Source organism: Cupressus sempervirens, chromosome 4 (assembly GCF_028749045.1).
Source record: "Cupressus sempervirens isolate cs-2001-9-10 chromosome 4, ASM2874904v1, whole genome shotgun sequence".
Taxonomy (NCBI): Eukaryota; Viridiplantae; Streptophyta; class Pinopsida; order Cupressales; family Cupressaceae; genus Cupressus; species Cupressus sempervirens.
The window spans coordinates 314728932-314873110 of record NC_143121.1 but is presented as its reverse complement, the minus strand read 5'-3'; the positions used below and the strand labels follow the sequence as shown (position 1 = coordinate 314873110).

At 34.4% G+C, this 144179-nt stretch overlaps 4 pseudogenes; all 4 read right to left on the bottom strand.

The window, feature by feature from the left end:
* Positions 1 to 13173: 13173 nt before the first annotated feature.
* On the bottom strand, positions 13174 to 14342 carry LOC149561278 (abscisic acid 8'-hydroxylase CYP707A2-like; annotated as a pseudogene).
* Positions 14343 to 20186: 5844 nt separating this feature from the next.
* Positions 20187 to 21771, bottom strand: LOC149561277 (cytochrome P450 716B1-like; annotated as a pseudogene).
* A 15040-nt stretch (positions 21772 to 36811) lies between these two features.
* LOC149561276 (cytochrome P450 716B1-like) lies at positions 36812 to 40287 on the bottom strand (annotated as a pseudogene).
* A 9414-nt stretch (positions 40288 to 49701) lies between these two features.
* Positions 49702 to 114133, bottom strand: LOC149561275 (cytochrome P450 716B1-like; annotated as a pseudogene).
* Positions 114134 to 144179: the final 30046 nt, after the last annotated feature.

Below are 144179 nucleotides of genomic sequence, written 5' to 3'. Positions count from 1 at the left end.
AGATCCCTATTTTTGAAAGACTTTCTTATTATTCAAGAGGGAGTTCCATTTATGTCAGCACTCCTATTGACAATTGGCTAATGAAGATATGTAATTATTGTCATTGGTAGAAGCACATGAGGTACATGCTTGTAGAAAACCTTAGAAATAAAGATACTTAGCTTTTGGCACCCATTAAATTGTCTAAATATGAAATTGGTTTACAACAATGTATTATTTTGTATGTAACTTGTTACTAATGTCATATTATGAATAGAAAATTTAGATAGAGATATTATACATATTGATGATGATGTGTATAACCTCAGACATCTAGAAAAGAGATATTCACATTCTACCAGTGACATAGAATAGCAGAATTAAAGGTAAACAAAATAATTACCTGATCAATTAGAGCCAACATCCTAGATGTTTACTCTAAGTTGCAAAGCATATTATGGTCTTAGCTAACCTAGCATAAATTTGTGAAAAGGTATGGTATTTATCCAAAAGAAATCTTGTGAATTCAAGTGTGTTGTCTTGAGAAATTGTATTGTGATAAATGATATGTGAACTTTTGTGAAGCGATATATGTGAAGGTTTGAGAACCTAATTTCATGATTTAAGATCTAGCTAAGGTCAAAGAAAAGTCAATAATGAAGTTACAACACCTATATACTAGAAGACTAATTACTTGTCTAGTCAGTGAGCTCTTCTTGTAACTAGAAGTGCATGTTTGGGAAGTGGGCTCATCTTGCATCTACTATACTACAACTCCTAACATGGTTAGAATCTCCTAATAGGGATTCAAAGTCTCCTAATAGGGACTCTCTATATTGAATTTTCTCATTGGCTCCTACTAGGGTCCATCCCCTAACACAGAACATATATATCAATATATTATCTAGCAGGTATCAACCTGACTGGGGTTCTCCCTTGGCTAGGGTTTCTCTAGTTAAAAAAAAATGGTGTTATGAATTATCTTTGTCCATGGTTACTATTATTTTTCAGCATTAGTTGATTACTTTATTATGTATGGTTCAAAGTAATAAATAATATTTAGTTGGTGACTAAAGTTTGTAAATTACTGATTCAACCCCCCCCCCCCCCCCAATAATTCCTATTTGTAACAATTGTTATCAGAGCACATTTACTTAGAAGAGACTTAACAACTTGAGTAAGATCCCTATTGATATGGAATAGTTGATGAAAAACCTTGAAGAGGCACTTGAACAAATTGATCTCCTTACTAAAGAAAGAGATAAGCTGAAGGATAGATATGAAGACTCTAAAGTATATATCAGACAATAGAAGGAAAAGATTGAACATCTCAAATCCAAGCCTGAATCTACTAAAATTAAAACTAGTGATGATTATTATTCCAAACTAAAGATAGAGTACAAGATCTTGAAACATGAATTGAAGATTACCAATCTAAAGTTGACTTTGAAGAATGATCCTAGCAAAGTATTACAGAATGTATAGAAACTTTAGAGATAGGAGGAATAATGGAAGAAACATTGGGAGTGATAGAAGGAACCATGAAAGGAACTCCAAATCTAAGAAAGACAATGAGGAACAAATAAATGCAATCAGTAAACTTCAAGAAGAACTTAATGAGGCATTCATAAAAGTATTTGACATCTTAAAAGAAAAGTTAGAAGATGGTGAGATGAGAAGATCAAAGTCAGTAATCAAGTTTGATTCAACTAAGCTGAATTAAGCTTGTTCATAGCACCAAAATTTGAAACTTCATTTATAGATCAAACTATGGGTAGTGAAGTTGGGAAAAGGTGTATTGAGATAATTTTAGATGGTAGCTAAGCTTGCTTGAAATTTGGAACTTATCAGAACTTGTTAGGTAGGAATTAATAGTTACTATTGTTATAGAGAAAGTTAATTCTATAATAGAAGATGAAAAATATGTTTTTATAGAGAATTTCATGGAGCAAGGAATCTTGGAGCATTGTAATGATGCAAGGATGCTATGATAAACTTCAAGTAGCATTTGAAGACCAAACAAATATTTAAAGCCAATATTTGATTTCATAATGTAATTAACGACTTTTTTTGTGTTTGCAAAGTACAAAACTAATAAAAGTTCAAATTGAAAGAATAAAATGGAGTATAGACTTGATCACCACTTCATTGTGATTACATTAGAAGCATAGACCACTTAGAAGTGACTTGACAAGGTGATTTTGAACTAAACCCTATTTTTTGAAAGAAGTATTCTATCATTTCCCCACAGAATTTCTTTAATAAAGTTTATATTTGATATAATCATGGATATGTTAGTAGTTCATAATGTTAAGAATGAGAAGAAACCAAAATTGAAGGTTGTTTCTATGAAACTCGTAGAAGGAAACCCTAATTCAAAATTATCTATTACTCTGAATAATGTAGTGTATTTGGAAGACATAGGAAGTTGTCTTAATAGAAAGTTTAAAACTATTGGGAGCAAGTATATAAACAAAGATATGGAAGTTCTCTTTATCCATGATATGACTATAAAGCCTAGATTTGAACATTTGAAAGAACTAGACCTATTCAAATATCACTTCTACCAAGAATTGAACATTGAAGAATGAACTAAGATCATACTAAGTAGACTTCATGATGGAAAATTGTGGATGGAAGATAATGTAGTTGAAATTTCAGCCAACCTTATTCATGAGGTAACTGGTTTTAGCAAACAAGGAAGTTTACCTATAGGTGAGAAACTTGTTAAGAATAAGGTTGAGAGCTACACAAAATTAGTTTATAATGGGAACGCCATGGTGATCAACACCATTAAAAAAGATGATGTAATATTTCTAAGCACAATCATTTCCTATTCTATTTGTGCAAGTTCTAAGATTTTTGAATTGTCATTAGGATTCATCTATGCAGCCTATAAGATTTTTGTTGAGAAAGAACAAGTTAACCTAAGTGAAATTTTGAGAATGCAGCTTCTTACAAACTTAGAGAAAATCAAGAGGACCAAGAATGGTGTATTTATATTTTAGTCATTGATCAATCATATATTATTTCATGTACTTAAGAGATTTCCATATTTATCAATTACTAAGATTATAAGTAGTGAGAGAAGTACCATGGAGAAGATTACAAATGTATGTAGAAGGCATCTAGAAGAAAATATATTGGATAGTGGAAATTTGATCATGAAGAAATTTCAAAATGGGATGAGACAAAGATTTAGAATTACCCATGCAATTGTAGAAAAATTCAAAAATGATATATGTGTTATGGTTGATAAATATTTAACTCATATTCAACCAGTAGAATCTCAAGAAACATTCCTTGATCCCTTAGGTTATGAGTTAAGTGATGATGTAGCAATTGGATATATCAAGATCTATTATTGAACTCTGAGAAGGACTAATCTAAGTATATATTTGGGACATATGAAGAGATTACCCAATCAGCTCATCAAGCATACTTAGACAAACCATCTCACAAGAAGATCGAGACAATAATGAAGAAAGCTCTAACTAAGGTTGGTATGATAGAAAGTGAGCCACAAGTAGTAAGGAAAAAAATTAAACAAGGAATAATGTATGTGCAACCATTATTAGTATCTATTGAAAAAGAATCATCAGAACATAGCATTCCATATGCTATAGTATCGGTTGAACAACCCTGTGAGCCGAAGAGAAAATAAGAAAGATTGGTGGAAACTATGACCACCAAGAGTAAAAGAGTCAAGCAAAAAGCTATTGGACTAGGAAAAAGACAAAAGTCATTGTTGACGATTGTGGAATACATTGAAGAAGAAGAAGAAGAAGAAGAAGAAACAAAATAGTGAAAAAAAGTTACTATGTCTAAATAGACAACAGGAAAAGAAAGGGAACCTTGGAAGCCAAAGATTGAAAAGATAAACTTAGTCATTGAAAATGAGGGGAAATTTGTTTAGATGAACAAATTTTATGATTTATATAATGATATTGAGAAAGATAAGATTGTTATCTCTACTTCAAGATATATAATTGCTAACAATCTAAAACTTAAGGATGTTGAAGGCATAGTAAACTAGAAAGTCTATGATAAACTTATAGAGAAGAAAGCACTAGCTCAGGAAGAGGATATAGAACTTCATAAGTCTATGATAAGGTCCATATGCAAGAAAAATGATGAGGAAGAAGTCAAGAAATTGTTGAACAATGGACTTCACATTTAGGTTTCAACATGACACAGCTTGCACTATCCTTTCACAACCCTACTTGAGGAACAAGGTGAGATCATTTCTATTTATGGTGGGTGAGAATGATAAAATAATGAGTAAAAAAATAATGACTATTAGTTAGATGATGAAAAAGTCAAAGTCAACACCTACACCTGCACCTAAAACTTCAAAAGTGTCAATAAGTGGTAATACTATGCAAATTGTTCAGACTAATGTTACTATTAACATTGATGACACTAACCCTTTTGAGAGTTTCAAAAAACCTAAATCTTAGGTTGAGGATATTCAAGATCAATTGAAACTAATTAAAGAGGAATAGAGGCAGAAAAGAGAAAACTTGAAGAAGCCAAGTAGAAATTTCTTGAAGAAGAAATGAAAAGGGGAGTAGAGGAAGAAAAGAAAGAGAAGGAAAGAAAAGAAAAGGAAGAGAAAGAGAAAGAAGAGAGAAGAGTTAAAGAGGTAGTAGAGAAGAAGGAAAGGTAAGATGAAACTAAACCATCTAGTTCATCTACTCCACTTTCACTTGCTAGCCTAACAAGTGATGGTGATCAAACCAACTTTATCTCATCTCTAACAAAACTTATTTAGAAGAATAGAAAAGTAAAGATCTTACAAAGAATCTTAATGGACATAACTAACAGATTACACAATACTTTGGCAGTCAAGCAAACAGAGGTAGATCCTGAATAGATAACTAAAATCTTTTGATGAAGAATTCACAAATTTGTTAAATGTTGCAAAGTCAAAGGCTCAAATTTTACATGATGCTACTCTATTTAGCACCATTTGTCAAAATATCAAAAATTATTTGCTAAGTCTTGATACTTCGATCAAGGAACTTTGAAGATGTCAACAAGATGGAAAGGTATTGTGCATTAAGTTTACTTTATCTCATAAGTTGACCAAGGACTTTGACACTAAGATTGAAGAAAAGTTGAGTGAGCTAGAAGCTCCATCAAACCAAATATAGCAACATTCCAACAAAGTTAATGACTTTGAAGGACAAGTGGCCAGTGTTCATAGTGATATTAGGAAACTAGAACTCAAGAAATAACCAATTTTGAAGATATTATCATAATTTAGAGAATATATTGCTCTTAAGATATCTATTATTGAGAGATAGTTGGAGGAGTGTGTCAAAGCCAAGGATGCCTATTCAAACTTCTTATACTTCGATCTCAATGCAGTTGAGATTGCATCATATGCCCTATGTGCAATTCTCACCTCTACTAAAACAACCAAGGATATATGGATAAAAGGTTTAAATAGTCTCAAGGAAAGTTTTGACAATTGCATGTAGATATTATTAGCTTAAGGTAGATGATCAAAGTTTTTGAGAGTAGATGAACAATTTTTGACAATTTATGACATTTCGACCTTTGTCATTGATGTCAAAGGGGGAGAAGATGCTTAAGAAAATGTTGAGTAAGGTAAGGTATGAAATCATATTGAAAATGGGAGCATATGTAAGATGGATAAGTTGTAAAAGATGATTAATGTATTGATATTCTAATGTTTTGACAAGTTTTTGGTACTTAGCCAATTTTCCCTATTTTGTTGCCATCAATGTCAATGGACGAGATTTTTGACAATTGGATAATGAAGATATGTAATTGTTTTCATTCATGGAAACATGTGATGTACATGCTTCTAGAAAACCTTGGAAATAAAGATACCTATCTTTTGGTACCCAGAAAATTGTCTAACTATGAAATTAGATTATAGCAATGTATTGTTTTGTATATAACTTGTTACTAACATTATATTATGACTAGCAAAGTTAGATCGATATGTTATACATGTTGATGTTGATGTGTATAGCCTCAAACATTAGTATGGATTGTATGAAAAAGAGATATTCACATTCTACAAGTGAAATAGAACAAAAAAATTAAAGGTAAAGGAATTATTTTTCTTACAAAATAATTACTTCACCAATTAAGGTTTACATCCTAGATGTTTACTCTAAGTTGAAAAATTATATTATGGTCTTAGTTGACCTAGAAGAAAATTGTGAAAAGGCATGGTATTTATGCAAAGGACATCTTGTGGATTCAAGTGTGTTGTGTTGAGAAATTGTATTGTGATAAATGATATGTGAAATTTTGTGAAGCGATATATGCAAATTTTTGAGAACCTAATTTTGCGATCTAAGATCTAGTTGAGATCAAAGAACAATCAAGAAAGAAGTTGTAGCACCTATATACTAGAGGACTAATTAATTTTTTGGGAAGTGAGCTCTTCTTGTAATTGGAAGTACATGTTTGGGTAGTGGGCTCATCTTGCATCTACTATACTACAAATCTTAACATGGTTAGAATCTCCTAACAGGGATACAAAGTCTCCTAACAAGAACTATCTATATTGAATTTTCTCATTGACTCCTAATAGGGTCCATCCTCTAACAAATAACATATATATTAGTATATTATCTAACTTGGGTATCATCCCATCAGGGTTCTTCCTTAGCTAGGGTTTCGTTAGTTGAAAAACTATGGTCTTATGAGTTATCTTTGTGCATGGACTTGTTTAATTTCTTATGTATGGTTCAAAGTAATAAATAATATTCAATTGGAGACTAAATTTTGTAAATTATTGAGTCATCCCCCCTCCTCCTATTGTTGCATCACTTGAACTCCACTTTGCATGATTTGATTTTGGAGCTCAACCAACTTCTTTTCTGTATCCTTGTTTTCTTTAGCTAAACTCCCAAATTACGATTTGCACCATACCTTAACCTCCTTACGAATTCTCTCTAGTTTTCTGGCATTTCAGAACATGGTTGTACCTTCCACTAGGTCCTTCCACTAGCATGCAATATAGTCTCTAAAATCATTATGCAAGTGCCACATAATCTTGTATCAGAAAGGTCACTATTTGATTAGACTTTATGTCCAAGAGAACATAAGCATAGAATGATATGAGATGGTTCTAGGATAAGCCTTTAGGTTAAATGTATATTGAAGAATGTTGCATCTAGTAGAGATGAATTATAGAAATATTTTAGTTTAGGGGTTTCTAACATTAAGAAAGGGGGTTGGTTAATCATAGGGTAATGACTTTCGAATGATATTCATTATTTTTAAAAATTTGGGTCAAACCCCATTTTGCCTATTTTTAATATAAATAACATAGGATATATAACACAAGAAAATGAATCATAACTTCCACTAGATGTAACATATTATTATACATACATAGGATAATGATCCATGATAATTCCAAAATATGAAGTCAAGCTCATGGAATCTAGAAATAATAAACAAGTATTTGCCAATATAAATTGGTAGACATGGATCTATAAAACATAAACCAACTAATATATTTTTGGGTGATCCAAGATTTCCTATAGATCAAGGACACCCCTGCATCAAGAAATAAGAAGAGGAGATGAGGGAGATTAAGAGACAGAATAATAAATTTATATGAGGTGATAGATAGATAGTGGATATATAGATAAATATAGTAGATCAAAGAGAAAAGAAGGAATTAGGAAATATATATATATATATAGGTAGATAGATAAGAAAAAGGAAAAGAAGGGTAAGATAAGATAGAGAAAATAAGGGAGAAAGGAGCATCTATGTGTGTGAATAAGAAATATATAAAGATGGAGATAGGGAGGTACATAGGGAGAGTTTATTAATAGTTATTCATGAACATCATCAAAAGTATATAGCACTATTAGATTAACCCTTGAACCCTTTAAAGGTTCAAGCACTAGTACAAACTAAGAAGAGCACTTAAGATGGAGCCCACTTTATTAGAAGATACTAAGCTCAATGAAACACATTAAATCTACAACATATTTTATTTGTGGTTTGATAAATATAAACATGGAGCCCAAAATATGTTATTTAAATAGATATAAATCATAGATCTATTCCTACCTACTTGCACACATTGTCTAGCAATTGAGATTATATCCACAAATAGATTCATCATAGTCTTCATATTAAATCCATTGTGGGTTTCTTCTTAGTTTGTAATGTACTATCACCGGTTTGGTATGCTTTCCTTGTCATTGCATGTTCTCTTGCTAGCAATCTTCTTTAGCATATTTAAATAATAGTTACAAATAAGATTATTTGAACTATATAATGACATATCGTGATAAACAAAAACCCATACCATAATATGTGAACTTACACTAAGACATGGAGCTAAATAGTTTAATGAGTATCTCTAGATTAGTTGAAACTTAGGATTTTATATCTCAAGATCAAATGCACATTTGTGAACCCTAGCATTGTATACATTGGTTACTATCATATATCTAGTAGCTTTTCAATACATTACATCTCTTTATGGAAGTTTATGTAATTATTTGGATGTATGCTAAATATGAATCATTGAAGATAAATTTTCTCTATAGATAAATTAAAATATAGAAGTCATAACTGACCATGGTCTTCTTTCAAATATATGTCACAAAAGAAAAATATTGAAGTATAATATAGGAATATAATTATTTGGTTAGAAAAAGCTAGCATTATTAATTATTCTAAATTTTTTAAAATTTGAAATTTAAAAAAGGTTTTAAACATGCAAAGATAGTATACTTCAACAAATCAATGAAGTAAACAAATGAATCAATGAAGTAAATAATCAAGGATGTATGTGTGTGTGTGTGTGTGTGTGTGTGTGTGTGTGTGTGTGTGTGTGTGTGTGAGAGAGAGAGAGAGAGAGAGAGAGAGAGAGAGAGAGAGAGAGAGAGAGAGTATCTAAAAATAAGTTAAAGACAAAATTGGATACATTTTTGAAAATACAATAACAAACCACACAATATGCATTCAAGTAAAATCACAAATTTGTATTATTAACTTTAGTTTTTTTCCACAATTATTAAATATTTAGTATTCTTTCAATCTTATTACAAAATTTATAAGAAGAAAATTTATCTTAAACTACAATTAAAAAAAAAGATAAAATACTTCCTAATTTTTAAATATTAAAAGACCACACAAAAACATAAAAGACTAAAAGTTATCCATGACCATGCACCAAAACATTTCTTTTTTAATGGCCCACCAATTTTTCACTATAGCTAGTCAAAGGTCTTCCATGTTATACAAAAAAGTTATTATCAAAAAATATAATATAAAGACCTAAACGTTATAGGATGTGAAATGAGAGACATACAATACTATAATGATAGCCATATCATTTTCTCCGATATAGACCAATTTTTTCATGCTACTGATCTAAGCCTCAAAGGTAAACCATGTGTGGGTTGAGTAGTAAAGGAGATACTAATGGGTTCATTGAACTCCATCAACTCCCAATCCTAGCTTAGCACTAAATGATAGAGAAATATTTCCACTTCTAACTTGGCATATTCATAACTAGAACACATTCAATTTCCTTTCCCAAAAGGAATGTAGCAAAATGGCTCTTGTTGTTCATTGAAGTAATATGGGAAAAGCTTCTCTAGACTTGCAAAGTACTCCTCTTTGTTGCTAGTTTCTCTCATAGAAAAATAAACCTACAACTCATCCATTCTCAAATATAGATTAAAAAAGCTCAATGGCACAACGTGGCAAAGGAATCAGCTATGGGGTGATGTCTATCTAGAAGAATATATGCACTAGAATTGATATTTTGTTTCATTTATTAATTAATTAAAAAGTGATAGAACCATGGTTGTGTCACTTTTTAATTAATTAATAAATGAAACAAAATGTCAAATTTTGTGCATTTCTTTGGCTATTAAGCCATAGACCTAGCTATGGTGCAACATATTTGCACCGGTTAGATGCCATCTCCATCATAGGCATCACCATATTTCATATCACATTTAATGAGTTATCATACCGAAAGTAAATATTGTCAGAAATCAAGTGCACGTATAGGTAGGTTTAGGGATTTATATAATTCAAACTTAATATATTTTTTAACTGTATGTAACTTGGTTATTTTAATTTTTTTTCTTTCATTATATTTTAAATAATTTTAAATTTAAAAAGGTTTAAAATTGTTTTATTATTTTAATAAAAATTATATATATATATATATATATATATATATATAAAGAGAGTACATTATATCAATATGGCATCAAGCCTTACATTTTAGGCTACCCCTACCCTTACATATACCATTAGGTAAATATAACACAAAATAGAGTATTAACACTTTGAAAGTACAAACATGCACCCATACATTATTCAAAATTTAAAACAAAAGGAAGTGCCACGAACTCCATTGTCAATTACTTCTTGAACCAATTTGCCACTTCCTTGCAAGTAAATGTTTGTGTTGCACGATCATCCTCCACTGATAATCCTTGACCCATCCTATGGCACTTTCCACTACCTTTTCCCTCCTATAGCAACAAAAAAGCATCTACCCACATTCCCTCTATAGTGGATGCCCCCTCATTTAGCTAAGATTTCTTCACATTCTAATGTCGTAGTTGTTGTCTAGGGGCCAAAGTGCTCTTCCTTAGCATGGCTTTCATAAAATTGCACCCCTCTTCCTCCGACACCCAAATGTTCTCAGTTAGGTATTCCATGTTCAATTTCCATCCCTCATTTGGTTTAGGGATATGCAAACCCAATAGATTTGAGGATGACCACACCACAAATGGTTGGATAGAGGAATCCCATCGGCTAATCAATTGCTAGGGTTCAATACCCATTTCAATTCCAACCCCCAACACAGCTTGCTCAATAATTCCATCTAGTCCTAGAAGCCATTGCCTATCAACACTTGTAGCTACCACCCATCAAAACTCATCTTTCAATCCCCCCACCAACAATGCAAGTGCCATAAACAAAGAGGTCACATCCAGATACTCTAGCCCAAATAATTGTTGAACACCCTTCATAAAGATCGGGTTATCAATAGCAAAAATATGTTTTAGGCATCATAGAGAAATTTGACCTTCATAAGTCTGTATTTGTGAATTTGAACCAAGAGCAAAATTCAAAACAATGACCCTTCCCTAACTTCTACCTAAATTTAACATCCTCGAAACTCTCTAAAAAACATACCAAAGCCAAGAAAACACTACTTTGACACATGCAAGGGATACAATATTATCATGGATAATTCTACTTAACCTAGGATGATTAATGTCCTTGTGAGTCAAACATATAATGCTTGAGACTTCAAATTGAGGTACCATGAGTGGATTATATACTCTAATGGTCATTGAATTTCCTCTCTTTATTTACTCTCCAAGGTGATAGAAGTCCTCACATTTACATATTGAGGACCTAGTAATGAATTGGCACCTAAGTTGGCTAGCCAATCTGCCACTTTATTCACTTCCTTGAAGTAATGTGAAACTTTAAAATCCTTGAAGTCAAGCAGCAACTCCTTGATTTTTTGTATACTTTGATCCAAATGCCATGCTTCCATCTTTCCTTTCTTGATGCCATTTATAATGATTTCTGAGTCACCTTCCAAATGTATACATTGACATCCAATTTTTACTTCTAACCCCAAAGCTTCCTTGCCAACTAAACATTTTGCAATATTAATTGTACCATCCACCAATCATTTGGCTGTAAATGCAATTATATTGCATTTATGATCTCTTACCATACATCCACACCCTAATACACCTAGGTTGACCCTTGTAGCCCCATCAAAATTAATTTTGATCAATCCCTCCTCTAGAGGTATCCATAATGCCTTCTCCCTTTTCAAGATTGGATTAGCCCCATTACAGCAATGAAATAGAATATATATATATATATTCTATATTAATTTTTTAATTGATTTATTTGAGAGAATATATGAATAAAATAAAATTTCATTGTTTTATTTATGTTAATCATTGAATTGGAGTTGAACTTCTAAATAGCTAAAGTAAATATCAGATAATTTTCTATTTATTATAAGAATAAAAAAATTAAATAATATTAGCAGTAATTATTTAAAAACGCTATCATTTAAAAGAAAAATTCTTCAACAAAATTTTGACACTCTTTAATATGTATTCATATAAATTATCACACTATCATATAATATAATCTAAAAGTAATTTTTTTTTTTTAAATGCAGAATAAAAAGTTATGTTTTTTGAAATAAAATTTGAGAAATATATTAAATCACATGTTAAATGAGTAACAACAATTAATTTCAGTTTCAATTTAAAATTAACTTAAAATTTTTTATTTATTTTTGAATATTATTTAGTTTTAAAAATTAAATATAAACAAAGTTATTAGATTTTTTTATACAATTTATAGTTAGAAATTATAAAAAATATGATTTAACATTAAAATATTATCTAACAATATAAAGAAAAATTGTAAATGATTCAATTAAAATTATGAAAAGTTTATAATTTTTTAAAAATAATTAATGTCAATAGGCATTCTACAATGGTAGAATGGGTGGAGTGGGATGGTGTGAGTGTGTTAATGTTAACTTTTATTCTTTTAGGTTAAATTTGACAACCATCTACATGTCAAAAGTTTAAATCTTATTATAAACATAATATAACTTAAAAGGTCATTTAATAAATATCAAATAAAATATTTGTTTATATTATAATATGTGGAGATATAAATTATATTTTTCAAGAAATTAAAATAAAAAACTTAAGGTAGTGAAAAACTAAATAAATGAAGATTAAGAAAATATAAATAATTTTAGATGTAGTAAATTAAATTATTATTATTTTGTAGTGGATATCTATTGACATTTCTTTAGATAGATTTATTTAGGATATCTATACTAGTTAAAAGAACATATGAAATTACTATTATAACTTAATTTCAATAATTGCTACATTAAGTAGCATTGATAATATTTAATTGCTCTTTACAACTCACTAAAGTAAAAATCTATATAAATATATTCTTAAAACAGTCTACACTTATACAATTTATTTGTTTTTGGTGAAGAACTCATTAACTAAACTGTACTCATATGATCTGATTGATAAGGCAAAAGATGGTGCATATGTATGTAGGCAACTGAGGGTGCAAATATGTTGCACCATAGTCAATGCCTAATGCAAAGTCCTTTTGTTATAACATTTCTCAAGAATTTTATGATTTTGGTGCAAATATGTTGCGCCATAGCTGCCCAATGTGAAGTCCTTCTCCTATGGCATTTCTCAAGTATTTCACGATTTTAATTTCATTCTAGTTAAGAGGTTCTCCTAGCTCCTTGCTATCCCTTAGCTCTTCGCAATCTGCATTAACTCAACATAATAATATACTTACCTTTACGAAGGCATTGTAGGATGTATGGTGAGAGATTGAGATGCTTGAGAATTGTGGTCAAAGCAGAAGCAGTAGTATTGAACCCTCCAATTAAAAACCCCAACAAGTTGTCTATTATCTCCTCATCTCTCAAGCAAAAACTCACCCTCAACACCATATCCAAAAAATTCTCTTCCTCCTCCCCACTTTTTATCAAAAAATTTCTGCACATTTGGATCTGCTTAGCAATTTGGCCAACAACAGCTTCATGAGCCCACATGGCCTTTCCAGAGACCATCTAGGGAAGATCGAGGGGGTGAGAAAGAAGGTCCTTGTTCAAATAATAATAGCACCACCTAAATATCTCTAACTCTTCTTCTCCAACTTTTAACCCCCATAAAATACTCTGCTGCCACACGTGATGCCATCTCCTTCAGTTTGGCATGGGCATTGATGATGTGGCCATAAAGCTAGTTAGATTCCAGATACTGAACCACAAGCCTTTCAAACCTCCCAACTGATTTCTTCAATGTTTCTGTCCCCATAAAATAATGTATCATCCACCTCACCCTTTTGTGTTGGGCACCCTGGTAACTAGTCATGGAAAGCTTCTCGATAAGGGCTCTCAGTGATTTGGGCAATAGGTTTCTGAAGAATGTGTCTTCATTGGTGAGGATGATTGTGTTGGACTCCGTGCCCAATATCACCACTATGGGTTTTCCCAAAATATGGGTCTTAAAAATTTCCCTGTGCTTAGCTTTTCGTCCATCATACCACAAGTCAAGCTTGTACAAATAACTCCAATTCCTCATATAGTCTAGGGATTCTGCCAAATAAGGGATTCCAATCCATCCTGGAGGTATGGGTTGCATATTTCCTATGATTTTTTGTCTTAAGGAAGCCTAGAGAATTGGGGCATAAAAAAGGGCAAATGCAATTGCTATCCCAACTACAATACAGGATACTATAGCTGCGATGATGGAGATCCATGCAGGGACAGACATCTTTCGCAATACTACGTTGCAGATTTCTCTTGGAACTATACACTTGTCAATCTTATTTGTCATCATTTTCATTTTTATCTAGACTCATCTGTGAAATATTAAATCACAACTTTAATATTTTTTCTTAGCACTTAACTATTATCGAGTGCCAATTTTACTCGGCACGTGAAGGTGTCGAGTGGAAATTTTTCTCGGCACCAATAGATGTTAAGTGACAGGAGAAGGTGCCAAGCTAGGCATAAGAAGATGCCAAGTGAACTTGGCACTCAAAGGGAAACTTAGCTCAAATGGATGCCGAGTGAGCTTGGCATAAACTACAAAGTTTCAACTCAGACAAAGACCAAGCAAAATGACCAAGTTTATAATGTGAACTTTTCCACCATTAAAACCAGAGAGCCAAAACTTTAAGTATTCAACAATAAAATTCTCAGATGCAATAGATAGGGGAAGAGTAATGGATTCAAGTATGCCTACTTTCTTCCTATTCAACTTTGATCCAAACTATTACAAAATCTAGGAGCATTCAGCTTCAACTAGAAAACCCTAAAAATTTAAACTTGTGAAACTTCAAACTTTAAAATTTAAATTTTAAACTTGCAGCTCTAATGGCTGGCATACATGAATGCCTGGAGAAATCACTACTTCAATAGGTCAAAAATAATAAAATATGAACTTACAAAATGATAGGTAGAAACACGTGCAATTGCAGGCATGACAACAATTTCTTTTGTCTTCTAAACTTGAATTGATCTGCTGATCAACTTCTTTCACAACTTTGCTCTGTAACTCTTCTGCTCTTCCACTAACTAGTTGAATGAATGTGAGACATTTCTTTTGTCTCATTTCCAAAAATGTTTTCCCCTCTTTTCCAAATTTGAAACTCACCTACCCGTACTAAATTTTCTAATGTTGTGCTAGTTGTCAGAGGTGATAGATGGGTGTTTCGCTCCAGGGGCAAACTAGCTACGCATTAAATATTTCAACACTCCCCCTTTGTCCCAAGCTAAACAAACAAGGGTCGCTGCTGATCCAAATCAACTATACCAAGACACTCTCTTAGGTGTACAAAACATCCAATGCCTAATGGCTTAGTAAATATGTCTTCTAGCTACTGCTTAAACTTGCAATATTCCATTTTGATATCACCATTCTCTACCAACTCTCTGATGAAGTGATATATGATCTCAATATGCTTGCTTCTCCCATGGAAGACTAGATTCTTGGACAATGCGATTGAGGAAATGTTGTCACAATAAATTGTAGTTCCATCCTCTTGCCTTTCATTCAAATCTGTCAAGACCCTCCTTAACCAAATAGCTTGACATGCTGCTACTTTGCCGACTAGCTCAGTCTTCACTGTTACTTGGCATTGACACTCGATCCATGCCTAGAGGAGCTCACTGATGACTTAGGCTACTTGCCTTTTTTTCTATTTTCTCCTTCTTCTTTCTATTCATTAGCTTCCTCTTCACTCATAATTAGCAATTTACTTGAGGTGCTCAGTGATTCATCAGTCAGTCCATACGATGACTGATTTTCAAGAAATTTCACATCTCTTGAGAGAATCATCTTGTTGTTCAATAGGCCATACAATCTATATGCCTTTGATTCTAAGTTGTACCCTATGAAGATGCACTTCACACCTTTGTCATCCAATTTCTACCTTTTCTCTTTAAGCACATGTGCATATGCAACACATTCAAATACCCTCAGGTGGTCAACTATCCATCTTCCTCATGACCATACTTCCATTGGAATTCTATCATTGACTGCCTTTGTAGGACACCTATTAATTAGGTAAACTATTGTTGCCATAGCCTCTCCCCAAAATTCAGTAGGGAGACCTTTCTCTTTCATCATGCTCCTTGCCATTTCAACTATGGTCATGTTCTTTCTTTCAGCCACTCCATTCTGCTATGGTGTATAGCTGGCTATAAGCTGTTTCTTTATGCCATGTTTCCTACAAAAATTTACAAAAGAATTAGAGGTATACTCCCCTCCTCTATCTAATCTTAGGACCTTGATATAGTATCCACATTCTCTTTCAACTTGGGCTTTGAACTCAAGAAACTTATCAAATGCTTCAAATTTAGATTTCAAAAAATAAACCCATGTCCTATGACTAAAATCATCAATAAATGTCATGAAATAAGTACTCCCCCTAATGGAAGTAACTTGCATAGGACTGACTTGGTCAATATGAACTAACTCTAATGGATATCAAGCCCTCCTAGAATTTCCAAAATTAAAGGGAAGCCTATGTTGCTTACTCAAAATACAAGCCTCACACTTGTCACATGAATTTTTTATTTGTGGCAAACCTTCTACCGTTCTTTTATTTAACAACAAATTTAAACCAGCATAGCCAAGATTACCATACCTGAGGTGCCATAGCCATGAAGGGTCTTCAATCACACTCCTTAGAGCTGATTGTGTGGGAGGTGCAGCACCAACTTGAGATGAGAAACATGTCTCAATCCTCAAGGGAAACATTCTATTCTTTGTCATTTGAACTGCTGCAAGTAAGTTCTTGCTCCCATCATTTTCATGAATGACACACCTGTCATTCTCCATCAGCACTTTGTATCCATTTTGAATGAGTTGAACAATACTCATCAGATTGTGCTTCATACCAGGGGCAAAATACACATTTTGTATTTCCTTCTTCTCACCTTGCTTGATGTGGACCATGATAGATCCTTTGCCTACTACTGAAAGGGTTCCATTGTTACCCATTTTAATCTCAAATTTGAAACTTTTGGCAATAAATGAAAACAAAATTTCATTACCACTCATGTGGTTGCTACATCCACTATCGAGGTACCAAACTTTAGGGCTCCCTTTTTTACAAACATTACACATGATGATGGCATTGTTTCCACTTCCCATGTTCACATCAACACATTTGCTTGTCTTGACTGGTCATTTTGCTTTTTCTAGCATTCACATTTATAATGCCCATATTTATGATAGTAGTAGCATTCTACATTAATCCTATTTGAGTTGTAGTTTTTCTTACCTCCTCCTGAAGTGTCTTGAGAAGTGCTTGCTCCCTCTGCTCTTTTTGAGCTTTTTGCTACAACATTCTTTGTCCTCCATTACCTCGGCCTCTGCCTCTAGAGTTTCTTCCTAAGCCATTTCTTCCTCTCCCCCTTCCTCTTGGATTTGATAGAGTGTTGAATGTTTTCTCTTGGGAAGAAGAAGATGTAGATCTATTGGTCCTATGCTCATGGGTTTGAAGAATACCCATCAATTCATCCATTGTCAAAACAGTGAGGTCTTTTGCCTCTTCTATGGTCATGACCAAATTGTCATATTTATGAGGTAAACTATTTAATATCTTTTCCACTATCTTCTATTCTTGATAGTGTTCTCCATTTGACTTTAGTTGGTTAATCACATTAGAGGTTCTTGAACTAAAATCTACAATTGATTCATTTTCCTTCATCTGAAGGTTCTCAAACTCCCTCCTTATATTTTGTAGCTTTATCGTATGGACTTTATTAGTCCCCTTGAAGTTCATCTCAAGGATATCCTATGCTTCCTTTGCATAATTTGCTGCTGCAATTTTGGGAAAAACTGTCTCTATCATTGCTGCCTCAACCAAACTTAATGCCTTAGCATCCTTTCTCCTTGACTCTTTCAACTGAGTCTTATGTGCATTTGTGAGTGCAACATACTGAGTTGGGTCTATCACATCATTGAATCCATTAATCACAAACTCCCATAAATCATTTGCAACCATTATGGTCTTTATCTTCTTTGCCCATGTATCATAATTTTGTCCATTGAAGGGTGGTGGCTATTGCCATATCTTTCTTGCATGTTCTGCCATGTCAAACATCCTAGAAAAATATGCCCTAACTCACTGTGGATGTGGATCCTCAAAGCTCTAATACCGTGTTAAATATTAAATCAAAACTTTAATAATTTTACTTGACACTTAACTATTGTTGAGTGCCAATTTTACTCGGCATGTGAAGGTGCCAAGTGATAGTTTTGCTTGGTACTAATAGATGCTGAGTGACAAGAGAAGGTGATGAGCTAGCTCAGCACAAGAAGATTCTAAGTGAACTCAACACTCAAAGGGCAACTTGACTCAAATGGATGCCAAGTGAGTTCAACATAAACTAAAAAGTTTCAACTTAGACAAAGACCAAGCCAAGTGACCAAGTTTATAATGCAAACTTTTCCACCATTAAAATCAGAGAGTCAAAACTTGAAGTATTGAAAAATAAACTTCTCAGATGCAATAAACAAGGGAAGAGCAATGGATTCAAGTATGCTTTCTTGCTTTCTATTCAACTTTGATCCAAACTATATGCCTACTTGGTTTCTATTCAACTAGAAAATCCTAAAATAACCCTAAAACTTTAAACTTGTGAAACTTCAAACTTTAAACTTGCAGTGCTAATGGGTGCATACATGAATGCCTAGAGCAATGACTGCTTCAACAAGTCAAAAATAATAAACTACAAACTTACAGAATGATAGGTAGAAACACATGCAATTGTAGGCATGACAACAATTCTTTCTGTCTTCTGAACTTGACTTGATCTACTGATCAACTTCTTTCACAACTCTGCTCTGCAACTCTTCTACTCTTCCACTAACTAGTTGAGTGAATGTGAGACATTCCTTTTGTCTCATTTCCAAAAATGTTTCTTCCTCTTTTCCAAATTTGAAACTCACCTACCCATATTAAATTTTCTAAATGTTGTATAGATCGTCAGAGGTGGTAGGTGGGCATTTGGCTCCAAAGGAAAAACCAACTATGCATTAAATATTTCAACATCATCAATCTTATTTGTCATCTTGGAGTTATACACAAAAAGGAAATAAATGTCAAAATCCATAGTCATCAAGGACACCACCTTCTCGTTGTCCCCATCCTGCTTCCTTCCCTTCTCTTTGATATCCCTTTCATTATCATTCATAAGAAGAAATCAACCATTGGAAAAAATAAACTTTGAGAAATTTGACTATGAAAACAACAAGTAACCAACATCACAACACCATCTTCCTTGACAAAGAAGTAAGTTTCTATTTGTGAGATTTCTAATGTGATCCATCTTTGTTGCTAGCTCATCAGATGTAGAGAGTTCCTTCTTTTTTGGCTGCAACAAGAAGGGTTGTTAAAGTTGAAAGAATAAAAAAATTAGAATTCTAACATGACCCATCTTTGTTGCTAGCTCATAGGATGTGGAGAGCTGAGCTCCTCTTTTTTCGTGCGGCAACTATAAGGGTTGTCCAAGATGAAAGAATAAGAAGATCCTTATAATTAATATAATGATATAATAAGGTCAATTAAAAAGGACAAAATTTATGATAGAAATACATTATGCACATTAATTAATTTTTAGGTTGATGTGACAAGTATAGAATGTTCCATTACTTTTGGAAAAATTACTTTCAGAATGTAAATAAAAAATTTAAAACAATCAAGAAAATGTGGGCAAAATCGCGAGACAAAAGCACTATGTTACTAATGTATATTATCAGATGGGGGTGCATCAAGATCATCCTTTTTCCTATACATTACTAGTAGAATTGGAATTAGAGCCCACAAAGGACCAATCATCAACTGTCTCTTCTTCTTCCTCATTTTGGTAATAGGAAGGCCAACCAGAATCTCTGCTAGAACCTGGTCATGCTGAAGTAGTTGGAGGAGAAGAAACACCACCAGCAGAGGGCCAACTGTGGGCAGAACCACTAAGATGTGGTGAACCTAATGGCTGACCAGTTAAATTGAGGGGATTGAAGACTTAAATTAGTCATTATAATAGAATCTAGGAAGTATGAGATTAAGGACTAGTTACCTCGTTTATTGTCATGTTATAAACATGAATCTTGTCAAGCAACTGGCTTAAGCAATATCGGTAATCCGTGCAAGGGATGAGGCATAAAGTACATGTTTATAGGTTCATTTCCAGGGCACATTCGATTACCTTGCCCAAAAGGAATATAAGAAAATTGATAATGTTTCTCATTGAAGCAACTTGGAGCAACTTGGATCAGTATCTCTGGACTTTTAAAGTATACCTCTTTGTTATTTGTCTGTCTGATGGAGAAATGAACCTGGAATTATTATATATTGTCACATTCGAATGAGAAAGATTATAGCAAATACCATCTTTATAAAAAGTATAGAAAATGTTTAGATATTTACCTTCCATCGCTTGGGAATTGTATAGCCTCAATATACAACATCTTCTTTTGCCTGCTTTAATCCTCCATTAATAGGGGCCATGATCCGCAGTCCTTCAGCTATTACATTATGTAAGCAATCCATACATTTTAATCTCATTCCAAGTGAGGTACTTTTCTCCCACCTTATCTTTGATTTTTTGGCAATCTGAATTGTCACAAGATCACCATTTATATCTAGAACAAACAATTAAAATAAAAACACGTATCATCTCATTCTTGAATAATGCGGGTAAAATGATACCTTTAGGAAGTTCTTGTAAGACGTCTGGTGAAAGGGAGAGGTGTTGAAGAATGGTGGCCAAAGCGGAGGCAGTGGTATCATAACCGCCAGTGAAAAAACCCATCAAATTGTCTGCAATCTCCTCGTGGCTAAGACTAACGCCACTCCCTTCCTTCTCCGCCCTTAACGCCATACTAATAAAGTTGTCCTCCACATCTTCCCTTGATGACCTTCTACGGAGCTGAATCAGCGAAAGGAATTGAGAAAGAAGCCCCGCACTGAAATCATGAAAAATTTATCTAAAGCTCTCCAACTCATCCCCAGCCTTTAAACCCATAAAAAAATCAGCAGCCACAGAAAGCAACATTTCCTTCAACTTGTGGTGGGCGAGCACAACTTTGCGAGAATGCCAGTCCGAGTCGAGATGGTGCAGCACAAGTCTTTCAAACCTTGCAACTGATTTCTTTAGGGTTTCCATCCACAGAACAGAATGTGTTATCCGTTTCATCCTTTTGTGATCTGCATCGTGGGCATTAATCAAAGCGTGCTTCCCAATCAGAACATTCAAGGAGTCAGGCCAGATGTTCCTGAACAACCTATTTTCATTGCTAAGAATGAACTTGTTTGGCTGTGCGCCCAACATGACCACTGTAGGGCTGCCCAGAATATGGGTTTTAAAAATTTCGCCGTGCTTAGCCTTTCGCATGTCATACCAGATGTCGGGGTTGAGCTTATCATTCAACGAGTTCAGATAATCTTTTGATTCTCCCCAGTAAGGGATTCCAATGCTCCCTGGCGGAAGCGGAGGCATATTCCCTTTAGCTCTCAATCTTATAGCTGCCCAGACAAGAGAATAATAGATAGCAGATGCAGATGCTATGCCGGCCACAGCACAGGAAATGAAAGCTAATCTCATACAAATCCAGCTGCTGTCATATGGAACATAGAAAACAGCGCACGCAGATGCCGCATTCACAATAAAGTTATAAACATCTCCCACAACGCCATGGCTGAATGTTTCGATTAACAGTAAAGCAAGGGTTTGACTGACTTATATGAAAAGGTAAGTGATTAATATGATACAAGTAAAGAGAATAAAATAGTACTATTACACCGCCCTTGCGAAAGTGGCAAAAAATCTTCCCAAGCGGGGCACATATTTTATTATTATTTAAAACTCCCTTTCCTTTCGGTAAGATTCACATTTGAGTTTATGATTAGTAAAATGTGGAGACAGAATTGCTTAGTAAAGTGTGTTGACAGAGCTGCTTAGTAATGGAGTGCCTGCACTGCATTTTTAAACTTTAAAAATCTATTATTAGTCCCTCAAAAGGCAGGGAACTATTGTTTTTTTTGGTTCCCCCTCTCTATTTATTTTTCTTTTCTCCAAAAGCATGGGCAATATTGTAAAGTTTGTGTGTAAAGTTTGTGTGCTAAGATCAAACCGCAACTTGTATGAGTCGTCCTCTTCCATTATATCCTACGCCGACCTGAAATTGTCCAATGCCACCATCTGATAGAGGGTTCGATTCACAGGGAAGGGATCCCACATATCTGCAATAGATTTGAAGATTTCTTAAGCACAGTAAGACAAGAGGCATCCATTTTTTAGAATTACAAGCAAATACAATTGCCTCAAATTAATTAGAACACATGAAAGCGCGTTGATCGAGAAACTAGTGGAAAAGTGGCACACATTGTTCATATTCCCAAAGAGCCTGAACACGCCCAAAAAATTCAAGTTAACCTGAATTTATTATTTTTACCGCATACAGAACCCTTTATCACGCAAAATAGTTGCAAAAATAGCGAAAAGATAAAGGAACTTCTATCATACCTGTAACTACTTCACAAATTCCTTCAAAGTTTGAATGTAAAATATTTAGGTAATATAAATATTACAGACATGATTCTACCATATCTGTAACTACTTCACAAATTCCTAAAATATTAAATCCAGACAGATGATTTCATCAGATCTGTACCTGATTAGCACAGTCCTTCAAAAAATAAATATATAAGCCTAAGTACTAAAAAAATTATAGAGAGACGATTCTATTACATCTGTTAATGTTTTGACAAAATAATATTTTAACAAATTCTCTAAAATGATCAATAGAAAATTGTGAGAAACAAGATCTCTTCACTCCTTTCAATTCCACCTGCTGTTTGGATCATTCCTGTGGATTCTCGTCAGCCTCCTAGTTTTGGGAAATACCCATCATAGGAGCCACGAGTGGCTGAAATAATAAAGCCAAGGTATCGAATTTGTTAAAGCTAGTTGTGTCGCTGTTGAAATCAGCCATGTCTTCGCTCCCTGATAGCGAATGCCGCCTCCAGTTCAAACCCATATGTTTGATATGTACAGTGACAACTTCAAGGGAAAAAAGAAAAGAGGATGCATGGTGTCAAATAGACAAGCATGTACTTCTCTACCCTCTTCTCTGAGGACTCTCCTCTTGTTGATAATGAAGAAGATCTTATTTTGTCCTGTATTCCTTCCCTTATCATTCAGGAAATGAATGATTATCTCATGCGTCCTACTTCTTTGAAAGAGTTGGAGGAGGTGGTCTTTGCCATGCCTAAAGGGAAGGCTCCTGGTCTTGATGGCTTTCCAGTTGAATTCTTTCAGGAATTTTGGGACATCATTAATCGTGATTTGTTGGAGGTGGTTAAAGAATCCTATGCTAGCAAGCAGATGCTTCGAGCTTTGAACTCTACATTCTTGACTCTTATTTCTAAGAGAGAGGGTGCTAATCAATTGGAGTTTTTCAGACCAATTGCCTTATGTAATGTGGTTTACAAAGTTATTACTAAGTTGATTGCTGAGAGATTGAAAAGGTGGTTTCCCATTATTATCTCAGAAGAATAAGGTGGTTTTGTTGCTGGCAGACAAATTTTGGATGGGGTGGTTATTGCTACTGAGGCTATTCACTCTATGGCTACTTCAAGGGAGAGAGCCATCTTTGTTAAGTTGGATATGGCTAAGGCCTACGATAGAGTTAAATGGAGCTTCCTAAGGAGTATTCTTCTTTCTTTTGGATTTAGCTCTGACTGGGTGAGTTGGATTATGAGTTGTGTTACTTCTGCCTCTTTTTCTGTTCTTATTAATGGTCAACCTTCTCAACTATTTGGTGCTTCTAGAGGCCTCCGCCAGGGTGACCCTCTCTCCCCATATCTATTCATCATCATGGCTGAAGGCTTGGGCAAATTCATTAAGCATCAGGTGTCCAAGAATTCTATTCAAGGCTGGCGGTGGGGTAATGGCTTACCTTCTCTTTCCCATCTTCAATTTGTTGATGATTCTGCTCTTGTTGGTCTTGCTAGGATCAAGGAAGCTGAAGCCTTTCGACATGCTTTGGACGTTTATTTGGCAGCTTCAGGCCAGAAAGTTAATGAGCACAAATCTTCCATTTACTTTTTTAACACTCCTGATTCTATTCAGCATAGGATTGTTGGTATCCTACGGTTTCAGATAGGATCACTTCCTTTGACTTATCTTGGCATCTCTATTGTTGTTTCCAGGCAGCCACGTCTCTTCTGGCAAAATTTGATTACCAAGCTTCAGGATAAGGTAAATCATTGGACTCATAGATGGCTTTCTACTGCTGCCCGGGTTACTCTTCTTCAAGCTGTTATCCAAGCTCTTCCTACTTATCGAAGCATGGTTCATGTTGCACCTATTTACTTTCTCAAGGAGTTTGACGCTCTTTCTCAACAATTCCTTTCGAGTGTTAATTTGCGTAGTGCTAAATGGAGCTTGGTTAATTGGGCAACTGTTTGTAGGCCTAAAAAGGAGAGTCGTCTTGGTCTTCGATCTGCTCTATTGAGTAGTCAAGCTTTGGTTGCTAAACTTTATTGGCGATGGTGCTCTGGACAACATCAACTTTGGGCTCGTATTATCACTCATAAATATTTTCATGGTGCTGATCCTTGCTCTGTTTCTGCACTTCCTCTTGAAGGTTGTGGCTCAATGGTTTGGCATACTTTGAAGACAGGTGCGATGTTGGTAAAGAGGGGTCTGTTTTGGATATGTAAAGGAGTTTCTCAGGCTTTGTTTTGGTCTGATTCTTGGGATGGATTCCCTTCCATTTTATCCATATACCCTCATCTTCAACCTCTTTGTGACTCTTTTCTTACTGCTGGATAGGATAAAGTGGCTCATTACAAGACTCCTTATCAATTGGGACTTGTTGTTGGTTACAGATGGAAGCATTATTCTGATTGGCCTTCTAGAGGTACAGACATGGATCGTCAGGAGCTTTGTCAAATTCTGGCCTCTAGAGTGTGTTCTTCTTTGCTTTGTCCAGATGTTTTGGCTTGGGGCGGTACCTTGTCTGGTAAATATCATGTCTCTGCTGGGTATCAGGATAACTAGGCAATTATTTAGGGATGCTGAGATCCCTTGGTGGAAGCAAGTTTGGAATAAAGTTTCTTGGTCCAAGTGCAATTTTTTCATGTGGCTAGTGGCTCACAACCATTGTCTTACCTGGGATAATCTTTGTAAACGTGGATTTCAGGGCCCCTCTTATTGTGTTTTGTGTAGTAATGGAGAGGAGTTTGTCTCTCATCTGTTCTTCCATTGCTCCTATTCTACTCAGATATGGCACCTTTGGTGGTGCACTTGGAGTTGCTCTTGTCGGCATGCTTCCTCTTTGCCTGAGTTTTGGGCCCGCTTGGGTACTGCTCCCTCCAAGTCTTCTTTTCTCCATGTTGCTTGGATTGTTGGCCCATCTTTCATGCTTTGGCATATCTGGTTGGAGAGGAATCTTCGCATATTCCAAGATGTTTGGCTTGGTGTTTTGCATCTTTGGTGGAAAATATCACATTCTCTTCAGGAAACTATTCTTGTGAAGTGTGAGCTTAATGGGGGTATGGATCTGGTTGATCTTGCTATCTGTAATCGCCTCAATTTTCATCTGCAGGATGGGGCTGCAGCTCATAGGTTTCCTTCTATGTCCAGGCAGCTTCATCATCAGAGGAAGGGTCGAGTTAATCGGGATGGACACTGGACTCCTACTCCCTGTGGAGTTCTGAAAATTAACACTGATGGTTCTTCCCGTGGGAATCTTAGTCCGGCTGGTATTGGTGGAGTGGCTCGTTGTAGTTCTGGGGATGTTAAATTTTTCTTCTCAGTTCATAAGGGTGATTATACTAACAATCTCATGGAAGCTCAGGCTATTTTATATGCTGTGGAATAGTGTTGCTTGCCGGGATGGAGTAAGATTATCTGTGAGTCTGATTCCCAAGTAGTGGTGAACATGCTTTCTTCGCAAGAGCTTGAGGATGTTAGTTGGCAGCTGGCTACTGTTGTTAAGCAGATTCTTTTCTTCTCTTCCTCTTTTCAGTTCATTAGGTTCACATATATTCCTCGTGAATGGAATAGAACTGCTGATTGTTTAGCCAAATGGGCATCTAGTCATGATCTAGGTTGGAATATTAGGGAAAGGAGGCAACTGTCCTTTGAGATGGTGCAAGAATTTGATGATCTTGTTGCTCAGGATCGAGCTCCTTGTTGAGCTCTCCTTGTTGTATTCCTTTTTTGTCTTAATAAATTTTTACCCCTCTTTTTGCAAATAGACAAGCATCCCTACAGAAGGTATATGTTATGTCCCTCTTTTAGCAACATAATTATAGCAGGGGATTTGCCTATCATTGACTCTCGTAGGAAAATAATTACGGGAAGAGGGTCGATTTTGTCTTCCAATTAAGTAAGCGGGGCCTACTCATTCCAGTATTTAATAAAGGTTGTATTCTAACTTTATAAAGTTAATTATTTAATTTTATAAAGTTAATATTTGTAGTGCAAGATGATTCCGGATAATTTCCAGAAACTTCTTGGCAAGGAGATAAATAGAGGACATAGGGCTCCTTTTTGAAGGCAAGCGATTTGAGAATTGGTTTTTAATTATCATTTGGAGCAATTTGTAGTCCCCGGCCTACAAATTCCTAGAGGTCTCTGAGAATGAAAACTCTCTTAGATCTGCATAACTGAGGAAGTGGGATATCTTCCAAAGGGTTTCTTATTGGAGATGGCACTCAGCCATTTCATGTTGTAATAATTTGCATATTCAAGTTTACTGATAGGGTGATATCTTGAATCTTGAGGATTGGCGGATCTGTAACCAGGAGAGAATCCGCATTGCCGTTGTCAACAGCAGCTTAGATTGAATGCCCCAACTTCTATGATTGATCGCCGGAGCCAATACTTCAACCGGAATATCTGATTCCAAGAACAGGATCGCGCGGGCAAGGAAACATTGGGTCTTGCATTGAATTTTTCACCCCCTTTTGCAATTCGCCATCTCAGCATTCACCTTGGGGTACCCTTGCAAAGTGCAGGTTTGAAGGATCTCTCCAGATCGGAACCCGACCTGAATCTTCCCACCATTTGGCGCCAAAGCACTGAGGATGCGGTGGATGCGAAATGATATAGTCGACAAGGGTAGTACGGGAGCAAGAACGTGAGTCGATTCTAATCCGAGGGGGAAGACCATACGAGAAGAACAAGTGCCAGTTTGAACACCGCTTCAGGATCCGTTCAGTCGCACATACCCAGAATTGGTTGCATACAATGATTTATTGTAACAGCAGATTGCATGATACACTGGCAGACTGTACATCACCTTACTCAGCAACAACACCATATTTCAAGTTCAGAATTCGACTATCCATTTTCAGGTTTTAATTTCGATCCGGGTAACTAGTATTTGTTTATTGTTCAGTTGTAATTCTTCCAGGCTATTATTTACCGATTAATTGCTAATAAAAGTAAGGGAATTGTATTTCTTGCGTATTCATCATGGCATAAAGATTCGATGTGATGAATAGACATTATCAAGTATTGTTACTTTAGTGTCTCATTCTGAGAAGTTTACTCAGAGGTATCCAAGACTGAATGCAGACTGATTGACCCAAAAGTGTCAAACTCCTAAAGTAATAAAGTTTTTTTGGAGCTGAAAGGGATATGATAACCAGTTAGGCTTATTTCAGTGGTATCAGAGCAGTAATCTTGCCATCTTGATTGGGTTAAGGTACAGTGTTATATCTGCAAGAGAACCATATTCAAGGACGAAGATATGGGTGAAAGACAAGCACAGAGTCCGCCAAGATTTCCCAGGACCAACGATGATGAAACCAGAGAATTTTACAGAATCATGACTAGCGGACAACAAGAAATAACTCAGACACTACAGGCTTTGACTACCATAATGGAAAGAGTTATTCAGCCCAGGATTTAGGATCAAGGAAGAGGCACATCTGATCACGATGATAGGAGTGTGGCCGGATCACAAGGTGCTCCTAGGCGCAGATCATGGACAGCAAATAGGCCTACTCGTCCCACCTTCCTAAGGGAAGAGGCTCAGGAGATGGGAGAAGACGATGCACCAGAAGATTTCCAGGATGATCTTAGGGCTGCTACAGCAGAATGGCAGGCATTACCCCCGCATGTGCATGAATTATTAAACTTCGATCGATATCTAAACCAAAGAAGGGAACATATGAGGAACAACCACCAAAATAGGAGACCTAGAGGAGGTTATGATAGCGAGTTACAATGAGCTGTCAGTAAACTTACTTTACCCTTTTTCGATGGAAGTGGTCAGATGACGGCACAAGCTTGGATTCATAAGTTGGACACTTTTCTAGCATTAAGGCCTATGTCTGAAATAGATGCCATCCGATATGCTACCTTGCATCTGGAAGGCGCAGCTCATGACTGGTGGTCACATGGAATGGTTACTTTGCAACACAACCAGGTAACAACGTATCAAAACTTTGTAGATAGATTAGTTGAACGTTTTGATAAGAAGGATCCAAAAATTTATTTTTGCGACCTTGCACAATTAAGACAGACTGGCAATATCGAGGTTTATATTAGTGAATTTCAGAGATTGTCAGTCATGGTACCAGATGTATTGGAAAGGAGGTTAGTTATCTTATTTACAGAAGGATTGTCTGAACCCCTCAAGGGATGGATTAAGGCATTTGATCCACCAACACTGCAGGAAGCCATGAGGAAAGCACGAAGTATGGAACTTACAGCTCCTTCTAGCCGGTTCACTCCCAGGAGTACTACCTCTTTCAAAGACAGCAGGAAGTTTGATAAAAATAAAGGGAAGAGCATTGAAACCAAAGGGAAATCTACCACACCCCTAGATACAGAAGCACTAAATGACTTGCGAAGGAAGAAATTATGCTTCTATTGCAAAGGTCCATATGACAAGGATCATGATTGTCCCTTGCGACCAAAAGGAAAAGCCAATAGAGTTATGTGGGCATATTACGAAGGATCAGATTCTGACAGTGCGGCAAAAGAGGATGAACACACTAGTTCAGAATCTGAGGAAGAGACGGGAAAGTCAGAACTGAAAGAAGAACCTGAATTGCATCTACAACAAGGGCGTTTGTCTAGCATTCAACAGGAAGGATCTTTCAGATTACGTGGTGTCCTAGCAGGACAGAAGGTGATTACATTAGTTGATACCGGAGCAACACATAACTTCATTGATGCAAGATTGGTCGAGCGACGTGGTATTAAGACAGAAGAATTCGAAGGTCTTCGAGTACAGGTTGCTGACGGATACACTCTTAAGTGTAACAAGATAATCAGAGACATGCCTTTACGCCTGAATAACTATGAGTTCAAAGTGGATTACCACGTGGTCAATATGGATGATTTGGATATCGTTTTGGGAATGACATGGTTACGTTTATTGGGTGAAGTTACTTTTCGACTCCAGGACATGGACATTAAGTTCGAAGTAGATGGGAGGCAGCATGTATTGAGAGCTATTCGGAATAGTGATATTTCGAACGATCTCCCTTAGACGATTGGAAAGATTGGTGAGACATGAGGATCTTGAATGGGCAGCCATGTGTACTCTCATGCCTACACAGGAGGAGCAACCAAAGATAGAATATCATTCTGACATACAGATATTGAGGGAAAAGTATAGTAAGGTATTCAGCGATATTCCACCTGGTACACCACCTGATAGAGGGATCGAGCACATCATCGAATTAGAAGAAGGCGCTAAACCATTCATGATCACTCCATACAGGCATCCCAAAAGGCTTAAAGATGAGATAGAAAAAACCATCAAGGAGCTTCTTGCGATGGGACACATCAGACCTAGTAAGTCTCCTTTTGCTTCTTCAGTAGTTTTGGTTAAGAAGAAAGATGGTTCGTTACGGATGTGTATAGATTACAGGATGCTGAATAAGAAAACCATTAAGAATAGATATCCTATTCCACGGATTGATGAGCTAATAGATGAACTGCATGGGGCATGCTACTTTAGTAAGATTGATTTGAGATCAGGTTACCACCAGATTAGAGTCAGAGAACAGGACATTGAGAAAACTGCATTCAGGTGTCACTGTGGGCATTTGGAGTTTGTAGTAATGCCATTCGGATTGACCAATGCACCAGCTACTTTCCAGTCCACCATGAATAAGGTCTTCCATCATCAGCTGAGAAAATTCGTGTTGGTATTTTTTGATGATATCTTGGTATACAATCGAACATGGCAGGAGCACATGGCGCATCTAGAAACAGTATTGAAGACCTTGCAAGAAGAATCCTTGTATGCCAAAGAGTCCAAATGTGATTTGGGAATGATTGAGTTGTTATACTTAGGTCATATTATCAGCCGAGAAGGTGTACGGATGGATCCTGATAAAATTTGTGCTATTGTAGAGTGGCCTACTCCTGAGAACCTAACTCAGTTAAGAGGATTCCTCGGGTTATGTGGCTTCTACCGCAGATTTGTTTGCGGATATTCACGACATGCGGCCCCTATAACAGATTTGCTTAAAAGGGGAGCTTTCGTTTGGACAGCAAAGGCACAGGCTTGTTTTGACAGATTCAAGGAGATCATGACTTCATGCCCGGTACTAGCATTGCCTGATTTCTCGAAACCATTTGAACTCCAGTGTGATGCCTCAGGAGATGGTATTGGGGCTGTTTTAATGCAGGATAAACACCCAATTGCATATGAAAGCAGGAAGCTCCGTGGGCCAGAGAGATCATTCAGCATTTACGATAAGGAGATGTTAGCTATCATGCATGCACTAGCTAAGTTCAGGCAGTACTTAGTAGGTGGCAAATTCTGCATAAAAACTGACCACAACAGTTTAAGACATTTCCTCGGCCAAAGGGATCTCAATGATAGGCAGCAGAAATGGGTCAGTAAGTTACAGGCATATGACTTCGATATATCTTATGTTAAGGGCACACAGAACGTGGTAGCAGATGCCTTGTCACGCAGACCACATCTTAGTTCAATGATTGAGATCTCTGAGGATTGGAAGCATTTGATTATTGCAGAATATGCCAAAGATTCATGGGCATCTAGGATAGTTGATGGGACACTTGTTGATACCAGGTATACACTTGTGGATGAATTGATTATTTACAAAAGCAGGGTATTTTTAGTCCCAGGATCGAAGGTGAGGCAGTTCATTATGCGAGCTCTTCATGATTCACCTATAGCTGGTCACCCTAGATACTTTAAAACATATAGACAAGTGCAAGAACGGTTTACATGGAAAGGACTTAAGAAGGATGTTTTGCAGTATGTTCATGAGTGTTCAGTTTGCCAACAGAATAAACAGGAGCACACTTTCCCAGCAGGGCTGCTACAGCCACTTCCCATTCCGTGTCAGAAGTGGGAATGCATATCCATGGATTTCATTACCGGTTTGCCCAAGGCTCAAGGACGTGATTGTATTTATGTGGTAGTGGATAGGCTAACAAAATATGCTCATTTCTTTCCCATCACCACTACTTATACTGCAGTATTGTCAGTGACAGGGATAGTAGATTCTTGAGTCATTTCTGGCAAGAGGTGTTTCGATTATGCGGCACTGAGCTCACACCCAGTACTAGTTATCACCCGCAAACCGATGGTCAGACGGAAATAGTAAACAAATGGGTGGAAGGCTACTTGAGGAATTACGTAGCTGATCAGCAGAAGGCTTGGGTAAGATGGATTTATTTGTGTGAGTATTGCTATAACACCACTTTCCACATGTCTATCCAAATGACACCTTTTCGAGCATTGTATGACTATGATACACCCAGTTTCATTGACTTATTGATGAGTGATGTTCGGGTTCTACATGCTGGGGATTTACTGCAAGAAAGTAAAGATATCATTAGCTCTCTACGTGATAACATCGCTCGAGCATAGAATCAGTATAAGCAATACGCAGATCAAAAGAGGACGGAGAGAAGCTTTGAGGTGGGCGACATGGTTTACTTAATGCTTCAACCATTTCGAAAATCTACTCTCAAAAAGAGTGGGTCAGAGAAGCTTAAACCCAGGTATTATGGACCTTTCAGGATCAGTAGGTGAATAGGGGAATTGGCTTATGAACTTGAACTTCCAGCAGACAGCAAAGTATATAATGTGTTTCATGTATCACGTCTCAAAAAGGCATTGGGATAGAATGTGATACCTTCTGCCGTATTGCCGCCTTTGGATGATGAAGGGAAATTGATCATAGTACCGGAATTCATTTTAGGAAGCAGAGAAAAATAGCTCTGCCGAAGAATAATCAGAGAATATTTGGTTAAATGGAAGGATCTACCAGTCGAAGATGCTACTTGGGAGAATGAGACCATTTTGCAGCATCCAGCTCTGAGATTGCTTGAGGGCAAGCAATATCTGGAAGGGCGGACTGTCATGTCCCTCTTTTAGCAACATAATTATAGCAGGGGATTTGCCTATCATTGACTTTCGTAGGCAAATAATTATGGGAAGAGGGTCGATTTTGTCTTCCAATTAAGTAAGCGGGGCCTACTCATTCCAGTATTTAATAAAGGTTGTATTCTAACTTTATAAAGTTAATTATTTAATTTTATAAAGTTAATATTTGTAGTGCAAGATGATTCCAGATAATTTCCAGAAACTTCTCGGCAAGGAGATAAATAGAGGACATAGGGCTCCTTTTTGAAGGCAAGCGATTTGAGAATTGGTTTTTAATTATCATTTGGAGCAATTTGTAGTCCCTGGCCTGCAAATTCCTAGAGGTCTCTGAGAACAAAAACTCTCTTAGATCTGCATAACTGAGGAAGTGGGATATCTTCCAAAGGGTTGCTTATTGGAGATGGCACTCAGCCATTTCATGTTGTAATAATTTGCATATTCAGGTTTACTGATAGGGTGATATCTTGAATCTTGAGGATTGGCGGATCTGTAACCAGGAGAGAGTCGGCATTGCCGTTGTCAACAGCAGCTTAGATTGAACGCCCCAACTTCTATGATTGATCGCCGGAGCCAATACTTCAACCAGAATATCTGATTCCAAGAACAGGATCGTGCGGGCAAGGAAACATTGGGTCTTGCATTGAATTTTTCACCCCCTTTTGCAATTCGTCATCTCAGCATTCACCTTGGGGTACCCTTGCAAAGTGCAGGTTTGAAGGATCTCTCCAGATCGGAACCCGACCTGAATCTTCCCACCATTTGGCGCCAAAGCACTGAGGATGCGGTGGATGCGAAATGATATAGTCGACAAGGGTAGTACGGGAGCGAGAACGTGAGTCGATTCTAATCCGAGGGGGAAGACCATACGAGAAGTACAAGCGCCAGTTTGAACACCGCTTCAGGATCTGTTCAGTCGCACATACCCAGAATCGGTTGCATACAATGATTTATTGTAACAGCAGATTGCATGATACACTGGCAGACTGTACATCACCTTACTCAGCAACAACACCATATTTCAAGTTCAGAATTCGACTATACATTTTCAGGTTTTAATTTCGATCCGGGTAACTAGTATTTGTTTATTGTTCAGTTGTAATTCTTCCAGGCTATTATTTATCGATTAATTGCTAATAAAAGTAAGGGAATTGTATTTCTTGCGTATTCATCATGGCATAAAGATTCGATGTGATGAATAGACATTATCAAGTATTGTTACTTTAGTGTCTCATTCTGAGAAGTTTACTCAGAGGTATCCAAGACTGAATGCAGACTGATTGACCCAAAAGTGTCGAACTCCTAAAGTAATAAAGTTTTTTTGGAGCTGAAAGGGATATGATAACCAGTTAGGCTTATTTCAGTATAGTTGGTGTTGGACAGATAATCATTGAACCAGGTGTAATATGTGAAGAACAGCCGTGCAATTGTCGTTCTGGCACAAGAATATGCATGTATAATTTTGCAAATGTCAAATTCTCGCATGCTGAAGATTTCAGGTTTGAAGTATGTTGGAATTAGCATTTTTTTAAATTTTAAACTTAATGCATTTACAATGTAGGTATATTCTAAATAAAAAGTTAAGTATGTGACATTTAAAAATCATAATTTTTACACAATAAAATACTATCTGAACATAATTTTCTTTTGTAGCATATAACAATCCCACAATAAATTCAATCTCTTACATGGGCAAACAATTTTTTTATAGAGGAAAATCTTGCAGATATATATATGTGTGTGTGTACTCGGTCAACAAGATAATCTTGCCTTTTGGCCACAAATTCATTCGTGCATTTCATGAGGTATTTATTAGATGAAGACAAATCTTGGATGTATTCATATTTTAAATTTTTTATTAAATATGCAACTGCCTTCTGTTCGTAATATTGACTATGGACAGATTTAAACTAGCAACACTCTAAAATCAGAAAACGAGAACACCCATCTCCATGCCAAAAGGCAGGGACTACAGCTCCAAAGGAGCCCTTGTTATCATAAATAATATCTAAACCCAATATTTTTATATAAATACAAAACACAGTCGTACAGGTGGTGGCAGTGGTTTTTGAATATAGGTTGAATAAAATGAATGTAATTATAAATATGTTAAGCCAACGAGATCAAATAACTTGACATCCATGTCGAACTTGGACTCTCCTCGTGACATTTTGTCTATTTTTAGGAAAATAGAGTTCAATCATATCTACCTTCATGTCAGAATAGAAAGCGGCCCCTCTAGTAATCAAGCATATATTTATCTAAACATGAATCTCCATAACCAATACACTAATATTTTTATTAGTTCATGTAATTTGATCAATCATAATAATAAATTACAATTTTTAGAATAAATTTTTGTAATGTGATTTGATTTTTAATTTTAATGATAATATTTTTCAATATATATATATATATATAATTTATAATATAATATTATTTTTTTAATAAGATAAAATTCTATATTACATTCAAAATATTTTTTAATCTATTTAGATTTTCTTCTTTATGCTTCTATTTTACATCAATCCATAGTAGCCCTACAACTTCATTTATACTTCACATTTCAAGATTACAAATATATTTGCATATTACATTAACTTTTTAGATAGATTTGCATATTATATAGATTTTTTCAATAGAATTATATTTAATGATTTTATTTGAAACATAAGAATGTAAAATCTTTATTTGCTATATCAAATTATTTTTCATAAATATCATCCATTACTCTAAGATCTCTCATGACAAAAGGACATATTAGATAATAGATTTGTATACTTTGTAAATATGTGGTGAGATCAATTAAAAGACACACTCTCTAAGCAATAAGGTTTATGAATAAATTGTAAAAATAATCAAAATTAATTGCTCACATATCTATGATAATGAAACTTAAGATTATTTTTACTGTTTTTAAATTTCTAATATAGATGTAAATGTATACAATTTGAGCTCTTGCACCCTTAATTCTATTAAACCATAATTCTTTCACTTCTTTTAACCACAAAAAGTTATAATTAATATTTGTTTAAATATTTATTTGATATGTTTACTTTTTACATTAAAACTAAGGTTATCTAATAATTTCCATTCTAATAATTATATCATTTTAAAGTCATTAAAATAAATAATATAAATTTTATAAATATAAATATAATTCTTTAATCTTATCTTTTTTATATTTTTTTAATATGTTAAATTTTATCTTATGATTAAAACTTAAACCTATTTTCATTGGACTAATTCCCAATACTTTTACTTTTTAGTCAATGTAATATATTTGGTATTATGAATTACTATATAATTTTTTATAATTATTAAAAAAAAAGAAAAATAAAAATAGTCTTTTTTTTAAAAAAACCTTAATTTTAGTTGCATTCAATATAAGAATTATAATTTTAGTATGAATGATTTTAATATATAACATTTGTATATTTTATTACTATAGAAGATAATTTATTTATATTTTATAATTTTTTGTTGTTGTATATCTAAATAACATTTCTAATTTCTAAAACTCAAATATAATGATCATAATACAAAGATCAATAAAAGTGTCAAATAATATAGAACCTTTTACAAGTAATATTCATTTAACATTTTAGAATATACTAAAATATCTCCACTTAATTGACAAGTATGGTTTCTATGTAGGAAACAAACAATTCTTAATATAACAATATATGAGAACAAGAGCTCTATAGAGCTAATGTTAAAAGTAAGTAAAGATAATTTATTATGAAATGAGTTTTTATTCATTACATTCCATAGCTAAAATGATAAAGTTATAAATAAAACAAATATATAATTATAAAAATATAAATATTCTTGATATTTCAAATAACTATACATTCATAAATCTATAAAATATTTAAAAATATATAAATATGTCTCAATATTTTTAAAATTTGATTATTTAAAAATAATTAATTAAAAATAAAACTTTGAAGAAATATTAAAATTTTATTCATTGCATATTTCTCATTATTATTTTTTCAAATCAAATTGTCCAACATTTCAAAAGTGCAACTTTCAACAAGTTTATTAAAAAATAGTAGAAATCTAGAAAGATTTTTTAGATTTACCTGTTTCTTATTGGTCATATAAGACATAAATTAAAAAACCACTGAAAAAAATATGAATAGCCAATGACAAAATAGATATATTTGAAAAAAATAAAAATAGAAAATTGATATGTTTGAAAACAATAAAAATAGAACCAAACATTACAATTGTGGTTTAATATTGTGAGTGCAAGAAAGTAAATAATAAGAATTTGAAATGAAAACATAAAGGAATGTTAGAAAACAGCTTATGTGGATCAAACTTCTCTAGCTATCAAAGTAATCCCCTCTGTTGCATGTTTGTCTGATAGAGTAATGAATCTGCAAGTGAAAAGTTTTATAACACAAAGTGATAAAGATCTCTTATCCTCTTCTGCACAAAATAAAAATAAAAATAAATACCCATCATCCATCCCTTTGGAATTGTGTAACGGACATACACAACATCTACTTCTGCCTGCTTGAATCCTCCAATTACAATGGGCATTGTATGCATTCCTTCTAATATCACATTTTTCAAATACTCCACACCTTTAATCTCATCCCAAGTGAGAAGATCTCCTTCTTTGTTTCCACCTCTAAGCTTCTCGCAATCTGGATTGCCTCATTGAAATTCAAAAATTAGGTTAAGGAAACAACATTTTTTCTATAGCAATCGTATTTCAAATTAGGTTAAGCATAAAAGTACCTTTGAGAAGGTGTTGTAAGACGTGTGGGCAGAGGGAGAGGTGCTTGAGAATAGTGGCCAAAGTAGAGGCAGTGGTATCATAACCTCCAGTGAAAAAACCCATCAAGTTGTCTGCAATCTCCTCGTCGCTCAAGCAACACTCGCTTCCCTCCACCTTAATTTGCATCCTCAAAACCATCTTCACAAAGTTCTCTTCATCTTCTTCAGTCTTGCTCAAACTAGTTTTATGCAAACAGATCAGGTAAGCAATCTAAGAAATGAGGGCCGTGCGAGGACACTTAGCCTTGCCAAAGGCCATCCAGGGAAGATCGAGAGGGTGAGAAAAAAGGTCTGCGTTGAAATCATGAAAGTATTGCCTGAAGCTTGAAGGAGGTGGATAGAGTGGATCAAAGACAAACAAAAATGCAATGATAAACATTCAAATCAATAAGAAAAACACAAAGACATCAAGTTGTGCTACAACACTTTATACTCATTAACATAACTAAAATCTATTACAAATTTTTAGAATGCTACAACATTCTAACCACTCATGATCCACAATGAGAAACCCAAAATAGGCTCTAATCACAACCCCAATCCATTATATTTATAAGCAAATGCATATTTAATGCTATAGGAAAGAGTTGGCAATACATTTAATGCTAGACAGTGAGGCTGGTGTGTTGGCTAGTGCTTGGATAGCTAAGGACTGCTAATGACGGCTGCATGTCTACTACTTTTGGCTATTTGTTTGTGGTTGTAGATAGCGAGTAGGTGGGAGAAATTACTCCACCAACACTCCCCCTTGATTTCTTCAACTAATACTACTACATTTATATTGTTTTCCCTCATCATAATCACTTTGGGTTTTATGGCTTACCCTAACCAATGGAATACAAATGGTTCATAGCTAGCCAAAAACTCTACATTTGAATGGTTTCAAATTACCACAAACTCAAATGATGGGAAAACTATTATCACTTTAAGTTTTCTCCTTCTTGACCTGCATCAAACTGATTATTGAGTCCATATAAAAAGAAATCCATCTACCGAGATACATGGGTGTCTATCTACTATACTTGCTAGTTCTATAGGAACCCTTTTTAGATACATGGCTCATCAATATGTTAAACCAAAAACCTTTGGGGTGTTGGGCACAACCGATAATGCACCCCATATATTCACATAGCCCATTAAAAATTATCACTAATTCAATTTTCATCACTTGGTTGGGGGATATCAATGCAACCAACTTCTATTACATGACCACTATCAAGAACATCATATCTTTCATAATTAGACAAACAAATTCTTACTTCCAATCCCAACACTTTTATCCAATCAGGACACACATAGACCTTTGAATCATGACAACCAACTCACAACTAGTCAAAACTACTTTCACTTTCTATTATATAACATCAAACACACATACTTCAAATACAAAGACATAATAAACATTTTCATGATCAATATCTTCCATGCCACATGTATGCATTCTCTGGCACTCCTGCTTGCATAGAGATGCTCCACATGCTTCGAATCTATGAATGACAACATCACACAATGCTAACTCAAACACACTTCAACTTTGATTGCCTTCTTTTCATGACTTCTTTGTTTCTCATAGTAGTCTCTTGATTTGTTCTTCTCTTTATTCTTGTAGAAGATAACTTCAAATGATGTTGCTTGTAGGGCTACAATGCCACAACACTCTTCACTAGTTCACTCGTCGGCCTCTCCATGATCTCCACGATCATCTCCCATTAGTTCTGATAACACTTGAAGGAGGTGGATAGAGTGGATCAAAGACAAACACGAATGCAACGATAAACATTCAAATCAACAACCAAAATACAAAGACATCAAGCTATGCTATAGCACTTCATGCTCATTAATATAGCTAAAACCTATTACAAATCTTCATAATGTTACAAAATTCTATCCACTCATGATCCACAATGAGAAACCCAAAATAGGCTCTATTGATCACAAGCCTAATTCATTATATTTATAAGCAAATGCATATTTAATGCTGTAAGAAAGAGTTGGCAATACATTTAATGCTAGCCAGTGAAGCTGGTGTGTTGGCCAGTGCTTGGACGGCAAGCACTGGCCGAGGACTGCTAATGACGGCTGCATGTCTGCTGCTTTTGGCTATTTGTCTGTGGTTGTGGATAACGGCTAGGTGGGAGAAATTACTCCACCAACAAAGCTCTCCAACCCTTCTTCCCCAGCCGTCAACCCCATAAAATACTCCGCCGACATACACAAAGTCATTTCCCTCAATTTGCCATGGCCGTGAATGACTAGGCCAGGAGTCCAATCAGAGCCCAGATGGCGCAGCACGAGCCTTTCAAACCTCCCAACGAGGTTAGGGTTTCGATCCCGAGCATGAAGTGTATAATCCGCCGCATCCTTTTGTGGTCTGCGCCCTGGGAAGTAACCATGGCGTTGTGTGAACAGCTTGTTCTCGTTGATCAGGACGAACTTGTTCGCCTGCACTTGCAACACGACAACAGTAGGGCTGCCCAGGATATGTGTTGAGAAAATCCACCCGTGTTTAGCACACCATGTGTCGTACCACGCGTCCAGATCGAGCACGTTGCCCCATGACCTCAGATAGTCGAGGGATTCTCCCAATTAAGGAATACCAGTCCTTCCTGGAGGTAAGTGGGGCATATTGCTTGTAGCCTTCAGTCTTATGGCCGCCCAGATTATTGGAGCATAGAAAATGGCACATGCATATGCTATACCAACAACGATACAGGAAACCCATGCAACCGCTCCCATTGAGATCCAGCTGCAGTTGTATATTGGATCCCACAGCAGACATCTTCCACAGCGCAAGAGATTTTGTATGGCTAATTAGAGTCTTTGTTCATATCATCTTACTTGAAGATATCAGCCGTGTTCAACCCTACACTTTGCGTGGATGAGTGGAGGACATTCGACGAAGATGGTTATGATATGTTCGTCCTTTATGGGTTATTGTTTTGCACAAGCAAAAACGAAAATTGAAATGACTTTTTTTGTCATTTTCTCAAAGAAAGATCAAACAAAGATCAAACATGATTACGGAAGTATACTGTTCAATCTTATCGTGAATTTTATGGAAAGATTCGGATAGCATCAGGGAGATGAATAATATTGGGTTAATTCGCTAGTTATGATTTGAAAATCAGACTTTCGTATATTAGTAAATCTCTGTATATAAGTGAAGAGCTTTAAGCTAATCTTTGACTTTCTCTAATACTGCCACTAAGATCTAATAATTGTTATAGTACATGGACAGCAACTGCCTGCTTTCCAAAATGTTGTTTTAGATTCTTCAATAAGGTGTCTTTGTGTTAATATCATACTAAGGGCAGTCCTCATTTATTGTGTAAAAAGAGTTCATGCTATGTTTTCAAACTGGAAAATCTGATTTTAGCTATCATCACCCAACTCTTTTATTGTGTAGAAAGTGTACATGCTATGTTTTCAAACTTGAGAATCTTGTTTGAGGTTTATGTCTTGATTTTAGCTATCGTCACCCATCCCTTACCATATTAGTGATAAACCTTACACCATAAGTATTGTTATAAAAATATATAGTGTAAGCTAAATAGACAAAGCAAATGTCAATATGGATACTCTTGAATAAATTTTCAGTCATAAATAAAAGTTAAAAATAAATATTTAGAAAATCTTAATATGTTTTTGGAAGATTTTTTAATAATAAGAGATAGTTACAATTAATAAGAAATAGTCATGTTCTTGTTAGACAAAGCAAAAAAATAGTTAATTTGAAAACATGTAAGAAGTTCATAAAATTAAATTAAAGATTTCCTAATTTTCCATATCAATAAACATATTTTCTTGTTTTATGAGCTAAAGCTGAGAAGGTGGGCAGCGTCTATGCAACCCATGGTAACATTGTTTTTTTCCAATTATTAATTAAATTGAGAATTAATGAATCATTGTTTTCTAGTTTTTCAATATACTTAATAAACATCAATAATTGGAACATGATTATTGCTGTCTTGGGTCACAAGCTATCCGACATTATAGAATGAATCTGACATACTATACCAATATCTTTCTTGGTGTGAGAAAGCAAACTTTTTTTTTTAGGCCTAGGTTTTCTTAGGGGTTAAACATCAATAAGCACATTTTTTATTGAATAATGGCCTTTATGCTCTCGAATATTAAATGTTTTAAAATCTAGTAAACATCCGATAGTACAAATAAAATATGATTTAGAATAGAATTTGTGTGCTATATTAGATATTTATAATTTATAAGAAAATTATTTTTTATTTAATATTTTTAAGATTTGAATTCTTTATATTGCAATGGATCTTTTAAAGATTAAGTGGATTTGTAAATAATTTTACTATGGTCAAAATCATGAATAAAAAAGTTGTATTAATAAAGTATTTTTCTTTTTTTTTAACTATAATAAACTATAGTATTCTTGTTATGATTTGTTTTTATGATATATAAATTTATAATATATTTAATAAAAATTAAATTCATATATATTATTATTATTACATATTAAAACATTTTTTTGATTATGAAAACAATTAAAATGTATCTTAATAAAAGAACATCAATTTTTTTGAGAAACTTTCATTCTATTTTGGTGAATTTGGGATAAATAAATTTGACCTTTATTTTTGTTTATGTTGAAATTTAGCAAACATCCTAAGAATTGTATATAAATAAACTTTAACCATTTATAACAAAAAAAAAAACTAATGATCTTTCATTTTCATTGGTTGTCAATTCTTGAGTACAACACAACTATCTAAATATGAAGGGAGATGGTAGAAAAAAAACTATAATTTTATTTCATCTTTCAATAGACTCATTTTCTAGTGCATTATAAATTTATTGCTAGGAGCTTTCTTTTCGTTGCTAACCTTCATGGCTCTTGATTTTTATTTTCCCCGGAGTTGATTTAAAACAATTTAAGTTTGATATTCAGAAATGATTTTGTTTTTATTCCTTAAAATAATATTTCTAAATTTGGAGGTTGAGAAAAATGGAAAGTGATTTAATATATGATTTAAGGTTTAAGAAAGAAGGAAAATAAGAAGATGTGCTCTTTATGTATCAGGTAGAAATAGAAAACTTGTAATTTGATTTTATTAGACTTTGATAGAAAGTTTGATGTTAGGTTAAATAGAAGATTCAATAGTTCCATTTTTTTCTTGGAAAAGGGTTTCTGGGTATATTTGTGCTATTTTTTATGTGTGTTTGGCTTCTATTATTTTACTTCCACTATTTAGTTTCAGTTTAGAGTATTAAAATTGCTATAAATTAGATGGAGTCTCTATCTATGAATTTATTGTCTAATTAGTCAACTTGGCTGGGTTATGAGAAATCTAACATGGTATCAAAGGTCTACACTCTTTATACAAAGCCAAGATTTATGACATAGATTTTAGAAGAAAAAAATTGTCTCTAGTTTCTTTTATGCCTATTTCAATTAGTGATGGAGTAAAGATAGGTTGCGGGATGGCTATGGCAACCATCCTTTGGCATAACTTTTGCATGATCCAGATCCAAGGAGAAAGGATGGGTTTTGTAGAGACACCGAGGAATATATTTCTTGGAGGAAGAGATTTCCTTGATTTATTTATAGGAAGAGATTTCCAAGATATGTTGAGAGGAAGAGATTTCTTGGAAAAATTGAAGAAGTGATTTCCCTTAGGAAGAGAGTTCCTTGTTATATCAATAGGAAGATATTTCTTATATATATTGAGAGGAAGCAATTTCTTAGATATGTCAAAAGGAAGAGATTTCCTAGATATGTCCAAAGGAAGAGATATCCTTGAGATATAAAAATAAAGGAAGAGATTTTCTAGAAATAATGGAGAGCAAGAGAGTTCCATGACACAATGTTTGTGTGCACCTTCAGTGGGAGTTTTTTTCTTAGTAGATGGAGGATTATGAAGATAAAGTTATTTATGTGTGACTACTATAGAAATCTTATAGAACAATGTTGCTCTCAAAGTTTGATAGAAGGTGAAGTTATAGGTTTTCTTTATCAAAGATTGAGCGGGGAATTGGATAGTGAACTATAGTACTTTCCTATTGACAAAAAAATAGCAAGTATATTGACAATATTTTAGTGAAGAATAAATATGTATTTTTTAGAGAATAAGTTGGGTGTTGTGCATAGCACCTTCCCTTTTAAGATGAAGTGTTGATTATTGTTTATGTAACTTGGAAGGTGGAGTTTGTTTAAAACAAATTAAGTTGGATATTTAGAAACACCTATTTTTTATTCTTTAAAAGAATATTTCTATGTCTGTGTGTTTAAGGAAAATAGGAAGTGATTTTATATATGATTTAAAGTCTAAGAAGGAAAGAAAACATTATTTTCATGCAAGCTAAGTATAGAAGTTGTGCTATGTAAGCTTGTAGTAGAAATCTTATAATTGATTCTATTAGACTTTGGGAGAAAGTCTAATGTTAGGTTGAATAGAAGATCTAATAGTTACTAGTTTTTCCCTAGATTGGGATTTCCTAGATATATCTGCATTATTGTTTATGTGTGTTTGGCTTCTATTATTCTGCTTATGCTATTTAGTAATTAACCTAGAGTGTGAAAATTGTTATAAATCATATGGAATTTCTTTTCATAAATATTTTGTGTAATTAATCAATAGATAGGTTATGAGAAATTTAATAATGATAAACATATCATATCCAAATAAAAGAACCAACCACTCTAAATGCACACCATCACAATCAACACTTTTTCGTGGCATAAAAATAGATGTTTGATATGAAGGAAGTCACTGGTTCGAATCACAACATGAAACCTTCATAAATTGATAGGTGAGGATGGATTTCATAGGTTAGGAGCCCTTTCTTAGCTTTAATAATGTGATCGCTATTTTTGTGAGCATTTAATTGAGCATCTTCACTCATTATTAGACAAACAATTTTTTTCTTTTTCTCAAAATTATTCCTTTAATCCAATCCTTGCTCTTTCCCTTCTTCAAGGATGACTTTTAGAATTTTGTTAATAAAATGACGCAAAGATTATAAAGATTGCGAATTTTGAAAAATGATTTCTTCAAATGAAATTTTATTTTCTATTTTTCTCTCCTTTGCAAAATTGATGTTTTATTTATTTATGATTTTCTATAGAACATGTCTTTTATGAATAGTTTATCCTCATTCTAGCCATAACTATCAAAGAAATGTGAGCTCTAATTTAGAATTTGGTATGTACACTCTATTCATGCTTACATATATGGTTATCTTCCTTGTTAGAGCTCTCATTTTCCTCCATGACATTTCATAAGGATTTGCGAATTTCATAGTGGCATCCATGAGGAAGAGGAATTTGTCTCTATCTTGCGGTGTTGAAAAGCGTTAATATATAATCTCCCCTACTCCTCTCACTTATAGATTCTCGCATTTAAAAACTATGTAATAATAATATGTGTAATGTTGAACTTTACCAACATCATTGCTCATCTCTCACCAAATACAAGTAAACTCCTACATAAATAAATCTATTTATATTTCATGTGTTTTGAGAAAGGGTTAGCTATAATATTATGTAAAACATGAAAAATATAGAAACTTATTTCGTTAATGGGTGACAAAGACAAATAAGTGCCATGTAGTGGCTTGTATTTGCCTAAAGTTATAATAGTGAATTAAATAAAATTAAAAAAATTAAAAAATTGTTAATATTGAATATAATTTTACTAATTAATATTTTAACATTTTCCATATACTTTTACATTTAAAAAATGAATTTTTAATTGAGAAAGACTTAAAAGTTATCTTATATTTTAAATATTTAAACATTTGCAAAATAATATTTTTAAATATAAAAAATATTTATAATCAAAATAATTTTTTAATTTATCATTTATAAATCAAATGCTATTATTATAACTTAGTACTATATTACTATTTGATTCAAATTGAAAAATTATTCAATATTTCATGTGGATTAGAAAATATTTATAAAGAGATAATATTTACCTTATATCAAATATTACTCATTTACAAATATACTAGTAAATTGTCTTCCTAATGAGACTTCTTTTTTCACTATCTTAGAGTGATGTTTGCCAAGAGCTAGGTCGTAACCCTAAAATTTGCATGTCTTTGTTTCTTTCATGATTTCATCATTCATCTTCAGTTGAAGATGTTAATTTTGCCACCATTAAAAGAGTTGACAACATGATTATGCTTGAATTGTAAACATTCAAGTAATAGAAGTTTTAACAAACTTATAACTCACAATATGTATTTCTATCCATATAATTTAATATTAGTAGAGAATTTAAATGATAAGATAAGTGGTAATAATCATTAAAATAAATAGATTACTATAAAGTCTTGATGTAGTAATCTTATTATTAAAGATGACTATAGAATATATTATTCTTATAAGATGTATATAATATTTTTACCTTTTCATTGATTGTATACATTAGTTAATATTCCTCTAGTATTAAGTAATATAAAAAAATATTTAGCCTTTAATAATTATGAAATAATTTTACTATATTTAGCCTTTAATAACCATGTTTCACAAATTGAAGTATTAGAAAATTTAATATGATGAAATTAAAATAAGTATTTTGAAACCAAAAAATATCTATTTCCATATAACCCTATTATTTATCATTCCATTTCTTGGAAATCCATTCCTACAAGACCCCAAATATATGAGCAAATCAAATTCAACTATAAAGAATTTTTAAAATTAAAAATTTGACATATTAACATTACAAAAATAAAAAATAAAAAATAAAAATATTTACACCTAATTGGTTGAGATAAAAAACATTAATCACTAGTGATGTAGACAAGTGATTACAATATTATATTTCCCATGACAAACATAATAACAAAAAACAATTTACTCGGTAAGGAAGGTGACTGAGGATGAAGTGAAGAGTGTGGTCTTTGCTAGGGGTGCCTTTAAGGTCCCCATATTATTTATCATTCCACTTCTTGAAAATTCTTTCCTACAAGACCCCAAATATACATGAGCAATCGAATTCAATTAGAAAAATTCAAAGAATTTTAAAAATAAATAATTTCTTATATTAATATTACAAATAAATAAATAAATTTACACCTAATTGGTTGAGATAAAAAAATATTAATCAATATTATATTACCCACGAAAAATATAATAAAAAAGAAAAAATTACTTGGCTAGGAAGGTGACTGAGGATGAAGTCAAGAGTGTAGTCTTTGCCATGCTTTTAAGGACCCTAGATTGGATGGTTTTCTCCCTATGTTCTTTCAAGAATTTTGGGAGCTTATCAAGTATGCTCTTGTCCATGTAGTGTGGGACTTCATAAGAACTGGTAGTATCCTTAGAGAACTTAATGAAACTTTCTAAGTTTTGATCCCCAAAATTAATGACTAACTGTCACCTTATCTCTTCATGCTAGTTATTGAGATTCGTGGTAGGAATTTTCTGGTGTTGGTTTCACGACATGAAATCATGGGGATTGAGTCTTCTACAACTCTTCTCTCAAAGTTTCCTAGTAGTTTTTTTATGACACATTTCTTTATGAAACATCTTCCATAAGAGAGGTGAAGGTTTGGAAATAGATTCTAAATGGATATGTTGAACTGTTAGGGAAACTTATCAATTATCAAAAAATAGGTTATATTTTTGCAATACATAGATGACTATTCAACAAAGAATTACATAAGAATTGGAATGTCAAGTTGCCACCCTCCTTGATACTTATTTGGGTCTCCCCCTCACTGTTAATGAAGTGAGCACAAAATTCTAGCATAAGGTGGTGGAGAGGATGCAAAGGAAGCTAGTAGGTTGGAAGGGAAGGTCTTAAGTAACAGTGGTAAACTTCAATTACTCTCGGCTTCCTTGCAAGGTATCCCAATTTATTTCTTATCACTGTTTAAGATATCTAGTAATTTCAAAGAAATTATTGAGAAGATACAACACAATTTCTTATCGACATGAGTGGAGGAAAAATAGAAGCTAAGCCTATTTAGTTGGGGCAAGGTTTGCAAGCCAAAATCCCAAGGAGATTTAAACTTGAGAAGATTTGGAGATCTCAATAAAGCCCTTCTGATGAAGGTTGGATGGAGGTTGGCACAAAATGTTTCCCCTTGGTGCAGCATTATGAGCGCTAAGTATTTGAATTCCCATCCTCTTTCTTAGATTCTTTCTAACAAAGGTCTGTAGACTGATTCAAATATATGGAACAACATCACAAAGATAAGAAATCATTTGAAATAGGCCATATGATGGACATTGGAAGAGGGTAATTAGATAAAATTCTAGAAGTATACATGGATTTTGGAAAGTTATTTAGTCAAAACAAAGTTCATTGTATTAAAAGGAAAGCGTCAGATTGGGGTAGGAAATATGCTGAAACACTACATCCAACATAATGAATAGAGGAAACTCAACATAGATAACTTTGATGGGATGAATAGAGTCTTAATAAAAGATCTTAACATTCATCTAAAGGGGGTCTGTATTGCCTCCGTCCTAGAGGAGGACATAATAATATGGGACAAAAGCTCAAATTGGGAATTTAGTGCAAAGTCAACTTATACCTCCCTAATTGGCAATATAGGAAATCTGGAGTCGAAAAATGTCTAGAACCATCACTTTTACAAAAAATGAACTTCTTCTAGTGGTCAATTATGCATAATAGTATTCTCACCATTGATAATGTCAAGAGGTGTGGCTTCTAATTGTGAAATAGGTGTGTGCTAAGATAATAGGAGGAATAGTCCATCCCAAACCTCTTCATTCATTGTCCTTACTTGGTCTAGGTTTGGTAAAATATTTTTGGGCAACTTGGATTATCATGGGTTTTTAACATTCAATTTCCCAATTTACTCTTGCATGGTAGTGCCCTCTCCACCACCCCTGATAAAAATGGATTAGAAGGCCATTCCGATGTATGTATGTTGGAACCTATGGAAAGAATGAAATAATCATATATTTAGAAACATAAGAACCCCATTAGGGGTAGTCATCCAGAAATGTATGGGAGGAATAAGCTAGGGGGCCCTGAGTTAGAAATGGAAACCACCTCCCCACTCTCTAGCATTACTCAAATTGTTGAGAGAATGGATAATTCTAAGATTATCCAAAGGAAGCAAACTAAATGACAGCCACCCCCCCACTCCCAAACTAGTTGAAGTTGAATTTTGATGGGACTAAGTGGCATGTGGGGGCTGTTGTGGGAGGAATACTTTGAAATTCTCTAGGTGTTTCTATCAGAGGACACTCTAGGAAATACAATAGTGTCTCAAAGCAATGAGGTTGAGGCATTTGGGCTTCAATGGGGAGTTGAGTTAGCTAACACGATGGGAATTCAAAATTTTATTGTGGAGGGAGATTCTATGATAGTCATTAAAGCTACTAGTGGGGAGAACAAGATGAGTTGGAATGCAAAATTGATCATCAAGGATGCCCAATGTATCCTAAATACTCTTAATGATGCTAGGATACAACACATTTATAGGAAAGGAAACTAGGTTACAAACATGAAGTTATTAATGCTCAAGTTTGGCGAGACAAGAAAGATCTTTCAATGGCAATAAAATTACTCATTGATAAATAATCACTTAAATAATGATGTACAACTTGGCATATGACAAGGGTTTTCCTTTCATGATGAGTTTAGCAAGAATTATTCACATGATCATTAACTATTTTACTATGGTATTTTTTTAAAAGGAGGCCTTTATTTATAGTGCTTATTCTAGAGAAAATATGGTAATCATTATTTGTAATTGGAAGAGAAAAATCAATTCTTAATATATATATATATATATATATATATATATATATATATATATATATATATATATATATATATATATATATATATATATACATATACATATACATATATATATACATATACATATACATATACATATACATATATATGTATATATATACATATGTATATATATATATATGTATATGTATATATATATGTATATGTATATGTATATGTATATGTATATATATATATGTATATGTATATGTATATATATATGTATATGTATATGTATATGTATATGTATATATATATGTATATGTATATGTATGTGTATGTGTATGTGTATGTGTATGTGTATGTGTATGTGTATGTGTATGTGTATGTGTATGTATATGTATATGTATATGTATATGTATATGTATATGTATATGTATATATATATATGGGAGTAAGGCCAAAAAGAAACTCTTCTAGAACTACTATCTTGAAGTAATTTAATTTGGAGCAAAAAGAACACCAGCAACAGAGGGCCAACAATGGGTAGAACCACTAGAGGTGGAGAGGATGAGTGAAATGTTAATGATGGAAAACTTAAATTAGATGATATAATAGAATCTGCTAAGTATGCACTTCTATGCAGATTAAAGAATAGTTACATCATTTATTGTCATGTTATTAACATGAATCCTCTTAAGCAACTGGCTAAAGAAATATGGACCTAATCACCGCAAGGGATGAGGCATAAAGTACATGTTTATACATTCATCTTTCTCCATCAATTTGAAATCACATCTCAACACTAAATGATTGAGAAAAACATTCATCATTATCTCTAGAAATTCATTGCCAAGACACATCTAATTACCTTGCTCAAAAGGGATATAAGAAAATTGATCATGTTTCTCATTGAAGCAATTTGGATCAAATATCTTCCGACTTTTAAAATATTCCTCTTTTTTATTTGTTTATCTCATGAAGAAATTAACCTACAATTAATATATGCTGTCACATTCAAATTAGAAACATTATAACAAATACCATCTTTAAAAAAAGTATAGAACATGTTTAGATATTTACCTTGCATCCCTTGAGAATTGTATAGCCTCCATATATAACATCTACTTTTTCCTTCTTAAATCCTCCATTAATAGGGGCCATTATGCATATTCCTTCAACTATTACATTATGTAAGTAATCCATACATTTAATCTCATTCCAAGTGAGGTACTTTTTTCCCACCTTATCTTTGATTCTTTTGCAATTTGATTTTTCACAACATCACTTTTTCTATCTAGAACAATCAACTAAAACTAAAACCATATCATCTTATTCTTGTACAATGAGGTGAAAATGGTACCCATTTTTACGAAGTTGTTGTAAGACATGTGAGAAAGAGAGAGTCGCTTAAGAATGGTGGCCAAAGTAGAGACAGTGGTATCATAACCACTAGTGAAAAAACGCATCAAATTGTTCGCAATCTCCTTATCACTCAGACTAACATGAATTCCTTCCTCCTCCACCCTTTACACCATACCAATAAAGTTGTCCTTCACTTCTTCCCTTGATGAGCTTCTATAGAGCTGGATCAACAAAAGGAATTGAGAAATCATGGTAACATGCACTTTCTTGGCCTTGGGAAAAGCCATAAAGGGAAGGTCAATAGGTTGAGAATGAAGCCGAGATATAAAATTATGAAAATTGCAGCTAAATATCTCCAACACTTCCCCAACCTTTAAAACCATAAAAAAATCCGTAGCCATAGACAACAACATTTCCTTCATCTTGTAATGGGTGAGCACAACATGGCCAGAATGCCAGTTCGAGTCGAGATGGTGTAGCACAAGCCTTTCAAATTGCACAATTGATATTTTTATGGTTTCCATTCCAAGAATAGAATGTGTTATCCGCTTCCTAAGAATTAATCAAAGTGTGCTTCCTAATCAAAACATTCAAAGAATTGGGCCAACTGTTCCTAAACAATCTATTTTCATTGGTAAGAATGAACTTGTGTTCCTGTTCACCCAACATGACCACTATAGGGCTGTCCAAATAATAGGTCTTCAAAATTTCACCACATATTCTTTTGCATGTCACACTAGATATCAGGGTTGAGCTTATCGTTCAATGAGCTCAGATAATAGAGTGATTCTCCCTAATAAAGGATTCCAATCCCATTTGGTAGAAGTGGAGGCATATTGCCTTTGGATCTCATTCTTATTCATGCCTAGAAAAGACGAGAATAAAAGATAGCAGATGCGGATGCTATTTCTCCCACAACACTAGAAATGAAAGCTAGTCCGATATAAATCTAGCTTCTGTCATATGGAACATAGAAAGAAGCACATACAAATGCCTTAGTGACACTAAACATCTCCTAAAATGGCATGGCATTAATAAAAATCTCCTAAAATGGCATGGCTTATTGTTATTAATGTAGAATCTAAACACCTGCACAATCAGATTTATAGTAGCAAAGAAGATAAAAAACTAAATGCACAATCCTTGAAATACAATCTGTATGAAGAAGAGCACTCTCTATTTTTTAGTAGAATCAAAACAAATAACTTTTATTATAACAAATCTTTCTAATGCAGTGTACATCACTGTATTTTAGATTATATTTTTTTAAAAAGAATTACTTACACATGCTTCCCCTAATTCATAATGTGAATATACTTGGAGTTAAAGAAAACTTAACGTAGACAATGATAATATAAACTATAGGGAAAAACAGTAATCCTTATTATATGAAATCAAATACTAAGCTGCATGATCACATGTCATAATAAAGACTAGAGGAATCTAAGAAACTATATTATTCAACTATAATATCCTACCAAAAATAATGCAATAACATGAGATCAAAACTATGCACGATTGCCTTTATTCTAATTTATTTGTGAACTAATAGAACTTGTTGGTGGATCTTGTGGCTAGAAAGAAAATAGTGGAATGAGTTGTATAAATGATGATTCTGGAGTGAATCTCAACATCAATCTTCATACTACTCCTTGATGCTAAGAGGGCTCACAATCTGATCTCTAAGTGCCAAAAAATGATCTTTTGCAATAGCCTCTATGAAGATATCTGCAATCTATTCCTTGGTGTTAATGTACTTCAACTTAGCCACCTTCTATTGCATCAAGTCATTTATAAAATGTTGCTTTAGATCAAAATGATTAGTCCTATTATGATGAACCAAAATCTTACCTAATTTAATGGCACTTATGTTGTACCAAAAAATCATGGTAGGTTGAAACTATATCTCACTAATTTCTTCAAGAAGTTTTTTGAGCCATAAAGCTTGTGTTCCCACTAAAATAATTGAAACATACTCCACTTCTATAGAAGATAGAGCAACCATGCTTTGCTTTTTTGAACTCCATGTGATATCAAGCCTTGTGTGAGTTGAAAACATCAAACTCCCAATAGTGCTCCTATATGATGTCTCATCAATCATTTCAGCACCATCATCTCTACATAATGCAACTCCATGAGCAATTGGAGTGGAAAGAGGTTTACAATTAACCATATCAAAATTTTTCAACATATCCTTTACATGCTTTTCTCGAAAAATTAAAATTTCATCTTTACCTTGATAAACCTCCATTCCAAGAAAATACTTCATGAGACCTAAATCTTTCATCTCAAATTCATTTATCATAGCACCTTTGAATTCATCTTTCATCTTTGAGCTACTACCTGTATATAACAAATCATGGAAATACAAACTCACAATGAGAGTATCATTACCCTCTTGTTTGTAGTAAAGGGTAGGTTCACTTTTACTTCTTTGGAAACTATTCTGTAGAAAATATTCATCAATTCTTGCATACCATGCACATGGTGCTTACTTGAGGCCATACAAAGCCTTCTTCAACTTGGAGACATAATCTTCTTTTCCTTGAATCACAAAACCTTGTGGTTGTCCCACATGCACCTCTTTCTCTAACTAACCATTCAAGAAGGCACTTTTCACATCCATGTGATGAATCCAAATAGTTTCTTCTCTAGCCACTAGTTCAAAAGTTTCTTCATAATCAATTCCATACCTTTTAGTGAAACCTTTAGTGACCATTTTTTCCTTGTATCTTTCAATGCTCCCATCATTGTTATATTTGGTCTTGTAGAGCCATTTTGTGCCAATAGTCCTCTTCTTCTTGTGTGGAATCTCTACAAGCTCCTATGACTCATTCCTATGAATGGAATCCATGTCTTCATTCATTTCTTGCATCATATGCATCTTCAGAACATGATGGCTCAAAATCAGATTTAGAAAGTAATGCAAAATTTTTTGTCTCACCTATTGGATCTTCTTCATGTGCTTGATTTAACACCTCTCATAGATATCACTAAATCTTCTTACCTTTCTTGAAGGGCTTGAGGATGGACTAGCTCTTGAAATTGGTGAAGGGCTACTTGGTGGGTTTGGTGATCTTGAAATAGATCTATTAGTCAACTTCTCTTTATCATTATCAACAATAATGTCATTATCCAAAACTGATTTAGGATTTTCAACATGACCTTTTTGATGACCATAAACTCCCCCTTCATCAAATATCACATCTCTTGAAACAAAAATCTTATTAGTAATAGGATTATACAATATATAAGCCTTTCTTTCCTCACTGTAACTCACAAAAATAGGCAAAAGCTACTCACTTATAGGACTTCTGTTGAGAATATATATGGCTATAGAAACTAAATTAGCCAACTAAGAATTGTTCAAAACCCTTGTTTTGTAACATGCTCCTTGCCATTTCTACCATAGTATGGTTCTTCCTTTCAGCCACTCCATTATGTTGAGGTGTGTATGCAGTTGTGAGTTGTCTATTGATCCCAATCATCTCACAAAATTTTTGAAAATATTTAGAGAAAAACTCTTCTCCATGATATGTTCTCAAACATTTGATTGTGTTCCCTTTTTCATTCTCTACACAGTCTTTAAACCTCTTGAATGTATCAAAGACTTCATCCTTAGTCTTCAAAAAATATACCCAACACATTCATGGGTAATCATCAATAGAAGTAATGAAATATGATGACTTACTCAAGTTTTGTGTTTGCATAGGACCGAAAATATGTGAATGAATAAGCTGAAGTGAGTATTGGGCCCTCCATGCATTTCCTTTAGGAAATTATTCCCTTGCATGCTTCCCTGTTGCATGCCCTTCATAAATCTATTTAAGCTCTTCAACCTTAGGCATTCCAATAACCAATGCATTTTTCATTATAATTTTTAAACTATTGAGATTCAAATGGGCATACCCAAGATGCCACAACCAAATTTTATCCTCATAAGCCATTTTGACAAAATGATTGTCATTTTTCACCAAACTTCAAAGGAAACATCCTATTCTTTGTCATAGGAACAACTATAATCACTTTATTTCTCTGATTTTATCATAGATAATACATTTAATGTTCTCAAATACCAATCTACAATTCTTCTCACATAGTTGCTCAACACTCAATAAATTATGCTTCAATTTGGGATTATATTAAATATCTTGAACACTTTTGATACCTTCTTTTGTTTGCACATCCATGGCTCCTTTGGCTACAACATCCACTGTATTTTTATGACCAAAAGTAATATTGGATCTATAACTATCATCAAGCTTTGAGAATATTTCCTTGTTACCAGACATATGGTTAAAGAATCCAAAATCCAAATAAAAAAAATCATTCACATTACTCTCACCTTTCCCATAACACAAAAATAAATTATCTAAGAAATCTCATCTTATTGAGAATAATTTTCATTATTGTTACTTGATTCCAATCTACACTCTCTCTAAAAATGTCCATACTTATTGCAATGATAGAATTTGATGTTCCTTTTATCAAATCTACTTCTACCTCTTCCTCATTGAGCACCTCCTCTTCCTCTAGATCCTCTTGAATAATTCTGATTTTGACCCCTTCTTGAGCCTTTGTTGTTATTATTTCTATTGCTAGCACCATCATTCTTTAATGTTTTCAATTGGGAAGAAAACTCCTTCTCATTAACATTTGTAGAAGTGTCCCTTTTTCTATCCTCATATGATATGAGAGATCCAACCAACTCATCATACTCCATGGTAGCTAAATTTTTTCTTTCTTCCATGACAATTTTTATGGTATTCCATCTTGAGGTTAGAGATCTTAATACATTCTATATTACATGATCTTGACTCATAGGTTCAGCCAAAGTGGCCATTTTATGAATCACATCTTTCACTCTCACACAAAAATTTCCCACATTCTCAGTCTCCTTCATCTTCAAGTTCTCATATTCTCTCTTCAAGGTTTCTAGCTTCACAACCTTTATCTAATCATTGCCATCCAGTAAGAATCTTTTAGAGTCTTCCAAGCCTCTTTTTTTGTCTTTGCATCAATAATTTTGGGAAACAATATCTTCTCAATAGCCATCTAAATATAAAACAATGTCATTGCATTATTCTTCTAGACTTCTCTCTTTAATCTCCTATCATTAGGTTGGGGAGTACCCCAATTAGTATGCTCTACATATCCAGATTCAATGATCTCCCAATAATCTTTCCCAATCAAAAAAGTCTTCATCTTTATTGACTGGTATCGGTAATTAACTCCATCAAACTCTTGGATATGTAAATTGTTTGTCATGCTTTTTTCCTTAGAACACCTTCAACTTTTATACCAAATGTAGAATCTAAATACCTACACAATTAGAATTATAATAGAAAGGAAGATAACAAGCCAAATACACAATCCTTAGAATACAATCTATATGAAGAGTACTATATTTTTTAATAGAATCAAAACAAATAACTTTTATTGTAACAACTTTTTCTAATGTAGTGTACCTCACTGTATATCAGATTACCTTCTTTTAGAAGGATTACTAACACATTCTCCCCCAAAACCTAACATGAATAGACTTTGAGTTAATGAAAACTTAACATAGAGAATGATAGTCTAAACTATAGGGAACAACAATTCTCCTTATTATATGAAATCAAATACTAAGTTGCATGATCGCATGTCATAATAAAGACTAGAGGAATCTAAGAAACTATATTATTCAACAATAATATCCTAACAAAAAACAAAAATCATGTAATGACATGATATCAAAAGTATGCATGATTGTCGTTATTCTAATATATTTGTGAACTAATAGAACTTGGTGGTAGAATCGGTGGAACGAGTTGTTTGAATGATGATCCTGGAGTGAATCTTGGCATTCATTTTGTGTTAAAACTATCAACAATGTTTAAACTAGTACTTCCATCAAGATGCAAGATTAAGCCAATAGGATATCATATGTGACTTCAATATATTTGAAAAATTGATACCATATGTGACTTAAATATATTTGAAAAATTAAATAATTATATGGAACCAAGAGTAGGCTACATGGGGAATGTAGATGGAGTTCTTGCCCCTTTTTAGGGGCTCAACATGGAATTTGATAAGATAATCCATGTGCTTACCTATTCTTTTGACATTTTGGGTACATGCCTCGTTTTATGATGACAGAAAATCTTTGGTCTACCTGTGCCAATATAATGTTCCTAATTTCTGACATGCTGAGAGTGTTGTAGATTGCTAGGCATTTGAAGATTTCTTAAAGAACTTATTCTAATAAATGTGGGTTCTTTGTGTACAAATTCACTTATGGAATCTTCATTTTGCAGGGCTTAATCTTTCTAATTTGGCAAGACATCGGGTGGCACATTAGCGTAGTAGTATCAAGTAAATTCCTGTACACATGGGAACTACTTGCTATTTGTAACTTTTGTGTGCTATCCTCCATTAGTATGAGCAGACCCTTAGGCATAGCCACTGTTTAAGGAATACAGTCTATAAAATGCTTTGCTACTTGCTGCTATATTTCAGACAAGCTTCTAAAATTATAAAAAGGGCTCCAAAACTGTCATTTCTAGTTGAGGAAGCGGCATAGCTAAAGATTTAAGCTAGATTAAGCTATTTGCAAATTACATTCTTACATATATTCTAATGAAAGCAGCTTAGTATATTCATAACATTTTAGTGGATCATTAAAGATTTCTCCAAATCATTGTCCTAATTCATACTTCTATTATATTGGAAGTAGAATTTTTTAGGAATATTTTGAGGTGGTTGTTGATGCAAATCTCTTTCAACCAATTCTATATTGTACCATAGATTCTTAGCCTCTAAATAGATAATAAGTTGTTCATCCATTCATATAAACACGATTGTAAGCACATGTTGATAACAACAGCAAGATTTATGGCTCATTTAGTGAATCAAAAAGTTCAACTAAATAGACGTTTTGGAATAGAATATAACCCTAAAAAAAGAAATTAGAATCCAAAAACTTGAGAATTACCAAATGTACCACCTCGTTTGCTTCCTTTTAAAAACATTGTCTTAATAAATGTTGTCTACTTACTGTAATCAATGTTGTCTACTTCATGTAATCTACTCAGCTTCAAAGTACACAGAATTGAGAGGTACCAGGTGATTATGTCCCTTCACCTCTCCATATTGATTCCACGAGCTGTGAGGAACAACTATTCAAGATTGATGAGATGAAAGATGGTCATCTTCCGTTTCTAACTCTCATCAGCTAAAGCAGCTCTAGCTTTACTACTACTAAAACTTATTAGTAAAAGGGTATCAAACTGGACTTGGTTACCATAAGAAAAAAAAGCTCAATACTGGCTGCACACAATCTCAACACTAAAGCAAACAAACAATCCTGTACTGACAATATTTTTTCGAAGAGTCTTAATTTTGAAGAGCTTCCTTCACAAGTGCATGACCTTGCAGCCTCTGAGCCCCTTCCTCGCTCCATCTCACAGCCAAAAAGCTTGGTGTCTGTTGTCTTGGCTTTAAACGCTTTAGAGATGACACATATGAAGGCAACGTAAATTATATTAGTAATAGAAACCGACAACATTTTCCATCACAACTAGCAACGTAAACTGACAGGCGTGGAGATAATTAAGGTCATGATGTACCTGTCTGGGCGATGGAGATGTGGTATTCCATATGTCTCTGAAAGAATTTGGTGTCATCCACCAACCTATGTCATGACATGTCCAGGAAAATGAATGGTGGCTAAGGCATGTGGCTCCAAAGCAGGAAGAATTTAACCCTGCTACAAAAAGGTCATTGGCATGGGGTTGCCAAACACAGAAAGTGCAGCAGGCCCAGAAAACCCCATTTTTTGGTAGCATGAGACTTTTTCGGGGTGGGTTTCCTCAATGTAAAAGCCTATTGGCTAATGAACATAGAGACATTTGGATTATAGAAGGGTTTGGTTGCTGGAATTAACCTGAATAAGGAAATGGGAATAGGAAAATTGGAATAAATCTATTCTAATTTTGGTCCAAAATGAGAATAAATCTAATTCCAAATTTTTTTAGGAATTAGATTTATTCTTGCATTGGACCAAAATTGGAATAGATTTATTCCAATTTTCCTATTCCTGTTTTCTTATTCCAGGTTAATTCCAGCAACCAAACGTAAGTGATTTACATGATACGTAAAAGTAAAGAGAGTACCATTATGTCGACCTTGTTAAAGTAGTAAACCTCACTAAGGAGACAACATAGTTTTTTTTAAAATTGCCTTTCCCAATGGTAAGATTTTTGTTTGAGCTTATTATTTAGCCAATTATGCAATAGTGGTGAAAAAGTTGTTTGCAAAATATTAAACTGATAAAATATTAATTATGTATTTGTGATAAGTATGCGCACAACATTTTTAAACATTAAATGAAAATCATTAATCTCTAATAAAATCATAAATCAACGTTTGTATATAAATTAAAAACACAGTTTGTACAAGTGGCAGAAACACTTCTTGAATTTAGAGAGTAGTATGAATTTAATAGTGAAAATGGTTTTATTCATTGAAAGCCAACTAGAAAAAAAAATTACACATTTATGTCAAACTTGGGCTCTTTCTACGAATATAAGATGTACTGGAAAATATTGATAGTGATTTGGAGGGACATATTCATTAACATCTACCTTGATTTCACTATTCAATGGGGACCTCTAGTAATCAACCATACATTCATTTAAATATCAATCTTTAGTAAATACAACAATATTTTATTAGTTCTTTTGGAATTATTAGTCTTTGATATTATAGTTTTTAGTTGTTACTCTAATATTAATTTGGTCTAAAAAATTATGTAGAATATGTAGAACATTAGATCTTAAACAATTTTTTTTTAAACAAAATATTTCCAGAACCAATTCTCATTTTCTCATTGGCCATTTCAATTTGTACTCGTAGTCTTTTCTATTTTTGGAGAAAAAATTGCTATAGTCTTTAACATATTCATTCTCTTGAGTGTTATGATGAGAATGTTGAAATGTATTGTGTACCCAATGCACAAGGTTTGGACACATGTGCATCTCTTTCCCTTCCTCCCATATCTCATCTACCAAAGGACCCCTTCGCTTATGTCCCCCTTGTGGGCCCTCCTCAAGTGAAAAATTAGGGCTCGGATGCTATCTCATCACAAGTTCATGGGATATCAATTCTTTCTACCCCCTTGCTTAACCCTTTGTAGCAAAGGATTCTGGACAAGGCAACTAAGAAAGCTTCAGTTAATCAATCTTCTACTATTCTAGACTCTCTTTGCTTAGCTAGCAACCTTATCCCTATTGCTTTGTCAAATTGTTTGGTGGTCTAACTCCCCTATCCTCCCTGACTAAGCTAGAAGATGCTCGTACTTTTAGATCTAGAGAGAAGCTAAATGTACTAAAAATTCCCTCTACATCCTCTTCTGTAAAAGAGCTAGATGACAATGAAGAATTTTCTAAGGAATGCAACTAGAATATTGTGGACAAAAAAAACAAAAAGAAGAATAATTTGTACCACCAAAGAAACCTACAAGCTACTAAAGGCCCTTCAGTTCCTTCCTCCTCCCTTAAGATTAGTAATAGTGAAAGAAAAGATAAAGAGGACAAAAAAAGTTCCACAACGTTAAACGGGTAAAGAAAGATAAGGAAAGTTCTCCTTATTCTCCTGATCCATTGTTGGTCAAGTATTTTTCTTTTCCTTTTTGTTATTAATGAAAGTCTTTTGTTGGAATATGAGAGGTTTGAATGGCACTACAAAGCATCATATTCTAAAGTGAGCACTTCAAAAAACTAGAGTAGATCTGATTTTAATTCAAGAAAGTAAGATGCAAAAGAAAGCTTTTGATTGAATCATTGGTTAGGTTTAGCCTATGGTGGATTGGATCTCTATGGACTCACAAGGAGCATCGGGAGGGTTGGCAATATTGTGGAACAAAAATAAGATCATATTAGGTACCTTAGTCTACTCTTGTTCTAATGCCATTATTTTTGAGCTATCATGATATTATGTCTGGATGGTCTTGGAATCATGTCAATATCAATGCTCCTAATAATAAAAGCCAAAGGAAATAGTTATGGTCCTCTTAGGTGAATCCTAACACTAATTCAATGGTTACATGGGATTTTATCTCCCCTGTATACCCCTTGGAGAAGTATGAGTAATTGTTGGGAGTGTCTATTGGATTGAGGCCTTATTGACGTAGATCTAGTAGGACCTAAATTTACTTGGACTAATAGAAGGAAAGAGAATAGGCTAATACATGTTAGAATAGATACTTCTCATAGATCAAACTAGAATAAGATCAAACCACAATGTTGTTGATCTTAGATTAGTTTAAATGACAAGTGAGTGTCAACACACTTAAGTCAGTTGCTTAGTTCATGTCGAATTAGTAATACATGTCAAGCACAACATGTAAATATTAGACCAGTTTTTAGTTGCAATGAGTGTTGACTCACTCAAGTGTTGAGTAGATAGACCATGCAAAGCAGTACAAGTGTTGAGTCAGAATAGAAATTTAGTGCATGTCGAGCATCAGTGACTTCATATGCTGAGTGACACAATTTTGACATACTTGTTTGTAATGACACAAACAACTATGCAAATCATTTTTTAGCTGACCTAAGAATAGATTATGATCTTTTCGAGATAAGGATGAATCTATATGTTGATTCCCTATGTAATTACATGCACATAATTAGAAAATAGGAAGAATTAAGTGGCAAAATGGATGAATTTTAGTCATAGATTCATACCTAACTCTAAGCCACCTAAGTCTTCTTAATGAGGATGAAGCCCTAAACTCTTTATAGTGTGGATGGATAATTGATCAACTTGGAGAGAAAACAAGATAGTTTGCAAAGAATTCAAGATGACTTAGAAGTAAGAATGAATTGTAGAATGAATTAGTGAAGAATAGATGATAGAGAGAAGGATACAACATTGTCACATCTGATCATGAAGGATTAATTAGACATTATGTAGAGGTGATCTATTATCATGAAAGCAAGTGCCAATCGCATGATCTATGCTGAGACATTCTAACAGGTAATTTCAGTCAAATTCCTTAAGCATAGTAGTGCTAATAGGCTATACAAAATTCATTAACAGGGTGCTTACTTGATTGTAAGTTGAAGTCCTGTAACAAGACACACTTCTAACAGGGTGTTGAAATCATCTAATAAGGTGGGACTTAACAATCTGTGTAAGCCTTTATGAGGGCAAGACTTTCATAGGGCAGACTATGATTCATGGTCAAACCATTGTAATCTTAATTGGGTACACTTTCCTATAGTAGTGAATATTTGTGGGTGTCATTCCCACCCCAGTTTTACCTTCTCACTCAGATAGTTTCTGGGTAATCGTAGCTGGTGTTATGTGTGTGTTTGATTACATGTTTACATGATTCATGAATATGTTTTATATGTCATTTTAGTATATTGATGCTTGTGATGTATGAATGGTGAAAGTTTTATGGGTTCAATTTTAAACTCTTGATTCACCCCCCTCTGAAAAGTTCACTCTCTTCCCACTTGTAATTCCAACAATTAATATCAAAGCCTAGTTCTATAAAAGAGAAGCTTTGCAACTTTGAGGAAAGATCTTGAAATGGAAGTCTACAAGTTAGGATAGAATATTGAAAACCATGAGATTAAAATACATCTCATACTACATCAATAGAATGAGGCAAGAGATGAACTATAGAATTCCTTGAAGAGGAGGAAGGAGATTGGTATTGCAAAGAATGATACACTATGCAAAGAGATAGTCACTACTAGGCTATTTGTAGATGGAGACTCAAATGAATTTGATGTAGCTGTTGCAAATATAATAAAAAAGAACAAAATCCAAGATGAGGAAATCAAAAATTTCAAGTTAGAGCAAGAATCACAAGCCATACTAGTATGTGAAGTGGTTGAATAGAAGAAAAAAGCCATAGAAGTCAAAGCCATGATTGAAGAAGACAAAAGAGCTATGGCTAATAGACTAGAGGAGAAGTCAATAGAACTCACCAATATTTCTAACATGCAATCAGATACTCTAAGTCAAATGATGAATGCCAACTATGAATTGAATGTCAAGGACATCAAGATAACTACATTGATGTTGTAGAATGAACAATGGCAATGTGATATGAAAAGAGAAAAGAAATTTGCTAAAAGTTTCAATAAGCCAAATGAAGCCATAAAATATTTTGAGCAATTATTAAGATCCCCTGGATCCAACAATGATACATCAAGATTAGGCTACACAAGCATTGAAGAAGGAAAATCATCCAAAGTTTCTGAAGAAAGGAACATCAAAGGTAAGAACTCGAAACCTACTTGTCATAAGTGTGGTAAGAAAGGACCATATTGCTAATATGTGCAAGAGAAAGAATAAAAATTAGAATGTCAAGCCTAAGAACATGACTCATTGTCATAAGTGCCACAAGCAAGGTCATCAGACACATGAATGTAGAACTAGGACCATGCATAAACAAAGATTAGAAGGATATTACTACAACTGTTAGAAGTATGGAGGTAAGAAGCTATGGAAACTTTTATATTTGGGATTATAATACAAGATATAGTTGTTATTATTGTCAAGAATATGGACATGTTCCTAAGAATTGCATTAGAACACAATTTAGTGGTAACTACAAAAGGTGGTTGAGTCAAACTACATGTTTTAGCTATTTGAAGATTGGTCATATTAGTAAGCATTGTCCAACTAGGTCAAAGACACCAAGTTGTCAGCTTGATAAATGTAGATGTTGAAAACATCAGAGATGAGATGAGCAAGACATGGAAAAGAATACATGTCTATAGCATATCAAATGCAGAAGGGATCACTTGACTCGGTGGGTCAGGTGATCACACCTCATCAAATTGAACAAACAAGAGGTATGTGAGACTGATATTCAAGTGTAATATCATACATTAGTTCCAAGAAAAATACTACTAAAAGGACTACATTAGCATGAATAAAGATGAAAGATGTTGTAAATTCAAGTTAAATCTTTAAATTCTTCATGTTGTTGCCAAGCATGAAATGTTTTTTGTGTATGCCAAGTGGAATAGTAGTTGATGTCAAACTACCAGACTAGCTAGTTGATGTTGAGCTTGTAGTAGCTGCCAAGTGATGAAAATATCAATTGATGCCAAGTGATTCTAAAAATGGTTGATGCCAAGTTTACAACTAAATGAGCACTAAGATTTAAATGCAATGTTTTCAAAGGATATATGATCAATTTCACTAATTATTCATCATTTCAAATTCAAGCAAGAGCAAGTGGAGGAAAAGACATTTCAAAAACTTGTTCAAAGCATTTGCAGAGAATCCAACAATGTTCTCACACCAGCATATAGATTTCACATTGTATTTACCATAAGCTGAGCTAAGTAGTCTTATTTTGCACAAACCATAGTCTGATAAAAGATGTCTAGCTCTAAAAATGTAGAGGGGAAAAATATTTTGAATGTCCAATTTGTTAGTAACTAGGTCAAAATACCTATATTTAAGGCCATCCCTAGCATGGCATATAAACAAGATCCTTCTAGCACTTTATCAATGATCCCGCCAAATGTTATTATGGCGCAAGATGTTAGGAAGTGCTACAATTGCAATATAGGAGGTATAAGAGATATGGACATTAAAGATGCATATGACAAATAGTGTGAAAATGGTGTTCTAATGGAAGAGTACAAAATCATTGAGAAGAAGGGTTTAACACATGCCCTAGATTTTCCTAGTGTATTCAAAACTAAATGAATTAGAATTGTGTTGAACCAAATACATGATGGAGCTTTATGGCTAGAGGGTGAACCAATTAAGATTACCAAAAGAATAATTCATAGGGTTACTAGCTACAAAACCTTAGATCAGCCCAAGACTCTGAGGAGTGATTCCAAGGAAGTAATAGAGAAAAACATTGGAGCAAAATGGAATTGATGAAGGTATGCTCTGATACCACTTGATGAAGGACCACACCACCCTACCAACTCATAACCAAGAATACAACAATATGAAGACCAAGAGAAAATAAAATGCTTCCCAAAGAACACTTTTATTATACTTGAAAATCCAATACCAATTACATTAACATTTCTACAAGATCTCTCAAGATCTAATCCAAACCCAAGCTAGTCCAGATCCACACTCTGTTAGAAACCTCCAAGGTCTCAACTTGTACTCACAAGCCACGAAGAAACTGCAATCACTAGCTCTTCTCCAATTTTATCCAAGATCCAAGTGTAAACTACCTCACATTCGACGCTCTGTCCACACACTCACAAGTCCATCACAATCATGCTGTAAACTGCCTCACATTTGGTGCTCTATCCACAGACTTAGGAAAACTCACTTCCAAGCTTTCCAAGCTTCACCTTCCACAACTTTCACCTTTCCAAACTTTCCTTCCAAAGCTTCTACTTCCCGAGCTTCTCCTTCTCGAGCTTCTTCTTCTCAAGCTTTCACTTCTCAAGCTTCTCCTTCTTGAGCTTGTACTCCTCAAGCTTGATTAGAAATGCTCATATCCTTTGCTTAACTAGGCACTTACCACCCAATACATGACTTATCCACAACCTTCTAGAATTCCTCCACAACCTTCTACAACTTTCATAACCTTCTACAATATCCACAACTTTCTACAATATCCATAACTTTCTAGAATTCTACCCACACACCTCGATAAATGGAATGACAACCATTTATTTTTTATATTTTCTATTATGCCACCTATGCACCTCAAAAATAGAAATCCCCTTTTCCTTTCTTTTCTCCTTTTTTTCCCCTTTTTATTTTTTATTATTTCTCCTCTAATTTTCATCACTTTCTCTCACCTCCAGATTTTTATTTATTTATTTCAATTTTTTTTTTCAATAATTTTCCCATCCAAGATGCTCCTGCATCAGGAACTAAAGAGGCATGATATTAGATATGTTGGAAATAGAGATGGAGTAACTAAGACGGGAGGGGTGAATCAGTTACCACAAAAATAAATCCACAAATCCTTAGATGTCTTAAAATATAGTTGCTGCTAACACACGGTAACCACATAAATAAATGCTGAAAATTGATAGATGTTCTATTAACTTATTAAGAATTTAAAGTGATTAACATGCATGCATAAAGGAAATAATATGAACACAAGAGACACCAGATTTAACGTGGAAACCCAATATGGAAAAAACCACCAAGTAACTAGTCACCAATTTTCACTCTTCTGAGGTGAGCCTTGTTAGGAGCCAACCTTGTTAAAGGTTACAAAACACACTATTAGGTGTGACCTTGTTAGAGGATTTAATCACCCTGTAAGGAGTGGCTTGGTTGGAGGTCTTAAGAAAAATTCAACCGAATTGTCACCTTGTTAGAGGATTTACAAAATGGCTATTAAACCAACTCTGTTAAGAGATTTTGAATCACTATTACAATGATTAGAAAGCAACAATGAAGTGATCTGAAATATATGCAACTTATCTTTGCTGAATACGGATCTTTGTTCTACTTCACTAGATCCTCACTGATTGAATACAACTTTGTAGCTCCATAAGGATATCTAATCCTTCCACAACATTTTCTCATATATTCAATATTCGCTCATTCCATTTACATCCATACATTCGCACTCTTATGCATCCACACTCTTTCATATTCATGAATTCACAACTTCACCTTTCATATATACCTTATAGATTGTCAAGTCGGCTCAATTACAAGTTACAACAATTGAAAAAGATTAAATCAGTTAGCTGCAAACATTGAACAAAACAATTAAACTTAATTCTTTAGAATAATAAAATTCTTTGCTGCCCGACCTAGCTCGGTGACCACTACTCCAGAATGGTTTCCCTAGTGTTAACCAAGTGAAGCTCAGTAAACACTGCAAACCATGCAACTTCCTTCGGAGACCGAGTTAACTCAATAAACACTTACCTTCCTTCACTTACTGAGTGAGCTCAGTAAAAGCTAACTTTCTCTTTGATGACCGAGTGAACTTGGTAGACATTGACTTTCCCTTTTTTAACCTTGGGAGCTCAATTAACATTAACTTTCTGCTACAAAATCCTTTGATGCCCGAGTGAGCTCGGTAAGAGCTAACTTACTATGTAATGTTCAGGAATGCTCGATCGTTACTATAAATTGCTTTGCTAACCATCTGAGCTTGGTAGACACTGTCTAATGGCTGATATGACATTTGTGTAACATCAAAGGCAATACACAATTAACAATTGTATCCAACAATCTCCCTCTTTGGCATTGATGGCAACACAACATGTTATAGCAGAATGAAATTTGAAAACAACTCTTTTCTCTTATATGGCAACACAACATGTCAACATAACAATTCTCCCTCTAAGATAGAAAACTCTCCCTTTTACAATAATCTCCCTCTATGAAGGAATTACATAGAAAACTCTTTATCTTAAACAAATTTTTGATAGATATGATAGTAAAACTCTCCCTCTTTGACAACACATGCCAGAGATAACTCAACTCAAATGAATTTTAGTGTACCTTTAGTACTGATTCATATGCAATATTTCCTAATTATGCTACATCAATTGATAGATCATCAACCTGGTATGAGTTGATGCATCACTAAAACTTCATTTTAGTGAACTTCAGATAGGGGAGTGACCCCTAACTTACCTCTTAGATACAAGAATGCATCCTTAGTTAATGGTTTTGTGAATATGTCGGCAATTTTTTCTTTTGTATGAACATATTCCAATCTGATCTCCTTATCTTGCACCAATTCTTTGACAAAATGATATTTTATTGCAATGTGCTTGGTTTTGGAATGCATCACTGGATTCTTAGATATGTTGATTGCACTTGTATTATCACAAAACATAACAACTGGTTCTTTGATTTCCACCTTCATGCCTTCCAACAACTATTTAAACCAAACAATATTAGAACAGTTTACTGCTGCAACAACATACTCTGCCTCTGCTGTAGATTGGGATGTACAATTTTTCTTTTTGCTTTTCCAAGAAACCAACCTCTTTCTAAGAAAGAATGCACCTCCACTTGTACTTTTTCTTTCATCAAGGTTTCCTACCCAATCAGCATCAGTAAACACTTTCAAATCCAAATTACCTCCAAATTTGTACCATAAACCATAATCCTCGGTTCCTTTCAAATATCTCATTATTCTTTTGATTGCCATTATGTGATTTTCTCTTGATTTTTCTGAAAATCTTGCTACAATACCAACTGCAAGGGCAATATCTGGCCTAGTATAAACTACATACTGCAACTTTCCAATCATAGATCTATACAATGTTTGATCTACTTCTTTTGATTCATCTTCCTTGGTAAGTTTTAATCTAGTACACATAGGAGTCCCAACTAGTTTACAATCTTCCATTCCAAACTTTTTCAATATCTCCTTGATGTATTTTGATTGAGTGATGTAGATACCATTTTTATTTTATTGAATTTGAAGACCAACAAAGAATTTGGTTTCACCAAACATAGACATTTCAAATTTCTTGTTCATTTGTTCTGAGAATTCTTTGCAAAGATCATCATTTCCTGTGAACACAGTGTCATCTACAAATATATATCTACTAAAACAATCTTATCATCTGATCCTTCCTTTATATACAAGCTACTGTTATCATTAGTTCTTTGAAAACCAATCTGAATAAGATAGTTATGCAATCTTTCATACCATGCTCTAGGGGCTTGTTTCAGACCATACAATGCCTTGTGTAATTTGCAGACCATGTTCTTCTTATCTGGATCAACAAAACCTTCAGGTTGTTCAATGTAAACCTCTTCATCTAGTATACCATTGAGGAATGTTGACTTGACATCAATCTGATAAACTTTGAATCCTTTGTGAGCAGCATATGCTAGTAAGGTTCTGACTCCTTCCAGTCTTGCAATAGGAGAAAAAGTTTCTCCATAGTCTATTCCTTCTTCTTGAGCATATCCTTTGCATACTAGTCTAGCTTTGTTTCTTTATACCTTACCATCTTCATCCAACTTGTTTTTGAATACCTACTTAGTTCCAATCACAATTTTGTATTTAGGTCTTGGTACAAGAGTCCATGTCTTGTTTTTTTCTATCTATTCTATCTCTTCATTCATAGCTTCAATCCAAATATCATTCCCTAATGCATCTTTTATATTTCTAGGTTCAAAATCAGCAAGTAAACAAGTACCTTTCAACTTATTTCTTGTCATGGTTCCTTCAGATTTATCTCCAATGATCTGATCTACTGAATGATATCTCCTGACATACTTAGCTAATATAGGTTCCTTGCCTTTTGAATGAATTTCGTTATTATCCTCTTGCATTTCAACTTCAGGTTCTATCTATTCTGGCTCGGTAGATATTTACACGGTAGATGTTGGCTCGGGTCCTTCAGACTCAGTAGACACTTACTTGGTAGTCACTGAATTTAACTCGGTTTTCTGTGGCTTGGTTTGAACTTCTTGTAACTCGGTTGCAGATGACTCAGGAGTAGAAGATTCCCAATTCTCTGATGTAACTAGTACTGTATTAGGTTCAATAAAGACAAACCTTTTATAATCTTCTAGTTCCCTTTTTCTTTCTTCTTCTGTCCTTTCTACAAACTCATCAACTTTCACATGTGCACTTTCTATGACTTTGTGAGTAGACAAGTTCAAACATCTATATGCCTTACTTTTGCATGAGTATCCAAAGAATATACCTTCATCGCCTTTCACATCAAATTTGCCTTTTCTAGATTCTTTCAAAATGTAACATTTACTTCCAAATACTTTAAGGTAACTTACATTAGGTTTATAGCCATACCATAACTCATAGGGGGTTTTGAATGAGTCTTTCTTCAGCTGTACTTAGTTCAAGGTATGAACTACAGTGCTGATAACTTCCTTCCAGTATTTGATAGCAATGCTCTTTTCAATCATTAAAGCTTTTGCACAATCCATGATGGATCTGTTCCTTCTTTCAGCTATTCAATTTTGCTGGGGTGTTCCAGGGGCTGATACCTATCTTTTGATTCCTCTTTCAATGCAAAAGTTATTAAAATCATGTGAAATAAATTCTACACCTCTGTCTGACCTCAAGCATTTTAATCCTTTCCCTGTTTTCTTTTCTACTCTAGCCAAATACCATTTGAACTTTTCAAATGCTTTTGATTTGTTTCTTAGATACATGACTATCATCATTCTTGAGTAATCATCAACAAAAAGAATGAAGAACTTTTCTCTAGTATAGCTTTCAATTCTGATGGGTCAACATAAATCAGTATGCACAATTTCTAATATATCTTCAGACTGATAGTTTTTACTTTTAAAACTAGTCTTTCCCCTTTTTCCAATCTGACAATTTTTGCATAGACCGACCTCAGGTTTTTTTATGTTAGGAATGCCTCTTACTTTCTTGAATTTTCTTATCTTTACCAAATTATCAAAATTTACATGACACAACCTTTTATGTCATAGCCAACTTTCTTCAACTTGAGCAATAAAACATGAACATTCACCTAGTTCAAGATAGAACAAGTTACCTTTAGTTTGAGTACCTGATCCAATTAGCTTTCCTTTTCCATCCATCAGTCTTTCTTTACGATGTATGAATTCTACTTTGAATCCATTATTGAGTAGCTGTGCTACACTTGAAAAATTATGCTTTAGTCCTTCTACCCAATAGGCATTATCACATATAAGTTCTTTGGTTAGAGAGATTCTCCCTCTTCCTTTTATACAACAAGGCTCATTGTTACCAAATCTTACACTGCCACCATCGTAGTCTTCAAAGTATTCAAACTTAGTTTTTTCGCCAGTCATGTGATAAGAACAACCACTATCTATGATCCATGTATCATTTTTGCTCATATGAGAAATGAGTGTCATTTCCTCATCATTATAAGACTCATCTTTCACAACAATGTAGACAATTTCATCATCTTCTTCATCATTAGAATCATTAGAATCTTTAGCCATAAAACATGTTTTCTTACCTTTATCCTTGAATGATCTAAAGTCTTTCTTGCCATTGAACTTGTATCCTTTCTTGTCATCTTTATTCTTCTTTTTTGGACACCTAGCAGCAATATGACCAACTTCTTCACATGAAAAATAGATTAGAGGTACTTTACCTTTGTATTTTCCTCTACCTCTAGAATATTTCCTTGCTAGAAGGGCTTCTATTACTTCAAAGTCACTGTCTAAACTTTGGTCTAAGTCATCTTCACCTTTTGACTGAGATTCCTTTTTCTTTTTTCCTTTCTCCTTGAGTGAAAGCTTAGCTTCAAATGCTGATTCAATGTTCTTGGAAGCTGGAACATAGTTGTCAAAGTTATCTAGTTCAAATGCAGTTAATCTTTCAACTATGGCCTCTAGGTTTATCTTATGATTTGCTTCACATCTTCTTTCTTGAATTGCAAAAACTCTGATTGCATAAATGGGAAGTAGAGTTCTGAGAACTTTACTTATAACTGTCTCTTCCTTGATATCTCCTCCAGATGCTTTGATTGCACTGACACATGTTTTGACTCTTTCAACATATTTTGCAATATTTTCATCCTCTCTCATTCTCATTTGATCAAATTGTCCTCTTAGATCTTTTTCTTTGGCTCTTCTAACATTATCATCTCTTCCATAGATCTCTTTCAGCTTTTTCCACATTTCAAAAGTAGATTTGTAGTCCTTGATATCATGAAATTCTTCATAACTTAGAGCAGATGCTATATCTATCATCATAATGTTGTGGGTCTTCTTTTTAGAAATATCATTAATAGATAGTGTACCAGCTGGTTCTGCATATTTTTCATTGAGGTATTTTAGTCCTATGTCTCCAACAAAAGCTAGATGAAGTCTCATCAACCCTTGCCATGCTGAGAAGTTGTTCTTGTTAAGTCTTGGAATTTCCCTTTTATAAGACATCCTGACATTTGGCTTAGATCCTTAAAATCTTATCCTCCAAGCACCAAAAACTCTAATACCAATTGTTGGAAATAGAGATGGAGTAACTGAGAGGGGAGGGGTGAATCAGTTACCAATAAAATAAATCCACAGATCCTTAGATGTCTTAAAATATAGTTGCTTCTGACACTCGGTAACAACACAAATAAATGCTGAAACTTAATAGATGTTCTATTAACTTATTAAGCATTTAAAGTGATTAACATGCATGCATAAAGGAAATAATATGAGCACAAGAGACACTAGATTTAATGTGGAAACCCAATATGGGAAAAACCACCAAGTAACTAGTCACCAATTTTCACTCTTCTAAAGTGAGCCCTGTTAGGAACCAACCCTGTTAAAGGTTACAAAACACACTATTAGGTGTGACCCTATTAGAGGATTTAATCACCCTATAAGGAGTGGCCTGGTTGGAAGTCTTAAGAACAATTCAACTGAATTTTCACCTTGTTAGAGGATTTACACAATGGCTGTTAAACAAACTCTGTTAAGAGATTTTGAATCACTATTACAATGATTATAAAAAAATAATGAAGTGATCTAAAATATATGCAACTTATCTTTGCTGAATACAGATCTCTGTTCTGCTTCACTAGATCCTCATTGATCGAATACAACTTTGCAACTCCATAAGGATATCTAATCCTTCCACAACATTCACTCATATATTCAATATTCGCTCATTCCATTTACATCCATACATTCGCACTCTTATGCATCCACACTCTTTCATATTCATGAATTCACAACTTGACCTTTCATATATACCTTATAGATTGTCAAGTCGACTCAATTACAAGTTACAACAATTGAAAAACATTAAATCAGTCAGCTGTAAACATTGCACAAAACAATGAAACTTAATTCTTTAGAATAATAAAATTCTTTGCTGCCCGACCCAGCTCGGTGACCACTACTCCAGAATGGTTTCCCCACTATTAACCAAGTGAAGCTCGGTAAACATTGCAGAGACCAAGTTAACTTAGTAAACACTAACCTTCCTTCACTTACCGAGTGAGCTCGGTAAAAGCTAACTTTCTCTTCGATGACCGAGTGAACTTGGTAGACATTGACTTTCCCTTTGTTAACCCTAGGAGCTTGGTTAACATTAGCTTTCTACTACAAAATCCTTTGATGCGTGAGTGAGCTCAGTAAGAGCTAACTTATTGTGTAATGTTCAAGAATTCTCGGTATTTACTATAAATTTCTTTCCTAACCATCTAATCTCAGTAGAATATATCTGATGGCTAATATGACATTTGTGTAACATCAAAGAAAATACATAATTAACAATTGTATCCAACAAGATACCATTGCTGAACCACTACTAAGTTTTGATGTTAGACTAATCTTTCATAAGTTTTATTAATCTAGTAGATTGAATAGTGTACCCTGCATTGTTGTGGATGTTGGCTACAAGATTGTGAAGAAAGATCATACTTATGATCTAGTTGAGCATCAACTACAACAACTAATGGAAAATCATGGAGCTATCAAGAAGACCAAGATTGCACAATGTAAATTTGGTTCAATCCTAATTTGTATATTCTTTTATGTTCAAAATACATTTCCTTCCTTTGGTACTATAAGTTACAAAACAAACAAGTCAATAGTAGTGTAGATCAATGAGTTTATTAAATAGATGGGAGAAAATTTTGAATCATTAATGACAATTTATTTTGAAGATTTTAAGAAATCAATGAAGAAAATAATGAGGATACCTGTTTCATTGGTTGAGAAACATTGCAATGATATATGTTTTCTTGTTAATGCTAATTACACCTTTCTACAAGCTACCACACCAAGGTTCAGATGGTTAAGGCCACTTAGGTATGACATTAATGTTGATGAAGCTTCAACAACCATCACAACACTCCTAGTAGAGGAAGCAGAAAAAAGTGCAAAGATTACCATGCAGTTGAAAACTGCCTCTACACTTAAGAAGAAAGATAAGCTAGTAAATATTCTAAAGGCTAAATTTGGTGAGGGTAAAGTTGAGGATGGAGAGGAATGAGATGAAGAGGATTGAGAGGAAGAAAAAGAACAAACTCAAGAAACTCTTGCATTGACTCAACGCTTGGGAGACAATAAGGAAGAGGAAGAAATAAAAGGTGCCGAGGGAGAAGAAGTTGAGGAAGCACCCACACATGCTAACCCGAAGAAGAGGAAGGCTAGGACATAGAAAATGGTTAAGGTAAAGAAAATTATTAAACCAAGCCTAGCCAAGCTAACAAAACCTACCACCAGAGCAAGCACATGAGCCACAACATAGAAGGCCAAGGAGAAGTACAAGCAAAGAGAGCAAGGTTGCCATGTGCAAAAGAAAAAAAGAAGATAATATGTTGCACAACTTGATTCATATAAAGAAAGGACTAAATCATATGATATAAGGTAATTAAAAGTGTTAGGTCACAAACCACTCTTTGATATTGAAAATTTGTCCAAAAATATCAAGAATAATGCAAATTTATCTTGTTTTAGACTTGTAAATTTTGATGATTTGCACAAAGAGAAGAAAAAGATAGGGGAAGAAGCCCTATATGCAATGATGTCTAAATTTAAGACAACAGCATTATAATTTTCTAACTCAATACTGAAAAAACTATATGACTTAGTTGAGCAAAAATGGCATTATTGTTTAAATTTGGAAAAACAAATAAGGGAAACCACTTTAGCTCAAGTAATGCCAAAACTAGAAAAAGGACAAATTTCTAAGGTTGCTAAGAAATAAGGAGTTAGGTTTACACCTAAATATAGATCCTTCAAAATACTTTAAAATAATATTGAAGATGTGGTCAAGAAATCTACCCAAGTTTGGAAACTTATCGATGGGTTGACCACTATAAAACAAGGAGAAGTTGACCCTTTTGAGGGTAAAAATAATAAGGATGAAGATGAAAAAGATGATGACAAGGAAAATGATGATAAGAAAGATGATACATTGGGGGAGGAAACTAAAAAACAAATTGATGACAAGGTAATAGCTGAACAACAACAAGATGAATAGAGTGTGCAAAACACACAAGTGTCGAGTGTCAGTCCCCCATATGACATAGTCAAGTCTATTGAGACCATTATTGTAAAGGATGTCTTTGATCTCTCAACTTAGAAAATCAATCCCTTGACTACAAAAGACTTAAATAAGATATTGGGCCAATTGACACTGTAACCCAAGCTATGTGAAAATGCAATTTTGGTCAATATAGATGAGCTCCAAAAGGTAGTAACTATTGTCATAAGGAACAAGGTGAATCCACAAGAACCATCTTCTGTCATCCCATCAGTTACTCAAATACAACCTTTTATTCAAACAATAGTAGATACATCTACTAAGGTTGATATATTTGTTAAAATTGACACAAACGAGCAGAAGCAGACTGTAGAAGAAGAGAAAGATACTACTATTGGATAGTAGAAAGAAGGAGAGATAGATTCATCTGTACCTCAAGCACAAGGAAAAGGTGCTATCCAAATCATTGTGATAAAAAAGAGCACATCTGAAGAGAGCAAGGAAACACCTAAGTTAAAGTAGAAAGAAGCCCTCCAAACATTGGTAACTCTACCAACATCTAGCACTCCACCTACATAGACTCTTCAAAAGTCAAGCACAAAAGCTATACCATTGTAAATCTCAATGCTAGGTTCTAGTTCTTCAAAGGTTGAAAAGGTAATTCACTATGGAGATATCAATCTTGATGAAAAGATACAATGATATTAGTCCAAATAGGCATTTTTCAACAAGCTTTAGAGAAGAAAAAGAATCAAGAAATGCTTAGGAGAAAACATAGGTAGAAACATGTACTCCAAGACATTAAAGACATCTTTTTGGATGCATTTAATCTACCAACTCTTGAAGAGACCAAGCCACTACTAGAAATTTTTTTAGATATAGTGGAAAAGGTCACTACTAAATACATTGATGCTGATGTAAAAATTTTAGAATGGTCTAAAAGAAATTCCAAAATAGGGTAAATGAAAAGATATATGGTGATATGGCTCTCACTCAAGTTACATTGGCAACAAAGGTTGAGGATGTGAAGAAGGTACTTGAGAATATATTCTCATTGTACACCAAATTTTGTGACCCTACACTCTTCACCCAAGAGACTAGACATCATATTATGAGCTTGGAGAGAAATCTTAACATATCAGGTACAAGGTTACCTCAAAACCCTGCTTAGAGTGAGAAGCATTTTCATACATTGCTTTAGTCACAGAGTCAATTAGCTATGTTAAGAGCAGAAGAGGATAGCATAAGAGCCAAATTGACATGTATACAGGTGTTCCTCACTCTATAGATGGAAATACTTCACAAGGAACTAGGTTATGTAGTAACTCTACTAAAGAAAGACCCCAATATTTCTACCTTAGATGGCCTAGTACACCTTACTACTGAGATTGCTATCCAAATCAAGTCATTATATGTTGCATGCAACAACTAGAATGTAGCTTTCAAAATCATAATGGAGTTCCATAAGTCCTTTTTGGACAAACACACTATATGTGTATAACCCATTTCACATAAGTTCCAAAAAGGGGGATAATAAATTGGGGGACATAAAGCAAAGGAAGAACTATACCATGGGGGAGTATGAACAAAGGGGGGGTAGCCTAATAGTAAAGTTCTATCATTAGGGTGATGTATAGTTTTGGAGATACATTTTTGAGGAAAGTAGTAACTAGATAAAAATATCAGCTATGACAAAGCATATTAGATGAAAGAGTATCAGTTATAGTGCATTGAAATCAGAGAAGAGCACATATTTTTTGATACAAAATAGACACATTAACTTTGGGGAAGTTATCAATTTTGAGTTATTTAGGTTATTGCAAAAATTTTGAAAATTTTCAGTTTTGTATATAAGCCGAGTCATGGATATGTTATGCTCGTAAAGATAAGATTGCTTATTTCAGATTTAAGTGTTTTTGAAACTCATGTCAAAGGGAATGATTGTTGATCTCAGATTGCTTTTGATAGTGAGTGTCAACACACTTAATTCAATTACTTAGTTCATTCCAAATTAGTAATACATGTTGAGGACAACATGTAAATATTAGGTCATGTTGAGTTGCAATGAGTGTTGAGTCACTCAAGTTTTGAGCAAATAGACCATGTCGAGCAATGCAGGTGCCAAGTTAGAACAAAAATATAGTGCATGCTGAGCAACAGTGACTTCATATGCTGAGTGACATATTTTTGACACACTTGTTTGTAATGGCACAAACAACTATGTAAACCATTTTTAAGTCAACTTGAGGATAGATTATGATATTTTGGAGATAAGGATGAATATATATGTGAATTCCCTATCTAATTATATATAGCCAATTAGAAAATGGGAAGGATTGAGTAGAAAAATGGATGAATCTTATTCATAGATTCATACCTAACCCTAAGCCACCTAATTTTTCTTGAGGAGAATGAAGCCCTCAAATCTTTACAGTGTGGATGGGTGATTGATAAAACTACAGAGGAAACAAGATAGTTTGCAGAGCATTCTAGATTAGTTTGAAGTAAGAATGAATTGCATAATCGGTTAGTGAAGAATAGAGGATAGAGAGAAGGATACAACATTGACACATTTGATCATGAAGGATCTATTAGACATTATGTAGAGGTGATATTTTATTAGGCAAGAAAGTGTCAATCGTAGGATCTATAAGTCCCACCTTGTTAGAGGATTAATAGTCTTTGTAAGCCTTTAATAGGTTAGGCCTTTCATAGGGTAGACCATGATTTATGGTCAAACCATTGTAACCTTAATTGGATAAACTTTATTTCTACAATAGTGAATATTTGTGGGTGTCATCCCCACCCCAATTTTACCTTCTCAGTTGGATATTTTTCAGGTAATCATATCTAGTGTTATGTGTGTGTTTGATTACATGTTACATTATTGATGCATATGCTTTATATGTTATTTCAATATGTTAATGCATGTGATGTATGAATGATGAAAGTTTTATGGGTCCAAGTTTAAATTCCTGATTCACCCCCCCCCCCCCCCTTCAAATTTTACTCTCTCCCTAGTTGTACTTCCAACAAATGCTCTAGTGCTTGAATAGAAAATGAGAAAAAGAGCTGTGACTACCTTCAAATTTGAAAATACATAGATCTCCCACCCTAATCTTAAGAAAGTTACCCAAGAAGGCTAGAACTCAAAAGAGACTACCTCCCCAATGATCAACCTATGTTCAAAACTTGATGAGATAAAAGTTCAAGTAAAAAGATGGATTGAGAACTCTTTTGGAAACTTACTTGAAAGGAAAAAAAGAAATGATAGGGTTAATGTAACAAGTTCAAAATCAAATGAAAAATGACCATAAAGATGAAGAAAAGGCTCGAATAGAAAGAAATCTATGAGAACAATGGTTAAGATTATCCAGAGAAGAAAATGTGTTCTAGAAGCAAAATTAAAGGATTAAATGGCTAACAGAAGGAGACAAGAAAACTAGATTTTTTCATTAATCCACTCTCAAACATATATGCAGAAATAGAATACCATATTTGAAAAATTTAGATGGTACTATAGTGTTGGAAATATTTAAGATATGACAAGTTACTGAGAGGGGAGGGATGAAACAGTAACTTTAAATTTTTTCCTCTTACCACACATCAATCCATGCTATTGCATGCATTAATACTAAAAGATAAAACATTCATCACACAAAAGAACACAATATTTTGGTGACCCCAAAACGTTCCAAATAGAAAGTAAAATTGGGGTGGGGATGATACCCACAAAACTTCAATACTGCAACATAAAGTTGGCCTATTAAGGCTTATATTGATCACTTCTAGTGATCCACCCTATTAGGAGCACAAAGGACTACTAGGTCCACCTTGTTAGAGGATTTACAAACATACAATGAAGTATACACTTGGCTAAGAGATTTGTACAAAGACTGTTAAGTCTACCTTGTTAAAGGATTTAGAAATTGATTCACCTGTTAAGATGAAGTAGTGGATCTAGTTACAACTGATTGCTGATAAGATCCTTTATGCACTGATCACCTTATGTGATGGATATAAATTTTCTGCCTCTGTATTGACCTTGTTGTATTTCTTGAACTATTGTTGATAATTATTCCCATGTACTTCTCAAAATATTTTACATTACTTAGATATTCCTTCATACATATGATATCTTACAATACACCTTACATATATACCTTTCAAATTTACAAAATATACAAGGTCAACCAAAATACAAGTGAATAAGACATTACAAAGTTGGCCCAATAGTAAATAAATCAAGTTTATTGAACTGACTCGGTTACCTTCTAATAAGAAGTGTTCACTGCATTACTCAACATCATCATGCACTTGGTAAAAGTGAAGGCTCAGTCCATACTAATCACCCGATGTAGTTTTGAACTCAGTGACCATTGGTGACTCGGTAGATGTAGTGTCACTTGGTAGATAATGCACAATGAGTTTACCTTTCCTGACTCGATAAACACTACTTATTCCCATGCTTGGTTTACACTAAATCTTCATGACACAAACTTACTACTTGGTAGACACTATGAAGCTCGGTAGACACTCTTGATCTTCACATTGCCTGTATTTTCTCAGTAGCCACTTTTTGCTCGATGTAAACTATTGAACTCTTCAAAGCTTGGTTAACACTGGAATGCTTGGTGAGTGTAGAAAATTAAGTGTTGAGCTTGGTAGCTATACTAATATGGATAAGTGTTGTCATTAATGGAAATACTAACTTAATGCCAATAATCTCCCCCTTTGGCATTAGTGATAAAACACTTAAAAGCCAAAACATATGTACACAATTTGACTCACTGAATTTTGGTTTTTCAAAATTGATCTTTGTAAAGCTGCTTCATATACATTTCTACATATATCTCATTGATGACACATAATATATATACAAAGATACTTATGTACATAGCTATACACATATACATGCTAACTCTATTGAGTGCTATCTCACCCTTTCACTTATACTAATATCTCTCTTTATATATAGAATTTCCCCTTTTTCTTATATTGATATTACATATCACTCCCCCTTTTCAATAGTAATACCAAAGGGCTACATATACTATCTATATAGTTACACAAAAATGAGAGAGAAAATCTTGATGTACCATGAGAATGAGGGAAAATGAGTTATCCCAGTTCTCTTGCAAAATTTGGTAGGTGGAGAGAGAAATCTGAACTTCTAGTAATAATTTGATCATGTGATTAGCCACTGAGAAGTTCTAATACTGGACCAATGTTTTACAATGAGCAATATGTTTTTCCATTGTATCCATTATTGGTAAGATCATGTTCTGAATATCAATCAAGGTTGCTCTTATTCTTGCTTCTTCCCTTAGAAGTTCTACCTGCACTTCTGCCAGATATTTCACCTTGGTGTGATGAGAGGAGCTGGAAGAGGGGTCAACCTGCAACTTTGATGCACTAGATTTCATGTCAACATCAATCTTATTTAGCTTCTCCTTTATTTCATTGATAAAACTGTACATATCACAAAGTTTGGCAAAAAGTGATGCTGCATTATTAAAAGAATTTTCAAAATTATCCAAAAATATGGACAACTCCACTTTTTTGATTGCAATCTACTGAGCAATATGCTCTAGCACCTTGTTATCAAACTTCCTTTGAACCTTATCAATTAGTTTCTCTTGTCAAGAGGAATCCTCATTATATTTATTTATAGCTTCTTCTAAGTGAATCAAAATATGTTGAGTGGAATCCACTTCAACACCTAAAGCTTCTGTAATTATATTCTTGGCATTTTCAATTATTCTGAACACCTTATCCCTTTCAAACATTAACTACTTTTGTGTAGCTTTCTTCTCTATGAGTTGACTGGCTAACCTCATTTCTTCAATAATGGCAATCTCATAGTCAATCATAGGTATTATTATCTTTGTGTCTAAGTCAAGTCAATGTCTTCTTCAATTTATTTTCCAATGATCATAAGTTTTAATGGTTGCCTTTGTTTTACTTCAGTAATTACTAGTTTGACCTTTGGAACAAACATAATAGTAGAGATAGAAGGGAAAATAGTGAAAAATGGAATAGGGCTTAAGGATTAAATGCCAATAGGACTACTAACCAAATCAAAAACTAAAACAATTCCCAAAAATGGTGCCACACTTGGTAGACTACCCATAGAAGTGTCTAAACTAACTAGAATCAAAGTAGATGCAGATAATGCTGATGAAAACAAAACTGTAGAGCTTACTAGAATTGATGAAGAAAAAATTGTAGAACTTAATGATGCACTAATTGAAGATGTAGAAGCAGAGGGAGCTAACTCGATAGCTGAAGAAGTACTAGTTAGCTCATTAGATGAAGTTCTTGACACTTCCATTGCAAACACTTGGAGCTAGGAGGTGGCTAGAGAAGATTGAGAAATTGATGTTGTTGTTGTGCTCACAATCTCACTAGTAGAAGCTATCTCCATAGATGTGATAGTATGTGGTGGAGTGTGAGGAAGAGATGCAATTGCTTCTAATACAATTTTGATTGGATGATCTTCATCCTTTTCTTCCTCTTTTGCTTCTTCCTCCTTTCTTTCTTTATCCATTTCTTCTACTTCCTCCTCCTCTTCTTAATTTTCATCCATTAGAGCATGCAACTCTCCTATAGTAACTGAGATGGAAGGAGTGTTGTCATCATCATCATCATCACTATCATCATCTTTAATTATAACAGTTTCATTTGATGGCTTTTTGAGATGATATACATCTCTCCAGATGTCTAAGGCATGTTTAACCACTGATTCTATGTTATTCATTAATATAAAACATAATTAAGCTTTAGAATCATTCTGTCTTCATGCTCTTTTATTTCCTTCTTTACTTCTACATTAGTCAAATTCGGCACTAATTGTCTCAACTATTGTTCAAAGATATCTTTTATAGTTTACACCATGTTCTCCCATCTAACTTTAATTTTGGCAAATAGATATGCATATATTTGACGTTGAATTTGTGCAGGGGAGTACTTCCAAATACCCATCTTCTCCATGACTAAGTCCTCAATCTCTTTTAGCTTAGTTGGAGTCCTAATCTCATATTTGAGAACTTTTAAGTTACATATTCCTACTCCAACTCTTAGTTGTTTCATTCTTTCCTCAAATGTAGGGGGAGAGTGAATGAATACGGGTTCAGTTTTACCTTTCCTACCTCTCCTGGAGAACACTCCAGTTGGTTTCTTTTGAGGTTTAGTGGTAATTACTCTACCTTTCTTCCTTGTTGGTTCCTCTTTCTCTGATTCTTCTTTGTATTCTTCTTCATAGTCCTCTTCTTCATCTTCACCCTTGCTCTTGGTAAGCATTAGAGGACCTTCAACTGTCTTCAATGTGGCAATTCTCTTCTTGCCTTTGTTGAGAGCTTCAAGAGTCTTGATACTGAGCTCTATCCTCTTCTTGGCTTCCTCATATGTGCCAAATTCAAGAAGATTTGGATTGGTTGGCTCATTTACTAAAGCCTCAATGATGTCTCTAGCTTCATCAATTTTAATTTCATAAGCCAATGGTTTTACCCATGCCACTCTTGGTATGACTACTTGAATGTACACTCTATCATACTCCACCATGAAACATATATCATCCTTGTAGTCCTCTACAAGCTTAGGTGGGATTTAGAATCAGTTTTTTATTTTCTCCTTGAATGCCTCAAAATAATTATCCAACACCCTTTCAAAATTTTCACCCATTTCTTCAATAAATTCATTTACCTGATAAAGGACAAGGGCATCTTTCCTCCATATGACCGTGCCCTTAGATGGAAAGAATTTTTGAGCATAAAAGAAAAAATTGGTAAGAAATGAACTAAACTTGAAGGAATTGTTCTCAGAATTCTTCACACTTTCAATATTTTTGTTTAATTGCTTTAGTAATACATCTGACAAATCAAATTCAAGGTTCTTCTTTATAACCTTGTATGCTAGGTCAAGTGCCTCATAAGGAATGCTATTCAACCAAATCGAGTTGTAGATCTTATGTGCAATGATATGGATGCCAAAACTAAGCTCTATATCAGTGACATTGTTTAATTTCAAACCTCTACCATCCCCCTTGGTTAGGGTTTTCTTCTGTAGTTCCTCCTAACCTAGGGTTTTGGTTGATTTAGCTTTGCTTAGTGACGGTAGATTTGTAACCTTGTGTATCATCTACTTTGTAATTAGAATGGATTGCTCCAACCATAATTGACCATTGTGGAATTGGCTCAATATATATCTTATCCATTTTACTTGGAAATTTTGAGGCATGTGAGGGATATGAGTTAATCCTTTAGCTTCCAAATATTTATGCTCGGGTTTCAAAACCTTGTCAACACACATTTTAGCTAGGGCATTATCCATTTCTAATGTCCCTAATTCTTGAACATAAATTTTAAAGTGGGTTCATATGTCCTTAATTAGGAGTACCTTTGGTGAGATTTATGATTGAGCTCCATAAGGATCAAGAGATTCAGAAATGATTAAAATGATTTTGAAGTTTGGTACTTTCCATTCAACACCCTTAAAAATCATTTTGGAACCTTTATTTGGTTTAGTGCTACTTCCATTGGTAGACACCATCGTTGCTCAATAGATGATAAAATTTGTGAAGATCTTACAGCTAAATCACTCAAAAACACTACAATGCTCTTTCAAATCACTCTCCTCTTCGAATGCTAATAATGCGGTGAAAAATAAAATTGAAATTACCCCTTATTATTGAGAAAATTTCATAAATGCTCGACACCATTATGACATAGTGCATGACAGATTGTCATCCACTGACCTAACTCAGCAAGAGTATCAACTTAATGAATAAACCAAGTTTCCTTTACTCCCAATCTTTCTTGGTAAGGTCTTCAACCAACTTTCAGCAATGGATTTTGATGCAACTCAGTGAAAGATAACCTTTTTGTGATCCTAGTGTATCTGAAATACTAATTGGATCATTTGCAAATCTCATATTTCTTGGAACTGCTTATGATCTTCTTGCTAAGTATAGCTCCAATACATTCTTAAGAATTTAGTTTGAGGGGATGGAATCACCCACTTCTTGAATGAATTCACTTCCATGATTTGAGCTTGTATCCTCAGTAGATTTAGGAATCCATTGCTGCCTCATTTGTTTCCTTATGTTGTTAGCCCTTGTGTTCTTTTCATCTTCAACTTTGCCTATATTCATGGAGTTTTTAGTTATATGACCAAGTTCAGTGCATGTGAAACACTTTTATAGTAGTATCTTTCTTTCTTAGGTGATTCCTTGCACAATTTATGCCAATGTGTCCATATTCTCCACAATAATGACATCCACACCAGGTATTGTAGTCCATCCAAATATTGCCTTTACAAATTGATTAGCTAGATTGAATGATTTGGAACTACATTGAGATGGCTTGTGACCATGCCTTTTGCAATTTTGACATTTACCTTCAAATTTTGATTTCTCCTTGCATTCATTGTCTTTGTGACAATGCTAATTGTAGTTGTAGCACTTTCCATTGAATTTTGCCTTTCCATTGCTCCAACATTTGTTTGATGTATGACCAGTTTTCCCAAAATGATTGGATGAGGGTTTTTTATTAATTTTTGCACCTTGCTTGGAAGATTCACCTTGTTCTTCATTGTATCCAAGTCTTTCTTTACCTTTTTGCCTATGAAGATTTTGCTCATTTTGTTGATTTAATTGATTCTTGTCTTCTTGTGATTTCAACTTTCTCTCATTGATTTTTTTTCAGTATTTAGGTCATTCTTAAAATTTTCAATGATTTTATTTTCACATCTTAGTTCTTTGATTATCCTTTCATTTATTTCCCTTTCATAATTTAGATCACTTCTTATTCTTTCATTCTATGCTTTGAGAATTCTAATTTCTTCATTTGCTCCAGTGATTTGATCAATGAGGTCTTCATGCTAATTGGATTGATTTTGTTCTTCATTATTTCTTGCCTCCAAGTCTTCATTTTCCTTATTGCTTCGTTCAAAAATTTCACATGGCTCGATTGATTGAGTTTCTTGTTCTTTTTTGAGTTTCCTTACTTCTTCTTATAGAGAGCCATTCTTTGCTAGGAGTTCCTTGATTTCCTTATTAGCTTCATTTGAGCTGCTTGAATGGAATCAACATACTGATGGTCATCCATTTGTTTTGAAAGTTCCTTCCTTCTTTTTAGGGATTGGGAAAGATGCTCCTTTGCTTCTTTGACTTGAGTTATGGCCATCTCCAAATCTAGCTTTTCATTTTCAACTGCCTTGTCAAGTCTAAATATCTCCATTTTTCCTTAGATCTTTGCTCAAGTTGTCAAACTTTTATCCTAAGAACCACAAAGCTTTGATACTAATTTTTGGAAATATTTAATATATGACAAGTTACCAAGAGGGGAGGGGTGAATCAATAACTTTAAAATTCTTCCATTTACCACAAATCAATCTATGCTACTACATGCATTAATACTAAAAGATAAAACATTCATCACACAAAAGAACACAATATTTTGGTGATCCAAAAACCTTCCAAATATAAAGTAAAACATAGGTGGGGATGATACCCACAAAACTTTAATACTACAGCATAAAGTTTGCCTGTTAAGGTTTACATTGATCACTTCTAGTGATCTACCCTGTTAGGAGCGTGCAAAGGACTGCTAGGTCCACCTTGTTAGAGGATTTTAAAACATACAATAAAGTATGCACTTGGTTAAGAGATTTGTACAAAGAATATTAAGTCTAACTTGTTAAAGGATTTAGAAACTAATTCACTTGTTAAGATGAAGCAATGGATCTAGTTACAACTGATTGCTGATAAGATCCTTTATGCACTGATCACCTTATGTGATGGATATAACTTTTCTACCTTTGTATTGACCTTGTTGTATTCCTTGAACCACTGTTGATAATTCTTTGCATGTACTTCTCAAAGTATTTCACTTTACTTCACTATTCATTCATATATGATATCTTATAATACATCTTGCGTATATACCTTTTAAATTTATAGAATATACAAGGTTGACCAAAATACAAGTGAACAACACATTACAAAGTTGACCCAATAGTAAATAACTCAGGTTCAATGAACTGACTCGATGACCTTTTGATACATGACATCCACTACATTACTCGACATCATCATGCAATTAGTAGAAGTGAAGGCTCAGTCCATACTAATCAGTCGATGTAGTTTTGAACTCGGTGACCACTGGTGACTTGGTAGATGTAGTGTCAGTCAATAGATACTGCACACTGAGTTTACCTTGCTTTACTCAGTAAACACTTCTTTCAATGCTCAGTTTATACTGAATCTTCATGACACAAACTTACTACTCAGTAGACATTGTGAAGCTTAGTAGACACTGTTGATCTTCACAGTGTCTATATTCGCTCGATAGCCACTATCTACTTGATGCAAACTGTTGAACTCTTCAAAGCTTGGTTAACACTGGAATGCTTGGTGAGTGTAGAAAATTAAATGCTGAGCTTAGTAGCTATACTGATATGGATAGGTGTTGTCACTAATGGAAATACTAACTTAATTCCAAAAATGGTTAGTGAAGAAGATGACTTAAATATGGAGGCAATAAACTTCTTTATGAACAAGCGATTGGATAATGCTCGTATTGATCCTAGTAACCTATTGAGATGCATCATGGAACCAGTCTCGGAAGAGGATAAAAAGAAACTTATGAAAAGAGTTACAAGAGAGGAAGTTAAATAGGTTGATTACTACTTTTATGCCTTTAAATCCCATGGTTTGAATGGGTTCCCTCATGCCTTCTTCCAAGAATATTCGGACATTTTGGAAAATGATGTCTTCAAGGTTCTTTGCCACATCTTTAGATATTGTCAACTAGATAATGACATTAATAAAACCTATATTTCCCTTATCCCAAGACATATCCCCTCTTCTATCTCTTATTTTGGCCTATTGGTCTTTGTAATACTACACACAAGATTTTTTCTAAAGTAGTGGTGAGAAGACTTTAAAACCTATTCTTCATAAAGTGATCTCTAAAGAATAGAAAGGATTTGTGGTAGGAAGAAACATTATGGATGTATTGATCACTACTCATGAACTGATTGATACCATGGAATATAAAGGAGTCCATTCAATGGCTCTCAAGCTAGATATTTCAAAAGCCTATGACAGATTTAGTTGGACCTGTCTTAAAGAGGTTCTTAAGAGATCTAGGTTCAAAGGGAAGTTCCTAAACATGATAATGAATTGTGTTAAGACTATGAAATATGTTATTCTCATTAATGGTGTCCCTATAGGCTTCTTCTTAGCATGAAAAGTGTTGGTGTAAATAGGTATTTACTATTTACACTTAAGTTAACTTAGGTTAGTGCATTATTTTATGATTTTCCATTATTTTATTATTTCTCTTTATGAGACACTTAGGATTTTGTGAATCTTCTACAGTTGTCATGTAGACAACATAGAAGTATGCAACTCTAATTATGCACATGGTGTCTACACCACATGATTTTGCATCATTCACTAAGTTTTCATTTAGACAACATAGTTTTTTCACACTCCTAATTTAGCACATGCTATCTATAACATTGATGTGCATGTCTCACCTTTGTAGGCCTATCCTCTCATCATCACACTTACTTTTGTGCATAATGGAGGATAACCCTTATGTGGTGGACATGTGCCTAGTTGTTGGACTTATCATGGTGCTGATTTCAAGGCATTCTAGATGCATCTTAGAGGCCTTTATATTGAGGAACTCCTAGTGTACTTGTACAATAGAATTGAATACTTTACAGTTATTGTGATCATACTCTGGTCTAATTTGTGCTTGTTTCTTGAGTTCCTTGGTCTTGGGGAAATTCTACCCTAACACAAATTCTTACCTGGTATCAGAGCATTGTATTCTTCCTCCATAGCTGTATCCCATTCTGGAATCCCTGATGCTTCCTTAAAAGACTGTGGATCTAAAGAAATGGCTATGTATGCATGTGGAAATGAATTGTGTTATGACCTAGTGCTCTGAGTATCTGAAGGCTTTCCCACCACTGAACCTATTGCATCAAGGGTCTGTTGTGCCCAACAAGGTTTGGTGGAAGAAGATGAAGGAATTTCCTCAACTTTTTGTTGACCCTATGAAGGTGGTGTCCTACGAGTCAAGGTTGGAGGAATTTCATCTTCTGAGTCACTTTTATCACTGTGTTCACTATCCACATAGGAGGAAGAAGGAGGAGGAGTTGAAGAGGCCAAACTTGGACATGTCTCTTGAAAATGAACACTCCTCTCATAGAAGATTTTGTGAGTCTTTGGATCCATTAATTTATATGCTTTGAGATGATTAGGATATCCAACAAATATGCATGGTTTTCTTTGAGGTTCTAATGCCTTTCACTTCTTTGGAGGTATCCTTGCCTATGCTGGAGAACCAAAAACTTTAAAGTGCTTAACACTTGGTTTCCTTCCACACCATGCCTCAAAAGGTGTTATACCAGCTAAGGCCTTATGTAGACTTCGGTTTTGAATGTAATTGGCACAACACATGGCTTCAACCCAAAACACTTGATCAAGAGACTTGTGTTGAAGCATGCAAGTAGCCATTTCCTTAAGGGTTATATTCTTTCTTTCAGCTACACCATTCTTTTGTGCTGTGTACGCAACTAAATGTTGAAGATCTATCCCCTCATGTGTGCAATAGTCTATAAGTCTAGAATTGACATATTCTCTGCCATTATCTGTCCTTAGTATCTTGATGGCTTTCCCAGATTTCTTCTCAACTTGAGCTTTGAATGTGATAAAGTTGTCAAAGACTTCACTCTTATGACCAAGGAAAAAGACCCAAGTGTATCTTGAAAAATCATCAATAAATGTGAAAACATAGTGGGCCTGACCAAAAGAAGGTACTGGTAAGGGGCCAACTACATCACTATGTACCAATTCTAGAATAGTAGTTACTTTCCAAGACTTCCCCTTGTCATATTTCTCTTCGGGATGTTTACCTGCTTCACAACCAAGACATACTCCCTCTAAAAATTGGACTTGAGGTAGACCAATGACCATTTCCTTCCTGCTTAATTGTTGAAGCTAGCGATAATTAAGGTGTCCAAATCTATAATGCCATAGTTTACTTTGAGTGTTTGAATGAGTCAACAAGGCAAGAGACATGGACTTAGGCACAAAATGTGAGAAAGAATAAAGTCTTGTCTCATGGTTTGCCTTTCCAATTGCCACGATTGAATCACCTTTAAGATTCTTTACCACTACTGCATTGGGGAGGAACTCTACTTTGTTGCCACATCCATAGTGAGTGATTTGATAGATGGAGAGAAGGTTGGTGCTAAGGCTAGGAACATGAAGTACATCCTTGAAGACTCCATTATCTAACTCAACATTCCCTTTACCTTCTACTTTAATTTGAGTATCATTGCCCACATAGATGTAAGGTAAATTTGAAGTTTTTAAAGAGGAAAAGTGCTTCCTTGAAGCCCCAATGTGATGAGATGCTCCAGAATCTAGAATCCATTCCTCCAAATTATTTGTACTTGCAACTAAAGCTTGGCCCTTTCCCTTTGAAGTGGATGAAGAACCTTTTTCTTTGTATGTATTAGGAACATCAATTTTGTGTTTCCTCATAATGTTTACCAATTCATCAACCTGCTTATCTTTGCACTCATGTTCTTCATGTCCATTCTTCTTACAATAGGAACATGATTTCTTCTCCTTCTTGTTGGAATTGTTCCCTTTTTATTGTTCTTTGAAGAAGATTTTCCTTGTTGTGAAGAAGAATTTTGAGTAGAAGAAGATTGACTTGTGGAGACTTAGATTCATGGAAGTCTACTTCAGGGTACACATTTCACCTTAGTTCTGGCCATATTTGTTGGCAAAGTAAGAAGCAGAACAATGTTGCTCTTTCTTCCATAGAGGCTGAGTATCAAGGGGCTATCAATGAAGCTATAGAGGCTCTTTGGTTATAGCACATACTGGAGGAGTTTGGATTCAATCTACCTAAGCCAATAGTTCTTCATTGTGACAATCAAAGTGCCATTGAAATCTCTAAGCATCCAGTTCAACATCAGCGAACAAAGCACATTGAGGTTCACATGCACTATATTAGAGAGCTTATACATGAGCAAATCATTACACTTCAGTACTGTCCTACAGCGAAGCAGGTTGCTGATATTTTCACCAAACCCTTTACCAAGGTCAAGTATTCTCATTTACAAGATCTCTTGGGGGTGCGAGATGTTGTAGATAGGGGAGTCCCTTGACTTCTCTCTTCTTCTTCTTCTAGGAAGGATTTTTTCTTGTTATGAGGTCTTCTTCTCTATCTTTCTCTCTTGTACTTATCTCTCTTTTTGGAGGAGGGTTTTACCCATGAGGTTTTCCCTCTTTCTCCACTTTATGAGAGATTGCATTGCATCATTTTAGCATTTATTTTGTACATGGGTACCTAACATGGCCTAGTAGCCGGGACCCATTATGCATTAGTGAGCTTAACTGCATTCCCCTAAGTTGCACTTAAGGGGGGGTGTTGGTGTAAATAGGTATTTACTATTTACACTTTACTTAAGTTAACTTAGGTTAGTGCATTATTTTATTATTTCTCTTTATGAGACACTTAGGAGTTTGTGCATCTTCTACAGTTGTCATGTAGACAACATAGAAGTACGTAACTCAAATTATGCACATGGTGTCTACACCACAAGAGTTTGCATCATTGACTGAGTTGTCAGGTAGACAACATAGTTTTTTTGCACTCCTAATTTAGCACATGTTGTCTACAACACTAATGTGTTTGTCTCCCCTTTTTAGGCCTATCCTCTCATCATCACACTTACTTCTGTGCATAATGGAGGATAACCAATATCTGGTGGACATGTGCCTGGTTGTTGGACTTATCATGGTGCTAATTCTGAGGCATTCTAGATGCATCTCAGAGGCCTTTATATTGAGGCACTCCTAGTGTACTTGCACAATAGAATTGAATACTTTATACTTATTCTAATCATACTCTGGTCTAATTTGTGCTTGTGTTTTGAGTTCCATGGTCTTGGGGAAATTCTTCCCTAACGTAGATTCTTACAAAAAGGTCTAAGAAAAGGATACATTTTATCCCCTTACCTAGTTTGGTGGCAAAGGTCCTTGGGAGAAATTTCTCTAATCATAATAACAACAATACCCTAGAAGGAAAAGGACTCTCCTTCCTTAATCTTCTTGACACATCAATAATTTTTGGATGATACAGTCCTATTTGGGGTAGCTCAAAAGAGGGAGGCAAAAAGGTGAATAACATTGCCTAATGATTACGCTATTGTTTCAAGACAATTTATTAATGTTTGTAAAATTAAGTTGCTCTTTTTTTAAACTATCTATGTTATCCAAGATGAAATCTCAAAAATCCCAAACTATGAAATTTCTTCCATCCCAGATATCTACCTTGGCCTCCCCTTTATCTCTAAAAATCTCCTTTTGTCCTTTTGGAACAAAATAGTGGATAGATTCCATAAACAACTTGCTAGAATATGGAAAGAAAAATGCTTAAGTCAAGGAGGAAACCTTCAACTTATAAAGGTTTGGCTTTAGAGAACCCTTTCTTATTTTATGTTCATGCCAGTCATGCCTAATAAAATTGTCAAAACTTTAGAGAAAATAAATAAGCATTTATTGTGGACAAGTAATGAAGATAAAAAGGAAAGTATCATTGGTGAAATGGGATAAGGTTTTTAAACCCCTTGATAATGGAATCCTAGGGATAAGGATATTCAAAGAGATTAACAAAGCCCTTATCTCTTAGATAAGCTAGCAATTGATGGAAGGTAAAAGTGAATGGACCAACATCCTTTAGGCTAAGTACTTACCCCATTCCTCTAGTGGAATTATGTTGGAAAAAAGTAATATTATCTACTACTACTTCCTTCAAAAAGAGATTATGAAAAAAAAAAAATTCTTAGAAAAGGAAGTAGGAAAATAATAGGTAATAGGGTTGGAACCTGTTTTTGGGATAAACTATAAAAGGATAAAGGAAAAGTAAAGGTGTTCTTCTTAAACAATCTAATACAAAACTAGTTAAAGAGAGCCTTAGGAGAGACAATAGAAGACTAGCTGTGTTGGAAAGGAGGAAGAGAAATATGGGTGGATCTAACCAATTTGTGAAAAAGACATAGGGAAATAAGGAGAATATCTAATGTGACTAAAAGGGATGTGGAGGAATTTACCAATTTGAAGTTTTCAATGCCAAGACTAAGGATAAATGGATTTGGCATTCTGCCCACAATGGTTCCTTCTTTTTTTAAATGCCCTATCTTACACAAACTTAGCTTGAAGACAAGGACACAAAGTGGAAACTCATCCCCCCATGCCCCCCTCCCCTCCCTCTAAAATGAACAATTTTTGCTAGGTAGTGATTCATATTAAAGTTTTAAATTTAGACCACCTCTCTAAAAGAGAATTCTATCTAAGCAACAGTGAAAATGAAGAGGCATTAATAAACCATTTTTTCTTGTCATTCTCCTTCTCTCATGAGATGTGGATTCTTCTATTCCTCTCCCTCTAAACCTTTTGGGTTATGTCTCAAAAGATAATAGATTTGGTAACTACTTGAAACTACTCTCCCCTTTCTCATCTTGTGTTGTATAACCTATGGAAACAACTACTCACAAATGTGGAATGGAACTTGTGGAAAGAAAGGAATAATAGAACCTTTAGGGAGAATGTCAATGCTTCTACTACAATAAAAAAATCTTGGCTAATTAACCAAAACCTCACCAACTTGAATTGGTTGAATATAAGCTGCATGAAGAAGACTAAATGAATCCATATAGATAATAAATAGTTGAAATACAATGTGGATGGATGCTCTAAAGGTAATTCATAAATTTTAGGAATAGGAGGTTTGATCATAAATGATAGAGGAGAACTAACCCATGGTTTTTCTAAGGATATAAGAATAAATACTATCAAGAATGTTGAAGCTTAAGATATGTGGTAGGGAATTAAGGCTCTCCAAGAAATGGGAATACACAAAGTTATTCCAAAAAGTGATTTTAATCTAATTATGGATATTCTTAAGGGAATTGTGCAGAGTCCTTGGAGGATTCTTAGCCTCATGGAAGACTATAAATAAAAAATTGATTGCCTCAGGGAAGTAAGGATCATACATACCTTACATGAAGGGAATGGTGTGACACATTTCCTAGCTATTTGGGGCTTGGGTTTCCAAGATGGAAAGGTGATTACAGAACTTAACTACCTAGATCAACTTAAGGATATATTATTAAATGATAAAGTTAGAAAAGACTAAGATAAGGAGATTTAAGAAGATTTTTTCTGATGGGGTATCGAGTAAAATTGATAATATGAATTTTTTGAACCATGGAAAAGATGTCCACAAGATAGAAAACACTAAAAAATAGTCCCAAGTTCATCATAACAAAGCTAGGTATAAATTAGGCAAAACAATCATGAAAAAAATATGGATTGCCTAATTTAGAAGAACAAGTAGAAATGATTTGATCAAAAAGTAAAACATGTAGAATAAAAGTGATAAGGTCATCATCAAAGAGTGGTCCATCAAGATGATTAATGAAAATATATGGAAAATATCACATAAAGGTGAATAAAAGAGAAAGTACAAAATATTAATAAACTTGGTTAAATTTTCATTTATTGCACAATGTGCCAAGGTTGTTAGTGAAGACCAAAAAAAAATTAATGAAAAGAAGGTGGTTGCATTCTCAAGAAAGGACTTACCAAAATATAATTACAACTTTGATTTATTAAGGAAAATTTACTCTAAAGTCTTCACCTTTCTTGAAGCTTCCTAGGCTTTTGTCATGACAAATGAAAATTTGGTGATGGAAAATTTGGAGAAGTGTGAGGAATATCAAAGAGTGGACCCTAGAGAAGTAAATAAATCTATTTAGGAAGTGTTGTAGGAGTTAAGAAAATATAGAATAATGGGAGGACCTTTGAAGAAAGTGGTGCCTAAAGATGACATGGAGTTGAAGTAGAACCAAGAAATTAGGAAATACATACAAAATTTGGAGCTTACTACCTACATTGAAGCTATGAGGTGTTTAAATAATACCAATATTTCTTCAAGGTTTATCGATTCCTCACATAAATGAATTGTTGCTATAGGAAGTATTTAGTTCGTGTTTATGCTAGATTTGATAGTGGAAGGAACAAGTCTGAAATGCTCAAAAAATATTTCCCTTGATTAAAATGCTTCAACTCATTAATCCTTATCTTCCACATAGTTTAGATATTCCAAGAAATCATTTGTGTTGGTCCGAAATCAAAATTTCATCATTAATTGTTAAATGATATCCCTTGACCAACACTATGTTGTGATACTTAGTCATCACTAGGTGATTCAATCCTTGCTAAAATTTATGTTTATCACATATACTAATGCTCAATCAATAATGATGCTTAGTCAACACTAGCATTGCTCAACATGTACTTCAAGTTCCTTATTCTTCTACTCTTTTTCTTGGTCAAGCCTATGCATTTTAGTAATTCTTTGATCACTTATTCAAGGATTCAATCAAACTATCTTCTATCCTTGTAGAATTATTAAACAATCACTTTATCTTGTCAAATTCTAACTAATCAAGTGCCCATTGTAATTCATCATAATTGAACCTTTTCTCTAGGTTCTTCTGTCATATCTTCTCTCATATCATCTATTGGAAGCATGAATTCCAATGATATTCCTATGAGGGAGTATTATAGAAACATGATTAGATCATTATCATGATGATATGTTACATTCATGACCATGTTTTTTGTTGATGTTAATATAGAAGCTTTTGTGGTATCTAACAGAAGAATAATGATAAAGATTAAGTTCTTATAGACAAATCATTGATTATTTTCACTAGAAAGATTAATGGGAGATATTAATAAGTGTCTAGCATATGTAGCTAACCTCAAGAGAAAAAGATATTAAGTTTGGAAGAATCTATGCAAGTTTTGGTGAAGGCTATTCTGAGATAGAGTTTATAGAAGCATGTTTTGCTAAAAAAATTATATCTATTAGCAAAATTTTTATTCTAAGAAGCAAGGTTAAAGGCATGAAGAAGACATATTGGATATGAAATGGCTAAGATTTCTAGGTATAATATTACATGTACATAAGTTATTCAAGTAACAAAGTAACTAGTTGATGGTATTTCTAAGTATAATATATTCTTAATGAGGTCTTATAATAACTAAATAAGAAGGTGTAATATCTGACTCAGAGAATTGTTTTATCAATTCGGTATAAAGGAAGGAAATTCTCCTTTATTATGTAAGAAAGAAAGAAGCAAGCACAAAGAGTAGAATAGAAGAGAAAAAATTTAATTATGAAGGTAAGAAAAGCAGAGAAAAGTAGGAGAAAACTTTATTGCTAAGGATTTATTTAGAGATTCGAGGTTTGATATTTGGATCCAAGGTTTGTGACCTAGTCTACAAGGTCTAATAGTGATTAGTCTAGTTGACAGGACAAAACAAAGATGATAGAGTAGATTATGAGCAATTAATCTACAAGGAATATTTGAGATATTAGTTGGATAGTGAAGTTTAGTGGTCTTTCCCTAGAAGTTGTTTGGACAGTGGGTCCTTCTTCCTTCCACAACTCCTAATAGGGTTAGCACAAGTCCTAATAGGGGTGGAATCTCCTAATAGGGATTCAAAGTCTCTTAATAAGGAATCTTATGTAATGAATGTATTTATAGACTCCTAATAGGGTTCATCCTCTAACAAGGAATATATATCAGTATATCTTTGTGGGCATCATTCCCATTTGGGTTTTCCCTTTGATCAAGGGTTTCCCTAGTTAACAAATCTAGTGTAATTGTTTATGTGCATCTTATTATGGTTTATATTTAATTTGGTTACATGGTTAAGATTAATTAGGGTTGATAAATTTTTTGATTGGATAACTAATTCACCCACCCTCCCCCCTCTTAGTTATCTTGGTGGACTATTATTTCTAACAATCCTCTTCATTAATCATCTAGATATGACACTTTAATAAAATTGAAAATTGTCTTACCAATAAGGTTTGACATCAAGGAAAATATAACAATTGTTTCAACTATAGTTTCCAAAAATTCCAAGGTTATTTCTCTAAGAGAGAAGATTATAAATTTTTCAATTATAACACTAACAAGATTGTGGAAAGTGAAAATGTTAGAGTTGATGAATTTGTAGAGAAAAATGAAGAAGAATGCAAGAAAGAAGATGAATATTATATAAAGTATGTATATATCTACGAAGGTGAACCTAGAACCTTACTTGAACTAGAAAAGATGGTTGTTGAGCATTAGGAGTCAGGAACTATTGAGGTTTTGTCAAAAAACTATGTTGAACATTAGTAGTGTGCCAAGCATTAGTAGCCTATCAAGCACTAGGCTAAGGAGTTGAGTCACACACTATGACTATCGATGATTAGATCAAGGAAATTGAGTTGCAGCTAGAGATAAATGAATGTATTGAATGTGCAGAATCCAATGAGAAATAGAAAGATGAACCAAGATTTGAACATGTATTAGAAGTTATGTGAGAAGAAATCATGCACTAGATCAAATTATTAGAGATAAATATTCAAGAGTCATGACAAGAAAAAGACTAAAGAATTACACATGCTTATTAAGTAAATTTAAACCTAAATCTATAAAAAGATACTTTGGAGAATGAATATTGGATCAAGCAGTGAATGAAGAAATTGAGCAAATTGAAAAGAAGAAAATATTGGATCACTCTTTGCCCCAACATAGCTTAGCATATGATTGAAAGAAGTGAATTCCACTTCATCAACTAAGTTCAAGAATCCCTCTTCATCTACCGAGTTAAGATTTCTAGTCATCACCTCTCCAATTTTCACTTCTTCAGTTTTGAGCTCATCCATGGTAAGTATTCCAGTGCTGTCTACTTCTATTTTGGATTCTATAATTTGGCTTCATCAATTTTGGATTCTTCAAGAATTTTTTTCAGTATTCCATTAGTCAATACCATATAAGTTTTTACTACAAGACCAAGTCTATCCATTATTGTTTCCATTCTAGGTACTAAGGTAATAAGTGGAAAGATAGTTGAGCCTAAGGCTCAACTATGTATAAAATTTTTGAACAGAAAAGAGATAGAAGAAGATATAGATTTGGATGAGGAAATAGAAATTTCCAAATGGGATTTCTATAGTCTTTTTGCAAATCAAATTCACATATTTGGTGAACTTCTTCAGAAAAAGGCCAGGCAACAAAGATTGACAGAAGAAAGAGATAGAGAGTACAAAATATTAGATGATGCCAAGAATATTTTGTCAAAGCCTATTGGAATTGAGGTTGATTCTTCTCAACCTATTTTGTTTCAGCTCAGTGAAGTAGTCCAAAAGTTTAATGAGGACACTAAAGGACAAGAAAAGTTGGTTGACAAAGCTAAAAAGAAATTCAATAATAAAGTGTTGGAGCACATTGCTCCATAAATTGCTATTTATCAAGTTGAGTTATCAACAATTTTGGTCAATCTTGAGGCATCCTATTCAAATGTGTCATCACTTTTTGAAAATTTATTTGATGTCACAAAAAATACCAAAGAAGTTAAGGAAAAATTGTCCAAAATTGATAATGATCTTAAAACAAGTGCTCAACAATTGCAACTTGAGCCTAGTTGAAGCTCTGCACATTTTAAGAAGATCACATTTTTGTCAAAAATGCAGGTAGAGTTGTTAAGAGAAGAAGCAAAGATCCATTCTACATTAGTTGATATAAAAAAATTTGATCCTTCCAGTCATGGATTCAATGTAGAAACACATTGTATATTCAAAAACCCTAATCCATGATAAAAACTTCTCTATTTCTGACCACATGATTGAACTTTGAGCTGAAGTGCAAATTTTCATTCACACATGCAAGGTATTAAAAGAGAGCTGGGATAATACCTTGGTGATTTCTCTCAAGGTACACTCTAAATTCTTATCTCATTTTGGTGTCTCCATGTAAATATGTTGAATAAATCTTTGGCATTACTATCAAAAAGGGGGAAATGAGATGTAAGAAATGCTAAGATATGAGAAGAGATTGGATATGGGAGAGAAAAGTTAAAAGAGGAGAAGAGAAGAGTTATAGGGGGTGATATGTATATAAATGTAAAGCTACATGTACATAGTAGATTACATAGTATTGGGGAGAAATGTGTTATACTCTTTATATACCTTAGAAAGATCAATTTTAATAAATCTAAAAAATAGAACAAGCTAGTATCACATGGTAATGAATTCAAGGTATTCAATTTTGGGATAATAAGTGTTTTTGTCACTAATGCCAAAGGGGGGAGATTGTTGACATATTAGTCAAGTTTTTTATTAGTGACACACACTTATTCAGATTTTGAATAGTTACCAAGCTCTTTAAACAATTTATAGTGTTTTCCATGTAATTCAGTAGCCACCAAGATTCAACAATTACTACTAAGTCCTCTTGACTAATACCATTGGTTACTAAGAAGATTTAGTTAGTGTGAAGTTTAACGATGCAAACCAAGTAGTTTAGTATATACCAAATTTATCAGTGGTTACCAAGATCATAGTTCATGTGATGCAAAGCCTATGTTTACTGAGCATTGTAATATCTACCAAGTTCACAATCCATGCAATGTAAAGGCAGTGTTAACGAAGCGACTCCATGATAACCAAGTGATTCAATGATTTCTGAGTTTCACAATATCTATCAAGTCACCAGTGTAGAATGAGTTCAAGACTACTTGAAAGTGATCTATATGGACTAAGCTGCTACATCTACCAAAAGCATGACAATGCCAAGTAGTAACAATGGATGTCAAGTATAAAAAACTCATTGAGCCAATCTTTAGAACCCTAGTATCTTCATTTGGGTCGACTTTGTAATATTTGTGTTAACTTGTGACATGGTTGACTTTGTAATTTTGTAAATTGGATTGGTATATATATGTGATGTATTGTATCATTTCAATTGTATACAATGTGAAAAGAAAGAATGTGAATGTGAGCATATGTATAGGTAGTAGATAAAGATTTATGAAGGCCATATTAGGATAAGGTGCAGCAGTGACAAATCTATAACAGAAAAGAGATCGCTACACCAACGAATCTTTATCAGCAAATCTAGTTGCAAATCAGAGATCAACTACATCATCCTAATAGGTGAACCAATCAAAATCCTCTAACAAGGTAGACCTAATAGTATTTTATAAATCTCTTTACTAAATGCATAATTCATTGTTTGTTTTTAAATCCTTTCACAAGGTGAACCTCGCAATTCTATTTGCTCCTAACAGGGAAATCATCATAGGTGATCAATATAAGACTTAATAGGCCAACTTTATGTTGTAGGATTGTGGGTATCATCCTCACCCCAGTTTTACTTTCTATTTGGAAGGTTTCTGGCTCACCAAATCTTTGTGTTCAAACATTGTGGATGCTTTTATATTTTTAGTTTGTCATGCATACGATTATATTAGATTTGATGAATTAAATGCTAATTGGTTTTTTGGATTAAGAATTTAAATTGGTAGAAGTTTTAGAAGATACAAATTCACCCTTCCCCTCTTAGTAACTTAGCATAGTCATGAATATTTCCAACAATACACATCATCATCAGTATGTATACTATCTCCATCTAAATTTGCTAGTCATAATATGATGTCAATAACAAGTTACATACAAAACAATACACTATTCTAAACTAATTTCATACTTTTACAAGTTTTTGAGTACTAAAAGCTAAGTATCATAATTTATGAGATTTTCTACAAGCATGTAAATCATGAATTTCTATAAATGAAAACAATTACATATCTTCATTAGCCAATTGTCAATAATATCCTGCTTTTTCATTGATGGCAACAATACAAGGAAAATTGGCTAACTATCAAAAACTTGTCAAAACATTATATTATCAATACATTAGTCATCTTTTACAACTTATCCATCTTACGTATGCTTCCCTTTTCAATATGATTTCATACTTGTTAGTGAAAATATTTTGTTTTCCTATAAAGCAATAATTCAATCTATGCCCAAGATTTGGAAAATCCAATTAAGTTCATAATAGTTGGGTAAACATTTTATTATTCATTTCCCTCTAAATTTTTACAAGTACAACTCCATTTGCAAATGATTTATCAATAAATTTGAAACATCAAAACTAACTAAATGCATGCACACGTTTGCTAGAAAGTGCTTAAGGAACACTCATGTACTCTTGGGTATTAAGGTAATAATTTACATATTCAAAAAATCAATGAATGAAAAGCTCACAATCTTTCCATAGAAAAGCCATATTTAACTAGGAATTTAAACTTTACAACAACTCAAACCTATCTTGGAGAGAGATAAAAATGAACAACAAAGAAATAGTAGTCTATGTCATGCAAAACTAATAATAACAACTCACAAAGTAACCATGATTAAATCTTCTTCAAACACCATGTTTTAGAGCACAAAAAAATATGATAGATGTATTTATGTTAACACACACACATGCACGCACGCATGCACACGCGCACACACGCACGCACGCACGCACGCATGCACGTGCACGCGCGCACACACACACACAGACACAGACACACACACAAACACACAGAACTATCTATTTATAATTATTTTGATATAATCAAATTAAAATAGTACAAGCTTTATCAAAGTATATTTAGGCAACTAAAAATGTAACCTAACTAGCAAAATGCTCTAGCATTTATAGTTCATTACAAACTCAAAAAGGCCTCCATTAAAGCACAGTCTTCATTTGGGCTAAGTTTGTAATATTTTTGTTAACTTATGACATGGCCGACTTTGTAATTTTGTAAATTAGATTGGTATATATGTGTGATGTATTGTATCATTTCAATTGTATGTAATGTAAAAAGAAAGAATGTGAATGTGAGCATATATATAAGTAGTAGATAAAGATTTATGAAGGCCATATTAGGATAAGGAGAAATAGTGAAAAATCTATCATAGAAAAGGGATTAGTACACAAAGGAATCTCTATCAGCAAACCTAGTTGCAAATTAGAGATAAACTGCTTCATCCTAATAGGTGAACTAGTCAAAATCCTCTAACAAGGTAGACCTAACAATATTTTCTAAATCTCTTTACTAGAATGCATACTTCATTGTTTATTTTTAAATCCTCTCACAAGGTGGACCTAGTAGTCCTATTTTCTCCTAATAGGGTAGATTATCAGAACTGATCAATGTAAGACTTAATAGACCAACTTTATGCTATAGTACTAAAGTTTGTGGGTGTTATCCCCACCTCATGTTTACTGTCTATTTGTAAGGTTTTTATGTCACCAAATCTTTGTGTTCAAATGTTGCGGATGCTTTTATATTTTTAGTTTATCATGCATGCAATTATATCAGATTTGATGAATTAAATGCTAATTGGTTTATTGGATTAAGAATTGAAATTGGTAGAAGTTTTAGTAGATACTAATTCACCCCTCCCCTCTTAGTAACTTAGCATAGTCTTGAATATTTCTAGTAGTAGACATCATCATCAATATGTATACTATGTCCATCTAAATTTTCTAGTCATAATATGATGTCAGTAACAACTTACATACAAAATAATAGACTGTTGTAAACCAATTTCATACTTTGAGAATTTTTTGAGTACCAAAAGCTAAGTATCTTTATTTATGAGGTTTTCTACAAGAATGTACATCACGTATTTCTATAAATGACAACAATTACATATATTCATTAGCTAATTGTCAACAATCTGGACCCCTTTTTCATTGATGGAAACAACATGGGGAAAATTGGCTAACTATCAAAAACTTTTCAAAATATTATAGCATTAATACATTAATCTTCTTTTACAACTTATCCATCTTATGTATGCTCCCGCTTTCAATGTGATTTCATACTTGTTAGTGAACATATTTTCTTTTCCTATTAAAACAATAATTCAATCTATTGGCTCCTAATTTAATAGTTTTGAAAACAACCAAGAAACTAGACTAATGCATCTAAGGCTAGCAAATTCTTATGACAAATACACTTGACTATAGTTTTTGGCGAACTATAAGGCATAACTCCTTCTTCACTTCAGGCTCTGCAAGACCTAGGCAGGTTAACCTTGAGGTTCTACTATATGGTACCAATGCAATTAAAACATAAATCTTAACCTATTGAAAATAGATGCAACCCTTTTTATCTTCTGATACTTATGCAATGACACAGAAATGAGATAGCTACAAATTATATCCTATGAATCCATAAGCTACGTGAGAGTTAATTCCTTTTAGCCCACTACAAAACATTAAAAATTAAATTGATTTTGATTAAAAGATTTGTGCAAATGAACTCCATATCAGCTTGCATCTAATTTATTAATCAATTCCTTATCCATTGAAACATATAATCATTATCAGCATGATGACCTAATTTGATTGCCTTACAATTAAGTTTGTGAATTAAAATCCCCAAATATCATTCTTATGAAATATCCCCTTCACACACCCAGAAACCCTATCAGAACACTAAAGCATTTACTTAACTCCTTGAGTCAAAAGAAATAATAGATCTAACATACAACTCATCCAGGCTACCTTAAATTGAATAAACTTTATTCATTCAATTACAAAGTCAACAACATATGAAGAATCAAGAAATAGAATAAGAAAACCTAGATAATTCATTGTAAATCACCTTTTATATTCATCCTTGGAAAGAATAAATACATAAATTGGTAAAACTAAATGAATCTCTAGATAATTCACATGATCTAGCATCAATTTCCATTATCTCAGAATAACAATACATGAAATGAGCTGAAAATCTGCACTAAAGTAGATGTGTGGCCTTCACTGCTAGAGCTCTGCTCAATAGATAGGAAGCAAAACCATTAACAATCCTGGTTTCACAGTAGAACACTAGAACCCTCCTGGTTTCCCCAAAGAAAACTGCCAACCCCTACAAAAAAAAAAGAAGAATGAATAAATAGGAGGAAAGAAATCCTAGTTTTGATTGAAAGATGACAAGTGTCCCCTCAAAATTCTTTCCCAAGAAGCTGCGAAAGCCTCTCTCTCTACCTTCTCTCTATAACTACCTATAAAATCCTCATCATTTTGGCTCTTAAAGGCATAAGTGATTAATATATTTTGATTGGAAAGAATAATTGATTTCTAATGTCAAAATTGAACTCAAGGTAAAAGTGAAGAATCAATTAAAATGACCTCTAGAATGCAAGAAAACCATTTTAGGTCAACTTTCTCCACATTCAAACTTCAACAAGACTTTACATCTGCCCTCTAACCACTTTTGATGCTCCATGGTGAGAATCACTCGTTCTATTGAGAATGCCTTGAAATTTACAAATTCACTTATAGACTAAATTGGTGAGCACCTGTGTAAAAATCAACCTTAGAAATGTAAAATTTAGATCATCCCAATTTTGACGGTATATTGGAGCACCCATTTTGGATAAAAATTTCCCCTGTATATTCCATCTCATGGCTTTGCACAACATTTTTCACAAATTTAATCTTTTCCTACAGTTTGAACTATATGATAAATCAAATTTTATTTTTAAAAAATATCTGCCCCTGCATGTGAAACCTCTGAGAAGAAGAATTTTTTTTTAAATTTAAAACCTTTGAAATTTCCTTGCATTTTTAATCTAGGTCAAACCTAGTTTGACCACCTCGTGACATGTGTCAACATCTAATTCATTCCCTTATTGCACAATCATCTAACCCCTCCATTTGGGTGACATCTGGCATCACTTGATTCATCCTTCTCACCACCACATCATCACATGACCTAGGCACCACATCATGGTCACTATGTCACTATGTTAACTGGTGTGTAACTTCACCTTAGTGACATAGCAATATATATTGGATCCACCACATGTCACCATCTTATTCATCATTGTAGTTTGATCACCAAATCACAACCTACCTTGAAGTCTATGCCATGTGGCACCTTGTGGTTGGTCTAGAACTCCACATCATCACCTCATCATGGTTGCTACTGCATATACTGCCACTTGCCAATTTTTGGTTTGTTGACTGCAGATAGACGTAGGACCCACATTTTCATTTTACCTTTGCCAGAATTTTGAGCTTTCTAGGCCAGATTTGAGATTTTTTGACAGGTCACCATGTCGAATGCCAAAAAATCTTGCCATTTTTCAATGGCAACATAGCAACCACAAAAAATCTCCACTTTTCCAACATTCCATCTCTAGTGACTTTTATCTTTTTCAGTGCTCCAATAATGCTAATATCATCAATTTTCTACATGCATATTCATTCAAAATTAACGACTTCATTACCTCCATCTATCTAGTTAGGTTAGATCCACACACACACCTTGCCTCTTAAAAGGCCATGTCTGAAGACACAAGACCATTTGTGCATTTTTGTATTTAAGCAAAAGAAAAATCTTACCCATTATAAATGTGGGCTAGTTATTTGAAATTGTTTGTCTCTGCTCATCTGCAACTTTTGCAGGTAGTCTCTCTATTCTCCTTTGGCATGGGTTTTACTTAACATGAGTTTTTTTTGTAGCGGCTTTCTCCTCTATTTTGTGTGGGATTCCTTTGTTTGCTAAAAACATTTTGCATCAAAAAGGTCTTCCCAATGCTACCCATACCAACAATGGCAATGACATGCACAATAGGGTCATTCAGCAGGTGGAAGACTTGTTCAATCTTGGACTCAAAAGCCACTAGATGAGACTCCCTCTCAGTTATATTTAAACCCCTTAGATTTATGATCTACATTGTACTTGTAGAGGGTTGGCTTGAATGATTCACATCTCCCACAAGCTTCATCTCCTTTCCATATTTCATTATGGACTTCAATCTATCTCTCACATGCTTAATAAGGCATGCCATTTTATAGCGAAACACTAATTGAGAATAGCTAAAAGCACGTATACATGAGGATTCAAAGTTCTCATTGTCATCCATACCTTTTAATTGAAGAACACATTCATTCATGATGTCCTTTGCAACACCTAACAACTAGCTTCTTACTGATGAATTGTATGCACTCTGGCCATCTACATCTCTGGGATAACCTCTTTTTTGTGTAAGTTCATTGCTCATCCATTCAAAGTTACTTCTAAAGTTGCAAACAAGTGAAACCTGGATGCTTATCTCATCTAGCAACATCCTTCTAAGCTTCTCAAGAACAACATCAACCACAATAAATGCCATAAATGAATTTTTAAGCAACAATCGAGGAACTGAAGCACTCTCAAATACTATGGTAGATTACAGACATAAGACTTTAAGCACAATCAAATGCTATTACCAACTCTAAAAATTTGACCAATAATCAGATTAAACTTGGACTCTAAGTAGATATTACTATGGAGTACGGACTATACATAAATAACTTAGTGTTTCCTTCATCAGCTTCCCTATTTTTCTTCCTATGCAATGACTTCCTTTGTTTATATGCTACCCTACCTATGGGTTGGCTCTACTCTATCTTTTAATGGCTTTTCCCTTTGTGTTTAGTACTGACTACTATCTCTATAAGAGTGGAAATTGTTTTAGTAGTTGCTACAATTTCCTTACTACTATTAGGCATATGCAAGCGGCCAAGAGTCTTAGCCACTAGAATTTGCAACTCATACTCACCTTCAAGCAATCGTGATACTAGTGGCCCCACTGTATTGGCTTCTCTTTTGACTACAACATCTCAGATATTTGGTGCCTCTTTTTCTTATGTTTCCCTTTCAATTTTTGTCATAAACATCAACCTTTTAGAGTCTTCAAGAAGCGATTTCGCCAATGGGTGAAAGAATGGAAAAATTATAGAAAAGGGGCACTTCAAAATAGTTTACATAGTTAAATCTATACTAGAGTTTGTGTAAATTGATACAAAAAAAATGTACCCCATTTTCTTCAATATAGATTCTATTAGCAAATAAAATTTATCTACATTAATTATACCCTCATTTATCCAATGTGCTCACAAGTTTGAACCTCTTCGCATTGACGCTCATGGCATTCATGCTAGATCATTTAATACTAATAAACCTATGGACCCTTGCTAGTGTAGTCATGGGTTTTGTACCCTAGCTGATCTATTATTTCCATAGGTCAAGGGTATATGTGTTGATGTTTTTCTTCATGCTAGGGCCCTGTTTGTTTTCATGATAATTGTATCCTTTCATAATGCTTCATGCCATGAAGTTGTGCATATTAGCTCTATTTAAATCAAAACCTTCAAAGATTTATCATCATGTCATTTTGAAACATAACTTTATTCGCATACTGTATAACAAACACTTTTGAATAAGTTGAAATCATTTTATCTCCTCAAAACACTTACTCTACAAATATGACCACAATCTGATGAGAATAGTCGAGCCCCAAAATAGGTCTGGCTAAGTTTTTTATTGTTTTCAAACAACTAAATTGTCCAACTAATCCATTAATCATCTGATATAGATTAAAATCAAACATGATCACTGAATTGTCATCTCTAAGTCATTTATCACTTTCTCATAACTGTCATCTTTGTGATAGGAGGTCTTTTGACTAGCCTTAAAAACTGACCAGAACACTTGATCGGGCTCTAAAAATGGGCACATTGATTCTTTGTCCTGCATAATTTCACCCTATTGAATCTCATCTTATAAGAAATTCAGTGTCAAGAGATATTGGCCATCAAATTTCACCTCTCAAAAATACTTGCAACCAAGAATGTCAGAAAACACTAAACTGCATTCGGATTTGGCTTCAAAAACTAGGCAAACTGACAGTTGGGGAAACAAAAATTGGGGAATTGGTTCACTATCATGATGACAACATAAATCTATGATTTGGCCTCATGAAAAATAATAGGACACAAATGGAAAATGGTCAAAGAAGGCTACTTAGAATTTAACAAATTGAAACAATGGCAGAAAAGCATTTTTTTACAAATGGAATGGACCTGGAAAAGTGTGCAGACGGATTCATCATGATTTGAAAATTGGCACACTTAAAGTATTTTTAGAGTACAACACTGTGGTAAAATAAATTTGATTTCATCTATCACTAATCTTGATATATGACATCACAAATAGGGGTATCGATCAATCTCCTCCTTTTGACACTAATTAAATTTTAGAAATTGCATTTGGAATCGCATTTGAAAACTAATCAAACAGATTCGTCATGAGCTCAAACTTGAAACATAACAAGTCTCTAACCCCTAAAATGTAACACAATAGGAATTCTCTCATTTGATTCAACTAGTCAAAAGTTATAACAAGTCAAATAGGGCTTCCTAGAATTTAGAACAAATTGCATTAGCATGACATTGATAAATGACCAACACTGAGGGATTCAAAACCTAGTCAAACAGACTCAAAACAAGTCAAAATTTGAAACATGGGCTCTCTAGCATAGAAACTAAACACTCCCAAGGTGATGAGTCATGAAACATAATTGGGTGTGAGATATTCAATTGCAAACAAGGCCTCGTATCACTATTTGACACAAGCAAAAATGCAGAATTGACAAGTCCTCAAAATGGCACATCGCGAAAGGGCTCAGAATGATAATTTAACTTCATGAAACATATAGACACACTAAATTCAAGGTTCTAGAATCATTAAACACATCTTGGGCCTCTCAAGTACATCCAGGTATAGATGCATTTAAAAGCCTTTAAGGACTTGATTTTCTAGAAGGTACTCAAAATCGGGGCTACAATTTTGAGCGCCAACACAATCTACGCCTAAGATTTGGAAAATCCAATTAAGTTCATAATAGTTGGGTAGACATTTTATTATTTATTTCCCTCTAAATTGTTACAGGTACAGATTCCTTTACAAATGATTTATCAATAAATTTGAAAGATCAAAACTAACTGAATGCACACATTTTCTAGAAAGTGTGTAAGGAACATTCATGTAATCTAGGGTATTAAGGTTATAATTTACATATTCAAAAAATCAATGAATGAAAATCTCATAGTCTTTCCACAGACAAGCAATATTTAACTAAGAATTTAAACTTTACAACAACTCAAACCAATATTAGAGAGAGATAAAATGAAAAACAAAGAAATAGTAGTCGGTGTCGTACAGAACTAATCATCACAACTCACATAGTAACCATGATTAAATCTACTTCAAACACCAAGTTTTAAAGTACAACAAAATATGATAGATGTATATATACATATACATATACATATACATATACATATACATATCAGCAATATTTAATTGGGAATTTAAACTTTACAATAACTCAAACCAATCTTTGAGAGAGATAAAAATGAACAACAAAGAAATAGTAGTCGGTGTCATACAGAACTAATCATCACAACTCACAAAGTTACCATGATTAAATCTACTTCAAACACCAAGCTTTAAAGCACAACAAAATATGATAGATGTATACATATACATATACATATACATATACATATACATATACATATACATATACATATACATATACATACATACATACATACATACATACATACATATATACATACATACATACATACATATATATATATATATATATATATATATATATATATATATATATATATATATATATATATATATATATATATATATATATATATATGTATGTATGTATCACTATTTTGATATAATCAAATTAGAACAGTACAAAATTTATCAAAGTATATTTAGGCTACTAAAAATCTAACCCCTAACTTGCTAAATGCTCAAGCATTTATAGTTCATTAAAAACCCAGAAAAGCCTTCATTAAAGCCCAACCTTTTGGTTTAAAAATAGTTATAAGAACAAGAAATAGTTTGAAATAGTTTGATAAACAAAACAAAAAGTAATTGTCTTGAACTAAACACCTTTGACAGCCTTATCTCCATCTACCATTTTCTACTTCACCAATTTCTAGCTCTTGAAGGTGTTTTTGAATTTATACATTGCATGAGAGTGAGGATTTTTCAAGTTGAGTAACTTTGACCCACAAGCATCCTTTTGCCACTTAAGCTCTTTAATCATGTGGCTTTGTCTCAGCATGAGACTCCTGTTCAAATATAACATTGATCCAATGTTTGTCAGGGTAGTGAATTCTCTGAAAGTAGGTATGTCATTATCACAAATTCTTGTCATAACAACATTGAAATTTTTGGTTAAGACCTTAGAATCCATGTTGTAATCTTTGAACTATAGGATCCTTGTAGGCTTAACAACATGCATATCCTTTAGGAGTTATTTATGCATTCCAACGATTTCAATTTCCAATCATTGTATTTCATCAATGGCTCCTTTGAAAATTGACTCTTTCCAACCCATATTGCTCTTGAGGATGAACACCATGCATAAGTCTATATTTTTCATGGGATTTTCCTTTGCAAACTTCAACACTCCATATTTTTCAACTTCATGAACCTAGAACACAATAGCTTGGCATCGATTTTGATTAGCCTCCCATATTGGCACAAGGGTTTCAAATTCACCTAACAACACCTCCCCTTCTGCATATGTGGTAGTAAATCTAGAATAAATTTACTCCCCTATTTTATTATGGATTCCGCCCATTCCTATACTATGTTTGAGAGTAGTTTACCCCTTTGCATTTGTTTAACCAATTTTTGGCTATGTGAGGAATCAGGATCAAAAGACTATGGAATCTGAACCAATGGAAGGACACCCAAATTCATTTTAGAGTCTATATAAGTAGTCATAGTGATTACCCATTCCTTTATCTCCTTCTCTTTGCTATCTCTTTCAAACCAAGTTACCATGTGGTTTGCAAAATATCTATCTAAAGAAGTGATTACCAGTGTCTCTGGTGATGGCTCCCAATTTTACAATGGTGACTTTAAAACCTTTGGTGTCAATTTCTCTATACTCATCTTTTTGTTTATATGTAGCCACCTCTATTGTTATCCTTCTAGGTACTAGGTCCTTCATCAAGTATGAATTACTCTTCATCTTTATACTCTTAGAAATATAAGCTGCATATTTGTTGATGATATCATTAATAGGTGTAGACACAGGCTGAAGGTTTCATTTCTTGGTAGTTGAATTAGAAAAGCATGATGGAATAGTAGGATTAGCAGTCATCCCTTTACTTCCCCTAGGAGGAGTCATGAATTTAGGTTGATCTTACTTAAGATCTTCCATTAACTGTACATCACCATCTTGAGTATCTGAGAAGCTAAGTTCCTCTCCTAGACCTTGTCCTTGAGTCATCAATTTTTCCTTCCGAATCTCTTGCTGCATGAGTGCCTCAGATTTAGTCTTGAACCTAGTTCTAGGGGCCATGGTTTTTTTAGGAGACAATATTATTTTATTCTTATTGGAAGCAAAAGTGCTACATGCAACATGAGACAAAATTGGAATGTCAAAGGTTAATGTTTCAGAGAAAGAAACCATTTTCGAGGATTTTTTAGTTTTTTTTTTCATTATCATCCTTAATGTTTCTTCTTCTTAACTATTTATCTGTGTGTGTGAGTATAGATTTATTTCTCAAGTTTATATCATCTTCTTCATCCTAATTCCAATCTACCTCTAATTTTTTTAGTTCACTTGCCTCTTCCCATCCTAGTTCAACAATATTTGAACCATACTCAACTACCCCTTCCAATTGAAATCTCAATTTGAGATAATTAATTTGAAAAAGTGTTAATCTTGAATGATCTTTCTTTATCACTTCTTACTCATCATTAAAATCTTTCCATAGATCTTCAATTTGTGGAACCATAGGTTACTAACCCTTCAAGCCAAGTACTTTAGCTACAAACCCTTTGCTATCAAAATTTCTACTTCCATGGTAGGATCCAAAATTGAAACTAAGAAAGTTGCTTCCAACTTTTGAGGCATTGATCATGTTGTTGCAAGTTAAAGAACCGAGCTTAATAGGGAAAATAGACTCCCACTTTTCCTAAGGTAGATTGTCTTTAATCACAAACAACAACTATCTACAATTTTTAGATATAATAAAATAGTCTAGAGCATATCGAGGTAGTTTCATGTGTTCTTCTTCAAATCACCCTATTCATAGTGTGTCAACTTAGGAAATTAAATAAAATTTCTCCCATCAATTTAAATCATCTTTTGGGCTTCTGAGGTTATCCTTGGTATTGATGCTTTTTTGAGGTTCAAATGCATACTTTCTATTAGCTCAACATGTGTTTTCAAGAAATCTTGTAATACTCTATCTCTTTGTACTAGGGGATAGTACTAGTAGATAGTTACATCTTCATTCCAAGTTTAATGAGGAAGAGAAGTAATATTATTGACACATGCCACTAGTACATTTGGACCCAATTGTTGACCAAGGTTCATTTCTATTTTTCTAATCATAATTTTGACCAAATTGTATGTTGGTCAAAATGTTGACAAATAGATTTTTTGGAATTTTAACCAACCTACAATTTATTCATCAAATTTTTTACCAACTTGCAATTTGGTTGAAATTTTGACAAGAAAACAAAGACAAACCTTGGTCAAAATTTGACTAAAATTGGTCAAAAATTTGTTCAAAATTTATTAGTGTGCAATGCAATAGGTCAGATAGGAAGACATGTAGAAATCTTCTCTAGACACCTTAACATGTTTCAGTTGGCTTCTCAATGAACTGGCTATTAGTTCTTCCAAATCTAACAATTTTTATCTTTTAGAATGATTTCTATGTAATGGTACATCCAATTTTCAAAGAGGAAAACATCAAAAGAAGCTTTAACCTAGTGCAAAAAGACCATGAAGTCATGAAGATGAGGCTTCATATGATCCTTGGTGATTACTTTGGGTGGTCTCAAGAGCTAACTTTATAATTAGACTTTTTCCATTTCCTACCCAAAATGTTACAGTATTTATTTGGACCTTCCTGATACTCAACTAGAGACTGGGTAGGGCTAAAAGTAGGAAAGGTAGAATTAGACAGATGGAATGCTAATGAGATAGTCTCCCTAAAGATGGACAACACTAGATCCCCATATTTATTCAAAATACTCTTGGCTCTCAAGTTTCTTAGGACTCAAAAGGGCAGAGGTAAAAGCTTCAACTTCAATCAAACTACTTTTAGTATGTCTAAACAACCATTAACTTCATCATCTTGCTCAAGAAAATTTCCTTGCAACTTCTCAAATTTGACACCTTCCAAATTAATATCACAAATGGCAAGCCTCTTACACTCTAAACTAGAAATATTCTCAGACAAATATAGAATAAACATCATTCTAAGAAAGGAAATAAAGCCCAACACTACTTTTGTTCTTTGAAATAGACACAAAGGAAGGAACAATAGATTTCTTGTATTCTCACCTATAATCTACTAAGAGAAAACCATACCTCTTTTCTTCGCTTATTGCTACTCCTCCTTCAATTCACATTTTCACATGATAAAGCAATCAAATAGGAAACTTATGCTTTAAAAGTACTATAGGTAAAAGTACTACAACATTATGAGGTATTCTTGTTGATTTTGTTGTGGCTTGATTTGAATGCTTGAAACTATGACAAGACAACTTCATTAAATGATCATTGCTTGTGAATGTCCTTGCAAAAATTACAAATTCTTAACAAATAATCTGACTCCTAGACAAAAGATTTTCCCTTTTTAATTAGGATAACAACTGATCTTGCATCACCAAAAAAATTATATCAGATAAAATATTCAATTATCATTTCTGACATCTCAATTAATTTTTTGAGAACCAATTGTCTTTGGCTAATCATTAACGCTTGTGTGCAAGAAGTTCCTTCAGTGATAGAACTTCTTTGAAGTGCTTCAAACCAAGGTTCAAAGACAATTAAAGAGGTTCAAACAAACATATTCATTATGCTTAGTGAGTCACACCTACAAAAACAATTAGTATCAAAATCCTTTGGTTGAACTACTTTGAACTAAGGTTCAAAGAGGTTAAAAGAGATTCAAGAAATGAAACTATGACAAACATCACATGAATAATCTCTATTTGCAAAGGCTAGTGATACTTATATGATATGAGACCACTAAGGGCTTGTTCCATATATGACTTCAAGCTTCAAAGGAAATTGTAAAAAATTTAAAATATGGCAACTTAAAACTAAGGCTAACAACTTACAATTTATTTATACATCTTATCCCCCTTTGACATTAATGACAAAAGTTGGAATGTAAAAAATTGTCAAAAACTAATCATCTGCTGTCAAAAACTTTGATCATTTTCCTTAAGTTTATAATATCTTCATGCAATTGTAAAAAACTTTCCTTGAGACTATTTAAACATTTTACTCATGTATCCTTGGTTGTTTCAGCAGAAGCGAGAATTGCATATAGGACATATGATGCAATCTCAACTACATTGAGATTGGAGTATAAAAAATATGAATAGGTGTCCTTGGCTTTGACACACCCCTTCAACTATGTTTCAATAGTATTGTTACCATTGGATCAGGTTAGATCAATGAATGGCGCCATCGCGCTATGGGGGAGTTGCGCAATTTTTACATTAGCGACATCGCGTTCAGCTGACGTGTGTCCGGTGGGTCCAGCGATAGGCAATCAATTCACGGGTCGAAAAAGTTTCTATGGCTCCGTAGGTGCTATATCACTATCGCATGTTGCTCAAAAAATCTGCATAGCAACATAGCACCCGGTTGACACGTGGCCGCTCTGTTGGGTCGAGTCTTGGGCCTGCCAAGTTGGTGTTTCAAAGGCCAATTAGGAGATGCCAGGTGTATGAGTCAGAGTACAGTTGGTTCACGGGCCCAGCGATTAGCAAAAGGAAGGATGTGTAGAGCACAAGATGGTCCTGATCGTTAGATTGACGTCGATCTACGATGGGCGCCATCACGCTATGGACAAGCTACATGAGGTTTATAACAATGACATAGCACCTGGGTTCCACATGTCCCTTAGTAGGGTCAAAGTAGTACGATCCCTCCAAGTTGGTCCCTTGTCTACTAGGTAATGCTTCATTGGACCAATGAGGAACTGCCACATGTGCCAGGTTAGGATACAGTCAGCGCATGGGACCAGATCTTCAACGCTGTCAGTGTAGTCAAAGGTTAAGATCTCCACTGTCGGATCAAGGCAGATCAACGAAAAGTGCCATCGTGCTATGGAAAAGTTGCATGGCGATTATGTTAGCAACATGGCAGCCTTTTGCCATGTGTCGGTGGGGCCCGATTGCAACAGGGTACGTCGAACAGATGTCGCCAAGTGTCATTCAGGTGTAGGGCATTCTATTAAGGTGGCATCAGATATGATGGGCTCGGGGTGAAGCAAGTATGACACATGATGAGTCTTCATGATCATCAAATCTACAGAGATTGATGGCAGGCGCCATCGCACTATGAAGAAACTGCACGGTCTTTATGTTGGTGACATAGCGCCCTATTGACGCATGCCTCACTAGCCCGATCAAGGTTGGTGGTTAGCGGCTGGTGGTTATGGTTAATGATAATAGTTTGGAAGGTGGCGAGGTTAGTTAAATAAAGGAGGGTCAACCATGGAGAATTTCCTAGGTGGTGGAATTAAAGGAATGTGATTGGCCCATGTGGCCCAGTCGGCATATGGAACTGTTTGACCTCGACGCCCCTGCTGATCAATGAACCACGAAGCGAAGGTGGTTGATTTATCTTGCGATCTGATCTTCATGATCGATCCCAACCTACCAAAAATGAATGCAAAACATAGGGAAACACTCCATCCATCCAATCGACCCATCTACTGTGTCAGGATCATTCATTGGCGCGACTTCTATCTACTAGAGGCATTTCTCAAAGGAATATCAAATTTTTACTCAAAACCACCAGATCTTTGATCAGATTCTTCAGTACGAGAAGTTATTACTAGTAGTTGAGCAGTTAATGTAGAGCCAATGTCCTCAGTTATACCTGAACTATAAAGGCCATTTTGTAATCTTTTCCAAGGGTCGACCCTTCTCTATTATTCTCTACTACTGCTCGCAGGTCTGCAGTGTAAAATTCTCTATGCCTCTGAACTGTATGATTTCCTTTTTTATCCCCTTCAGCCATTAATGTGTATGTAAATCCTTCTTGCCTCTCATTGATGTATTGTTGAGATCTGTAGTCTACATTCTGTATCTATTTGTGCCTATTGGATAATATATAAGTGAGTTTCCTCCTTCCTTGTGTTATTCAATTTGTTTTTTTGATCTGTATGTGGTTATTTGATTAAAAGCAAGTCTAAACACATATATGCTTAGTTTCATTTTGGTTTAGTAGCACATGTATGGGCAGAGATTGGTCCAAACACTCTATTTTGGTGCATCACCTCCATAGTTTAGGTAGGGTAGAGTTGTTTTCTGCATCTTCTTCTTCCCCTTTTCCTTTCAAGAGTAGTTAGGTGCACCCTAATAGTAAGAGTAAGTTGGCCTTCTCCGAAGACTCAACCTCATAGTTCAAGTCCCACATGTTGGAGGTTGTTTCCATGTTTCACTAGGTTTTCCTCGCGCATAGGCCTTGGACAAGGGTGCAAACCTAAGTGACAATAGTTTTTGGCATGCCCAGTGGGACTTCAACAACAAGATTTATAAAGATTTAAAGTCCACTAGTGTCAAAGAAGAAAGAGTTTCAGAGATTAATGCTGGAGAGGTAGTGCTGGCTTCAGTATTCAAGCCTTCAAGAGGCTGATTCTTCAAGTACTTGGTGACTCTGAACATCAACAAATCTGGTTCCAGGCCAAAGTTGCAGTGATTCATGCCTAGAGCTAAAACAAGGGCATCTTCTAGAGGTAAATTCCAATATCAAGAGCTTTCTCTTTCAATTCCTAGAAGAAGGAGGACTAGGACTTCATTATCACCAGTTAGGGGTGTAATAACAGTTAATATACCTGTAAGGCCTGTCTCTACTCCTCCTACTACTCAAACTTAGCCTAGATTGCCATCAACACTCACTAATAGAACACTTGTCTACATGGCACAGCCAAGAGTTCATGCCTTTGCCACCTTTAATGGTGGGAGTCCTCTATTGTTAGCCCAAAGGCATGATATACCAGTATCTGCACTAAAAAGTATACCTGATTTTACTGGTGAAACTTCCATCTCCCCTTTAGAGCATATCCAAGAAGTAGAAAATGTCTGTAATATTCATGGTATTACAGAGGATGATGTTGTTGTTAGACTTCTAGCCTCATCTTTAAAAGGAAAAGCATTACAGTGGTATAGAGGCTTAGCTCATGGTTCTATAAATAATTGGGATGAACTAGAAGCAGGATTGTGCAAACATTTTGAGGATAGAAGTGACCATCTGTCACTATTAGAGCAGTTGACTACAATAAAAAGAGCTCCCCATGAATGTATGACTGATTTTAATTATAGATTCCAAAAGACATGGGATAGAATACCTACTTCAGTGAAACCTACCCCTGGTAATGCCTTCTTGCATTACCTTAGAGCTTTTAACTGTGATATTGCCACTACAATCCAAACTATGGGAGGAGATACCTTGCCTAATGCTTATGAGATAGCCATAAAAGCTGAGAACATCTTGATACAAGGAGGAAAGTTGGCTTTAAGGCCCCCTATTCCTTTCTTTCCTGATGTTCCCAACCACCAACTAGCAATACCCCCTCGTCCTACAACTTCTACATCACAAGCCCTTACTCCAGTCCCTCAAGCTTCTACATCCTCAAATGGGATAGATGAGCTCAAAGAAATGCTCCAAGGTCTAGTGCTGAATATAGATAAAAGAGAGAAGACCCTGGATAAAAAATTGCAAGAGTAGGGGAGGGAGTTGAAGGACCATGGGAAGAGATTAGAGAATAGTCTCTGTATGATACAAAAAAATGAGTAACAAGGTGGTGGCCTTAGAAAGGCAGCAAGCTCAAAGTGGCAAGCCTCCCCAACTGCAATATCAAGCTCCAAGTGGTGGTAGGCTTCCTAATTAGTGGAATAGCTCCTTTAATCAGGGTAGGCAAAATAGTCATGCTTTTGCTTCAAGCTCAAATCAGAACAGAGCTATAGTCCCTCAAAATAACTTGGCCCAAGATTAAGATTTTTGTTCTTCTTGCAACTATTCTTATACCTATTGCATGTGCTGGAAGGTAGAATCTTATATGGCCCTAACTGTCCAAGAACCTGCAGCAAAGAAATCATACAAGGAGGATCATCCCAAGGAAGCCTCATATATTCAAGGACGTGAAGATTTCTCTTTCATGAATCATTAGTTTGGGGAGCATTGTAATGTAAACTAGGATTTCGTTGCTCATAACACAAGAAGCAGGAAGAGAGCTATGGAACATGCTGCCCCTCCTTCTCCTAAGCAGGCCTCAACTTCAAGTGCTACACCTCATATACAAGCAGCAAATGAACAAACAAGTACTTCACAACAACAAAAGCAAGATTCTAGAAAGAAAGATGCAAGTGATCCTTATGTTGCCCCATTTCAACCTCTTATAAGTGCAGCTCCCAAAGTTTCTACCAAAGTTCCTAATGCACCTTTTAGTGTGGTAGAGCAAATGAAGAAGACCAATGTGAATATCTCCATGTGGGATGTTGTTGCTACCATACTAATGTAGAAGAGGATGCTGCAGCAAGAATTAGAGAAGATTGAACTCAAGGATCAGCCATCTATCATGGAGAATACCACAAGTCTAGTACAACCAGCAGGGGATGTGGAGACAAATAAAAAGGTTAGACCTCCTCCATTATATGATTCTCTGATTATAGGAGGCAAGTTAGTCCACAATTGCATGATAGATTCAGGGGCTAGTAGCTCTGTAATGCTTAGGTGTGTTACTGATGCTTTAGGAATGAAATATGAGCCCATTGTTAGGGATGTCTTACAATTAGATGGTAGTACTATCAAAACTGTAGGTATCCTTAGGAATGTGGAGATGGCCCTACATGCATGCCCTAGTTGCACTGTGATACAAGATATATCTGTTGCTGAAATCAAGCCCTATTTTGCCATCTATCTTTCAAGAGACTTCACTGCTCAAATTGGTGGATTCATATCTTTTGATTGGTCATATATGTCATTTAAGACTAGATATGGAGCCAATAACTCAATTAGAGCAGAACCTCAAGCCCTTCATCAAACTGAATCTTACACCCCCAATTCCATCAACATTAATTGCCCTATTCTAGAGATGGATGAAAATGACATAGTAAATCAGCCTGTCACTTCCATAGCAGAGATTCCTGATTTCTTCTTGGATGAGTGGGAAAATGCATATCAGTTCAAGCCTATGTCAGAGACTCTTGAGATAGGCCTTAGTACATATTGTATAGTAGAGAAAGATGCCCAAGTTCCTCATCTTGTTGGGAATAATGATGATATAAATGGAATATGGAGTATGTACTTTGATGGCTCAAGGAATAGAAATGGGTCAGGGGCTGGTGTTGTGCTAATCTCTCTCGCACAAATAAGATACTACTTCTCATTTAGGCTCCAATTCAGTTGCACCAATAATGTGGCCGAGTATGAATCCTTGATTCAAGGTCTCCTACTTGCCCAAAAGAGAGGAATTCAAGCCTTGAAAGTATATGGAGATAGTGAGTTGGTAGTCAATCAGGTGAGGAATTAGAATATCACCAAAAATGGCCTGCTCAAGTCTTACAAACATAGAGTCTACGATTTGCTTGAGGGCTTCAATGCATTTAATATTCAAAGCATTCCTAGGAAAGAAAATAAACATGCCGATAGACTTGCAGCAGTGGGTGCAACTTATGATGTACCAGGGAATCTTGAGGAGGAGAAGAAGCAACAAATTAGGGTGGTAGTGAGGCCTGCCATCCCTAACAACAACACTCATTGGAAATTGTTTGACTCTGATGAACAAATTGTGAGTTTCTTGCAGAATGACGCAAAATTCTCAGATAGAAACCAGTCAAGGCTGCAAGATCTGTATGGTGATCAGATCATTCAGCTTAGTTCTAACAAGTTTCCTAAGGGTCTCATTACCTTGGAGAGTGTCTTTAATCCTGATGATCAAACAAGAGGCAAAGGGATGAATCTAGCTGCAGAGAAAGATGATTATGCCCCAGTTACAATTGTTGATGGAAAATCTCTGAATATGGGGAATGTATGTTCTGAAACTGAGCAAGAAAACTTCATTCATTTATGTCAAGAATTTAATGATGAATTTTCTTGGACATATGATGACTTAAAAGGGTTTGACCCTAGTTTGTTTCAGCATACCATAGATTTAATTGATAAGGCCAAACCAGTAAGGCAAAAACAGAGACCAGTGAATCCTAAGATTTAGCCCCTAATGAGAAAAGAATTCTCCAAGTTGATAGAGGCCAATATAATATTTCCTATCAAACACTCATCATGGGTAGCTAACCTTGTCCCTGTAAGGAAGAAGAATGGAGAAATCAGATTGTGTGTGGACTTTAGGGATCTTAATCAGGCTTCTCTTAAAGATCACCATCCTCTCCCTTCCATGGAGCAAATTCTATCCAAGGTCAGTGGGTCAAGGAGATTCTCTTTTCTTGATGGATTCTCTGGTTATAACCAAGTGCTAGTTAAAGAATCTGATAGACATAAAACAACATTTACTACTAAATGGGGCACCTATGCTTATTGCAAGATGCCATTTGGACTAACAAATGCAGGTGCCACATTTCAGAAGGCAATGGAGATGGCCTTCAAAAAATTAATTGATAAGTTTGTCTTAGTACACCTTGATGATATAACTGTATACTAAAAAAATGTAGAAGATCATTTTGATCACTTAAGGAAGGTATTTCTAATATGTAGAGAGTTTGGGGTTTCCCTCAACCTAGCCAAGTGTGTCTTTGCTACAAGCCAAGCAAAGTTATTAGGACACATTGTATCTGAGGATGGGCTGACCATTGATCTAGAAAGAACAAAGGCAATACTTTCCCTTCCTCTTCCTAAACACAAGAAGGGGCTACAAAGTTTCCTTGGTAGAATAAACTTTGTGAGAAGGTTTATCCCTAATCTTTCTACCATGGTGAAACCTCTTACAGGTGGATTTCATAAAGTATCTTTAGGTGGTGAGTCAAGTATCTTTGTTGTCTTGACTCAAATAAATGGCAAGGATGAGGAGTAGCTCATAGCCTTCTTCAGTGAAGGGCTTAAGGAATATGAAGATAAGTACAGCTTTGTTGCGAAGCAAGCTCTTGTAGTCATCAGAGCCTTGAAGAAATTCAGACACCTCTTATCCCACAATAGGATCCATTTATTGGTGCCCCATGCCAGTGTAAAAGATTTTCTGTTAAGCAAGGATAATAGTGAAAAGAGAACTAGATGGATCACTAGGGTAATGGAATATGATGTTGATATTCAAATTACCAAGCTGGTAAGAGGGAGAGGATTGTGCAAAGAAATGTTATCAGGTCAGGATTCTGATGAAGAGGCTGCTATGGTATTAACAGAGCAGCAGGAGAAAGGGAATGTTAATGGCCCAAGGAGCTAGATAGATGATATGAAGAACTTCTTATCAGGGGATGGATACCCTTAGGGATTAGACAGAGCCAAAAGAAGACAATATAGACTGTAGTCCATTCCCTATGTTGTAATTGATGATATCCTATTCAGGAGGGATTTTAATGGGACCTTGTTGAGATGCATTGAAGAGGATCAGGCTGAAAGGATGATTTAAGAACTTCATGATGGCCCTAATGGTGGCCATTTCTTTGCAAGAAAAAATACTATGAAGATCATGAGGGCTGGCTATTATTGGCCATCTCTATTCCATGATTGTTATAGGTATGTGAGAAAATGTGAGAAATGTGCTTTCTTTTTAGGCAAACAACGGCTTGCAGCTCTCCCCCATCATCCTATTCAGGTGGATCAACACTTTGCCCAGTGGGGGTTGGATTTTATAGGCCCCATTAATCCCCCATCTAGTGTAGGTCATAAGTGGATTTTGGCTACTACTGATTATTTCACTAGGTGGATAGAAGCAATTGCCTTGAAGGGTGCCACAGAGCCATCAGTTGTTGAATTCCTTGATGGGATTGTATCTAGGTTTGGTGCTCCTTCTACTATCATCTCAGACAATGCCAAGTCTTTTGTTGGAACCCAGATTTGTGCATGGGCAATGAATCACAATATCTACTTGAGCACATCATCAAATTACTATCCCCAGGGTAATGGTTTGGCTGAGTCTTCCAACAAGAATCTGATCAGAATCATGAAGAGGACAATACAAGACAATCAAAGGGTCTGGCATAAAAAATGAAGAATTGCTCTATGGGCTGATAGGATAACACCCAAGAGATTTGTTGGAAATTCACCTTTTGTGTTGGTATATGGTAGGGAGGCCAGAATCCCAATCTCATTGGAATTCCCATCCTTGGAGTTGGCTGATCAACTAGAATTAATTGAGGATAGTGCCATGTCAGTAAGAATGGCAGAATTGATTGAACTGGAAGAAAAGAGAAACAAGGCTATGCAAACCTTGGAAATGCATTAGCAGTAGATGAAAAGGAGTTTTGATAAGAAGGCTAGGGCTAGAACCTTCAGAGAAGGAGATTTAGTTTTGAAGTGGGATTCAGATAGAGAAAAACTTGGAAGACATTCACAGTTTGATGCACTATGGAGTGGCCCCTATCTGATTGCCAGTTGCAAACAAGCTAATGCATTCTAGTTGAGCAGGCCAAATGGAGAGATTTTGCCCATTCCAGTCAATGGGATCTATCTGAATCCCTATTTCTGAAAGATTGTGGATTCCTATACATAGGTAGTTTAGTTCTTTTCTATTGTTTCCTACTTTTCAAGAAGTGCGCGTGCATAGGGTTCTCTTTTCGAGTTGCCAGCTTTCGAAGTTTTGACAGTCTCAGGTTGTAGAGGAAGTTCTATTTTGTTTCCAGTTGTAGTTGTAGAGCTAGGGTTTTCAATCTCTCACAAGAAGGGTTAGGGTTTTGCAAGTTCTCATACTCATATTTTTTTGACCCTGTAGCCCAATGGATTTTGGCAGGCACTGGTCATGCATCGAGCAGGCTCATGCCCCCTGTGAGTCACCAAAAATGTTACCACATTTTGTTTGCCCTGCCAAGTTTCAAAATTCAAATGTTACTCATCCAATGGATAGTTTTCCAGTTAGTATTATTTTAATGCCAAGCCTTATGTTATGTTTTGTGGCCTGCAAAATTCTCTGTCGTCAGATTGGGGCAGATCAACGAATGGCACCATTGCGCTATGGGGGAGTTATGCAATTTTTATGTTAGCAACATCATGTCCAATTGACGCGTGTCCGGTGGGTCCAGTGGTAGACAATCAGTTCACGGGTCGAAAAAGTTTCTGTGGCACTGTAGGTGCTATGTCGCTATCGCGCGTTGGCCAAAAAATCTGCATAGCGACATAGCGCTTGGTTGACACGTGGCCGTTCTATGGAGTCAAGTCTTGGGCCTACCAAGTTGGTGTTTCGAAGGCCAATCAAGAGATGCTAGGTGTATGAGTCAGAGCACAGTTGGTTCATGGACCCAGCGATTAGAAGAAGGAAGGATGTGCAGAGTATGAGATGGTCTTGATTGTCAGATTGAAGTCGATCTACGATAGGCACCATCGTGCTATGGACAAGGTGCATGAGGTTTATAATAGCGACATAGTGCCTGGGCACCACGTGTCCCTCAGTAGGGTCAAAGCAGTATGATACCTCCAAGCTAGTCCCTTGTCTGCCAGGTAATGCTTCTTTGGACCAATGAGGAACCGCCACTTGTGCCATGTTAGGAAACAGTCAACACACGGGACCAGATCTTCAATGCTGTTAGTGCAGTCAAAGGTTAAGATCTCCACCATTGGATCAAGGCAGATCAATGGCTGGCGCCATCGTTCTATGGAGAAGTTGTATGATGATTATGTTAGCGACATGGCACCCTTTCACCACGTGTCGACAGGGCCCGGTTGTAATAGGGTACGTCAGACAGATGTCGCCAGGTGTCATTCAAGTGTAGGGCATTCTGCTGAGGTGGTGCCATATATGATGGGCTTGGGGTGAAGCAAGTATGACACATGATGAGTCTTCATGATCGTTAGATCTACAAAGATCGATGCTATGAAGAAACTGCACGGTCTTTATGTTGGTGACATAGCGCCCTATTGACGCGTGTCTCACTGGCCTGATCAAGGTTGGCAGTTAGCGGCTGGTGGTTACGATTAATGATAACAATCTGGAAGGTGGTGTGGTTAGTTAAATAAAGGAGTGTCAACCATGGAGAACTTCTTAGGTGGCAGAATTAAAGGAATGTGATTGGCCCGTGTGGCCCAGTTGGCATATGGAACCATTTGACCTCGACGCCCCTGCTAATCCATGAACCAAGAAGCGAAGGTGGTCGATTTATCTTGTGATCTGATTTTCGTGATCGATCCTGACCTACCAGAAATGAATGCAAAACATAGGGAAACACTCCATCCATCTAGTCAACCCATCTACTATGTCAGGATCATTCATTGGTGCCACTTCTATCTACTCAAGGCATTTCTCAGAGGAATATCAAATTTTTACTCAAAACCACCAGATCTTTCATCAGATTTTTTAGGGTGAGAAGTTATTACTAGTAGTTGAGCAGTTAATACAAAGCCAATGTCCTCAGTTATGCCTGAACTGTAAAGGCAATTTTGAAATCTTTTCCAAGGGTCGACCCTTCCCTATTATTCTCTGCTACTACTCACAGGTCTGCAGTGTAAAATTCCCTGTGCCTTTGAACTGTATGATTTCTTGTTTTATCCCCTTCAGCCATTAATGTGTATTTGCATCCTTCTTGCCTCTCATTGATGTATTGTTGAGATCTGTAGTCTGTATACTATATCTATTTGTGCCTATTGGATAATATATAAGTGAGTTTCCTCCTTCCTTGTGTTATTCAATTTGGTTTTCTGATCTATATGTGGTTATTTGATTAAAAGCAAGTCTGAACGCGTATATCCTTAGTTTCATTCTAGTTTAGTAGTGCATGTATGGGCAAAGATTGGTCCGAACACTCTATTTTGGTGCATAACCTCCGTAGTTTAGGTAGGGTAGAGTTGTTTTCTGCATCTCCTTCTTCCCCTTTTCCTTTCAAGAGTAGTTAGGTGCACCCTGATAGTAAGAGGAAGCCAGCCTTCTCTGAAGACTCAACCTCATAGTTCAAGTCCCACAGCTTGGATGTTGTTTTCATGTTTCACTAGGTTGTCCTCGCGCATAGGCCTTTGACAAGGGTACAAACCTAAGTGACAACAAGTATATATCTTCAGAGTAATAAACTCTTTGAATTTTAGTAATCTCTTCAAAATTTGTTCTTTATTAAGTTCAAGTTTCTTGATATCACTATGCACACTAGCCACTTGTCCTTCAAATTCATCAACTTTGTTCGAAGGTTGTTGTATCTAGTTTGATAGAGCTTCTACCTCCCTCAACTTTCCTTCAATCTTACTATCAAAATCCTTTGTCAACTTATGAGATAGAGAAAACATAATGTACAATACCTTTCCATCATGTTGACATTTCCAAAGTTCCTTGATACAACTATCAAGACTTAGCAAATCATTTTTTATATTCTAAAAAATGGTGCTAAATAGATTAGAATCATGTGAAATCTAGGCCTTTGACTTCGCAACATTCAAGAAATTTTGAAATTCTTCATCAATTTTTTTTAATATTGATTGTACCCTATGTTTAGTATATACGTCTATATGCCTAACTGCCAGAGTATTGTGTAATATGTTTGTTACCTCCATTAAGGCTCTTTGTAAGCTCTTTACTTTTTTGTTCTTCTTAATAAGTTTAGTTCAAGATGTGATCAAGTTAGTTTGATCATCATTATCACTTATTAGGAGACTTTGATTCCATATTATGAGATTCCAACCCTGTTAGGAGTTGTGGTATAGTAGATACAAGATGAGCTCACTGCCCAAACATGTAATTTCAATTACAAGAAGAGCTCACTATCCAAACTAGTAATTAGTCATCTAGTATATAGGTGTTGTAACATCTTTCTTGACTAATCTCTGACCTCAGCTACATCTCGGATCACAAAATCAAGTTTGCAAAAATTCATACATATCTCTTCACAAAAGTTTGCATATCATTTATCATAATACAATTTCTCAACACAACACATTTGAATTCGCAAGTTGTCCTTTGCATAAATACCATGCCTTTTCACAAATTTCTACTAGGTTAGCTAAGACTATCATATACTTTTCCAACTTAGAGTAAACATCTAGGATGTTGGCCCTAATTGGTTGAGTAACTATTTTGTAAAAAAAATAATTCCTTTACCTATAATTTTTTTTCTTCTATTTCACTGGTAGAACATGAATATCTCTTTTTTGTACATTCCATATTGATGTCTAAGGTTATACACTATTGACATATTAGTTAAGTTTGTTATTAGTGACACACACTTGTTTAGAATTTGTATAGCTATCAAGCTCTTTCAATAATTTATAGTTTTTTCCATGTAATTCAGTAGTGATTGATCTTCTACAATAGCTATTGAGTCTTCATGACTAATTTCAGTGGTTACCAAGAAAATCAGTTGGTGTGGAGTTCAAAAATGCAAACTGAATAGTTGAGTATATACCAAGTTTATAGTTCATGTTATGTGAAGGCTATGTTTATTGAGCATTACATTATCTACTGAGTTCATAGTTCATGCAATGTGAAGATAGTGTTAACCAAGTCGCTCCATGATAACCAGGTGATTCAATGTTTGTCGAGTTGCACAATATCTACCAAGTCACCGATGTAGGCCAAGTTCAAGACGACTTGAAAGTGATCAATATAGACCAAGCTTCTATGTCTACCAAGAGCATGATGATGCCAAGCAATGACAGTGGATGTTGAGTATTAGAACCTCACCGAGTCAATCTTCAAAACTCAAGTATCTTCTTTTGGGCCAACTTTGTAATATTTGTGTTAACTTTTGACATGGCTGACTTTGTAATTTTGTAAATTGAATTGGTATATATATGTGATGTATTTTATCATTTCAATTTTATGTAATGTGAAAATAAAGAATGTGAATGTGAGCATATGTATAAGTAGCAGATAAATATTTATGAAGGCCATATCAATATAAGGAGCAACAGTGACAAATCTATCACAAAAAGCTGATCAGTACACCAAGGAATCTCTATCAGCAAACCTAGTTGCAAATTAGAGATAAATTGCTTCATCCTAATAGGTGAACCAATCAAAATCCTCTAACAAAGTAGACTTAACATCCTTTTCTAAATCTCTTTACCAAATGCATACTTCATTGTATGTTTGTAAATCCTCTCACAAGGTGGACCTAGTAGTCGTATTTGCTCTTGATAGGGAAGATCATCATAACTGATCAATGTAAGCCTTAATAGGATAACTTTATGCTACACTACTAGAGTTTGTGGGTATCATCCCTACCATAGTTTTACTTTCTATTTGGAAGGTTTCTAGGTCACTAAATCTTTGTGTTCAAATGTTGTGGTGCTTTTATATTTTTAGTTTCTCATGCATGCAATTAGACCAAATGTGATGAATTAAATGCTAATTGGTTTATTAGATTAAGAATTTAAATTGGCAAAAGTTTTAGAAGTTACTGATTCACCCCTCCCCTTGAGTGCTAACTTAGCATAGTCTTGAATATTTCAAACAATTGGTATTAGAATTTTTTGGTTCTTAAGAGAAAGTCTAATAGCTTGAGTAACAATCAAGGATATGGAGATATTCAGACTTAACAAAGCTATTGACAATGAGAAATTGGATCTAGAAATGGCCATTGCCCAACTCAAGAAACCTAAGAAGAAACTTTCCCAATTCCTAAAAAGAAGAAAGGAACTTGCAAATCAAATAAATGATCATCTTTACATTGAAGAAAGAATTGAAGACTTTTTCCCTTCAAGTAGTTTAGATGAAGCAAATGATGCAATCAAAAAACTTCTACAAAAGAATGGTACCCTACAAGAAGAAGTAAGAAAGTTGAAAATAGAACAAGAAATTTAGTTAATAAGGTTATGTGAAGTCTTGAAAAAAAGAAACAAGATAAAAGAAGAAATGGATGGAAGGAACAATGAGATCTAGAACCAATCCCTTTATCATGTAGACCTTATTGATCAACTCTCCAATGCAAATGAGAAAATCATAATTCAAAGATAGATCAATGAAAGAATAAGGAATGATCCTAATTTTGAAAGAAAAATCAATAAGAGAATAAGAAATGAGCTAAGATCTGAAAAAGAAAAATAGTGAAAGATTAAAAAATGGCCTAAATACTAAAAAGTGAATCGGTGAAAGATTGAGAAATGAATTAAACACTGAGAAGAAAATCAATGAAACAATGGTGAATTTTCAAGTAGATATGAATGCACTAAATGAGAAAAATCTCTATAGACAAAAAGGAAAAGTAGGAATTGGATACAAGGAAGAAGGTGAATCATCCAAACTAGGTGCTCAAAGGAATCAAAGACCTACTTGCAATGACTATGGTAAGATAGGTCATACATTAAAAAAAATGTTGGAATAATAGAAAGGAAAAATTCAATGGTAAATGCAACAATAGCAATCAACATGGTCATAAGGCTAATGAATGCAAAGAGAAACCAAAATTTGAAGACAACTATCATAAATGAAAAAAACATGGACACAAGGCATTAGAATGAAAAACAAAGACATTGTATCTTACAGAACAAATTCTGAAAGAAATATTTGGATGGGAGTACAATACCTAGTGTAGATGTCATTATTGTGGAGAATTTGGACACATTGGTATAAATTGTGTCAAACATCATATGAGGAAAAGGGATACCACTATAAGATGTTTCATTTGTACAAAACTTAGTCATCTTGCCAAGAATTGTATGAACATTGGTAAAATTGAAGATGAAAAGAAGGTAAAAGGTAATAACATTCAAAAGTAGATGAGACAGAAATTGATTCCTAAGTCCACTAAGGATACTATTCTAGGTAATAATGGTCAAGTCACTTAAGAATTGGGTGACTCTACCATTTCTAATTAAGTTCTTAAGGAAGAAGTGGAACAAGGCTATGATAGAAGACATCATAATTAGTTCTAGTTGAAAGGTAACAAAGATCAAAATTTGTATGCAAGATAGAAAGAGATCACTGAGAAAGAATGGTCCTAGTTATTATTGAGTTACCTTCTCTACTGAGTAAGTCCAGGTCATAGACTCTACCAAGAAAAGTTGGGAGTAATAAAGACACTTATGGTTACCGAGTCATGAAGACTTCACCAAATGATCAATACAGAGTAGTGGATGACATTCTATCAAGCATTATGTTAACTCATCTACCTCCATACTAAGCATTAACGATGAAATATTGACAAAAAGCACAGAATCAAATTTTTATTTTCACCATGAGATTTCAAAGTGCTATTGCAAAGAAGCTATTTTCTATGCAATCAAGCAACTTGATTGAATTTCCTACAATCATTTTGGAAGTTCTCTCAACCTACTAAGAAAAATAGCATCCAATAGTAGTACCAAGGTAACAAAATATTTTGACATGTTGGTTTGAGGTGTCAAATGGAAGGTGTCAGACTTCAAGCTCGTGCCTGTGGTTGCTAAAACCCTAGACCCCAGCAGAGCTCAATCGCAAATCCCTCTTGAGGTATTTCTTTATAATGACATCCAAACTCATTTTAGATGTGCAATTCATGAAATTTTTACTCTTGAGATGGATGATTCCATAGCTCATTTGTGTCTTGATGGAGCCTTGAAACTAGGTTTAGTGCACATTCCCCACATGCCTTGAGAGTTTCAAATAAAATGGATTAAGTATATTCTTAGCCAAGTGTATAATGGACAATTTTTGTTGGATCAGCCAATAAAGATAACAAGATAACCAAGAAAATGATTCATCGAATCACTGGCCTTCCCATGCTCGCCAAAGCCACAACAACCAAAACCCTAGGTCAAGTAGAGTTAGAAAAGAAAACCCTAGTCAAGTTGGATGGTAGATGCATGAAAATAAGTAGTGTTATAGATTTAGAACTCAAGTTTGGTATTCATGTTATAGCCCACAAGATATATAGTTCAAGTCATCTCAATAGTGTATCATGTGAAGCAGTGGATTTGGTGTACAAAGTAGTGAAGAATAACTTATCTTATGACCTTGCCAAGTTATTATTGAGGCAATTCAAAAGGAATATGAAAAGTATTAAAACTTCCCAAAATAATCCTTGCAAATTTAGTTCTCTATTAACGTGTTTATTCTTTTATGTTTAGACTTTCTTCCCTTAAAAAGGCATAGTAGTATGGAGAAAACATGTTGTTGTATTGTATCAAATAAATGAATATATTGTAGAAATGGGAGAAAATTATGTTAGAATAATGGAAAACTACTTCCATGTGTTTAAAGATAAATGAACAATAGGTTTAGGATACCTAAGAAATTAGCTAATGACTACAAGGATGATGTGTGCTTTATGGTTGATTGTGATAAGGTATACATCTAAGTAGTTAAGCCTAGAGTTGTGTGGGTTAAGCCTTTTAGTTAAGAGGTAAAAATTGATGAGACCAAGGATATCATTGAAGCCCTTGTAAATGAACCCATGGATCACAAGGCTGCTTATTTTGGTACTTATGAAGAGGAAAAGGCAAGACTAGAGCTAGAAATAAAGCTCCCTTGGGTGATTAACAAAGGGAAGAGGAGGATAGCTAAACTGAAATCTAGTGTACCTCTTATGTTAACCAAGGGAAAATTTTAAGATGAAGAGTAGGTAGCAGATGAAGAAGACTCAAAAGAAGAAGAAGAGCCTTTGAAGAAAAAGGACAAGGTGATCATCACCAAGCCTAAAAAGGCATCCACTGCAATCTTCACAAGGAGATCTCGAAAGAAAGGAAGTGACATTATACTTAGCAGACCTCCACCCACCTTTAAGGAAATGTTGAAGCAAATGGAATAAGGAGTTGGAATTACAAATTTCAAATCTTTGAAATATGAAACAAGGATAGAGGCATAGTAGAAATAAGTTGAAGAATTGGTGTTGAATGAAATGGACAAAGGAAAGTATTCACTAGAACATATCACCTCTCAAATCAGTAATGAATTGCTAGAGAAAATAAATACAAGATGGGATTTTTCCATTCAAATAGTAAAAGACATATATGCACAATCCTAGAGGTAGTTACTACCGAGCATATCAGATGTTGATGTAAAAGAGTCTTTAAAGAAAATGAATAGAAAATAACTCTAAGATTTAATATTTGTTTAATTTAGATTAAGGATATAGAGCATGTAGTTAAGAATGGTACAAAAACTTTTAAAAGTTTTTATCATCTTCATAAACCAAGTGAATATCCAATTCAAGTAAAGGATGTTGATGAAGAAGATGATAAGGAGAATGATGTGGAAGAAAATGTTGAAGAAGTAACTCATTTTGATAACAAGGAAGAAGAAAAGGAGCAAGGTGTAGAAGTTATCAAGAAAGATATGGAAGATGATGAGGAAACTGATCCAATCAAGATAGTAGCTATGATCATTGCCTCACTTCCTCACTCCCCAAGAAAATCATTGACAACATCAAGTTTTGAGACAACTTCAGCAAGTTTAGTTGTGACTACTATAGATACTGAGGAAACTGATCCAATCAAGATAGTAGCTATGATCATTGCCTCACTTCCTCACTCCCCAAGAAAATCATTGACAACATCAAGTTTTGAGACAACTTCAGCAAGTTTAGTTGTGACTACTATAGATACAACAAATTTCCAATCACTCTTTGCCCCAACACAGCTTAGCATATGATTGACAAAACTAACTTCCACTTCATCAACTAAGTTCTAGACTCCCTCTTCATTTGCCGAGTTAAGATCTTCAGTCATCACCTCTCCAATTCCCACTTCTTCAATTTTTAGCTCATCCATGGTAAGCATTCTAGTTTTGTCTACTTCATTTTTGGATTCTACAATTTTGACTTCTTTAATTTTTTATTCTTCAAGAATTTCTATCAGTATTCCATTAGTCAGTACCATATCACTTTTTACTACAAGCCCGAGTATGTCCACTATTATTTCCATTCTGGGTAATAAGGTAATAAGTGCAAAGATAGTTGAGCCTAAGGCTCAACCGAGTAGAAATTTTTTCAAAGGAGAAATGATAGAAGAGGATAAAGATTTGAATAAGGAAATAAAAATTCTAAAATGGGATATCTATAATCTTTTGTATATCAAATGCACATATTTGGTGAACTTTTTCAGAAAAAGGCCAAGCAACAAAGATTGATAGAAGAAAGAGACAGAGAGTAAAAAATATTACATGATGCCAAGAATATTTTATTAGAGGCTATTAGAATTGAGGTTGATTCTTATCAACCTATTTTCTTTTAGATTGGTGAAGAAGTCTAATAGCTTAATGAGGACTCTAAAGGACAAGAAAAGTTGGTTGAAAAAGCTAAAAATAAATTCAATGATAAAGTGTTAGAGCACATTGCTCAACAAATTGTTATTTATGAAGTTGAGTTATCAACAATTTTGGTCAATCTTGAGGCATCCTATTCAAATGTGTCATCACTTTCCACAAAGCTATGTGATGTCACCGAGTATACCAAGGAAGTTAAGGACAAATTGTCCAAAATTGATACTGATCTTAAAACAACTGCTCAACAATTGCAACTTGAGCCTAGTTCAAGCTTTGCACATTTTAAGAAGATCATATTTTTGTCAAATATGCAACCAAAATTTTTATGAGAAGAAGCAAGGATCCTTTCTACATTAGTTGATATACAAAATATTATCCTTCAAGTCATGGATTCTATGTAGAAACACATTGAATATTCAAAAACCCTAATCCATGATAACAATTACTCTCTTGCTAACCACATGATTGAAATTTTAGCTAAAGTAAAAAATACAATTCATACATGCAAGGCATTACAAGAGAGTTGCGATAAAACCCTGGAAATTACTTTCAAGGTACACTCTAAATTCTTATCTCATTTTGGTGTCTCCATGTAAATATGTTGAATAAATCTTTGGCATTACTATCAAAAAGGGGGAAATGAGATGTAAGAAATGATGAGATATGAGAAGAGATGGGATATGGGAGAAAAGTTAAAAGAGGAGAAGAGAAGAGTTATAGGGGGAGATATGTATATAAGAGAAAAGCTACATGTACATAGTAGATTACATAGTATGGGGGAGAGATATGCCATACTCTGTATATACCTTAGAAAGATCAATTTTAAAAAATCTCAAAAATAGACCAAGCCAGTATCACATGGTAATGAATTCAAGGTATTTAGTTTTGGGCTAATAAGTGTTTTTGTCACTAATGCCAAAGAGGTGGAAGATTGTTGCCATATTAGTCAAGTTTTTTACTAGTGACACACTTATTCAGATTCTATATAGCTACCAAGCTCTTTGAATTTAGTAGCTATAAAGCTTCAATAGTTACTACCAAGTCCTCTTGACTAATACCATTGGTTACCAAGTAGAGTCAGTTAGTGTGAAGTTCAACGATGCAAACTGAGTAGTTTAGTATATACCAAATTTATAAGTGGCTACCATGTTCGTAGTTCATCTGATGTGAAGCCTATGTTTATTGAGCATTGTAGTATCTACTGAGTTCACAGTTCATGCAATATGAAGGTAGCGTTAACCAAGCCCCTCCAAGCTAACCAAGTGATTCAGTTTTTTTTGACTTGCACAACATCTACCGAGTCACCAGTGTAGACCGAGTTCAAGACTACTTGAAAGTGATCAGTATGGACTGAGCTTCTATGTCTACTAAGAGCATGATGATGCCAAGCAGTAATAGTGGATGCCGAGTATCAGAACCTCATTGAGTCAATCTTCAAAACCTGAGTATCTTCATTTGGGCTTACTTTGTAATATTTGTTTTAACTTATGACATGGCTGACTTTGTAACTTTGTAAATTGGATTGGTATATATATGTGATGTATTGTATCATTTCAATTGTATGTAATATGAAAAGAAAGAATGTGAATGTGAGCATATGTATAAGCAACAAATAAAGCTTTATGAAGGCCATATCAGGATAAGGAGCAATAGTGACAAATCTATCATAGAAAAGTGATCAGTACACCAAGGAATCTCTATCAACAAACCTAGTTGCAAGTCAAAGATCAACTACTTCATCCTAATAAGTGAACCAGTCAAAAGCCTCTAATAAGGTAGACCTAATAATCTTTTTAAAATCTCTTTACTGAATGCATACCTCATTGTTTGTATGCATACTTATCCATCTTATGTATGCCCCCCCTTTCAATATGATTTCATTCTTGTTAGTGAACATATTATCTTTTCCTATTAAAACAATAACTCAATCTATGCCCAAGATTTGGAAAATTCAATTAAGTTCATAATAGTTGATCGATAAGTTGGGTAAACATTTTATTATTCATTTCCCACTAAATTTTTACAAGTACAAATCGCTTTTACAAATAATTTATCCATAAATTTGAAAGATCAAAACTAACTAAATGCACACATTTGCTAGAAAGTTCTTAAGGAACACTCATGTACTCTTGGGTATTAAGGTAATAATTTACATATTTAGAAAATCAATGAATGAAAAGCTCATAGTATTTCCCCAGATAAGAAATATTTAACTAGGAATTTATACTTTACAACAACTCAAACCAATCTTGGAGAGAGATAAAAATGAACAACAAAGAAATAGTAGTCGATGACGTACAAAACTAATCATCACAACTCACAAAGTAACCATGATTAAATCAGCTTGAAATACCAAGTTTTAAAGCACAACAAAATATGATAGATGTATATATGTAGATATACATATACATATACATTCATACACCCACAAATATATATATATATATATATATATATATATATATTTCTTTATATGTATCACTATTTCAATAATCAAATTAAAATAGTACTAGCTTTATCAAAGTTTATTTAGGCTACAAAAAATCTAACCCCTAACTAGCTAAATGCTCTAGCATTTATATTTCATTACAAAACCAAAAAGGCCTCCATCAAAGTACAACCTTTTGGTTTAAAAATAGTTATAGGAATAAGAAATGGTTTGAAAACAAAACAAAAAGTAACTATCTTCATCTAAACACCTTCAACAGCCTTCTCTCCATCTGCCATAGTTTGTTTCACTAGTTTCTATCTCATTAAGGTGTTTGTGAATTCTTTCTTTGCATGAGAGTGAGGCTTTTTTAATGCTGAGTAACTTTGACCTGCAAGCATCCTTTTTCCACTTAAGCTCTTTAATCATGCTACTTTGTCTCAGCATGAGATTCTTGTTCAAATATAACATCAATTCAATATTTTCTAGACTACTAAATTCTCTGGAAGTAGGTGTGTCATTGTCCTAGATTCTTGTCACAACATCATTGAAATTTTTGGTTAAGACCTCAAAATCCATGTTGTCATCTTTAAACTATAGTATCCTTGTAGGCTTAACAACATGCATATCCTTTAGAAGTTCTTTATGCATTCCAATGATTTCAATTTCCACTATGTTGGTGTTTGAAAATGCTGGAGGGTTTTCAATTATCCCAATGAGAATATGACACATCTTGGGGCAGCTAACTCCCATTTGAATCAACATGCCATTTTAGACACTGGACCAACTATAAGGCATGACCCTTCTTCTACTTCAGGCTCTACTAAACCTAGGTGGGTAGACCTCAGATTCAATAAATACCATACCAGTATAAAAACATATCCCTAAATCTATTACAAAGATGAAAACCCTTATATCTCCTAATGACTTATGAAATGACATCAATCTACAATAGCTAAATGCAGATCTATGAATCTCAAAAGTTGCGTGAGGGTTAATCCTTTAAGTCCTTCAACATGAAAGGGTAAAATGCGTTTGATTAATAATGTTGATTTTAGAAAACCCGTAATATGCAACAATAAGATCTAATGATCCTATAACTAATCAATGCCTTATCTATTGGGCAATTCCATGAATTAATTACAAGCATATGAATATCTAAGACATATTTGTATCTTCATATATCTGATCTATCTATTTAACTTGTAAATAGAGACCTATGTTCAATCTGAACCTCATTCTTACATGATGTCCCCATAAGTAAACTTACAACTCTATTGATTTCCCTGAAGCATTTACATAACCCTTTGAGTTATAGGCAACAATGAAATAACATACAACCTTAAGGGACTACAACTACAACCTAAGATCTATGTCAAAGATTATAAAACATTGAAGATTACTAACAAAGGAGACAAGATTCAACTAAAACTCAATCATCTGCTACTCTTTGTATTATTTCCTTCAAATTATATAGTCATATGCATGAAATGAAAAACATGAAACAACCTAATAGATCTGAACTATCTGTATTAACCTTCTTAATGATGTTCATACAAGAGAGAATATGTTGAAGAAAATGGGTTCACTTACCCAAAGAAAACTACCAACCCCTCGAATGAAAGAAAGAAAGAAAGATATAGAAGAAGATGAATTCCTTTATCTAATCTCAGAATGACATGTGTCCACTTGGAATTCCATCTTTTGCAACTAAAGAACCTCTCTCTTCCTTCTTCCATTTTGATCTAATTTGGTTTCATCATTTCTTTGTAACTGATTTGCAAATATCTTGGATGAAATGATGAAAACTTTTGTTTGTCAAAATCTGATCTACTGCATGAAATGCTAGTGAAATCTTAGCTTTTACTAAATATGGCTGACCAAATTTGACTTTAATTGCATTTTCGCTACCTTTTAACCACATTCAAGTCATTATCATGTCAAAAATCAATTCTGAACTTCCTCACCTGAATTCGGTTGCAAAATAGGAATCTAGAAGAAAACCTCATATAGCTTGAACTAGTGGTATTTTGTGCAAAAACTGACCTTTGAATTGAAAAGTTCAAATTATCCCAATTCTAGCAATATATAACATTGCATATTTTGTTTACCAAAAACCCTTTAAAAGCCAATTTCAAAAATAGACCCCTCCTACAAGTGTCTAGTCTGCACCTCTTATTTAATTTTAAATTTTCAAAAATTTAAAAATATCTAAAGTCAAGACTTTAGATTAAATCTCGTTTTGAATTTAAAAAATTCTGACACACACTTCTTTGAGAAAATAATAAAACATTATTTTTTACTTCCAAACTTTTCCCTCTTCCTCATCGAGCCCACTAGGCGCCACCTGAGCTACCACATGGAAATGCCTGATTGGCTTGCCTATGCCACATATTCACCCACATGGCTCTACACATCACCATGCATCTTGGGCCCACTGCCATGTGGTGCCTAGGTGCATGCCCACATTGTTTAAATCCCTTGTGAGTTACTATTGCTGGAATGCACCGTCCACCAGATGCACCATGTGGCACAATCTTGTGCATCCGGCCTTTCATCTACCACATCATCAAGGGAGAATTTTTATTTAAAAATAAACATCATCATCTGGTCAAAATTTTGGTATATCGTGCCACCTAGCCATGGCAGGCCCCACGTGCATGAGCGTTGCCCTTCCAAAGGGCACTTTCTTAAAGACACTATGCATGTGAGTGCATTTGCATTTAAATGCCATTTAAAACATCCTCACATAGAATTTGGGAGAAACAAAAAAAAGGGGTTTCCTATTCTCTTATGTGTCATGAGTCGATTGTCTCTAACTAGCATGGTTTTATGCATCTAGTGCAGGGTCTTTTTGATGGCGTAGGCTTCACTTGACAGTGGTTTGGATGTTTTATTTGAAAAATAGGAAACCTCCCTTCCTATTCAATGATGAGTGCTTTGCATGGAGTTTAAAAACCATCTGGCACCAGTTTGTCTTTATGCATGGAGAGTTTCTTCTAAAATGTGGGCAATCTCTTTGTTTTCAAACTGATGTGAAGTTCTCCTTTTGACTAGCTGCGGTCTCCTTTTTAACTGTCTCCTCCATTTTATGGCATGGGAAAAATTTGTGTTAATGGCATGAATGTTCTATCTTTTCTACCTCTTGCTCAAAATGTTGGAGCCCTTTTTATCAATGGGCTACTACCATACTTTAGTGTTGATTGTTCCTTCATTGTCATGGCTCTTTTCTCCATGTCTTAGCTATGACTCCTTTATTCAATCAGTGGCTTGGAGCTTTGGTTTTTTGTAGGTGTGAGGTTTTTTTTCCTGCAGCTCATAAAGGAGGCTTCATCTTTTCCTGGCTCTCTTTTTGGTCAGTGACTTAAGTTGTTAATGAGTGGAGTCCTTTTGCTTGGCCTTCCCTTTGGCACATACTTCCCTCATGTTTGGCATAGAATCCTTCCTTATAGTGCCTACAAATAGCTTTGGAAGCACTCCCTATCTTTGGTGGATGGATTCCTTCATTATTATGGTGCAAACTTCTTTCTTTTAATGTCTGCTCCCTATTTTAAGCCACAGGGTGCTCTATCTTCTTGCCCATGAGTTAGCTTTTAACTACATGAAGTATGACATTGATGTGAGACACCTATTGATGCATGGGCTACTTTGTTTTTGTATGCCACATGGGCTACTTTTGTTAGACAATTTGACTACTAATTTTTCTCATGCAATGATAGAAAATCAAGCCCAGCTAAACAACCCTTGACATTCTGATTATAAAGCTCTAACCAAGGGGAAACCATAGTAGCAAATTTTCATTAAAGTGATGTAGAACATATTGAATTAGTTCCTAAAAACCCACCAGGATGGCAACAATGACAATGGAAATTGGAAGTTCCCTTCATATTATCATGTTCTCCAACAAATTGCTTCAAGTAAAACTGATCCCCATTGTAGTGTGGTGGGATCAAATCTATAGTAGCATTCAAGCACTTAAAAGTTTCATCTCAAAAGCTTGCATTAGTAGGCCTCTCTTCACTATTCAAATGAAGAGAAGCACAAGCATCCAGAGATGTAATCATTCTTTTTTCTAATTTCCACTTGAGACCTTCAATGCTGGTAAGTTGTCAGTGCCTATCTATGGCATTATTTCTCCCATTATGCATATCCACTATCTCTGAATGATCATTATCAACCATAGATGTTGGATGACTTGAACCTAATGTATAGCCCCTACTCGCTTCCTCTATCCTTTTTTGAACATCACCCCACCTATCCATATCTGGAGGCACCTAGAAAACACATCCACACAAAAAGTGCAGGTTTGATTGCAATGTTGATGATGTATTTAAAGCTTATTCAAAGTAGTTAGCATGACCAATAAGATCAACCCCCTTAGCAATCTACTACAGATTAGTTGAACCCCCAAAGTGGGTCTGGCTAAAAAAAAATTTCATTTCCAAACAACTGAAATGCTAGATTGATCTATTGATCATTTGGAACTAGTTTCAATCAAGTTTGATCATTGATTAATCAACTGAAAACCATTTTACTAGCTAACTGCAAACTGTCACTTTTGTGCTAGGAGGATTGTTGACTAGCCTTAAAATTTGACCTAAACCTCTGACCAAGCTCTAAAATTTGACCCACTGATTCTTTGCTCCAGATACTTTTACCGTGTCAAATCTCGTCCCATGATGAATTGGGGGTCAAAAGATATTCGCTATCAAAGTTGACCTCTTAGAATTACCTGCAAGAAAACATGTCAGAAAACAATAAATTGCATTTGGATTTGGTTTTGAAAACTAGGTAAATTGACACTTGGGGGTACAAAAATTGAGGAGTTGATTCTTTGTCATGAGGATAGTATGGGTTTGTGATTTGGGCTCATGATGAATAATAGGATGCATTTGGAAATCAATCAAAGTAGGCTACTTGGATTTGTTGACTAGAAACATGTGAGAAAAGCAATTTTTGCAAATGGAATTGATATGGAAAAGTGTACATATAGATTCATCATGACTTGCAAACTGACACACTTGGAGTATTTTCAGAGGCCAAAACAATGGTACAATCCATTCAATTGAGGAAATCACATATCTCAAGTTATAACATCATGAATAGGTGTACCAAACAATCTGCACTTGCTAACAATAGTAAAACTTTAAAAAATGCATTTGGAATCACATTTGAAAACTGATCAAACAGATTTTTCATGAGCTGTAACTTGAAACATAACAAGCCTCTGATGTTTACAATGAAACACAAAGGGAATTTTATCATTTTGATCATCTGGGTCAAAGTCACAGCATGTCAAATAGGGCTTCCCAGAATTTAAAACTAATTGCATCAGCATGACAACATTAAAATACCAACTTTGAGGGATTCAAAACCTAGTCAAATGGACTTGAAACAACTTGAAATCTAAACCATAGGTTCTTAGGTATGGAAACTAGACACTCCAAAAGTGGAAAATCATGAAACATTTATGGGTGTGAGATATTTAGATGCAAACACAGCCTCCTATCACTGTTTGACACTTAGGTGAAAATGCTAATTTGACACTAGCTCAAAATGAGACATCACGAAATATCTCAGAATGACAATTTGACATCATCGAATGCTTAGGCAGGCTGAATGGAAGGTGTTAGAAGCATTGAAAACCTCTTAGGCCTCAAAGGTAAAAATGGGTACACATGCATTTATGGGCATTTAAAGGGTTTGAATTGACTCAAAATTTGAAATAGATGCTCAAAATGGGAATGCAATTTTGAGCGCCAACACACTAATTGCATTTCTTTAATGGCTCCTTTGTAGATTGACTTCTCCCAACTCATAATTCTCTTGAAGATGAAAAAAATGCATAAGTCTATAGTTTTCATGAGATTTTCATTCACAAACTTCAACACTCCATATTTTTCAAGTTCATGAACTTGGAACATAATAGCTTGGAATCGATTTTGATCAGCCTCCCATATTCGCACAAGGGTTTCAATTTCACCTAGCAACACCTCCCCTTCAATTGCACCTAACAACACCTCCCCTATTTTACTATGGATTCCACCCATTCATATACTGTGTTTGAGAGTAGTTTACCCCTTTGCATTTGTTTAACCAATTGTTGGCTATTTGAGGAATTGGGATCAAAAGATTGTGGAGACTAAACCAATGGAAGGGAACCCAAATTCATTTTAGAGTCTATATAAGCAACCATAGAGAGTACTAGTGCCTTTATCTCATTCTTCTCTCTACTATCTCTTTCATACTGATTCAACATGTGGTCTGCAAAATATCTAAATAAGTGATTACTAGTATCTCTGGTGATGGCCCCCAATTTTATAGTGGTGACTTTAAAACCTTCAATGTCAGTTTCTCTCAACTCACCTTTTTGTTTATATGTAGCCACCTCTATTGTTACTCTTCTAGGTACTAGATCCTTGATCAAGTACACATGACTCTTCATCTTTATACTCTAATAAAAATAAGCTACATATTTGTTGATGATATCTTTAACAAGTGTAGACATAGGTGGAAGGTTTCATTTCTTGCTGATTAAATTAGAAAACCATGATGGAATAGTAGGAGTAGCAGTCATCCCTTGAATTCCCCTGGGAGGAGTCATGAATTTAGGTTGATCTGACTTAGGATCTTCCATTAACTACACATCACCATCTTGAGTATATGAGAAGTTGAGTTCCTCTCCTAGACCTTGTCCTTGAGTCATTGTTTTCTCCTTCTAAATCTCTTGCTGCATGAATTCCTCAGATTTAGTCTTGGACCTTGTTCTATGGGCCATGGTTTGTTTAGGAGATGGTATTCTTTTCTTCTTATTGGGAGCTAAAGTGCTATCTACAACATGAAAAAAAATTGGGATGTCAGAGGTTAAAGTTTCAGAGAAAGAAACTAGTTTTGGGGATTTTGTAGTTTATTTTTTAGTTTTATCCTTCATGTTTCTTCTTCTTAACTACTTATCTATGTGAGTGTGTATAGATCTAGTTCTCAAGTTTATATCATCTTCTTCATCTTGACTCTAATGTACCTCTAATTATTTTAGTTCACTTGCCTCTTCCCATCCTAGTTCAACAATATCTGAACCATCATCAACTACCCCTTCTAATTGAAATTTTAAGCTAAGAGAATTAATTTGCAAAAGTGTTAATATTGAATGATCTTTATTTATCACTTCTTCCTCATCATTTCAATCTTTCCACATATTTTCAAGGTGTGGAACCATAAGTGACTAACCCTTCAAGCCAAGTACTTTAGCTATGAACCCTTTGCTATCAAAATTTCTCCTTCCATGGTATGATCTAAAATTGAAACTGAGCAAGTTAATTCCAACTACTAAGACATTGATCATGTTGTTGTAGGTTAAAGAACCAAGCTTAATAGGGAAAATACTCTCCCACTCTTTCTAAGGTAGATTGTCTTTAATCACAAAAAACAATTGTCTATAAAATTTAGCTATAATAAAATAGTCTATAGCATATCAAGGTAGTTTTATGGGTTCTTCTTCAAATTGAACAAAATTGCTCCCATAAATTTGAATCAGCTTTTGGGCTTCTAAGGTTATCCTTGGCATTAATGCCTTTTTGAGGTTCAAATACACACTTTCTATTAGCACATCATGTGTTTTTTGGAAATCTTCCAATACTCCATCTCTTTGGACCAGGGGATAGTACTGGTAGATAGTTACACCTTCATTGCAACTTTCATGATGAAGAGATGTAATATTGTTGACGCATGCCTGTAGTACATTTGGAACCCAATTTTTGACCATGGTTCATTGCTATTTTTCTCATCAAAATTTCAACCAAATTGTAGGTTGGTCAAAATTTTGACGAATACATTTGTCGAAATGTTGACCAACTTGCAATTTATTCATTGAAATTTTGACCAACCTATGATTTGGTTGAAATTTTGATGAGAAAAATAGCAATGAACCTTGGTCAAAATTCAACCAAAATTGGTTAAAATTTGGGTCCAAATTTACTACTGTGTGATGCAATAGGTCAAATAGGAAGACATGTAGAAATCTTCTCTAGACACCTTAACATGTTTGAGTTGGCTTCTCAATGAATTGGCGATTAGTTCTACCCAATCTAACAATTGTTCTCCTTTCATGATGATTTCTATGTAATGGTACATCAAATTTTCAAAGAGGAAAACATCAAAAGAAACTTTAACCTAGTGCAAAAACACCATGAAGTCATGAAGATGAGGCTTCATATGATCCTTGGTGATTACTTTGGGCAGTCTTGAGATAACTTTATAATTAGTCTTTGTATATTTCCTAGCCAACATGTTCTAGTATTTATCTAAACCTTCCCAATACTCAACTACAAACTGGGTAGGGCTAAAAGTAGCAAAGGTACACTCAAGCAGATGTAATGCTGATGAGATAGTCTCCCTAGAGATGGACAACACTAGTTCCTCATCTTTATTCAAAATACTCTTGGTTCTCGCATTATAGTAGTCAATACACAACTAAAGTAGCTCAAGACTCAAAAGGGTAGGGGGAAAAGTTGCAACTTCAATCAAACCACTTTTAGGATCTCTAAACAACCATTAAATTCATCAGCTTGCTCAAGAAAATTTCCTTGCAACTTCTCAAATTTGATAGCTTCCAAACAAGTATAAAAAATGGTAGGCCTCTTATACTCTAAAATGGAAATATTCTTGAAGAAATAAATAATAGCCTTCATTCTAAGTAAAGGAAATAAAGCCCAACACTGTGTTTGTTCTTCAAAATAGACATAGAGGAAAGAAAAAGGGATTTTTTGTATTCTCACCTATAATTTGCTGAGACAAAACCGTACCTCTTTTCTTCACATATTGTTGCTCCTCCTTTAGTTCACCTTTTCACATGATAAAACAATCAAATAGGAAACTTATGCTTTAAAAGGAAAGGAGACATATTAGCAAGAGTACTACCTCATTGATGTAGGAGCATCTAGTGGTGTAAGGGAAATCTTGTATCACCCAAAAATATTCTTAGAGATAGTTTTGATTTAATGTGTTTTCATTTGGGTCAAATAAAGGTTCCAACTCTCACTATTCCACTATTAATTTTCTGGGTTAGAGTTTTATTAGTTTTTAAGAACCTTGAGATATGTGTAAATGTAGAAAATGAGTTATTTTGTAGTTGAAAAAAATTATGATGAGTTAGAGGGTGTAATTTAGAGGGATGATTTTACTTTTAATTCAAAACACTCTAGGAAAGGAATCAGGTCAAAAGGCTTTATGGTTAGAAAGTTATTGTAGTTTTAATTTTCTTGGAGACCTTGTGAGAGCACTTCAAAGTCAAATATGGGGCACTAAATGGCCTTGTACAAGGCCAAAAAATGGAGAATGAGTGAAGCTAGTCTATAGGGCTATAGAGCACTTCAAGAGCTTTTCAAAAATGCAAACAATTTGTGGATCAAAGTTACAGTTCAAAAGTTATGCCTCCCAGAAGTTGGACCACCATTTCTAGATTCTTCTAATTTTACACCGACTTCTAATGAGATTTTTGGAACCTTTTATTTTGGCAATGGATGCCAACTGGCATATTCTAGAATGTATTCTTAACCCTAAACCATTTGGTGCTTATTTAAGAACATTCTTGGCATTGTAAAGGCAACTCTTAGTGGAGTTAGAGAGAAGGTATTGTGTGGAGGATTTCTTTCTCCAAAATCGTACTATTGTAAGCCCATAGGGCATTTTTTCATTGATACTAATATTTCCCTTTTCCTGTGTGTTCATTCTAGTCTTTGGTTGTGTCTTCATCACTCATTATGAGGTATTCATGGTGATTTTGTTGTGGCTTAATTTAAATTCTTGAAACTATGACAAGAAACCTTCATTAAATGATCATCCCTTGTGAATGTCCTTGCAAAAATTAAAAATTTTCAACAAATAATCTAACTCTTGGATGAAAGATTTTCCCTTTTTAATCATGACGACAACTGATCTTGCATCTCAAACAAAATTATATGAGACGAAATCTTCAATCATTATTTCTAACATCTCAATTATTTTTTGGGAACTGGTTCGCTTTGGGTAATCATTAACACTTGTGTGCAAGAACCTTCAGTGATAGAACTGCTTTGAAGTACTTCAAACCAAGGTTCAAAGAAGATCAAAGAGGTTCAAACAAACATCTTCATTATGCTTAGTGAGTCACACCAACAAAAAACAATTAGTATCAAAATCCCTTGGTTGAACTACTTTGAACTGAGGTTGAAAGAGGATCAAGAAATGAAACTATGACAAGCATTACATGAATAATCTCAATTTACAAAGCCTTGTGATACTTATAAAATATGAGACCAATAAGGGCTTGTTCCATGTATGACTTCAGGCTTCAAAGGAAATCATAAATTTTTAAAAATATGGCAACTCAAAACTAAGGCTAATGACTTACAATTTTCTAATGCATTTCTCCCCCTTTGACATCAATAACAAAGGTTTGAATGAAAAAATTGTCAAAAACTATTCATTTGTAGTCAAAAACTTTGATCATTTACCTTAAGTTGATAATGTCTTCATGCAATCATAAAAACTTGTCTTGAGACTATTTAATACTTTTACTCATGTATCCTTGGTTATTTCAGTAGAAGTGAGAATTGCACATAGGACATATGATGCAATCTCAACTGCATTGAGATTGGAGTACAAAAAATATGAATAGGTGTCCTTGGCTTTGATAGACTCCTCCAACTATGTTTCAATAGTATATATCTTCAGAGTAATAGACTCTCTGAATTCAAATAATCTCTTCAAATTTTGTTCTTTCTTAAGTTCAAGTTTCTTGATATCACTATGAAAACTAGCCACTTGTCCTTCAAAATCATCAACTTTGTTGGAAGGTTGTTGTATCTACTTTGATAGAGCTTCTACCTCACTCAACTTTCCTTCAATCTTACTGTCAAAATCCTTTATCAACTTATGAGATAAAGTAAACTTAATGTATGATACCTTTCCATCTTGTTGACATTTCCAAGGTTCCTTGATTCAAGTATCAAGACTTAGTAAATCATTCTTTATATTATGAAACATGGTGCTAAATAGATTAGAATCATGTGAAATTTGGGCCTTTGCATCTACAAAATTCAAAAAATTTCTAAATTCTTCTTCAAAATTTTTTATTACTACTTGTGCCATCAATTTAGGATCTGCCTCTATATGCTTGACTGCGAGAGTTTTGTGTAATCTATCTATTACCTCTGTTAAGGTTCTTTTTAAGCTCTTTACTTCTTTTTTTCTCAATAAGTTTTGATAGAGATGAGATCAAGTTAGATTGATCATCATTATCACTTGTTAGACTAGAAATCAAAAGTGGAGTAGATGAACTAGATGGTTTAGTTCCATCTTCCCTTTGCTTATTCTCTACTACCTCTTTAACTCTTCTT